The sequence below is a fragment of the Xyrauchen texanus genome, chromosome 36 (genome assembly GCF_025860055.1).
Source record: "Xyrauchen texanus isolate HMW12.3.18 chromosome 36, RBS_HiC_50CHRs, whole genome shotgun sequence".
NCBI lineage: Eukaryota > Metazoa > Chordata > Actinopteri > Cypriniformes > Catostomidae > Xyrauchen > Xyrauchen texanus.
In genome coordinates, this window is record NC_068311.1 from 27,536,310 (window position 1) to 27,641,045 (window position 104,736).

The 104,736-nt window shown below is 39.0% G+C and overlaps 4 protein-coding genes across 5 annotated transcripts in view; 1 reads left to right on the forward strand and 3 right to left on the reverse strand.

Moving 5' to 3' along the window:
• Nucleotides 1–62, reverse strand: part of LOC127629939 (calmodulin-1) — a 37,769-nt gene extending 37,707 nt beyond the window's left edge. The window contains exon 1 of the mRNA XM_052107257.1: nucleotides 1–62. The gene's annotated coding sequence lies outside the window, so the exon portion shown is untranslated.
• Nucleotides 63–12,212: 12,150 nt separating this feature from the next.
• Nucleotides 12,213–19,554, forward strand: LOC127629932 (glucose-6-phosphate exchanger SLC37A4-like). 2 transcript variants are annotated; one of them, XM_052107249.1, is made up of 9 exons: nucleotides 12,213–12,393; nucleotides 13,029–13,295; nucleotides 16,085–16,317; nucleotides 16,398–16,641; nucleotides 18,087–18,245; nucleotides 18,409–18,494; nucleotides 18,679–18,792; nucleotides 18,911–19,049; nucleotides 19,380–19,554. In XM_052107249.1, the coding sequence occupies exons 2-9, from the start codon at nucleotides 13,148–13,150 to the stop codon at nucleotides 19,544–19,546; spliced, it is 1,290 nt and encodes a 429-aa protein (XP_051963209.1). In that variant the 5' UTR covers nucleotides 12,213–12,393; nucleotides 13,029–13,147; the 3' UTR covers nucleotides 19,547–19,554. The 2 variants fall into 2 exon arrangements, with proteins under 2 accessions (XP_051963209.1, XP_051963210.1); XM_052107250.1 differs by lacking the exon at nucleotides 12,213–12,393 and having other exon boundaries at nucleotides 12,978–13,295.
• A 1,836-nt stretch (nucleotides 19,555–21,390) lies between these two features.
• LOC127629937 (trafficking protein particle complex subunit 4-like) lies at nucleotides 21,391–29,021 on the reverse strand. Its single transcript, XM_052107255.1, has 5 exons — nucleotides 28,823–29,021; nucleotides 28,547–28,721; nucleotides 24,495–24,598; nucleotides 24,275–24,401; nucleotides 21,391–21,539 (listed from the first exon to the last, which is right to left on the reverse strand). Exons 1-5 carry the CDS (start codon nucleotides 28,995–28,997, stop codon nucleotides 21,461–21,463), a joined length of 660 nt encoding a protein of 219 aa, XP_051963215.1. The 5' UTR covers nucleotides 28,998–29,021; the 3' UTR covers nucleotides 21,391–21,460.
• Nucleotides 29,022–49,385: 20,364 nt separating this feature from the next.
• On the reverse strand, nucleotides 49,386–99,902 carry sacs (sacsin molecular chaperone). Its single transcript, XM_052107240.1, is given in 9 exon segments — nucleotides 49,386–62,951; nucleotides 65,153–65,244; nucleotides 65,953–66,473; nucleotides 66,476–67,437; nucleotides 79,286–79,432; nucleotides 79,545–79,656; nucleotides 83,212–83,297; nucleotides 83,446–83,536; nucleotides 99,804–99,902. Coding segments are annotated over 8 exon segments (13,506 nt in total). The 5' UTR covers nucleotides 83,480–83,536; nucleotides 99,804–99,902; the 3' UTR covers nucleotides 49,386–51,399.
• Nucleotides 99,903–104,736: the final 4,834 nt, after the last annotated feature.

Here is a 104,736-nt window from a genome sequence, read left to right on the forward strand (position 1 = left end):
CAGCGAGCTGTGTGTGTTTTAAACGTTGATATTCAAACGCAGGGTCTGTGTGAGTGAGTGAGTGAGTGAGTGAGTGTGTGTAAGAGAGAGTGCCCCACTATGGAGGACCGAATATGACTATATTAAAAATAGATAAATAAATAAATAGATTTGCAAAAAAATATAAAATGTTTAAATTGTACATAAATGAGTATTTATACATTTATTTCCTTATTTATGCATTATTGTATTGATTTATTTCCCAAAAATTACATTTCCTCACTTATTTATAAATGTATTTATTTCCACACTTATTTATGTTTTTATTTCTACATTTCTTTGTCCACATGGTAATGAGGGGGCGTGTTTTCTACTTCTGGCATAGCAATCAAGCTCAGAGTGCTCCAGAGTGAAGCTTGGAGGCCACAGGGACATCTTGTGGTTGAGTCAAATAGGGAATTAATGACCTCTATTGAATGAATGATGTAGAGCAGGGCAACTCAACTTTGGAAAGCTCAGAGGTCGCTATGCTGGATCTGTGTAGCTTTGAGGGCCGAATTATAGTAATGCTTTGTATATATAAATTTACATAGTTTTAGTGTGTCAATACAAAATAATTTTGCAAATAGAAAAGATTACAATAGAAGAACAGGGAGCCCTGCAACAAATGTCATGGCCCCACACACACACACTGATCATTGTGTCAGTCTGGGATTACAAGAAGAGAGAGAAGCAATTGAGACAGCCGAAATGGATAGAAGAACTGTGACAAATTCTCCAAGAAGCTTGGAAAATCCTAGTTGTTGAGGTTTACCTAGGAGAATTTGTGATGTTATAAAGGCAAAGGTGGTCACACTGAATATTGATTTAGCTTTTTTATGTTTAGTGGACTTTGTATGACATAAAGTGATGAATGACAAATATTTATGTCATTATTTTTGAAGACATCCTCACAATGCAACATTTTTCACAAGTGCCTAAAACGTTTGCATAGTACTAATATATATATATATATATATATATATATATATATATATGATATATATATATATATATATATACACAGGTGCTGGTCATATTAGAATATCATCAAAAAGTTGATTTATTTCAGTAATTCCATTCAAAAAGTGAAACTTTTATATTATATTCATTCATTCCACACAGACTGATATATTTCAAATGTTTATTTCATTTAATTGTGATGATTAAAACTGACAACTAATGAAAATCCCAAATTCAGTATCTCCGAAAATTAGAATATTACTTAAGACCAATACAAAAAAAGGATTTTTAGAAATGTTGGCCAACTGAGAAGAATGAACATGAAAAGTATGAGCATGTACAGCACTCAATACTTAGTTGGGGCGCCTTTTGCCTGAATTACTGCAGCAATGCGGCGTGGCATGGAGTCGATCAGTCTGTGGCACTGCTCGGGTGTTATGAGAGCCCAGGTTGCTCTGATAGTGGCCTTCAGCTCTTCTGCATTGTTGGGTCTGGCGTATCGCATCTTCCTCTTCACAATACCCCATAGATTTTCTATAGGGTTAAGGTCAGGCGAGTTTGCTGGCCAAATAAGAACAGGGATACCATGGTCCTTAAACCAGGTACTGGTAGCTTTGGCACTGTGTGCAGGTGCCAAGTCCTGTTGGAAAATGAAATCTGCTTCTCCATAAAGTTGGTCAGCAGCAGGAAGCATGAAGTGCACTAAAACTTCCTGTTAGACGGCTGCGTTGACCTTGGACCTCAGAAAACATAGTGGACCAACACCAGCAGATGACATGGCAACCCAAACCATCGCTGACTGTGGAAACTTTACACTGGACTTCAAGCAACGTGGATTCTGTGCCTTTCCTCTCTTCCTCCAGACTGTGGGACCTTGATTTCCAAAGGAAATGCAAAATTTACTTTCATCAGAGAACATAACTTTGGACCACTCAGCAGCAGTCCAGTCCTTTTTGTCTTTAGCCCAGGCGAGACGCTTCTGACGCTGTGTCTTGTTCAAGAGTGGCTTGACACAAGGAATGCGACAGCTGAAACCAATGTCTTGCATACGTCTGTGCGTGGTGGTTCTTGAAGAAATTTTCTGAGATACTGATTTTGTGGTTTTTCATTAGTTGTCAGTTATAATCATCAAAATTAAAGGAATGAACACTTGAAATATATCAGTCTGTGTGGAATGAATGTATACATTATCCAAGTTTAACTTTTTGAATGGAATTACTGAAATAAATCAACTTTTTGATGATATTCTAATTATATGACCAGCACCTGTGTGTGTGTATATATATATATATATATATATATATATATATATATATATATATATATATATATATATATACATATATACATGTATACATATACACTGTATATATATATATATATCTTTGTATATATCCCGTTAGAGGTCGCCACAGTGGACCACCCGTAATGCCCCTCATGATGCAACCCCCAGTGGCTGGGGGACTTTCACTCATTCCTATGAGGCAATTTAGAGTATCCGATTCACTTAACACAATTCACTTATATGTACACAGTATATAATCATTAATTCCCTATTTCACCTATTTGACTCAACCACAAGATGTCAATGTGGCCTCCAAGCTTCACTCTGGAGCACTCTGAGCTTGATTGCTATGCCTGAAGTAGAAAACAGGCCCCCCTCATTACCATGTGGACAAATAAATGTAGAAATGCATAAATGTGGAAATAAATACATGTAGAAATACATTTACATTACATTCATTTTATCCCTCTTGTATCCTTTGTTTGTTTTTATTCACCATTCGCTTGCCTCATGCTGGCTTCCTGGTTGAGATCGCAGGCTCATTTTGCTGATTACTCTCACCTGTTCCTCATTTCCCCTTTGTAACCTCTCCCTATTTAAACCCCTCTTGTCTGCTGTCTTGTGCCAGATTGTGTTTTATTTTTGCTACAAGCAGTCATGCCCCACTGAACACGATCAGCTCTGTTAGTCATATCGTTTTGTTTTCTCAACCTGTCTGTTTCCCTGTCGGTGGTCTTGCCAGACTTACCTCCTCGTTTTCAGTGAGACTTCAAGACTACCATCCTTGCCGTTCTCTCTCCAACTCCACTGGTTTTCTCCCTCTGTCTTCAGCCTCCAAGGATTCCTGTGTGCCTCCAGCATCTAGCCGCTCTTGCCGGTATTCCCTCAACACTCCACACCGGCACACATCCCTCAGCTCCGCCCCGTTGGTGGCATCTCCGGGTCGCTCTCTCCTGCACCCTGTTGGGTTCCGCTAATCAGTCCCGGACTGGTTAACTGTTTTTTGTTGCTTGCCATACCTTTTCATGTGTTTATTCATCAATAAAGACTTTTGTTAATTATCACCTACATGTTTAGTTCCACTTTCCACCAAGCCTGACATTACAATCTGGCCAGGCTGCTATGACGAACAACTGACTGCCACCTTCAGCGTTTTGGAGACCATGACTGCCCGCCTTGCTGACTTATCAGCCCAGTTACAACAACTTTGGAGCACATCTGACCCCGGCCCCACTGCTGCACCTCTTCAACCTCCTGTCAACCCCTAACCTGCAGGTGGCCTCGCCTCAACCGTCCAGCACACTATGATGGTGAGCCATTGTTCTGTAGATCTTTCCTGTCACAATGCTCCCTTGTGTTTTCCTTCCTTCCCTCCTCGTTCCCCACTGAAAAATCCAAAGTGGCTTTTGTCCTCCCACTCCTCACTGGACGGACCCACGAGTGGGGAACTTTGGTGTGGGACTCACAGGCCACATTCTGTTCCAATTACAGCAATTTCTCAAGGGAGATGAAGAACGTCTTTTGTCAGGCCCTCCAGGGCAGGGAGGCTTCGCAGCAGCTCTGTGACATCAGGCAAGGGGAGTGCTCTGTGGTGGATTATGCTACTGACTTCTGCACTCTTGTAGCTGCTGGAGACTGCAATAGGACATGTTCCTGCATGTGCTTTGGGAACACGTCCTTGTTGAGATCTCTGCCTTGGAACTGCCTCCCCGTCTCGATGATCTCATCAGTCTGGCTATCTGTGTTGATAATTGGCTGACTGGCACCGACAACGGAGCCGCCTTTCACCTCGGCGTTTAGACGTTAGAGGATGGTCCTCGAGCTCAAGCACCACCACCTCTCCTGAGGTTTACCATGACGCGGAGCCAATGCAGGTGGGCCGGAGCCAATGCAGGTGGGCCAGATCCGACTGCCCCTGTAAGAGAGGCAGCGATTCTTGACTAAGGGACTCTATTGCGGCATGCCAGTCCACTTCTGCTCGTACCCAGTAAAAGCTGCTGCTCATCTGTAGGGAGGGGCATACTGGTGAACGTGACAAACCTGAAAATTGGCCCCTGCTCATTGCACTCTCATTCTCTGTACCACGGTGGGAAAAGGCTCGACATCAGTGTTGAGTCTTCATTAACTCTGGCCAAGGACAACTTCATTGAGCATTACTCAAGTTACTGTCCCAGTTAGTCTCCTGGTTTCTGGTAACCATGAGGAGATTAAGCTTTAAATAATCAATTCTCCCTTTGTGCCTGTTGTTTTGGGACACCACTAGTTAGTAAAGCACAATCCTCATATTTGTTGGGCAGAGGGCTCCATCTCTTCATGGAGCTCCTACTGCCTTGAGCATTGTCTGGGTTCGGTACCTTCCACTGTATTCTTCTCCTGTTTTTCAGGTCAGGCTGGCAGACCTGTCTGGGGTTCCGGACGTTTAACGTGATCTGGCAGGAGTGTTCAATAGATCCCAAGCTGTGTCTCTCCTTCCTCACCGTCCTTACAACTGGCCTATCGAACTGCTGCCAAGAACTTTTCTGATTCGAGGTCGACTTTATTCCCTGTCGGCTCCGGAGCGGGAGGCCATGGACAAATACATCAAGGAGTCTCTGGAAGTGGGGCTCATCTGTTCATCCTACTCGCCAGCTGGTGCAGGATTCTTCATGGAGAAGAAGGAAGATTCGCTTCACCCCTGCATCATTGGGGGCTGAAAAATATTACCATCAAGAACAGGTACCCTTTACCTCTAATGTCTTCAGTCTTCGAGTTGTTGCAGGGGGCGACCGTCTTTACGAAGTTGGACCTGCACAATGCCTACCATTATGTGTACATTTGAGAGGGGGATGAGTGGAAGAGTGGTGCTCGTGAACGACATGCTGCGGGACATGGTAAACTGATTTTTCTTGGTGTACCTGGATGATATTCTGATCTTCTCTCAGTCTCTCCAGGAGCAAACCCAGCACATCCGCCAGGTCCTCCAGAGGATTCTAAAGATCCAGCTCTTCATTCAGGCAGAGAAGTGTCAGTTCCACACCTGGTCGGTTCCATTCATGGGGTATGTAATCTCCGCTGAGGGGATTTGCGTGGATCCTGGCAAAATGAGGGCTGTCTCCAGTTGGCCAACCCCTGACTCCTGCAAGGCCCTGCAGAGGTTCCTGGGGTTCGCCAACTTTTACAGATGCTTTATTAAAAATTTCAGCCAAGTTGCTGCACCTCTGACAGATATCACCTCCACCAAAAGTCAATTTCTCTGATCGCCGCTGGCTCAGATTGCTTTTGATAAACTCAAAACACCATTTACGTCAGTGCCCATTTTAGATTTCCCTGACCCAGCTCTGCGGTTTGTGGAAATGGATGCATCAGAGGTGGGAGTCTGAGCAGTCCTGTCCCAGCAATCCCCTTGTGATGGATTGATTCGCACCTGTGTCTTTTTGTCTCTTCGTCTATCTCAGGCGGAGCGGAATTATGACATCGGCAACAGGGAGCTGTTGGCTGTCAAGCTGGCCTTGGAGGAGTTGATTATTTCTGGTCATCAAACACCTCAATTCCCAGCAGGCACTCTTCTTTGGGCAGTTCAACTTCTACATCTCTTACCACCCTGGCTCTAAAAATGTTAAACCTGATGCTCTCTCCCGATTTTTTTCATGGGCCCGAGCAGTCGCCCTTTCCTGATAGTATTTGTTCCTGAGCCTGTCCGGGCTCCTGTCCTCCAGTGCAGCCATGCCTCTAACATCGCTGCCACCCAGGAGTTAGACGCACACTGTCGCTGGTGCATCAGAGATTCTGGACCGTTTTTCCAAGTCTGTCCACTTTATTCCCCCAACCAAACTCCCCTCTGCCCGAGACACTCATCTCTCCCGAGAGCCATCACTGTCGTGAATCACGTCTTCTGCATCTATGGCCTCCTGGTCAACGTGGTCTCTGACAGAGGTCCTTAATTTGTCTCTCACTTTTGGAAGGAGTTCTTTCGGCAGTTAGTCAGTGAGGACAGTTAGTCTGTCATTAGGGTGTCATCCTCAGACTAATGGCCAGACCGAGTGGGCCAACCAGGACCATGAATGGTCTCACCTCCCAGAATCCTGCCTCTTGGTACTAGCACCTCTCCTGCATAGAGTATGCTCACAACTTCTTGCTGGTATCGTCTACAGGGCTTTCGCCCTTCCAGTCATGTCTTGGCTACCAACACCCTTTTTTCATTCCTAGGAGCTGGATGCTGTTGTTCTCTCCGCTCTGGCATTCATCAGGCACTGTCGTTGGACGTGGACTCTTCTTCAATCAAGGGACTGCACCAAGGTCAGAGTTGACCTGTGGCATTCACTGTTTCCAGGCAGAAGGTTTGGTTGTCAACTAGGGACTCAAACTCTCCTCCTGATTTATTGGGCCCTTCACTATTACAAAAGTTTTGAGACCTGTTGTGGTGCAGTTCAACATTTCACCCTTCCTGGGTCGAGTCTACCCTGTCTTCCACGTTTCCTTTGTTAAACCCTTTGTCTGTGCCCACAGTACAGACAAAGTTGTGTTTTCTCTACCTATCTTTTTCACTTTTGGTGCTCTTCCCAGACATACCTTCTCATTTCCAGCAAAATTCCCGGACCAACCATCCTGTCTCCAACTCCGCTGGTTTTCTCCCTCTGTTTTCAGCCTCTGAGGATTCCCGTGTGCCTCCAGTGGCTAGCCGCTCTCAGCGGTATTCTCTCAACACTCCATGTCTTCACCGTATCCCTCAGCTCCGCCCCCTCTGTGGCATCTCCAGGTCACTCTCTCCTGCCCCCTGCTGGTTGGCTGATGTTCCTGCCCCGTTGGGTTCCCCTAATGAGTCCCAACTGTAATTTTTTTTGCATTCCCTTTTCCTGTGTTTATTCTTCAATAAAGACTTTTGTTTGGGCCCACTTCCCACCCAACCTGACATTCGCAGGCAAACACAGTGCTGATAGATAGACAATACAGCACGACTGCGAGTGTGATGTTGCTTTTAAACAGTTCAATGTACAATTAAATAATATAAGGAAAAACAAATGACCGTCCTAAACTGTGGAACTACTTAATTATGCAACAAATCTGCTTTTGCTAGTTCAAAAGATGTGCCAAAGCCTCTGTTACTAATTCATAAACCACACTTGCTTGGCATTACACAAGTTATAGAATTATCAAGGATGTGTGTGAATGAGAGAGAGAGAGAGAGAGAGAGAGAGAGAGAGAGAGTGAGTGAGCATGTGTGATTACCTGCAAGCAGTATGAACCGTAAGGGTGGAAACATACTCTATGCATGTACATGAACCAGGCACATCTTGCAACGTAAGCTTGATCTCACTCATCGTTGCATTCTCAATTCATAACCCAAAGCAAGAACGCGTTGCAATCTCATTGTTGTCGCAAGGGGCGCTATAGCGAGATTAGTGAGAACTGTCCACTTATATGGTGAGTTTTCTCTTTCAAATCAACTACTGTCATGGTGGAGCAACAGTTTGCGGAGAATATTACGTAGCAAGTAAGTGTACGTCAATATATTTATAGCAACTTAACTGAATAATGACAAAACCAGTTTAATGGCACAGACATTTGAAGGATGACCCCTTGAGCACTTAGGTTTCCTGCCACGGTAACACAAGAACTCACGTTAAGCATGTTCAACTGGACCGTATGTTGCCAAAACGGTGGCCAAGCAATCTCATCTGCATTCATGTACTTGCATAGAGTATGTTTCAGCCTTAATGCTAAAGCTATAGTGTGGTAGTAAACCTCTCCGATCGTGGAGTGATGCTGCTCAGATCAGATATGCAATCGGAAATATACTACCAGTATTTCACGCACATTCAAGTGTTTTGTTGTCAGAGAGTAAACATGGAGGACAGCATTTTCAATCTTGTATATTTCTTATATATACATCCTGGACAAAAATATACGTGGGTTGTGGTCAGTGTACACAATTACAGGAGTGCTGCTACCACCAACGTAAACCACAAAGTGTTGTAGTGCTAGCATTAAAGCAAAAGTCTCCTTTTCAATGGTACTGTAGTGAAGCTTACACTTTGAAAATGTCCTTTAGTAGTAGGATACAGGATGTTCCACACCTTCAGCATCCTATTTCACCTGCACAGCTCCTGCCCCCTTAGCACTTGCAACTACCTGTAACTTAAAAGTCAAGTTGCTGTGGCAACTTGACGGAGCAGGGTGTGGAGCATGGGATCAAGGCGGAGTTGGATCAAGAGGCTCAGGGGCGGAGCCGATGGGCCTGAGAACCAAGATGGAGTTGCAGGGATGGAGGTCCCCTGTGGAGCAGAGGCGGGCCTGGACCGTGGAGCGGAGGCGGGCCTGGACCATGGAGCAGAGGCGGGCCTGGACTGTGGAGCTGAGGCGGGCCTGGACCGTGGAGCAGAGGCTTGCTTATGACATGGCATGGAGCAGTCTGGGGCTTGGCTGTGACATGACATGGAGCAGACTGAGGTTCGGCTGTGACATGGCATGGAGAAGTCTGGGGCTTGACTGTGACATGGCACGGAGCAGTCTGAGGTTCGTCTGTGACATGGCATGGAGCAGTCTGAGGTTCGGCTGTGACATGGCATGGAGAAGTCTGGGGCTTGGCTGTGACATGGCATGGGGCAGACTGAGGTTCGATTGTGACATTGCATGGAGCAGGCTGAGGCGTGGCTTTGACATTGTATAGAGCAGGCTGAGGCGTGGCTGTGACACGGCATGGAGCATTCTGAGGTGTGACATGGCATGGAACAGACCGAGGCATTGCTGTGACATGGCACGGAGCATGTCTTAATAAAATGCTCAGTGAGTGTATATTGACTTTAATTTTCTTGCTCAGCAGTATTGTCTTGAAACTGTTGCTCTGCCACAACAGTAGTTAACTCAAAAGAGAAAACTCACAACAGAAATATGTATCTGCCTTATAGGTATCCGCAGTATCATTCATGTTCATAGCACAAACGGTGCAAGATGGGTGACACTCCTAGGGTCAAAATCCCATAGATTTACATTGAATGAGGGATTAAAGCCATACATATGGATCAGAATATTATGAAGACTTGGAGGTGAGCTTTTTTTTTTTACAGCGTAACATTATGGTGGCAAGTTTTCATTGGGCAAGCATCAGTGATTGTCTAAGTCAAAAATATTGTAGTGGCTGAAGCACTGTAATTTAAAGAAAGTGACAATTTATTCTAGTACAGTTATAATGGAACAAAACATATTCTTCAATATCTTTTTATGGCCTTGAGGTAATTGTTTAGGTAATACTTTGTTGTCTCACAACACAATAGCAAATCAGAAAATACAACAGCAATTCAGAAAGCACAACGACAAGACAGAAAACACAACAGCAATTCAGTCGAAACGGAAAGGGTAGGTACAATAGCTTCTCACCTGATTGGCTATGTGAATGCCCTTGTCCTTTCTTCAGGACTGATTCACTGATTATATTGAAATCCATTCCAAAAGGTCACTGATTGGACAACTACATGATCTGGAGAGGAAACAGTGAGCGGAAAAGGTTAGTTTTAAGTACAATGTTCATCTTTGGTCTTATGGTTCATTTAGTGTGTATGAAACCGTCTTAAAGTCCACAAACTGTGCTAAAATGTTGTTGCATGTTCAAACTTAAAAAAAACATAAAATAAATATACAATTATAAAGCTTCCAGTTGCTGCCACTGGATAGATTTTCCAAGTATACCTAATTATGTGGATAAGTATTAAATTATTTTAGAAAAAACACCACTCAAGACCTACATTCATCAAGATGTAATTTTTACATTACAGAAGTTATAGCAGAATGCCAGTGAAGTGAATGACTAACTTATATTGTTGTTGTTGTTTTTTTATATATATAATTGAAAACTGTATATGTATAAATCCACATCCTGGGAAAATCTCACCTAGAGTAATCAGCATATCTAATAGCAGCCTTCTACAACCTTTACAATATGTAAATAATATCTTGGTAAAATTTCAGCCATTTAAAAATAATAAAACAATTATTGAACACTGTACTCATTATTGGACAAATGTAGAAAGTTTAGCAATTTTTCAGACCCCTTTAGTGACACCTAGCGGGTCCTGGATAGCTCAGCAAGTACAGATGCTGACTACAACCCCTGGAGTCGCGAGTTTGAATCCAGGGTGTGCTAAGTGAATCCAGCCAGGTCTTCTAAGCAACCAAATTGGCCTGGTTGCTAGGGAGGGTAGAGTCACTTGGGGTAACCTCCTCATGGTCACTATAATGTGGTTCTTGCTCTCAGTGGGGCACATTTTGAGTTGTGCATGAATTCTGCAGAGAATAGCGTGAAGCCTCCACACGTGCTATGTTGTAATGCGGTCAACAAGCCACGTGATAAATTACATGGATTGACGGTCTCAGACGTTGAGGCAACTGAGATTCGTCCTCCGCCACACGGATTGAGGAGAGTCACTACGCCACCACGAGGACTTGAACCGTATTGGCAAAAGTCACTCGGAAGTGGTCGGTTCCGCCACAGTACAAGCAACAAATAAGAAATAAAAACCAGCAGGTCTTGCGTGGTACTGCCTGCAGAAAAACACTTCCAAACTAAAAATGTATTGCTTTAGCACTTGTTTTAGAATCATAAGATTTAGTGGATCATCCTTAAAAACTATCCATTCATCCAAAAATTGTTTAGAAGCATTAGTAAAGGCCATTTCTAAATGCTTACTGCAGGCTGTTGACAGTAAAACAACATGATGATCAAAGGTAGAAATGCTCATCCCTCTCCACAACTTGTGTACACTTCAGATAAATTACTATGTGTTTATTCATGACATATATAGTTGCTAGGCGTAACGTAGCCTTGTGTAGCCTGAATCAGAGCTGGTAACAGATACGTGAACCATCACCCTTGAGAAAGACACTTAAAGGGATAGTTCAACCAAAAATGAAAATTCTCTCATCATTTCCTCACCCTCATGTCATCCCGGATGTGTATGACTTTCTTTCTTCTGCTGAACACAAACAAAGATTTTTAGAAAAATATTTCAGCTCTGTATGTCCATGCGATGCAAGTGAATGGTGACTAAAAATGTGTAGCACCAAAAAGCACATAAAGGTAACATAAAAATAATCCATAAGACTCCAGTGGTGTGATCCAAGTCTTCTGAAATTATCCAATTGGTTTGTGGTGAGAACAGACCAAAATGTAACTAAATGTTTCCCCTACTGTTCATCTTGCCATTCGAGTCTCTAGGTACAATCATGATTTCAAGCTTGATTACATTTCCTAGTGTTTAAAGCATGTGCGGAGATCTAGATGGCGCTATTTTAATTGAGCTTGATACCATGATTGCCAAGAATGTCGAGGTTAATTGTGAAAAACAATTTAGGATATTTCGGTCTGTTCTAACCCAAAACCAATTGGACTGGATCACTTCAGACGTCATGGATTACACCACTGGAGACTTTTGGTTTACTTTTACGCTACGTTTTTGGTGTTTAAAAGTTTTGGTCACCATTAATTTGCATTATATGTAACTACAGAGTTGAGATATCATAGTCATACACATCTGGGATGACTTGATGGTAAATTAGAGAATTTACATTTTTAGGTGAACATTTGCTTTAACCTCAGGTTCCTTCATGGGGAATTGTGAAATTTAAATGACAAATGAATAAATTAGGAAGTAAAGTTCATCATAGCAAACAAAGAAAGTTGTCTTGATAAAGTGAAAACTGGAAGAGCAGCTTAAAGAGCTTGATAGGCCTATGTTTTTACACACCTTTTCAGCTGACACAAAGAAGTGTCTCGTACATATTTTAAAGTAGTTGCTTTTAACATTGAAATTTGTACATGGAACGGACAAAAAGCACATACAATTTTCATTCGTTGGTGTTTACGTTATCCAACCGCTTTTGGTTGTTTTACTGCAACTCGTCCAATAGGTGGCAGAAATGGACTGAATAATTGTAAAGCAGTTTGACATGGACAGTAATTATGGATTTTACATCAACAGTATAAAAACGAGATCCACCACTTTAGTACTCGTTACATTAGACCGAAATAGAATTACTTTGTTTAGGAGAAGCATAAATATTGACGAAATATCGTGTCAGATTGACATGGTTTGGTCGTGGATGAAGTGTTTGCTTGCTGGATTTCACATCCGTGAAGAAAATTCTTGCACACTGAAGTAAGACATGTTTTTATTGCACGTGCTTTTTTTGCACTCTTGCGAATTCTGCTGTTTTGTTTGTTTTAAAATGTCTCTTGGCACGATCTCAAAACCATAAAGCAAGGCAAGAATCTGGACTTTTTGAGTTATGAATATTTCGTGTGCCACGTTTGCCACACTGTGGTTTAGTACGCTGTAAACGCGACAGAATTTCTCAAACATTTCTTTACTATTGCTAGAAGGCTGAATACTGTCGTAAAAGTTGCTTGTGACATTCTCTGAACACAAACAAGTCGAGGAAATCATATAATGCAGTGATTCTTATGTATCTGACTGAACTCACGCCCCCAACGTTCAAACCTATGAACTGCAACATAGAGACCCCCGTGTCAATCATTAAACCACACAGATTAGGGGATCTTCAAAAACAACCTTCTCACAACAAGTTTAAAAAAAATCTAGAAAACATTCTATCATTGACCACAATATATCTACTGACAATGAATCATCTTTGGCATGTTGTGCTCCCTGTTTTAGGTGAATAGAGTAGATTACAGTCTTCCCACTCCAAAGATCTCAGCTAGGTTGACCATTAACCCTGACACTGATTACAGCACTTTCCCCCTGACCTCACCAGCTCTGTATGTTCACAGATCCAGACTCTTGAGTTCATAGCCCTCAGATGCATCTGGTAACTCTTGTGCTCGACTGAAGACACCTCCTGCATCGTGGCTTTATATATATTCATCATCGGTTTTAAATTGTGCCAAACATGGCGAAGTCTGGATATGGCTACTACCGAGCCACTATATTCCTTGCCATGTTTGTGGGCTACACTTTGTATTACTTCAACAGGAAGACGTTTTCTTTCGTAATGCCCTCTATAATGCAGGAGATCACGCTGGATAAGGATGATCTGGGTGAGCATGTGCAACTTTCATGACCTGTACTTTGTCATGTGCTCTCACAATTGTTTTATAAACTTTCACACATACTTTGTCTTAATTTGAAGGGTCATTCTTTGAAACAAATGCCTTTACCATTTTAGAAAGGAAAATAGTTTTTTAAAGTAAACTATTTAAAACATTCTATTTGACAAAATGTCTTTAAGTTTTAATAAATTACATTGTGCAAATTGTATTTAATTTATTTTTACAAATATCAAGTTTTCTTAATACATTTTTTACTACACAAACAGTACAAAATATGTGTTATGCAATATAAGTGATACAAATTTGACATTTACTTGTCCTTGGCTAAAAATTAAACTTCGGTTCAACTTAATTCAATTGTGGACATTGGTTCCACACTGGGGCACCTGTAGGATTTTATCTGAGGGTACGCACTGAATTGGCGTTCATTCGCAAATTGGGCATTGTTAGTTCTTTTAAAAAGCCAATAGAAATACGGGGCACATTTCATGATTGATAAAATATTCTGAGATGAAATATTTCTCAGGTCAGTGGATAATCTCCAGTGGAGATGCAGTGCTCATGGTATGCACAGTGCGCACGGCCATACAGCTGGTTCCACACAATGAAAATGAGTTTCTTTGATGGGAAATTAAAATGTTGGCTCTACTAAAATACTTTGTGTAGCGAAAACCTAAATTAATTTGATCCGTTCAAATAACTCTATTTAACCTTGCAGCTTGTTGGCAGGGCCGTAGCTAGTGGGGTGAAAGGTGGTAACAATTCTAGGGGCCTACAAGTCCAGGGGGGGTCCCACAACAAATTCTAAACTGTATTTTTTAATAGGAAAGGGGCCCTGAGCAATACACAGTCAGGTGGCCCAAAATACTTTGCTATGGCCCTGCTTCTTGGTATATCTAGCAGCAAACACATTAGCATAATATTAATATTTTCTTTGGTAATAAATATATATCTTTGCAAATACGGTGCTGTTGAAAATTTACAGATCCCCAATCAGTGGTATTACTGATGGTCCCTCAGAATTTCTTTCATGGGAAAAAAATACTCACTGATCTTTTAGTAGTACTGTGCCCAACCTCGACCTAACCATTAGCTCCACTCTTCTCAATGATAATCTCCAAAAAAAAAAAACTCAACATGACAGAAACTCTAAATCCCAACATAACGGAACGTTAAACACTAACAATTCTCCTTAATTAACATAAAAATAACACTTAATTTGAAAATGGACTCTCCTAATCAAGTCCCATGCAAAGCATGCTGGGAGTTGAAAATTCCCTGCCCGGTTTCAGAAATATGTTGATTCAACAAATATTATTCATATAGTCTCAATGAACATAGATATATTGTATAGATTAAAATTAAGATGAGAACAAATGCTAAAGAATTGTGTTGCATTAGCTCATTTTAAATAAGTTTATTTAGAATGAACAACATCTGTCAGGAGAATATATTATGAATATTTCATAGCAATGTGATCATATCACATTTTAATGACTGTGCTGAATATCACTTGGACTTTTGGTAATATAATTATGTTCTCATCTCAAACATAAATGTATTAAGTTGATTTCTAGTGTACTAGTTTATTAATTCAATAGAGCTGATTTCCCCTTTTTTCTGTATATACTTGTTGAAAGTGTGATGATGTTATTACGACTTGATTTTAAAGTGTTTAATTTATAGATTTTTGGATTCTTATTTTAATAAAGTATTCTTATGATGTTTAATAGTACATTATCAACAATATATATATATATATATATATATATATATATATATATATATATATATATATATATATATATATATATATATATACTGATCAGCCACAACATTAAAACCACCTGCCTAATATTGTGTAGGTCCCCCTCGTGCTGCCAAAACAGCGCCCAACCTATTTTTCTCACCACAATTGTACAGAGCCATTATCTGAGTTACCATATACTTTGACAGTTTGAACAAGTCTGGCCATTCTCAGGGTTGGTGGTTTGATTCCCTGCCCACATGACTCCACATGCCGAAGTGTCCTTGGGCAAGACACTGAACCCCAAGTTGCTCCCAATGGCAGGCTAGTGCCTTGCATGGAAGCTCTGCCATCATTGTGTGTGTGAATGGGTGAACGAGATGCAGTGTAAAGCGCTTTGATTAATGCTAAGGTTAAAAAGGTGCTATAAGTGCAGACCATTTGTGGTAACTCAGATAACGGTTCTGTACAATTGTGGTGAGAAGAATAGCATCCCAGAATGCTGTTCCCAGATGCAGTTTGCCCTTGTTTTGGTGGCACGAGAGGGACCTACACAATATTAGGAAGTTTGTATTAATGTTAGTGTCTGATTAATGTATATGGATGTGTTTAGAGAAATGCATACAATAACACATTAAAAGTTATTTATTGTTCAAGTTATCATTTACACACATTAATGAGGTACTCAAAAGGCACCTGATTTGTAGAATGACTCTGAATTAAATGTAAATGATGCTATGGGCTGAGAGTATTGAGGCTGTTGTTAATAATAATAATTTATATTTGGTGCATTTAATTTCCTACCACCATATTACCATGATATCTTCGTTGGTTTGTTGCCCTGGATCATTTGAATGTATCTTATCACTGAAGTTTTTAAAGTACTTAAGCCAATATGAAATGGAAGCCACTAAAGAACTGTTTTTATACCGTCAGTCATTGTCAAACAAATTATTTTGCGTTAATTTTGAATAGGAGCCACTCACTGCTGAAGTCTAATCAACTTTTATTTAACCTTTGTTTACTGCAGGTCTTATCACTAGTAGTCAGTCGCTGGCTTATGCCATCAGTAAGTTCATAAGTGGTGTGCTGTCCGATCAGATCAGTGCACGATGGCTTTTCTCTATTGGGCTGTTTACGGTGGGTGGCATCAACATGATTTTCTCCCTGTCCTCCTCGGTTGCGGTGTTCGCAGGCCTGTGGTTTCTGAATGGACTGGGTCAGGGTTTGGGTTGGCCACCATGTGCAAAAGTACTGCGAAAGGTATGGTATGTCTTTTTATGATAATATTGTGGTATGCCTTAGTGGGTAGACTTACTGATGTCCATATTCTTTTTGATTAGTGGTTTGAGCCATCTCAGTTTGGGACGTGGTGGGCAGTGCTGTCCTGCAGTATGAATTTGGCTGGGGGTCTAGGGCCCATCATTGCCACACTGATGGCTCAGAGCTACAGCTGGAGGTCCACGCTGTCCATCTCGGGCCTGACCTGTGTGGTCATGTCCATCTTCTGCCTGCTTGTTATCCGAAATGAGCCCAGTGAGGTTGGCCTGCCCAATATTGAAGCTGGTGCAAAGAAAGGAAAAGGAGGTATGGTGCCTTCAAAATTCACACAATTGCACATACATTTTGCATTTAAGAGGTATGGCAAAATTAAAATTGACCCTGTTTACTTTCTTAATTCAAGTTTCTGGTCATACTGTGCACGAATCTTCACCTAACCCATTTTAGGGCTAAGGTGGGACAAAAATACATGTATTAAAAGCCCAGATGTCCAATAAGTAACCACATGCAGATCAAAAGGAAATAACACTCACAAAGCTCCTGTAGACTCCCAGAAAAGCACAGCACATGCTCTCTGTGCCCCAAAATAATTTAGAGCCTCTCGTCCAATTGGTCTTTTCCAGAAGTATTTTTTAACATAAAAATTTTGCATATCCTTTTCCAAAAATCCTCCATAAAAGAGCTGTAAGCCATGGACCTTAACAACCAGCTCCTAAGTGAATCACAACATTACAAACTTTCTTTTGAGGCTAAAAAATTAGACAAAAAGACAATTTCTGTGTATTTACCGTCTTTAATGAGGGCACGGACTACAATTCCAATTCCTCGTTTCACGAGCTTTGTTGGCCCCGGTTCTCTGATTGGTGGATCTTTCTCTGCTGAACCACGGGTAGTTTAGTTGTTTACCAAAAATTTCGCAAACATGATTTTTAAACAATAAAGGGGAAATAACTCAGACTTATGGCTTAAATGGAACCATATACTGTACCACCGATGAAGTAACTCAGAGCTTATAATAGGATTTGTCTTATCATGTTTTTAAGTAATCATTGAAAGTCAATTCGACTGAATGGTGACAAAAACATCCAGTGAGCGGCAGTTCTGCAGATGGAATCTTCTTTTTGATGAGAGGGGTCAATGGAGAATTTCAAGACTGGTTCAGCTGACAGAAAGGCTACGGTAACTCAGATAACCTCTCTGTACAATTGTAGTGAGCAGAATAGCCTCTCAGAATGCACAATCCGCCTCAAGGTTACAAAAGCAGGAGAGCACATCGGGCACTTTATCAGGACCATAGTGTTCCTTATAAAGTGCTTTGTGAGTGAAGCCATTCTGGTATGGAATACCCACCTTTCATGATCCACCCTCCATTTTCACTTAGAAATACATCACATTACAAAAGTAAAATGGGTTGTGAAGGATGGTTTTTAGAATTTGTCATACTAGGCACATTGTGCCAGTTTACTAGGGTAAGCTTTATTAAAGTTGGTCATTTCCATCATTTATGAGCTTGCGAATGTGTGCATTAGATCAATTATTTATTTAGCACTTTGAAGAATGAACTATTGGACCAAAACAGAGTGCGGAGGGGTGTGTTTTACTGTGTGTTAGTACATGTTTTTTCTGGTCACTCTGGCTGAACTAATGGACTCTGAATCAATTTGTCCATGTGCACAAACCAAAGTATACTGTTTGCACACCAAATACAGTTGTTCATTTTGATTTATTATCTGCCTGTATCTGAATTTCAGGCTCCAGCAAAGATGATAGCACATTCAAAGAATTCATTCTCTCCCCATATCTGTGGGTGTTATCATCGGGCTACTTGGTGGTGTTTGGGGTCAAGACAGCTTATACTGACTGGGGACAACTTTTCCTTATCCAGGACAAGGGCCAGTCAACACTAATGGGTATTTAAAGTCCATGTTTACTACATGCTTTGCTGATACATTTCATAATTCATGTGTAAAAACAGTAAAGCCCTTTGGGGTTCAATGTTGTAATCTTTAAATATATTCTGTTTTAGACTCTCGGTTCTTGGCCTAAAATTTGCATCTATGTTCATTTTCACAGGCAGTTCTTTTATGAGTGCTCTAGAAATGGGAGGACTGATGGGTAGTTTAGCAGCAGGATACCTGTCAGACAGGGCCGTGGCAAAGGTACGTTTGCAATGTTACAATTGCTCATACTTAGGCCACCTTATGAGGGATCTCGTTCCCAAAATATTAAGGAAGCTGTATCTCTTACCCTAAGTTTTAAACAGAATTATACCTTAATGACACCTCGAGTTTTTAAGGAGGGTACATTATTTCAGATTGTTTCTCAATTCTGTTTTATTGGCAGCAAGGACTGCGCAGGTATGGCAACCCTCGCCATGGTCTCTTGCTCTCTATGATGGCTGGGATGTGTGTCTCAATGTACCTCTTCCGTACCACTGTCACAGCACACAGCTCAAATGTAAGCTTACGATCACTTCAGCCCTTATATTGTATGTTATTAATGAACATTTAACATTAGTGTTTGTGCCATGTCTTACAGTGTTATTTAATGTACTTTTATTTTAATTCACACCCAGGTCTGGATACTTCTGTTGGGTGCAGCTTTTGGCTTCTCCTCATATGGACCGATTGCATTATTTGGAGTTCTTGCGAATGAGAGTGCTCCATCAAACTACTGCGGAACCTCTCATGCCATTGTTGCCTTGATGGCAAATGGTAATCTTCTGAATTTACAACCAGTTGTATCTCTACTACAAAAGCATTATTTTATATGAAGATACTTATGTGACCTGCTCCATTATTTTGAGTTGTATGCACTAAAGTGAGAAGGAAAGTCTGCCTACATTTAAATTAATACATTAATATCTGAATGGTTTGGAGTTGAGCAAATACAGACATTGTGACTCAATATTATGGAACGAATCACATTTTGATGCAAAATTCAACCTAAATTATACAAATTTCAGAAACTTATTTCAAATAAATATATACATATATTTAGTCCCAGAGGATATCAATTTATTTGTATGGTTGTTTTGTTGGCAGTTGGTGGTTTTCTCTCAGGGTTGCCTTTTGGGACCATTGCCAAACACTATGGATGGAACTCAGCTTTCTGGGTAGCAGAAGTAAGCTGTACTGTCACCACGGTTGGATACTTCCTGCTTCGAAACATCCGCACCAAGATGGGAAATGTACCCAAGAAAACTGACTGAACATTAGAGTATTATTTAAGTGTCTTTATACTACTTTTTAAGATACCAATGGCACAACCCATAAAGTCTGTAAAATATGAATGGATTCACAATAGAAGTAGAAAAGGACTTTCATTGTTTGAAGGCTTTTGTAATACTATCATTGACAACTGCAAGTTACATCAGCACCTTTCCCAGGACTTTCCTTTGCATATCGTCACCTTCCTTAAATAATGTCCCAAGTAATTTTTTGACAATTTTTTTTTTTTGCCTAAATCATCTCCTCATGATGCTGGCCACCTCTGGTAAAATCACCTACATCCTCAGTTGATACAGATCATGCAATTCTACCCCTGTATTATAACGGCCTATGTCAAGAGTGTGACTTAGGCTGTTTTATTTTGCCTAACTCAAAAGACAATGTGACTTGTGGCAATTTTACAAGCTTTTCAAGATGGCCGCTGCTTCAAGAAGAACGAAAATCTACAGCTCTACAACTGAAATTATTTCCATAATTCAGGGCTCGTACCCTATTGGTAAGTGATGAGGTTTACTTTATGACACCTCATCTTTATGCTTTATTGTTGACAAAGTTGAAGGTTTAAAATTTCTTAAGTCACAAAGGCATGTTCAAAAATTCATTCATCTTATGTTACATAATTGACACACATTGTTATTAGTATGTCAATAGTCATCTATTGTCATAACCTTTTTGAGTGAAATTATTAATAAATATCATATATTTAATATTTGGTTGACACTTGGGACATAATTTCAGGAAGGTGACGAAATTAAATATGTGCAATACCAGTTTCACTTGATATCTTTTTATAGATATCTGAAAATCCACTTTTAAGACTTTCCATTTTATATTTACCAATGTGCAAAATAGGATACCATGTTGTGGACATTGCTTTCATAAGCAAATTTTGTTATTTATTCTGTATTCATCTTTCAAATGGATGGCAGTTTTTATAACTGTTCTGATCTCTATAGACTTACATTGCAAAATGGTACAATTTACTGTTTATTAATGTATGGGAACCCCATTTCCTCAAACTTATTAACAAACTGCCCAACTGATCACTTTCAGATCTTTAACAAGTCCTACCTCTGTATCTGTGTGGCATTACAAATTCATAAAAGTCTATGATGCAATACGTAACATTGTGTTATATCACATGACTGTTTAATAGTACATTTAAATGAGTTTATATACATTTTATTTTATTTTGTAAGACTCACATTATGCTGAACTTCTTTGCATGTGCATTATATGATTGCACTGTTTGAGCTTTATTTGAATTTTTAGCTACTTTTACATTTGACATGGTGCCAATATGCGATTTTTGGGGCGCCATTTTGAACTTAAGGGTGGGCAAGGGGTTGTCTTTTCATGGACTGGGAAGAGGATGTCAGAAAAATCTAAATTTTAGACTTGGCCATGTGGTACAGTATACTTCAAAACTCCATACCACATCATCATATTCCACTTAACGAAAACAAATTCCATATTTATAACATTTGGATAGATGCCAGGAAACATTAAATTTTTATGAACAATACATTATGTAGCCAAACTCAAGAGTTGATCATTTAGACATTCTGCATAAGAGCTCATTTACAGTTTTCATTATAAACAACTTAAACTGTGTCCATATACATTATTTACAACAGGTTCATCAAATCTTTTTTCTCACTGCAAATTTGGGATTTATCATACTTGAAAAGAAAGTGAATTAATGTAAAAGTCATTGTGGATTTAAACTCTATTCACTTCTTTGACCTTAATGAAAAGTGTTGTTTCTCTTTCTTTAAATCTTAACAGTAAGCATTATGCTAATGCCAGCAATTCAACCATTTTTTTCAGGACAAGGTTGATAACAGAAATTCTAGAAATCCCATCAGATAGATGAAAAAACATATATGTTCAGTTCAGGAGCCTGGTCCAAATGCACCAGCTTTCTCTGCTATTTCCAGGGCACTCTTCAGATTTTGGTCAAAAAGCTCACATCTGAAAGAAATCCAGTACAATTTTTGTTATACAAAACACCTCGCTGATGGGTGGCATCACAAATCTACCCCACCCCCCCCCAATAAATCCCTTGCAAGACACAAGAAAGACTTTTAGTTCAACATTGTGTCCTACGATCACAAGAAGGTGCAACAAATCAATATAAACCAAACAGCATCGTGTTGTAGCAATTGTTAATTGCAAAGAACATATCTGGCTGTTAACAAATGTGCATAAAATGACAGTCAAAAGATTTACCCAGTTCATATTCTCAAATAAAAGTCAAACAAGTCAAGAAATGCTTCAATAGACAGTTTTATGTTAACTTAGTATTTAGCATGTTTAATACAATTGCTTATGTATTACTTGCTTATGTTAACTTAATATATATTAGCCTATATCAGTGCCATAGTACAAGGACTCAAGCATAATACCAGCGGAAACATTTTCAGCTGTATACGTACCTCATGCTTTTACAGTGAGATACTGATAATAGAATAAAGCACTGTCAAGATATAACCGCCAAAGACCTCCACTTCTGGGGGCCATTCACTCCGAATGCTTTTGTCTTTTTTATGTTAGAATGATCTAGACGGACATCTTTGAACATTGTGTAGTTTCTTGCGGTTTCTCAGGCAGTAACGACGCATTTTTTTAATGCTCTGTCAATTTAAAGGCGAAGTACAGTACGCACATTTTTTATGTCAAAATACGTTTTACTATCCCAGTTTGACAATTATAAGCAAGCCATTTGTGGGTTTACTCCCCCAAAAGTAAGCATCGGGTCTCCCAGGCATTAGGGCTGCCACTAACGATTACTTTGATAATCGCTTAATCTAACGATTATTGTAACAATTAATCATTAGCTATTAACCTAATATTCTGCTTGTGTCCCGATGTAAAAGGTTGTATTAAACATGCTAACTAACAATAGAGGACAAAATCATCTTTTAAAAATACCTCTAAATGACATTAAAGGGAAAAAATAATTTTTATTAAGTTTAATTCAGTAAAGAAATTCACTACAAACAATCTTACTGTTATAAAGTGTTTTTGTCTTGTTTTCTATTTTAATATGATATTTAGACTTGCTTTAAGAGAATGTCTCTTAAATATACAGTAAGTATATTTTGTATAGAAGTGTATATTTTTCACTTGGTTATATTTCTGCGAGTGCAGTAAAGACTAAATATACTTATATGCAAGATCTATTCTCTAAATATCTTATATGCAGCTTCTCAGGTGAATGCATCTTTTTTAAAAGGATTTGTAGATATTTATAAATATTTGTATTTTTAATATTATATTCAACATTCTCCGATACCAATTTTTTCTTCTGCAGTATAGCTGCTAAAATTTTTTACATTGTTATAAAGGAGTTTTAGATATTTATATTGGAAAACAAGCCAAAATAAAAACAACTCAAAAACATATTTTGTTGCAGTGTATAATGGGGCGAAGACTACCCTCTCCCACCTTTTATCTTCCATCCGTCTTTAACTCACTAAATAACAAATTCTCTCTTATTAATAAAGCTGCGTATTACCAATTTTCTTCACGATAAGAAAACAACAGTGACATATATTATGATTCAATAAGTCACGAGCCATCACGTTATAATCCAGCTGCATTAAGTGTGCGCACTCGAGGGACGAGCGTCCCGCAACAGAGCGTGCATCAGCCGCATGCCGTTTCAGTCTCTCCCCTTAGATCGGGACATCCACGCATCTTAGAGGCGGCGCTGACCACACAGAAAAATGCCAGTTTTGGAGTTTGTAGTTTTTTTTACATGACCTGCTTCCATATTATTTGAACTTTAATAAAGCTCCAACGCATTAAATATAACTGCATTTAAGATATAATGTTGGGGTGTTTCCTTTAAAGACACTCGACATGCAAGTTTTGCTTCAGCGGAGGGGCAGCTCCAGCTCCACTTATCCCACAACAAGAGTGCTTCTGTATTTACTTACATATTTTTGCATTATAATTCCCTACATCACCTGAAGCTGTTTGGAAAGTTTGGAGTGAATCTTTACTGTGAGCTGTGGTGCCGCTCTCATCATTAAAAGTTTAAAGTGATCTCATGTTACATTAAATTAGATCAAATTATTATTTGACAACAAAAATTTTTGTTGACAATTTTTTATTATTGACTTTGTCGATAATGTCGAATAATCATTTCAGCCCTACCAGACATAAATTAACATTGATGTTTATATTTTGAGCGGCCTGCTCACTCCATCATTCCCTTTCTAGCTCAACCTATAGCATGAGTTTGGGGTGTGGTTACTTGAACTAGCTGTTCAGCCAGGGGGAATATGAACAACCATGGTAGACGTGTACACTGGAAAATAAATTTAGCCATGTCTACAGATGCTAACGCAAAAATTTTAAGATTGCTAAAATACACAGAGACAAACCAGAGTAAAACCAGTAAACGGGAGCGCCAATAAAGAGATTGTCGTAAAAGTCGCTAATACACCGCCACCACCCAATCTCGTCTTTGGTGACAAAATGGTCAGAAACGACACTGGGCAGACATCCAAAATTCAAATGCTCATTTTAGCAATCGAATGTGCATTTTTATCTTAAATTCACAGAATGTTCGAATTTCTAAATTTAAAATTGACAGCCTTAAAAAACTGAAAAACCAGCTAAGGCTGGATTAAGCTGTTTTCTTTAGCAGGGCACATGTGAAGCTCATGAAAACTGAACAACAGTAAAACATTACACACCTGATAGGCATCTCTAAAGAGTAGAAAGGATTCTTCAGTGCAAAGTCTGAGTAGATTTCATAAATCTTTCTTAAGAGAGCATCAATACCGGACTGCCGAGGGTCTGCCAATACAATGAACTTTATACCTGCAAAAAAAAAAAATAAATACACTATTCACTTAGATTATGTTCAGCCACCATATTAAAGTGCCATTTTTTCCTTTTGAAAAAAAGACCTACCTGTGAGTGTCTGAAAGCAGTGCAGTTTAAACACATCTGTCTCCAGCATTTCAATACCAGAGCTGCCAACCTCAGGTGATAACTGTGATCCAATGGCAAACAGTCTTGGGAAAAGTAGGGGGAGGGTGAGGGGAAATCACATTTTATGAAAAGTTTTTTATATACATATTTTTCACGATTAAGGGTCTGGGGGGGACACATAGTCCCACATTATAATGATTGCTATGCTTCTGACAATGACCATATATTTGTATATTATATCATGTTACATTATATTATATTTAGAGCCGTTGCAATCGATTCATTAAAAAAGTTTACCACATACATTTTTATTAATCACAATTAACACATTTACCATGAATACAGCATTAAAACTTGTTGGGAGGGCGCAACCTTTGTAATCTGTCCATAAGGAGAAAATTACACTGACGCAGACTACAAACAATAGCACTTCCCTGTGAGTGATGATGGAGAAAGGACCTCTTTGATGTACAAAACAAGCCCAGATGGGATTTATGATAGTAATCAAGTATTTTCAGCCTATGTAAGGCACATTTTAATTACCACAGAAGCATGTCAAGTCTTAACTATCACCAAAATGTAGAATGAGATTTTTTTTTGTCTGCAAACGTCATGTGGAGTTCAAAGTGGCGCTTCACTCTGGCGCTGAAACCCTGATGCGAATCGTGAATGCAGCTTCACAATTGCTGTAGGAAAGTGGATAGCCACAGTCTACCGGCAGATAAATATTGTGGAGGATTTCAGTTTAAGAGATTTAATGCCCATTCCAATGAAAAAGTGATGTCCAGTTTGTGAACAAATCGTTCTTTTGAACCAGTTCTTTTCAGTGAACGAGTTGAAACAGTTCACCAAATTGGACTGAAACGCTTGAAACAGTTTGCGTCTCAAAACACTGATACACAAGTTACTCTATCTTAACCTGTCTCTCAGACATGACTGACACAGAGTCAAAATGAGCCAATAACTGGAAGTAGTCAGCTTTTCCAAACTCTTCATTGTAATCAACCACTCCAACTAGTTCACAAATCGGACTAAACGCTCCGGTTGCGACCATTCTCAAGTCAACAGATTGAGTCGCTGAGAGCACAGCAATTTTCAAGTCACCAGAACACTGAACTAAGAATCGCCTCTTTCGAACATACTGAGAACTGATGAGTGAGCTGCTGATGAGCATGCGTGAACCAAGGACTTGAATGAGGGGGTCCAAATGTTTCAGTCGAGAGATGTAAATGGATTTTACAATTGAGTATTGTGCATGTGGATTATATTTAAAGTTGTTATGAGCTGGGTCATGGTTTCTGTAAAAAGGATGAGTTGCTTAAGACTAGTTTATTCACTTGATATGCTTTAGACGCATAGAACAAACACGTTTGTACATCTGTATATGTATTGGGTGCTTTAGGTGCAAAACTTTAATGTAGGAAACTTATCCAAGATGTAATCACTGAATGAAACAATGATGACAATAAACACCCTTATATTATAACTTAATGGCATCATTACGCGAAGACGTAAAAGAACTGGTGAAATGGTTCATTGAAACAAACTGTCCGAAAGAACCGGTACGCTGAAAAGAAATCAGATCCCTACAATGAAAATGCAACTGTGGTACTGGGGGCGTGGTCGAGCACTGGCTTGTGATTGGAGAACGAGATAGGTACATGAGAACGGAAAGGATCATCACCGGTCAATGATTGCCTCTAACAGCCGTTTATCATTGCAGTGAGAGTGGAGATGGAGTTAAAAGCGAACCAGATGCCAGTAGAGGGGGAGAGACACCCGCGCACACACCTGCTGAGCCTGTGTGGTATGAGAGTTTTGCGAGAGTTCTGATTAGTAAATAAACATATCATTTGAGTTGAAGTTCACCGTTCCTGATTCCTCCATTCTCACCCAAAACACCCGATTATTTTACAGCAACCAATGGGTAAACTAGTTCTTTCAATAGTAAACCTCCCTCTTAGACTTTGGGAAACTTTTAATGCTACTTCAATTGGTGCTATTTTAGTGCATTTCTATCTTTATACTGTGAAAGGCTTTGTTTGGAAAATGTTATTAAAGCATTATGTTGTTACATATTGGTTTTTCTTCTTTCCTAAGATGGAAATAAATGAATTTTGGCAGGAAAAGAAGTATTATGTGATTAAAAAAATGTAATTGACTGACAGCACTATTTGAATTATATTACATGTAAGGCACGATGTACAGTCAGCCTGTCGTTTTCGCACAATAAACCCTGAGAGGTCAAGCGTGGACTTATATGCACTTAAAAGCCTTTAGGGTGATACAACACGGCTACCAACCAAATAAATAAATGGACATGAAATACTGATTTTGTTAATCTAACATAAATTATGTTAATAAGCGAGAATTAGGAGACAGCGGAACATCCAGAAACACTGAACTCAATCTCAAGTTGGCATCGGAGTTCTGATGAACCTGTAGGTGTTCATTTTGCGAAAATTACCATCTGACTGCTCGTTATCCCACAACTACTTGACAAATAAATAAATGTGCATTAAATATATCCATCCATCCATCCATCCATCCATCCATCGTCAACCGCTTATCCTGTGTACAGGGTCGCGGGGGGCTGGAGCCTATCCCAGCTAACATTGGGCGAAAGGCGGGGGACACCCTGGACAGGTCGCCAGTCCATCGCAGGGCCACACATAGACAGACATACACTCACACTCACCTCCACATCCACATCCACACCTAGGGCAATTTTTGGAGACACCAATTAACCTAGCCTGCATGTCTTTTGGATGGTGGGAGGAAGCCGGAGTACCCGGAGAGAACCCACGCAGACACGGGGAGAACATGCAAACTCCACACAGAAAGGCCGGGGCAACCAGGGTTTGAACCCACGACCTTCTTGCTGTGAGGCGACAGTGCTAACCGCTGCACCTACAATTATTTTATTAGCTTACTTTAATTTATTATTCTATTAAGAAAGATGATATCACTTTATCTCTGGATATGCAGTCATTATTCAGAAATCCGCCCACTGGATGGTGTAATTTACTAATTCAGATTCAAGTATTTCAGAGAGCTGTGTAATTGTATATGATATAATATTATAATCTGCACTATACGCAATAGATTACTCTCTTTTGAGTCTTAAAAGGATAGTTCACCCAAAAAATAAAATTCTCTCATCATTTACTCACCCTTCATGCCATCCAAGATGTGACTTTCCTTCTTCTGCTGAACACAAAGACTTTTAGAAGAATATCTCAGCTCTGTTGGTCCATACAATGCAAGTGAATGGTGACCAGAACTTTGAAGGTCCAAAGAGCACATAAAGGCATCATAAAAGCAATCCATACAATGTCATGTTTTAATCCATATATTCAGAAGCAATATGATAAGTGTGGGTGAGAAACAGATTCATATTTTATTCCTTTTTTCCTTCCATCTCCACTTTCACTTCTTTTGTTTTTGGCAATTCACATTCTTCAAGCATATCGCCACCTACTGGGCAGGGAGGAGAATTTATGGTAAAAAAAAGGAGTTAAATATTGATCTGTTTCTCACCCACACTTATATGACCTCAAATGATATGGATTTAACCACTGGAGTCATATTAATTACTTTTATGCTGCCGTTATGTTTTTTTTAGCATCAAAGTTCTGGCCACCATTCACTTGCATTGTATGGACCTACAGACCAGAGATATTCTTCTAAACATCCTTGTTTGTGTTCAGCAAATCAAATAAAGTCACACACATTTGGAATGGCATGAGGGTGAGTAAATGATGAGAGAATTTTCATTTTAGGGTGAACTATCCCTATGCTTTCTAGATTCATCTCTTTTGAGTCTTAAAACTTGAACTTTTAAGAAGAGAAAGCACTAACAAAAAGTGCTATGCTTTATGGACATTCACCATGGTTGTATATGAAGTACTGTGCAAATAACATGTTATGTGAATATGGCACCATTACCATGGTAGCATGGTATTATCATCCGAAATATCTGTACATTTTGTAAGGGGTTTTTGGCTCAACTCTGAAGGAAATGTACTCACGAGTGAAACATTGACGCCAGCATGAGTTTCTCATTGGAAGAGAGTCGAGGTCTGCCGAATCTGATGGACACCGGATAGTTTGCGGGATCTTTCAGATACTCTTGTATGTCCTTGCCTTCCGCAGTGCATTTACCATTTACATCCACCCCGTTAATTGACAGAACCGCATGACCCACTGCATACAAGAAAAGCACATCACATAACTAACAAAAACAAATTCTATAAATGTATTTTGACACCATTAGATGATTTGACAGACGGCACACATATCCGCACCCCTAATGCCATCCCGCTGACCGAATGAAACAACGACTTTCTCATCGTGTATCTTTAATACTAAATCAAGAGGAAAGCTGAAGGTTTTCTCCACTTCAGCCCGAGGCACATAATTATCATACTGGTAAATGAGTCCGCCAGCCTTATTGACTAGATACACACTGAAGATCGCCATCTTTTCTTCTTCTTCTTCTTCTTCTTCTTCTTCTTCTTCTTCTTCTTCTTCTTCTGTTCTTGATTTTATTGGCGGTTGCAAACTAGCTCATAGTGCATTACCGCTGCCACGTGGACAGGAGTGTATAGCGCCGACAGGAAGGGGGAAAAATAAATAAAAATAATAATAATACTTTGATATAAATGTTGATTACTTATTCTTGTAAATGTTGATTACTTATACATTCTTGTAAAATTTTGGCAATATCTCCTCTCAGTCTGTAGCTGTCCATTCTGTGGGTGGGCTGAAAACAAATCTAGTATTTGAACACCCCCTTTGTAAATGAGACAAAAATAAAGTGGATCAGACCGATCCACACAACACTACTCCAGCCATTCAGCAACAGGGGGTAGTTCTTGCGCGTGCACAAGATGGGGGCTGGGGCAGATCAAGAGGGAAATTCATAAGTGTAACGGCAAATCTGGCTGATGCAAACTTTCTAATCTCCAAGGAGGACAAATGGATAAGAAACAGACCAAGAGAAAAAGGTCAGACGAATATAACCCAAAAAATAAGGATTATGGTAAATTGAGGGCTAGGAGCCGCGTCAACATCGGCGAGGGTTTTCAGTAGTGGAAAGACCTCCAAGTGGTAAATGTCTCGAAGACGGATGCAGAAGTTGCTCTTTTTCTTCTCGATAGGTGGGTAACATAAATGTAGCTGTTTCACAGAACCAATCTGTTGTTGCAGGGTTGGAGAAGCCTTTAGTAGTTAAGCTACAGTCAAGCTACTTTTTTGAAAAAGTAGTTAGCTACACTACAAGTTACTATCAAAAAGTAGCTAGCTACATTAAAGCTACTTAATATTTTTAATGTTACTATCAAACCAATAATATTAAAAACAACTACACTATTGTAGTGTATTATTTACACTAATGAAATGTATTACTTAATGTATTTATAAATACATTACATGTATTTCATTAAATATATTACATTTATTTAATAAATTTTATGAATAGTAACAATAATACAGTTAATAATGGCCATAAATTAAAATACAACAGTATAAAATAAAAACAAAAAAGATCAGACGCCATTAAAATATATATTTTTTTACAATACTTCACACTTTTCAGTCCTGCTGTGGCCAGGTGTAGCCTACTTCCCTAAAGATCCAATTTTTATGACAAACTCTCCTTGGGCTGGCATTTTTTGTTCTTGTCACATAATATTTAGTGTGGTTAATATGTGAATAAGTCTCAGGGCTTGTTTCTCCCCTCACCTGGGTTCATGCTTATTGTATTTTCTGGACTTTTTTGCCATTGACATGCAAGTGCCGCTTTACAGGTCACATACAGGTGCTCTACAAATATTTGTTGGATTTGTTCAGGTCCAAAAAAGTGGACGGATGGTCATCGTAGATCAGGGGTCGGGATCAAGTTGGTCACCTGGTGTCTCACCATTCACCAACACATGATCGTTTAAAACTTTCTAGAGATAATTTTCCATTAGAAAGTGTGGGTGCGATTGCAAAGCGTGAAGTCAATGACACTGTTTTGATTTCCTTTCTCCCAAATTTGTCGTATAGCCTGCTCCTGGTGAACAAGGTTTGAAATGAACACCCTCCAAATGTGGATTTTTCATGCAGAGTACTTTGCTGATGTAACAGCCACTGTGGAAGGCGACCAGTAAGACTTCTCGGAGTGATATATTACAAGAAATTCTACACTTAGCCTATGTTTAGACTGCAGGCAGATCGGATTTGTTCTCAAATCAGATCTTTTCAGGCAGACTGTCTGCACCATTATTTGCAATTGATCAAATCAGATTTGCGTGTTCAGACATACCTGCACGGGTTGCTTTGGTAATGACGTAGGCGTACACACGTGACGATGCTTTCAAAACAGATGCGGGAAAAATGGAGGTGCATCATCTCGCTCTCCAAATAAGCGCCTGTTCAGTCGCTGTGCATAACTCCTCCATTGCACAAGAAAAACTCAGCGACAGAGGAGACTGGTAAATTTGTGATATGCTGTGCTGCTGTCACCGATTTTTTTACATTGGCTATGTCTGTTTGGAAGGCTGCGTCCTCCGGAGGTCATATTTGAGAAGGCTCGAGGCTGTCTCATTTCAGAAAAGGGAGAAAGACACTTCGAATGTGACCTTCTTTCATGGGAATTCGAGGATGCATGAGGTGTATCCTTCGTGGGCACTCTTTACCTCATTTACCTCATACATTCCATACCAGAGGGTCTTTGTTCCCTTCTCATTCATAATGCTCATTCTTGTCAAAGAGTGGCGTGCTGACATAGCAACCATGTTACATTCCATTTCCGTTTGTCCTACGAAGGTCATCTCGTTTAAACAAGATTTGTTTAAACAAGGACGCTCGGTATTCTGCAGCCTTCAAAAGACGCGTCCTACCTAGCATGCAGCCTTCCAAACGAGACACAGCCGTCATCGTTGTGTGTCACGTTAAGAGTGATGCTAAAGACCATTTGAAATCCGATTTGAGCAGCCAGAACATCCGGACTGATAAAATCCGTTTTTAATCGCATTTGAAACCACCTCCCGATTTGGTTTGAATCAGATTCAGAAAAATCTGATTTCATGTGGTATTTTGCTGTCCAGACTATCAAAAACTCATCTGGATACAATCTGGATATGCAAAAAATGTTTTTGTGGCAGTCTGAAAAAGGCCAACGACGTGCATTTGATGAAACATGATTATATTTTGAAGAACAGATGAAAGAAAAGCCGCCAATGCATGTCTGCTTTGATATTGTGTGCAGTGTGCTCTGCTGTTGCAAGAAAGTCTTATTTCATTGCAAGAGTGCAATGAAAGCGCTTCTCCTAGACACACACATTCATTGAGTTCTGGGCCTCGTTTCCCAATTACTATTGATCTTAACTGTTAAGAGCATTTTCTACGAGCAATTTTACGAATGTTCGTTATTTTTATGTGCACCCAGGGTGTGATATAGCACCCGCCACCCGCAAAATGCAACCAGGCTAAATCCAGTTCACAAGCTCCTCGTCTGAATGCAGGTAGGCCTATTTCATGCACGAGTCATTTTGCTCATCTACCCGCAACAGGCGGGTGACCTGTAAGACGTCTCGAGTGACACATGACATGAAATGCTGTTAGTCAAAAAGACGCGCTTGAAGAAACACATTTTAGCATATTATATTTTTAGGAAAAGACAAAGGGGACCCAGTCTCGTGGAGCAAGCACATTTAAAGAGTTATCACTCCTTTTATTCTGTTTCATTCAACTGAACACTGTTTGCAAGAATAATGTCATCTATGACAATGCTGTACATGATCTCCGATCATCTCGTGAGTTTCGCTTTATTTCCACAGAGCAGTTCACTCTTACGCATTGTGAACCCAACTCAGCAGGTCCAATATTATATACAGGTATCTTTGTATTAAAGAAACCAAGACAAAAATTATAAAATCATAAAGTAATACAAGACATGTTTACCTTGAACCTAAAATTTTGTTATATTTTATTTTCTTTAGGCAGCATTAACTGTATTAACAAACGCAATACAAACACATTTGATAAGAACACACATTTGACAGCATCTTTTGGGAACACAAGGGAATTTATTAGGCTTATTTATTATGCTGATTATTATAATTATCTTTACAGTTATAATTGTCTTTATTTCTTAATTTGCACCTGTTGGGTGAGGTTGTTGGAGACAGTAAATGTCTTGATTTGAGGTGGCTATATTGAAGATTTTTTTAATCACTTCATTATTTTAATTGCTTTTTTCATTTAGTTTAAATTGCAGTTTGAATTTAGAAAGGTCTTTTGTTTAAGTTTTTTGTGTTTCAATAAATTAATTACATTTTTAAAGCAAAATCAATGAAGCAAATATTTTGATATTTATTTTAAATGCGATTATTATTAAAATATTTTATACATATCGCCCAGCCCAAAAGGGAAGTAACATGTTTCATGAACAATTGTAAAATTAATTTTATGGAGACCCGCACAAACGTGTGTACTCAATTCCATATTGCAAAATACCTATTCATTTTTGCATATTTGTTTGTTTTTGAGTAGTCTATGGGCAATATAAAATGGTGTTCTTTTGTCATTTTCAGATTTACCTGCCACTGTACATCTTGTAAAGGTAAACAAACTGTGATTGCTCGCTTACCATAAATGTGAGACAATCTCTTCTTATCAAAGTGAGCTATAATAAGCTCTCAGTAGATGATAGTAATACACTATTTTTGTTTGCGATCTGCCATTACAAAAGAAGAAGACGACGCTGCCTGATTCTGATATGACGTTTTGTCAGTAAAAGTTTGGCTTCTACACAATAAGGAAGTTATAATCTGACCAACATGATGTAGCGTTTGTTCACGCTACATCGCTACTTGCTGGAAAATGTTGTTCACTACTGGAAAAGCTACTCTGTTTTAAAAGCAGCTGAGCTACTGTCAAGCTACTGAAAAATGTAGTTAAGTTAGTAGTGTCGCTACATGTAGTTAGCTACTCCCCAACACTGGACATAATATCTGTTATACCAGAAAAGATGAATTTTTTACAACAATATCTCATTATTACAAGACGAGATGTTGTGCCCTATTGATTCAGTTCACTCGACATTGCCTTAAGCACTATGAGGAAGTCCTTCTAGACGACCTCGTTGAAACCTTTATACAATCTGGTGATTGTGAAAATGGTGTCTGAGCCCCGCCCTTTCAGGCACGCAGTTGGCCTATATAAGTGGGCACTCAGTCATCATTTCTTCAGAATTTTGTTCCTTCAAGACTGCGAACTTCGTCTTCAAACCCTTTCTGATTCGCCTTCGATATACACTTACACGTCCCTCTGTTGGAGTGCACGGCCTAATTACATTTGGCGGCTCTGACGATGGGAATGATGCTGTGTCACTCGCAGCTTTGGACGAGTGGTTCACGGAGAATGTTGCCGCCTCTTCCCCCAGCAAGGGTGAAGCACATGCACACACTAAATATGGGCCTGAATGTCAACTGGTCGAAAAGCATACTTTTCCCCAGCCAGCAAATCTCATTTAAGGAGTCTGTCTCACCTCACGAACGAGCGTGTATAGACCATGACATCTGGACAGGTGCAAAATGGGTGTGGCACATCAACCTCCTGGAGCTTCTTGCTGTTTTTCTAGCTTTCCATTCCGACTTTGTGAATCACCACATTCTGATTTGTTTCATGCTACACGACAGTAGTAGCAAACATAAATCGCCAGGGCAGACTCCGATCGCCAAAATGAATGAGCATGACACAATGCCTCCTCCATTGCAGCGGGTGTCATCTCCTCTCGTTGCGTGCGACACATGTCCTGGGCCGTCTGAATTTCAGAGCGGATCTGTTGTCAAGCTAGGGAGCATTACCAGGGGAATGGAGACTTCATCCTCAGACAGTGATGAGGATTTGGGAAATATTCAGCAACGCTTAAGTCGACCTATTCACCTCCGCAGAGAACGCCCACTGTCCCCTTTGGTACTCTATGTTCCAAGCCTGATGGCCCACAAATGGCCGGCAAAATGCAAGTATGCATTTCCCCCGGTGTGTCTCATTCATTCTGTTATTAGCAAAGTCAGAATGGACATGGAAACAGTTCTGTTAATTGCACCGAAATGGCCCAATCAGCCCTGGTTTCTGGAGATGATAGAAATACTGGACGGCCCTCCATGGGAAATACCGCTGAGGAGAAACCTTCTCTCTCAAGCACAAGGCACGATTTGGCATCCCCAGCCAGAGCTGTGGTGTTTTCACGTGTAGCCTCTGAACGGAGCACAGCGGATGAGCCAGAATTGGCTCAGTTGGTGATGAACACCATTTTACAGGTTAGAGCACCTTCCACGAGACGCCTCTATGGCGCATGTTTGCAAATTGGTGCTCTTCATGTGGTAAAGACCTGGTGAATTGCCCCATAGCTGAGATTTTGACAGTCCTTCAAGAGCGGCTGGACTCTGGTCTTACCCCGTCAATGCTCAAGGTTTATATTGTGACTATCTCAGCATACCAAGCCCTGGAGGCTGGCTTGTCGACAGGCAAACATAATCTAGTCATAAAGTTACTTAGGAGAGCGAGGCATTTGACCCCCCCCCCACAAACTCCCCGTTCAAACCAGCGATCAACCTCGCTTATGAATCACAGGGCGCAAATTGTCCTATTGGTGTCAAACTGCATTCAACCAGAGGCATGGCTCTTCATGGGCATGGACAAACGGTATGTCCATATATGACATATGATTGGCAGCAGGATGGTCCTCACAAAACACATTTGTGAGATTTTATAACCTGGACGTAACGTACATCTCCTCACATGTCCTCTATGTATAGAGTGCTTCTTACATTCAAGCGGGTGAGCCCAATCCTTTATTACGGGTAGGCTACCGACTATAATCAATACAGCCTCCTAATTATATTCTGTTGATCTGCCCCTTTAAAAGTCTTAATTAATCCCATAAGAAATAAAACCATCTTTTCAAACCATTTTGTGAGAGGGTTATTAAACCATAAAGTGTATGGTTCATATAGATTACATTAATTTCCATCTGGCATCTGCCATGTGGTGGGATTATTCACATACACTTTAATATGACTTAGAAGTCATTGTCCTGTGGCCTGTGACTCATTATGAATATCTTTGTGAGTGTAATGTCACGTAGTGCGGAGGGATGGGATACCATTCCCCATAGTGCTTACGGCAATGTCATAATACGTCAATGACATAATATCTCCTTATTACGAGAAAAGTGTTGTTTTTCTGACATAACTGAGTGAAAAAAATGTATGTGGCAGCATTGAGCCACCATACAAAATCACTCAATTTTATGTATTGTCTTTGACTGTTTTAGTTGATGTGTTGTCATTCATATCACCAGAATGTCTTTCAGGTCAGGGAGGTTGAATAATTTTGATTGCAACTGTATGTAAACTAAGGGTCCTCGTGCGTCCCCACCTTACTATTCTAAGGGGCAGATAACTTATCATCCAGCCTAGAGTACTACACCGGATCTATGAACTAATCTAATCCAAAAGTAAGCGCCAAAACTTCGGCTTTATATATTCAGGAGACGTCTACGTCAAATACGTCAGTCTAATGCAAATTCGAACTGTGACACAATAATATGGTAAAAAGCAAGTGCATGGATCAGAAAGCAGGACAAAAATAGCGTAAATCCTTTAAGGGCAGCAACGAGGCACAACAGTTCCGATCTACTCTTTTAAATAAATGAATCCGAATCCTAACACAATAAGATACCTTGAAATATAAAAACTCTTGATTTGCAATTTTGTAATTGAACCTGTAGATTTATTGGGGCCAGGCATGAACCCATTTAACACACAAACCAACTAAAACAAAATAAGCCTCATGCCCGATGCCCTATTAGGAGTTCATAAAAAGACGCAAGAAGGTTAAAGGGTGAAAATATTATTTTATTATTCTAGTTATTAAGCGGCTAAATAACCAAATTATCATATCTGCAAAGATTTGCTTGTTAAATGGTATGTGTATATAATTCAAAATGTAGTATATAGTTACTTTTTATATATTTTTAGGTGTTGTGTTTGTAATTATATTATATTATATTAGGCTACATTATGTAGGCTTTTGCTGGTTTTCACTGTTGTTTTAACTTCTATTCCCTTTTGCACATAGCTCTGTCCTATTTTATGTTTAATTTGATTTATTTTGTTGCACTATATAAACATTTACACATTATGATTGTAGTTATATGGGTAGTTTTTAAGCAGCAGATTCAAATACAGAATGACTTGCTGTACTTCCTTTAAAACTATTTTAGTTTCAATATGTTTGTTATAATTGTTATTCTTGCAGATTCCATTACCTAATTAACACGAACACTGTTTTTATTATTATTAATATTTAAATTTGAATAATTTACTTGTCATGTCTCAAGACTATTTAGGTAAACTGGGTTTATTTTGCAATAATTATTGGCTCACTGCATATTATTATTTACAATATTATTTGCTACGGACTTCTTTGAATGGTGAATACATGAAAGAGTAAACCTGTCATAGTCTTTGCTGGCAGGGGGAAGAGTCAGGGGTCAGATATTGATGGATGTGGTCAGCTGTAACACTTATCATTGCACACCACTAGACTGAATGGCGAAAAAAAAAACACAGGATGTGCACTATCCAACTGTAAATGCTCTCAACTGTTTCTCATGTTACACAAACCCACCTTTATAGGAAAGGGATAAATTAGTGAAAATCCATTGTAAAGTCAAATAGATTAAAATCCTTCAAAAGTTGCTACCACAATGCTAAAGTGTTGTGGGTTGGTTTCTATGTTGTTGTTATGCAATTGCTAGGGTGTTGTGAGTGGTTGCTTGGTCATTGTGCTTTCTGGAGTGCTCTGGGTGGCTGCTTTGTGGCCCAAGTCAATAATGCCAACCCCCAAGTCTTTATTATATTCTGGTCCCTAGATACATTATGGCTCGGGTCCCTCATTATAAATCAATGGGATTTTGTTTGTTTGTTTTTTGCTGATTTTATTATCTGGCAGGCCAAAAAGTCTGAATCGCTTAGAAAACTGATAGCACACCTCTCTTCAATAAATCAAAGATTTGAGGTGTCAATGTCATACTCATATGTCATCTCAGTAGCACATGCGGTGCGGGACAATATACGGACCAAAGTTTAATTATTAGTGGTTAGGGGTTTGTTCAAATAATTCTAAATATTAGCAATAGTAATAGTGATGCTTACCATAGCAAGCACCACTAATTACATTAATACATTGTAAAAATCAATGGCAGTAAAAATCAGAACTATCTAGAATTTTTGGAATTGCATGAGAGTTTTATAACCATATGTGACAGATCTATAGTTCTCTCTGAAGGAGGAAGCGGGAGCCAGATAAACAATCCTTTATTTTTACACTTTTCAGCATCACCCAACAATTAGCTTTTCAGCGCAACATAAATGAATGAACACACAGAACACTATGCTGCATGTCTCTCTCTCTCTCTCTCTCTCTCTCTCTCTCTCTCTCTCTCTCTCTCTCTCTCTCTCTCTCCTCCAACAGCATGGATTGACCCTTTTATCCCTCTCCAGCCCTCCCTGCAACACAAAACAGTAGTTAGAGATAATTTTCCACAGGTGTCAATCCTTACTGTTCTTCCTCTCCTGGCCTCACTCTCTAGAGACGTCGCTCAGCCATGCCCCCATCTCCAAACCATACTTATGAGGAAAGATTCTGACTCAGGAGTAATCTATGTACGTTAAAACACCATCCTGTTGACTGGTCTTTATAGAGCAGGGTTGGCTATTAAACAGAAAAGAAGATAGTCAGTGTGAGAAGCCGCTGTGTAGCTTTAAGGGCTCCGCTAAAATAAATGCTTACAAAGGGATTCACATGGATAAAAGTCAAACAAGTGCAGCAAATTCTTTGTAATTCTCTCACAGACTTTGTCATATTTTCCTTCTCCCCCACCCCTTCCCTTTTCCACTGAGGGAAACAAAACATCCAGCTACTGCTGTTTATGTATCTTGCTTATGAATCCACTCTGAAGTGAGCATTAAAGTATTTGATTTGCTTAATGCAAAGAGAGTGTGTAGAAACCAGTGAAGGGGATGTGAGATCCAGGAGGAAGTATGGGGGTGTCCATGTGATGATTAGTTGAGACTGATCTAGAATCAGATTTATGGAAGGCAGCTTTTGAGGGTTTGACAGACAGGCTGGTCAGAAGACTCCAGCTGCTGTGGAACAGAAGCGGATTTGAGCCACTGCTGCCTGTGGAGGAGCGTAGAGGAGTGCGTCCGATAACACTTAAACAGAAAGGGTAAGTCTCTTTGAATTTCTCTCCTATTGTTGTACTATGAACTTTATAGGGCTGTCAAGCTGGTTAGTTTGACTCTTTTTGATTGTTAAAATATTAATTTGTCTCTCACTACTACTATTTGTATGATCAGAAAATGTGGTATTTATTTGAAATATAAGAGAATGAAAGGCAACCCTACAAAAAAAAAAAAAAAAAGGTGGTCTTAGCTGGTTAATGCTAGTCTCCTAGCATGGCCAAGTTGGTGCTAATCTGGTTTAGCAGGAAGTCTGGGTGGTCTCTCAGCCTTACCATCTGAAAAATGCCCCAAACCCTTCCAAACAGGCATAACCTGGTTGGGAGACCAGCTAAGACCAGCTTTTTTGTTTTCAACAGGGAATGAAATGTGCTGACCTCTTGTATGCTGAAAAATACCCAAGACTCTTCTTAAGCCAGCCTGAATAGGCCGAGAGACCAGCTAAAATCAGCCAACCATCTCTATTGGTTTATCTTTTTTGTCAGCAGGGAAATAAAAGGCATTGACCTCTTAAAGGCTGAAAAATGCTTAAAAAGACATTTAAAACCATCCTGACTAGGCTGAGAGACCAGCCAACCATCTTAGATTAGTTTAAGCTTTTTTCAACAGGGAAATTATTGACTTTTCACAGGGTGGAATATCCAGTTTTATGTTGTCAAATAATAATATCAGCAGAAACCTTGTGTCATACATTCACCAAAACACTAATTATTATTCTATCAGCACTTTTAATTTTTTCAAACACTTTTGCTGTGTTTCCCCTTTAAATTACGGCTTAACAGGCTTTTGTGGAGTCAAGATGTTTGACTTTCATTATAGAACTTTAATGATCCTCTTTAGTCATTGATATGATATAATTGTTGCGATACTAGCTGGTAATTATGCTTGTAAAAGAGATGAAAAAGGAATTGGAATTGGGTCCTAAAGTCCAAACCCAAGAAATGTTTGTATGACACTTGCAGGCTGTATTTCAGTTTTTCTTTCAACTAACAATGATCTGTCCACATAGTATTTTAGTCAAAATCAATAGTTAAAAAAACCCCACAAGATTATCTAACAATTTACTATATTTTTATATTTAATGAAAAAAATGCAAGAATGCCATCACAATGCTAGGATGTTGTCAGTTGTAGCTGGTTTGTTGGCAAGCGGTTACTAAGATGTTTTGAGTGATTTATAGAACATAGATATGTGGTTGCTAGGGTGCTCTGAGTGGTTGCTAGGTCTGTTGCTTTCTGGCCCATAGATATGACTTGGGTCACTTAATGTAAGTAATATCTCATCCTGAGGTATGCTGAACACATGAGATAAAATTGTGTTTAGGGGTTTATTAATCAAAAAAATCAACTGCCGGTGTTCTAAAAAAGAAATATCGATTCACTGTTACAAAGTTGCTGATTAAGATTCCAAATATGGAAATGGATTTGTGTAATCATTTCCCCAAAATATCTAGTCTTTTGCAAACAAGCCAACACAAATCTCTGTGTGTGTATATACAAAAGAATTGCTGCAAAATTCCCTTACATTGCAGTTTTGCACTTCCATTAAGGACAACAAAGTCAAAGTATTGGCATGGCCATCCCAAAGCCCTGACCTCAATCCGATAGAAAATGTGTGGGCAAAACTGAAAAAGCTTGTGCGAGTTAGGAGGCCTGCAAACCTGACACAGTTACACCAGTTCTGTCCAGAGGAATGGGCCAAAATTCCAGCAACTTATTGTGAGAAGCTTGTAGAGCTACCCAAAACATTTGACTCATGTTAAACAATTTAAAAGCAATGATACCAAATACTAACAAAGTTTATGTAAACTTCTTACCCACTGGGTATGTATGTGTGTGTGTATAATATTTATATATATATATATAACTTACCTTATTTTGAAGCCAAGATTTTCAGTGTAGTCTCTGACTTTTAGACCCCACTACATTTGATTAATTTTAAAAGAAATATCCATATTTAAATGCTGGTCTAGGATTTTTTTTGGGGGGCTCTGCATGCTGAGGAAGCTCTATGTGCTATTGGTTGTTGCAGGATGACATGGGATACCTGCAGATCAATGCAGATGGTCTGAGACTGGAGGGAGACTTCCTCGTCCCTCTTTATGCCCAGGAAATTGACTCCAGAAAGGTAGGGGTAAATACAAACTAATTCACAAAACTGTCAGATGTCTGTGAGATTCATGTCATGTCAGATACATTTTCAATTGTATCAGTATGTGATGAATAGTACTTTTAGTACATAAGATGAAGTCTCCAGTCGTGTCAGAAATATCAGTATGATAGCAAAGACTACTGGATGTGAAGGATCCTGATCCTAATGTTGCTGTAAACTGTGGTCTTTGTAGTGCTGGAGATGGAAAACCTCCTGATCTCTCCACTCTTAACCTTTTTGTTACTCCTCTCCAACCTGGCTGGATGGATGGATAGATAGTCAATCCCCACTGTACACAGAAACGTAAAGGATTTTGACACTTTACACCTCACATGAGGGCAGTAGAAAGATATGGTACAGTTTGTGACTGCTAACCCACTTGAAATAAGAGGTCTCCGAATGGATGACCTTTGATAAAAACACATTTAGCAATGTGCTGTCAGTTCATTACGTTTGCCCTCTTACTGTTGTGGAAAAAAGCTTATTCTCTCCATTTCTTCACACTTAATTTAACGGAGGAGTTAAATTAGTGACTTTCCTCTTTATGTTCACAAACAATTGCCTGACTTTAAATGATGATTTGTTTACATTTCCTTCTTTTTTGCAATGCTTTATGTCACATTCATTTTATGTGTACCATACTACATACATCACTGTTAATGTCATTTGTATAAAATGTGACTCGGTGCTCTCTTTATAACAGGATTCAGCTCTTCTAGTGCACTCCTCTGAAAATGTCACTCTCAATGCTCACAATACCAATGGTGATGCCACAGGGAGTGTCTCTGTAGGTATGAGACATACAACACATTTATTGGCTGATTTCTGGACTTTATAACTCTCTTCACTATTGTCCATTAGCCCGTGTGGCCTAGATGACATCATTGAAAAAGAAAAGTTATTTCAGAGGCGGAGCAACAAGCAAGTTTAACAAAATTATGGGGACACATTCTTTTCTTTGGAATAATGTGCACTGGTTAATTGTGCACATTGAGACCAGGAACATGCATTTAGAAAGTAAACAAGGTCAATCCTTAAGCATAGAACTAAGTGTCTGAATCAAGAGCTATGAAAGTGTGTCACAAGACAATGCATCCAATAATACATGCATCCCATCAGCCAGATTGCGTTTGCAGAATTGCTTACATCTTAATACTAACATTCTGTAAATAATGTTTAGTTTTAAAATTACAATTCATATTCAGTCATATTCAGTTTTGATTTATGTATGTTTAAATTACTTGTATTCTCAGATCCAGGCCAGGAGTTCAAACCATGATGAATATATTTTATGTAAATGGAAATGGAGCTGTTGTGGGAAAAGGAAAGCTCTGTGTAACAGGTGAGCCTGAAATGGAAGAAACAGATGATTTTGTATAATGTGTACAAAAAAAAAGATTTGTATTGGCAATATTAACAGTTTTATTTTATTGATCGGAAATACATTTAAGATAACTTTGTAGTGTCACTGAAAACCTATAAAGAGATCTAAGATGTATGTATGAAGTGTCCATTCAGTATGTTTATATACTTAAGTTATTGTGGGCTATCCTGTAAAGGGTAAACTGGGAAAGTTAAACTAAACACACATTATATCCATATGTATACTCATTACTAAACTAATCTTTGGGAAGTAAACAGTGAACCTTTTGGGTTACTCAGTTGATGATGCTACATTGTAAGATGCTTTAGAGCTCATTTAATGACCACCTGTGAGCAATTATATGGAAAATGACAGAAATCTTAGGTAAATCTTAAGGTTATAACAAATTAAATGCTGACAATGTTTATAAATGTTACATATATTATATATACACTCACCTAAAGGATTATTAGGAACACCTGTTCAATTTCTCATTAATGCAATTATCTAATCAACCAATCACATGGCAGATGCTTCAATGCATTTAGGGGTGTGGTCCTGGTCAAGACAATCTCCTGAACTCCAAACTGAATGTCAGAATGGGAAAGAAAGGTGATTTAAGCCATTTTGAGCATGGCATGGTTGTTGGTGCAGACGGGCCGGTCTGAGTATTTCACAATCTGCTCAGTTACTGGGATTTTCACGCACAACCATTTCTAGGGTTTACAAAGAATGGTGTGAAAAGGGAAAAACATCCAGTATGCGGCAGTCCTGTGGGCTGAAAATGCCTTGTTGATGCTAGAGGTCAGAGGAGAATGGGCCGACTGATTCAAGCTGATAGAAGAGCAACTTTGCCTGAAATAACCACTCGTTACAACCGAGGTATGCAGCAAAGCATTTGTGAAGCCACAACACGCACAACCTTGAGGCGGATGGGCTACAACAGCAGAAGACCCCACCGGGTACCACTCATCTCCACTACAAATAGGAAAAAGAGGCTACAATTTGCGAGAGCTCACCAAAATTGGACAGTTGAAGACTGGAAAAATGTTGCCTGGTCTGATGAGTCCACGATTTCTGTTGAGACATTCAGATGGTAGAGTCAGAATTTGGCGTAAACAGAATGAGAACATGGATCCATCATGCCTTGTTACCACTGTGCAGGCTGGTGGTGGTGGTGTAATGGTGTGGGGGATGTTTTCTTGGCACACTTTAGGCCCCTTAGTGCCAATTGGGCATTGTTTAAATGCCACGGCCTACCTGAGCATTGTTTCTGACCATGTCCATCCCTTTATGGCCACCATGTACCCATCCTCTGATGGCTACTTCCAGCAGGATAATGCACCATGTCACAAAGCTCGAATCATTTCAAATTGGTTTCTTGAACATGACAATGAGTTCACTGTACTAAAATGGCCCCCACAGTCACCAGATCTCAACCCAATAGAGCATCTTTGGGATGTGGTGGAACGGGAGCTTCATGCCCTGGATGTGCATCCCACAAATCTCCATCAACTGCAAGATGCTATCCTATCAATATGGGCCAACATTTCTAAAGAATGCTTTCAGCACCTTGTTGAATCAATGCCACGTAGAATTAAGGCAGTTCTGAAGGCGAAAGGGGGTCAAACACAGTATTAGTATGATGTTCCTAATAATCCTTTAGGTGAGTGTATTACTATATTAGGAACACCTGTACATCTACTTATTCATGTGATTATCTAAACAGCCAATCATGTGGCAGCAGTGCAATGCATAAAATCATGCAGATATGGGTCAGGAGCTTTAGTTAATGTTCCCATCAACCATCAGAATGTGGAAAAAAATTAGATTTCGACCGTGGCATGATTGTTGGTGCCAGATGGGCTGGTTTGAGTAATACTGTAACTGCTAATCACTTGTAACTGCTCTCTGGGGTTTCTAAATCTTCAAGCTTATACACTGTTGCGAACAAAATTATAATATATTCAAATAGTGAACTCTGTTTATCTTTTCGGAAAGAAAGTTTACCTGTGTTTACAAAATGTTTTCCAATATAATTTATATATATTTATAAAATACATTACAAATGTTTAAACAATGGTTATTTGAAAGAATATGAACTACTTGAATTTGCTCATTTAAGTTGATTTAACAAGAGGATATTTTAAGCTTTATGTAAGACTATGTTGTAAACAAAATAAATACGTAAATTAAACTATATTCAAGAACAGGGACCTGTTTAGATTGTATAAGAGGTGTCCCAATTTGACAATAAATGTGTCCTACTTAACCAGTGCTATCTGAAATAATGTTTTGACTTTCTATAAAGGTACAATGTCAGGTTATTTGGATTTAGATCATAATTTAAAGTGCCAGGAAAAGTAAAATTTCCATAAGTGTCACATTTTCCCATACTCTCCCTACTGGTTTTAATAAATAATTTTAATGTTTACGGATTGGCTGTAAGTGCCTCACTAGAACCCAGATTTTTTATTTTATTTTATTTATTTTTTTTAAAGAAAAGGCCGGACGAGTCAAAATAAATTTTTGTTGTAATCAATATTATGCCACAAATGCTGTTGATTGAGCTTAACTTGTTTTGAACCCAGAATATTCCTTTAAAGCCAATCAACAGCATTTGTGGAATAATGATGGTTACTACAAAAATTAACATTGACTTGTCCATCATTATAAAAATCTGTGTTACAGTGAGGCTCTTACAATGGAAGTGAATGGGGCAATCCATAAATGTTAAAATACTAAAAAATATAGCCACAAGACATAAACAACATGCATGATAACATGATTTTAGTATGATAAAATCAGTTACTAACATTTTCTGTGTAAAGTTATGTCCAATTTTACAACTTCGTCACCATGACGACGTAACACTATAAACCCTAAAACAATCATAAAAACAACAATTTATACAAATTTATAGCTCCAATAAACTGCCTGGCCAAAAGAAAAAAAGTTGCATACTCTTACATTTCGTTGGACCACCTTTAGCTTTGATTACGGTGTGCATTTGTCATGGAATTGTTTTTCGACAAACATATGCAATATCACACCATTTATTTCCGTCCAGAGTTGCATACATTTTTGGCCGAGATCTTGTATTGATGACTGGAGAGTCGAATCACTCTGTAAAGTCTTCTCCAGCACATCCCAAAGACTTTCATGGGGGTTAAGGTCAGGACTCTGCGGTGACCGTCTCATGTGTGAAAATGATTCCTCATGCTCCCTGAACCACTCTTTCACAATTTGAGCCTAATGAATCTGGGTATATTTGTCCTGGAATATACCCATGCTGCCAGGGAAGAAAAAATCCATTGATGGTAACCTGGTTACCTTTTGGCCAGGCAGTGTAATACACAACTTATAAAGGAAAAGTTCACCCAAAAATTACAATTCTGTCATGATTGGCTCACCTTTAAGCCATCCCAGATGTGTATGTCTTTCCTTCTTCAGCAGAACTGAAATGAAAATTCTTATAAGCACATTTCAGCTCTGTATGTCATTACAATGCAAGTAAATGGGTGCCATCAGGCTGCTTGCTGTTTGATGGTCCAAAAGGCACATTTAGGCAGCATAAAATGAATCCACAAGTCTCCAGTCGATCAATGAATGTCTTTTAATCACAGAGCTGTCGCTTGACGTAAGCATGATAGTACGTTCAAGTGAGAAGTCGGAAGCGCGCGCTTTGTTTACAACAATGTAAATGTACAGTGTACAGGAATGAACGTCACGCGAGAGTTAGGTCATTTCAAACAGCATCACAGTGCTGGTCGAAAGTAATGATATAAAGTTAAAAACTTTCATTATCGATTTGTTTCTTACTAGGGCTGTCGATTTAATGCGTTAATTCAGTGCGATTAATTTTACCAAAAATAAGGCGTTAAAAAAATTAACGCAATTAATCGCATGCCCCCGGACCATAATAAGGAAAATTCCTGAGAAATGCAAGCTTGTAGTACCACCTGTTTACTCCAGAGGGCAGTAAGTGAAATTTCAGTTTATTCAGTGAAGAAAACACTACAATAGACAAAACAACACAAACATACGTTACGTTCTTGCGTTCAAAACACTCGAAAGAGCTCAAATCCGAACTAAAGGATCTCAAGATGTGTTTAAAGATTGAGTATTAAACTATATTTAAGTTGACACAGAGACCTAAACATTTATGTTTATGATGCAACGCACCCGAGACGCTACACAAGCATGTCTGATGCAGGTGTACATTGACGGGTTCTTAAACAAGCCCTCATAATAAATCTCCAACTGATTGATAAATTCACTTGTTTAATGGATTGCTGTGAACTGTATGCCAATGATTGACTTATGATCAATAATATGGTAGTAAACAATACATTGTATTCTAAAGCCACTTTTTGTATTGTCTTATCAATGATTAACTCTTCTGCCACAAGGAATGTAATGCATTTTAATTATCTGAATATTTTTTATTTTAGATATTTTATATATATATATAATTTTTTAATATTTAAAGATAACGAAGTAGAATTATATATTGATATAAATGTGTATAATCATTACATATATTGAATTATTGTTATAAGATGGGCTTTCTCGTATTTGTATATGAGATTAATCACGATTAATTAATCGGGACACCATGTAATTAATTTGATTAAAATTTTTAAACAGCCGTAATAATATTACAATCTTAACACCTCCCTTTTTACAGTTTTAGCAATTGAACTAATTCACATTTCTAGTTTTGTCATGTTACTCAACTTGCGGCCAAAAATTATAATTATTATTATTTTCATTTTTTTTGTCTCTGCTTGCAGTTGTGTGTTTGGGGTTTCAATCTCTAAAACACTCTATAAAGTAATTTTTATTAAGTTGATTTTAGCCTTCCCAGCTCATTAAAAGTAATAGATGTACTGAGTATATTCCCTAAAACAACTTTTATAGGATTTTTCCACAGACCATTAGCCCGCTGTGGGAATGGTCTGTGATGACTGAGGCCTGAGTGACCTAAGCATCTGGTCACCAATAAAAGCTAATTAAGTTATTTAAAAAAAAAAAAATTACTTTCTTCAAGAAATGTCATGCCCACTATAACCTTCCAATATCAATGTACAGTATAACTCAAACAGCATATTGTCGACAGTTGAGTTTCAAATTATTTAGTTTTTCATTGCCATCTTGTGTCCAGGATATGTATTAAAAGGTAAAAAAAGTGCCATCTGCTGTCATCTTGTGCCCTAAAAATGTATTGCAATATACAGTAACTGCATTACAATCATTTTAAGACTGGATTCTCTAACATGCTCTCTCTGCATGGATGCCTTAAAAGGTGTTCATGCCAAAGCCTTGGCTGGGAATGTTGATGTAACAGGAAAAATTGATATTCTGCTACTTTCAACCACAGGACTTGTAAGCAAAAAGTCGATCTTTAAATAGTTTGGCTGTAAAAGGCTCTTTGAAATAGTTGCTTAATTAAATGTCTGAACCAATGTGGACACCCAAACACAAGAACCATACAAGTATAGGAATGGGCATTTATAAACTATCCAATGAAAGTAGAGAATCTCAATGTAATCAGTGGGCGTTTCCAAACCAGGATGGACACTTCTAAACTATCCAATGAAACGATCTCAATGGTTGGAAAATGCCCAATTACTTAAAGACAATTTTTGTTCTGCAGAAACATACATACTGTAAGTCTCCAGCAATATGGTGCAGTGGTCCAGGGTTGCACAACACAGCCAAATTAGCAAAGCAAACAATATAAAGTATATAATCATGTAAAATGTTACCAATTCTTTCATTAAAATGTACTTCATTCTTGTTGGGTCTGTGGTATATTTCAGTTATTTCTAGATGCTGAATCTGTCCATCTGCCCATGTTACCGGTGGGTAAAGCCAGAACTTCAAGTGACTCTCAGGGAATGTATATGTTTGAGGTATGTGTTTGCCCCAGCGGTAAGCTCTTCCTCTCCAGGGCTGGTGTCTCCTCTACATGTAATGAGCAACAAGACTGCTGAATATGTTTCTCTACATAACACCTACATTATACGTGAACCAAATCTGCCATAGCAACAAGGGCTTCTGTCCGATATCTCTTTTGATACAGGATATCTAGGTAAGGTAAAAAAAAACACACCAAAGTAACTCAATAACAGATTACTTGTTAAAATGACTGAGTTTTTTTTTTTTTTGGAAGTAAATAATTTTCAAAATGAGGCTGGGCAATAAAGGGGCTGGTAAACAGCTTACATCCTATGCAATATAATTTTGAGGTGCAATAACCAAATTTTGTGTATTGAATATGGGCTAGTTTTTGAAACACAGAGCATTACATCTACAGTATTTATTTTTTTTAAATGTCAAATCAAACAGCATTTGCAAGAACTGCTAGTGTATTGTGACGTATTTCTGTTCTGTATGTAAAAGTCAGAATACTCAATGTTGCTTGGCTAAATAAACATATGTAATTACATTAATATTATTCTGTTTTGAGCTTTTTGAAGACATGAAAAGTTCTCTTGAATTTGTAATGGTTTGGGTTTAATATCACATCTGCTCCTGCATCTTTCCAATGATCAAAAATGATAAGCAATTTCTATGGCAGCTTCAAACAGGGTTTTGAGTTCCTTTGTTTAGAGTGATTGTTTGTTTATACATTGGGTTGGGTCGTTCATTTTATACATATGTTGTATCTTATATTTTAATTGATTTATATTTTGTTTCAACAGGAGAATTGTGTCATATTTAGGTTCACATATTAGCAGTAAATGGAAATAATATTTGCCATACTGACATTTGAATGATAGTTTAACTATCAAACATGCATGGGCAAGTACAAGTTTTCGGTTTCCGACATCCCAACCCTGATGAGCAATTTTTTCTGATGTTTTGTTTTGTGTGTTCAATAAATGTATGTTATTATAGTTATTTCTTTTAATAATTTCCATTTACCTTTTACTATGATTTAGGTAAACATTAGATACAATGTTAGATTAAATGAATGCATGACCACAGAAAATAAATACAATTTCACCCAAAATATGAAAAATTCTGTCATTTACATCACCCTCATGTATTTTCAGTAAAAATTCAGTTTATATTCACTCACACCTGTAGTAAATTTATCATTGCACAAAAAATAAAAATAATAAAAATGTTTAAGTTACCAATGTCATTGTAAAAATGTGCTCTTCACAGTCAACCATGAATAGTTTATTCCACGATTGAAAGCGTTCAATTACAAGGGATGATTGAGATAAAGCTGGTCACATGATCTCAAAATGGTGGCGCTCATTAATGTGTGAACAGCATTCTATGAAAAATAAAACAGCTTTTTCTCTAAGATTTATAAGATTAGAGTAATCTCATGTGAGTGTACATAATTTTAAAAATATTTACACATCGCAATTAACAATCAATAAATAAATAAACCTGTGTACCTTTAAATGAAAATCTTTCTAACAGGCCCAAAACAATGATCCTACTGGTTGAGTTTGGAGAGCAGTAATATGACATGAAATGTATGAGATTAAGACAAAAGACAAAATTAGTTTGTCAAAACATTACAGTAGCCAGGGTTTAATTTCAGTCTCTCACAGTTAAAGACAATAGATGAAAAACATTATTGACATTGAGCACCATATGATTATCTATGTTCGTCTTACACAAATTTTAGAGAACTTCATGCAAAACATTCTTAGCATGAGAAGAAAATTGGGTTCCGTTGTAAATAATAGAAAATACATATTTGATCAATGTTTCTAAGAAACTAAGCATGATGTGCATGATGCAGAGCCATAGCAGTTAAATGACAGTTCAAGTAAAAAAAAAAAAAAACTAATTCAGAGTGAAATCTAATATACTCTTTAAATGGTATGTTTTTATTGTTTATTTAGCAATAGCTGATATAAAAAAAAAATCCTGTGGTGCTCAGTTGTACTTCTAGACAACAACCAGTAATGCAATGTTCAGTTGAGACAAAAGTTATTCAGAAATGATGGGATTATTTCCATTTTGGTAAACACAAACTCACTGTAACATTAAATTTTAGGATGTAATTCATAGTCTTTAGGACATTTGAAATATATAATTTTTCATTGTTTAATGTCTAGATTACGTGCAGATATGGGCAATGTCCCAAAATAAATGAGAGGATCATTGGATTTAGCTGGGTTTACCAGCTAAAAACATGTTTTGAATGCATAAACAGTGTTTTTATTTTTTTTTTACTTTTGGGCGGCATGACCGATTTGCGTAGATCCCATAGAGGAATTATGGGATGATTAATCTGTGACTGTTGAATTGCACATTATAACTTTACGGCTTTCATTCATTCAGTTTTCTGCAATCACTCAAGTGCTATTTACACAAAAGTGCAGTGCAAACTCATGCTAATAAAACACAATACACTGAACTTATTGACTATGGCAGGAAAAATACTTTTCTAGAAAAGATAAAAAAGCAGCATTTGGTATTCTTTATGTACAAAGGAACAACAATAATTAATAAACGTACTTAAAACAATAAAGATATTGCTATGCTTTTGCACATTATGCACAATACTCTGTTGTATGTTAGTGATAAGTAGTGTACAATTTTTAGGCTCAGGTATTATTTCAGAGAAATGCCGCAAATATGTACATAATAAGCATGGGTCACAGCATCAGAGGTGGCACTGTCCAAATAAAATGCCAGCTAGATACATCATTTTACCTAAGAAAAGTCTATTATAATAGTTAGCTATATTGTACAACCACCACCATTGATTTGTCCATTTTTGTGTTTAGCATGATCTAATGATGACAGTTAAAGGAATAGTTAACCCAAAACAGAAAATTCAGTTATTATTTACTCCCCTTTATTTTGTTCCAAACCCATATGGCTTTTGTCCTTCCATGGAAAACAAAAGGAGATTTAAGTAAGAATGTTAGGGACCTCAGTTACCATTCACATTCATTGTATGGTAAAGATCAGCATCAACGTTTCTAAAAAGAAAGTAAAGTCATACGGGTTTGGAACAACATGTGAAAACATGATGACAGAAACTTCATTTTTTAACTAACTATCCTTTTAAGAGGGTTAACATTCAGATTTTGTGCTGAACAAATGTCTCAAGTTTGATGATTATCCGAGCAGTACACTCCATTACTCTCATTGCTACTTCAGAAGTGTACCTGTCATTGGGAATCTGAGGGAAGGGCAAAAGGTCAGGGTAGCGAGTTCTCAGGCTGTCCACACCATAACCGTCCAGAATGTGTACATCCTTGGCCAGCCCTGTTAGCTGGGTACTGTACTCCTCTACCTTTTGTGCAAGTGCTGTGGGCTTCACATCTTTGTCTGACTTCCCCCTGACTGCATAATCTGCAGCAATTAATGCAAGCTTTGTTGCCAGGTAACATTTAAAACATACCCATTCATTGGCGTTTTTGTGAAGGTCATTTCTTGCAGCAGAAAAGTTGGCTCTTGCTTGTCTTAGCCACCGACGAGCCTCCACGGGGTTCCCAACAGACCTGAAAGATGGTGGAACGAAAAAACGATTTGAGTGAGACGTGCCTGCATAGCAAGTAAACTGCTCTCGGAATTGCTGCTTTTCGGATTTATGGCTTGTTGCTTCTTGGTTCCATGATGTGTAGAATCGCTGAAATGAGAATTTCTCTGACTGGAATCGAGTGGAAGATGCAGAGAAAGGTCTCCTTGTTCCTCTATCATTGGTCTGCTCTGCCTGGGTTTGCTTCTCAATCCTGCTGATCTCCTTTTGCAAGTGTTTGAAGACTTCTGTGGCAATATCAAGATTCTCAGCATTTTTATCAGGATGCCACTTCAAGTACAACCGCCGGATAATCTTCTTGCGTTCAGTTTCGGGAAGTTTCCAGGCTTGTTCTATAACTGAGGTCACTTCTTTTAGAATTTCGGGTAATGCATTGAGTTTTATCTTTTTGGGGGATGACTCAGTTGGAGGAGTTATTTGATTTTCCTTTCCAGGAAATATGGGAGGTACCATTCTGGCACGAGGGGACTGACCCTCTGAAGGGCTTGTTGGAGTTGGTGTGCCATTTCGAATATGGGTGCTATCATCCTGTCTTGAAAACTTGTACAAATCAAGAGAGCTTACAATTTTGTACTCGCTATAACCAATGTCAATCTGAAAGCATTTGCCAAGGACACTTGGACTGTCCTCATCCTCTCGTTCTACTTCTTGAACGATGATAGCGTATGTATAGGTTGGTTGATAAGTGCCTAAAATATCACCTCCTTCTGAATCTACCAGGTAACCCACATACTCGCCAGGGTAAAACACATTCATGGGATCCATGAGCAGTAAATGATGTATCTCTGCAGGTATAGGAGTACCAGGAAGTGGAAGCTCCAGTTTTGATGGCTCCATAGTGTCATACTTGACACCAAGATTGTCAAGTTTCTCTGTTATTCTGTAGATGTCATTACAACCCAACATAGCAATCAGATAGGAGGTGTCAGAAATCAGGTTATCTGTAGCTGACTTGAGGGTCATTGCCAAAGCAAGAAGGAAATTGATATCTTTACTGTCAGAATGCTGAATGTAGAGGTGAATAACTGCTGTTCCATACCTTTTAAGAAAGGCAAGGGTCTCACTACGGCTGTAGGGAATTGGGGTGCAGCCTTTTACTCGCAATGTTGTTTGTAGTTTCTCAAAGCAAGACACCTTTAAGCCCTCACACAGAGCTTTGCATAACCGTATTGCTTTTTCCTCATTCACCATGTATGCATTCTCGTTCTCATGTTTCATGATCCGAATTAATCCAGTGATAAACTGCTCTGAAGACAGAAGCAGTTGGAGTCGTCCCTGAAGTGAGCAGTGTGCACCGAATTGACACATTTTTGGAGACTCTTCATCTAGTTGTTCCTCCAAGATACTACTTAGAAGCCTGGGCCTCAGTTTCTGTGGGAGCAACATGATCAGCTTTGTGTGGAAGGCGTGGTCTTTGCCTAGGTAACACTGGCTCATGTCGACAAGCATCTGAACACCAACATTACCCTGAATTCGGCTCTTGTAGTGTGGTGCATCATCGAAGACTAAAGAGTTTGATTTGGCCAATCGTCCATCATGACTCGGAAGGTAAAATGTCAAATCTCTGATGTTCTCAAGGTCTTTACGGATCTGTACTGGATCATTCTGGAGACTTTTGAATAGCCCAGAGACAGTTCTTTTCACTGTTCTCATTTCATTAGGGTCAAGCTGCTTGCCTTCTGAATTTCTGTATATTCGACACAAAACTTCAACATACTGTTTAGTTGAGACAACATCTTCAGTTCCCAACAGTTTGAACAGTTGGTGAAATGTACCAAGCTCAAGGGGAAGTTTGTACAAGTAGGGTTTTAAGTCAGACTCATTGTCCAAATTAATGACAACTTCCTCTGGTTTAAGGAGTTTCCAACCCTCCTCAACCATAACAAATGCCACTCCTCGTAACTGAAAGCGAAATTCATGATAATCCGCATTAAGGAATTCATAAATGCTCCTTAAAACCTTGTTTCGTGTTTTTACTGTGTCGTCATCCAAGTTAGTGATGCTGCATATGTTTTTGCAATTGCTGATTACCTTTTCCAATGGTGGGTCCACAGTGACATTTAACATGCTCAAAATGAGATCAAGCTGCTCTTGGCTGGTAAGCGTATTTCCTTCTTGGTCCTTTATGCTTGCTGGAGTGGCCCTCTCTGGTAGAATAGGACAAGATGTCCACAACAACTGCATGATATCAGTCTGTTTGAATTTTGGATTTACTTGAGACCCACTGAAGCGAATTAGAGGGAGAGTGCCATTCATTTCTTGGTACTGAGCATGGAGGCGAACAAGTTCTGCTGGTGCATGCTCAGGACACAGGAATGGGATCATAGAGAGTTCTTTGAGGAAAGCTCCATCAAACAGATCTGTTCTTTCACTGAAAATGTGATTTAGGAGAACATCAACAATGGTCTGAACTTTTTCCTTGGACCAGTTCTCTGTATGAGCTTTGATGCTGATCTCTTTTGCAAACTGTAAAACTTGCTGTTGAGACACAACATATTTCAGACCAATGTTGCGTAGGAATGTTATCCATGAGGTTAAATAGGATGTCCCAGTTTTTGGCTTCGATACCTGCTCAATTTTTCGGAAGAAATCATTAGGTATGAAGGCCTTTTGTGGAAGCATTACCTCAAACACTTTCACTGTTTGATCAAAGAAGGCTTTTGCAGGTTTAAGCCTATTGGTGGAGTCATAAATGAAGGACAGACCTTCCAGTTTCTCATAGAGCTGATCCTTGATACTGCTTGGCTCCTCCATTGCCAGTAATCGCTCCTTCAGATAGATAACATGTTGGGTTTTGGCATCATGTGATATAATGTCACATTTTGGAAAGATATGATTCAGGTACACCTCAAGATCATCAATTGGGGTGCACCCAAGAAAGCTGTAGAGCTCTTTAAGCTGTGGATTGTCAGCAAGAAAGGCCGAGGATTGTGTATTATGTGCCCACTTTTCAATGTCGGTAGAGGGAATACTTTTTGTTAGAACATAGCATGCACCAGAGTTTGCAATGGAGATGTATCGGCCACTGACTGCTTTGTAACATGGCAACAGCTTCAGACATTGCACATCATGCTGGGTCAGGTTTGTCAAGTTGCAGTTAAAATACAGCAATAGTGCTTCAAAGTCTTTGTCTGTCAAGCTTCCTGTTTTGAAAGCTGAAATCTGGATCATGTACTCAAGTGCTCTTAGTATGCTTGAGGGATTGTCAATATTTGCTGTGTGCTGAGCCAATAGAGACAAGAAAGGACTCTCTTTGACACATATTTTGTTTACAGCCAATTGAAAGCATCCTCCCTTAATCAGAGTATGAAATACTTTGTCATTTTGTCCATTCGGGAAGATGGCTGCATAGATTAGGCTTAGGGGTAACAATACATCATGCTCTGGCACAACTATTTTGTTTCCTGACACCATGAATTTGATACCTGGAAGTAGTGCCCAATCTTTCAAGATGTCCAGAACTGTCTCGAATTTTGGCCTGATCTCTGCTTGGTCATCTTTGGTTGCAAGTTGCTCAATAATGAAGTGCCATGCACTCTTAAGCCAAGATTCAGTAGGAAAGTTCTCCTTCCATTTCACTGAGGTCCTTGTTCTGCACTCTCTGGGAAGTACAGATCCCAGCAAACCTCCAAAACTGCTTATGTCAAAGATTTTAGCCACATTTGCTTTTAGAAGGATGCTGCTGTACCTTATGTATAGTGTGTGCATGAAAAGCTCTTTTCTTGATGAGATAAGCTCATGATGATTGGTCAGAAACTTTGGATATCTGGAGTCAAAAACTTGCAGAATGTTGTCCATGGTCATCAGCAATGGCAATCCCTCTATGTTTATGTCATTTTCCTCCACATCTTTAAAGCAGTAGTCTACAAGCAGTTTCAGACAATGGAAGAGCTTGAAATTGGACTGCTGCAGCCGACATGGTAGTTTTCCAACTTGGCAAGATGTGTCTGGGGATGAGAATGTCAGAAGGAAACCACGAACATCGTCGGGTGTCACATAGTTGACTGGAATCCCAGCATCTTCCAGGCAGAAGTACAGACTGGCTGTCTCATCACAGCTGTAGATTAAGTTGAAGCCAACATCCAGGAGCATAGCCTTCATCCTGAAGACATTTTCTGCCACCGATTTCCGTGTGGTTATGTTGTACTCTGTGTTTTTAAGATGCTGCAGCTCATCCTGCAATAAGTTGTCAAAGAATGCCCTACCTTTGGTTGAGGTGGATGTGTTCACCCAGGAGATGTATATTGCAGCGTGCATATCCGTGTTATCAATGTGGGGTGCTCGAAGAACAGGGAGTAGTCTTTTCAGGTCCATATTAATGCAATGGTAGATTGCCTTTACCAAACAATACCAGTCTGGTTGAATGTCAACTCTATTAACAGGAAAGAAAGACAAGAATTTTCTCAAAATATCCCTGACAACATGGATAGGAGTTCCTTGAAATATCGTCATGGTGGGGTCAGGGCCTGGGAATAGTTGACGTTTCAGTTGAATTAGCAGTTCTACACATGCAGGAGCAATTAGTGCTTTCATTAGGTTATTGTTCCAGTCACTCCTCACACCAACTCCATTGTCGTCCCTCCACAGATTTCTTCTGGCAGAGTCTAAAGCAAAATGGCCATTCACATGGAAACACAGGCCAGTCTCCAGAGATAGAGGAAGAAAACAGAAGGCCCTGTGAGGTTTTTTGTAGTTGTGGCTGGTACATGCTGCAACACCACCACGTGGAAAGAGAGTAATGTCCTCATTTTTGTGAGCTGAAATGACACTCTTAGATACTTTCTCCATGTCAGAGAATCCAGATCTGTTGCAAATCATCCAGGTTGTAGAATTACCATCTGTGTCCTCTATGGCCATTGTATATGTAATCTGCTGGACAGGAATTTGGGGCAGCTGTTTTTTCTTGTAAACACTGTCCAGAACTGTGGCATGAAATTGCTTGCGTTTTAGGCGATCCCCATCTGTTATATTTGCTGTAACAGAGTAAAGAGTTTTTAAATCCCCAGTTCCATTCTCGATTTCACATATTGAAATTTTCTCCATGTGATTCAAAAACATGAGAAGTTCTGCACCATCTGTTCGTATTTTATCAAGGAAGTTTTGAACCATTCTGTCTGATGCAGGTGCTGAGTTGATCTCTGAGATTTTTGCCATTTCCATAGTTCTTATGGGAAACCTGAACATTGTGCTGCGTTCCAGCTTGAAGTGATTCCCTAGGTATAAGTTTAGTACATCAGAAAATTGGGATCTGAAGTCCGAATCCAAATCTCTGAACATTCTTCCTGGACTGACAGATGTTGCTCCAGGTGCATAACGGGCATGTGGATCAAAGATGCAGAGAATGTCATTATTAGAGATAAAAGACGGACAGTCAGTTATGTGATACACCGAGTTAAATCCAATGCCATATTGCCCAGTTTTTCCAGGGTTTGCCTCCTTGGTGCCCCTTCCGAGATTCTGGATGCCTCTAATATCATCCTCTGTAAATGGTTGATTGTTGTATACACAGAGTGATGGGCCTTGCATGGGCACCCATTTGTCATCAAATATTCTGTCAGTTTGATGGTACCTGGGATCAAACACAAAATATATTTCTGTGGCTTTTGCATCATCTGCATTCTGCAGGAGCTCTTTCAGCATCTCCTTTTCTGATGGATAAGCATTGAGGATACTTTTGATTCTGCTGGTGAGCTTCTCCTTCTGCCCAAACTCACTTCCCAGGGTAGTGAAGCAAATGTTGGATGCGTATCTTTCCAAGGCTTTGTGTCGTTTTGGAACTGTCCCTAATTTTACTGCCACCTCTCTTGGAATATCACTATGGCAATATTTAACGGTTGTGTCTCTGACTTTAATCCAAGGACAGTCATTATAGCATAGTGATTTTGATGGTTGTAGTGTGAAACTGCTGTCAGGAAGAAGTATCTCATCATAATTGCTTTGGCAGAATTCCTGATTTTTGTCTCGGATCAAGCTCCATATTCCCTCACTAATTATTCTACGAGACAGTTGAAAGTTCTCCTCAGTAAGAGGCTTTCTCCCACATTCATTCTTTATCAGCTGTAAAACTGCTGAGAATGTTTCAACAGTGAAGCTAGGCTGAACTCCCACATTTTCAAAGAGTTCCCGACAACTATTTCTGTATTTATTGGGAAGTTGGTAGAGATATGGAGCAGCATCAAAGTTTAAATGAAATGCCACTTTTGATGGTTCAACATATGTGTTCTCTACTAGAATTGAGCAAAATGTTTTTAGCTCCTCCATAATTTCCTCTTTCACAGAATTGGACTGCAGCAACTCTTCATGGAGATATTTGTAGCAAGCATTGGTTATGTTCTCCTGATACAGTGTAATGCCATCAAAGGATTTTGAGAGCTCCTTCAGCTGACTAATGACCAGTGCAACAGATGGCTTTTTAATCAATCCAAGAAAGTCTTTCACAGCCAGTGAAATAGGACCACATCCTTTAAAGGAGGGGGAGTTCTCATTCAGGATGGGCTTCATTAAACATACAGTGTCCTGATGGTCTGTTGTAAAAAGCTCTTTTGCAGTGAACATGGCATTTTGGGGGAAGTTGTTTCCGTGCCATGGAAGTGAAAATCCAGCAGGCTTGGTCAAAAATGGAAGAAACTTGATATCTTCTAATTTGGCAATATATTGATTTGCTGCTGGATCTCTAATTTTGAGCTTTTCATCAATGAGACTGAGGATTATACTACTCCTGTGGCATGCAACTGTGTGATCGTTTTCATTTAGAGCCAATACAGACTCAGCACGTTCAAGCAAGTCTTCCCAAGATACATCATCCTTTACCATACCCAGTTGCACTAACTTCACCAAGCATACTGGATTTGCATAGTCTCTCAAACTTCCTTCAGGGAATCGTCCATCTTCACTGTTGTACAGTTTAGCAACTCTGCCCTCTGGATGTATAAGTCGAGATGGTAAAACAAGCTTCTCTAATGGTCCTGAACATGGAATGCATGGAGTTTCCCTCAGTATGCATGCAAAATCCTCTAGTTTTTCATTGAGGACATAATACATTAGAGGGTCACGAAGTTCCTTATCAATGTCTTGGATATGGGGGAAAAACACATCTGAGAAAAACTGTGTCTCAGTAAGTGTATTCTCGATCAATTTCCCTTTACAGCCAGCATCATCAAAGCCTTCCTTGACCCAGTCTGGCAGCTCAACAGCACAGAGATCCTGGGAACCACACTTTTTGAGGTATTTCAAGAATATCTGGAAGGCAGCAGATCCAATGTCTGGTCTGCAAAGCAAAGCGTCATCCAAAAACCGAACATCATTGATTGAAACCCAGGTTTTCCCATCGGAAAACACTTTTGCAATATCATCATCACCTTTGGCTATTTCTTGATAAACTCCTTGGCAAATCAAATTGAAATCATCGTGGACAACTCCAGGGTCCGGCCAAGATGCATAATAGCTGTAGTCTAATAATTCGCCACTTTCTGCCATAAATCTCAGCATGTTAAGTGCAGCCAAGTATGCTTGCACAATCACATGTCTCATAAAAATGGAGTTCCATTGACCTTTTGTGTCTGTCTTCCAGATCTCTTTGCGATTTGAAGTGACTGCAAAGCAGCCATTTATGTGCACAGGCAAACCAGTTTTGATCCTAAGAGGTAAGTAGCAGAACACTTCTCCAACTGGTGTTGCATTTGTTTTTACAGTCCATTTTCTATTTTCTTCTTCAGAGAGCAGCACAGCTACGCCTCCACATGGTACCAGACCAAGACGTTTCCCACTATCACTCAAAGAGAACTTCAGAGCTTCTGTCACATCCATGCATGAGCAGATAAGCCAGTTTGTATTTTCCACTCCCTTTTGTGGCATCTCGTCAGTGAGTCTCTTAGTTTGTGTGCCTTTAGCTGCCATCTCAAAGTATGAGGATGGGTCCTCCTCAGAACCTCTGAACAGTGGGGACTGAAGATCAACAATGCGCCTGAAGACATTGTGGAACTCCTCCACAACAATTCTGATGATGCAGCCTGACTTTGGAAACTCGGCTGGCACTCTGTTGGTGGCTGCAACTTTTTTCATGACTTTGGCAGCAGATTTCAGAATACTTAGGGGTCCATACGCTGCTTTGGAAGACCACACACTCTTGTTTATTGTGACCACATCCTGTGCAGCAGCAGGATTTGGCTCCTCACATTTCAAATACTTCAAGACCATTGTTCCAACATGCTGTGTGAACAAAATGAGCCGATGGCCACAGATGCTGAATTCATCTACAAGAGAGTAGATGTCAGTGGTATTGTAGTAAATACTGCTGATTTCACTCACAGATGCTTCCTGCTCAGTTCTGAAAGGAAGTCTGAAGAGGGTCCCATCATACTTGTAAGGGGACTCTAGTGACAGAGGAAGCTGACAGTTAAACACATTGATGAAAGGTCTGAACTGATTAGGAAACTTCCTTAGACGCTTCTGCTGTTTGCTCCAGTTGATTTTGATGCCTGGATTTGACTTGTCTCTGATGTGTTTGCCGATGTGATTGATGTTGGGATCAAACATGATCATGAACTCTCTACTCATGATAATAGGTATATCAGTCACATGATAAACAGAGTTGAAGCCCAGCCCAAATTTGCCCACTTTGTCAGCTTCGCACCTTTTCATAGACCCACCTAGCCTGGTTATATTGAGGAAGTCTGTATCAGAGAAAACAGAATTGTTGAAGGACCACAAAGCAGGGCCATGGCAAACAATCATGCCAGGGTCAAGCAGATTCTCTCGAATTTCAAGATTCTTCCGCATATCAATCAGGAAACTACATTCAGTGGCATTTGCATCATCAGAATTTTGCAAAAGCTCTTTGAAGATATCCGCAACTGATGGATACTCCTCTAGAATGTTTTTTATTCTTACAGTTAGAGGTTCTCTTTGGCCTGACTGCTCAAACCCGAGGTTCTCTGGGTTTATCAATCTCGTGCTCAAACATGGGACTCTCAACCATTCAGCAGTCTTCATTGGAATATCATCATGTACAAGGATGATGGGCTCTGAGACATCATCTAGTAAGTCATTCAAATCCTCTACTTTGATATCACAGTAGGTACATTCATGAATTGGCTTCATGACCAGTTTGCTTGGATCTTTATGGCAAAGAATGGGTACATGCATATCAGCATCTACTGATATTTGACTGCAGTATAGCCACCGTAAAATGTTTATCAAAAGTAGGACATTGTGTTTGCTCTCTTCTTTTGTCATCTCCTTCTCACACCTTTGCCTGATCGTTTTGATGACTTCAAACACATGGCTGGGAACAACTTCTTCAATAGAGCCACAGAACTTAAAAAGCTTGTGGAATTTTGCGATGGTCTTTGGTAACGAGTACAAGTAAGGCTGAAGATCCAAGTCTGGTATGGGCTTCAAAACTGTGCGCCCAGGGAAAGCAAATGTTTTCCCCGTCCAAACCCACTCGAAGGGCAGAGACTTCATTGCCTCTCTTGCATCCTCCAAATGAGCTTGCATGAATTCATAAATCTCGAACAAGATCTGCTGAAACTGATACCAGTCCTCGGTGGTAAATGCTTGGGATCTATGCCAGTCATTTACTGCTTTCAAATGCTGGAGCACTTGATCAACCTGAGGCTCTAAGGATAACTTCAAGGCTTTTTTCATGCCAGCAGATGTACGCTCCACCAAGGCAACAGAAGAACCAACAAGAACAGCATGAGATATATCACACATTTCAGAAAGAGAAGAAATATTGCAGGAATCACCTCTCCAAACAAGAGATTTGGGGTAATTCAGAGGTCTATCTTTGCAAACAGGTACCCATTTAAAGTTTAGCAGGGTTGCTTGAACCTCTGAGGACTTCACCAACTTTGTCTGTTTGTTCAATATAGTTAGGAGTGTTTTCGCCTTCATTACAATGGAATCCCATTCTGGATTGCTACTCCCTTGCAACTCCTCAATTTTTCTGGCAACCTGCTGTACATCCTTTTCACTGAGCTGCACTTCATTTTTCAGCCCCAGTTGTCTCAGAGAATGAAGGACATCCGAAGATGAAGTATAGTCATTTGGGGGAAACCTTGTCTTCTCTTCCATAAAGAAGAGGTTCTGCAAAATCTCCAACTCAGGATCAAAAAATTCTGTTGGTGAATGGAGTTGTTCTGAAGATGTATGAATAAACTTCAAAGGAGAAAGCCAACTAATTACTGCCTTGTTTTCGTTCTTTAGAAAAGACAAATGGTTAAGGGCCCAGAACATGATTTTTTTGACTTCCTCTTTGTTGTAGAATCCTCTCTCAATGTCTTGAATGATCACCTTTAGACATTCAGTGCTTTTCACCTGCTCAATGTTCATCAGCTTTATAATACGGATAGTTGCCTCATCACTGTTTTCAATTACATTTATGGACAATTTCACATCTAGTGGATGCTTGGCAGTATGATGTAATACTCTGGCTCCTTTCAAAGTGGTAAATGGAGAAGGGTCCATCTTTGATTTTTCCCCAGCTTTGTCAAAGATGGGAAGCTCCTGGATGATGCGTTTCTCCTTTTCTGTGACATCATTAAGACTAGCTAAAAAGCCTCTGAGGGCAATCTTCTGTTTGATAGAGAGAGATGAAACCTGGTTTGCTAATCTCTGAGATGAACACCTGTCCATAATTTGCAGTAGGTTGCTTGGGGATGATTGATGAATATAATTTTTCAGGAGGGGATGTTGCAAACACGGATCAAGTTGCTTTAAGATAACACAACCAAGCTTCTTCACAACTTCAAGTAGTTCTTCAGAGGGAGGGCCCTCTTCCTCGTTCACAAGAATGATGGGAGAAGGAGTTTTGAGATGTAGCAATTCTAGAGAATCCAAGGTGTCAGTCAATGGCACATTTGGAATCAAAGGCATATCTTCAAATACACTAAGGTCATCTGCAAAGTTTATGTAGAGATGCTTCCAAACCAATCTAAGCCAAGATACTGAGGGGTGTTTCTTCTCTTGATCACCAGGATTCCACTGTACAGCAAAGTCTCTAGTGGGCCAGGCGGTAGTAAGGACTTCTTTAATTAGACGTGCTGATCTCTCTGGGGTTAGCACTTGAACCTGAGTGCAAGGCCTCCCTGAAAGCACAAACACACAAATGCAAAACATGATACAATTACTTGTTTATTTATTTATTTTTTTAAATAAGAGAATGTACAATACAGTGGGTTTCAGTCTAAGATCACTAGTGAAAATGCTTCCAAAATGCATTCTAATTTAACACAAGTTACAAATTATATTATCAGCATAACTATTTGAATGAAAAGAAAAATTGAAAAATTTATATGAATTTCATAATTGATATATCCCTTTTGCTTTAAAGACAGCATGCACTCAAGCTGGGATGGACTCAAGTGTGTGCATAACAATGTTATCCCAGTGTGATTTAAGAAAGTTGAAAAGAGCATCTTTAATTAATTTAAATCCAACCTTTGCATAAAGTTGTTGTTTACAATTTATTAGTGACCTAAAAATGGTGCATAATCTAAAATTAGTTTTCTTCATTTTACTTCATAATGTTGTAATATTTAATTGACCAAGAAACAATCTGGATTATTAATGTGGTCTCAGACTTTGGAGACTTTGTAAAAAAAAATCATTTCAAACTACACTGCAAATTCTAAAACACAAATCGCAGGTGACGATCACAGATAAGGTACAAATATTGTTGATATTCAAAGCATTTACATCCATGCACAAAAACAGAGTTGATAAGGTTCACATGCAACAAATATTTCAAATAATACTATTCTATTTAGAAAATACAATTCTTCCACTATCCATTCTCATGGTGCATATACAATATGGTGTGTGTGTGTGGGGGGGTACGTCTTCTGATTGAATGCAAGTAGGTAGTTGATGCATAATTTTTTAATAAACATTACGATTTCTAATTTATATGAATAAGGTGAAGTATGTATTAGTTCCTGTAAATGGTGGCTTAATTTTTTCAACATTTGTACTAAAATATTTGCATTCCTTAGTTCAGTTTAAATGGTCCTGCTCTGTGACAAATTAATTAACAAATATTGCATGTAGTTTTTCAATTAATATGCAGTCATAAAAGCTGCGTGCTTACTAATTATAACAGAATTAGCTTAATATTATTAAAATAGTTTTAGATGGAGTATAGTTTGTCACATGTCTATGGCAGTTAATTTTCAGGAAGAAACTTTTTTTTATTTTTTTTTATTACCATTTGGAATGAATTGGCTGCTCACTTATCATGAAATGATGCAGTGAATATTAAGGTTATATTCTTTACGCATATCTAAAATGGAAGCGTTCCAACTTACCAAAGTTTGATGTTAGTGGAGTCTCTCAAACATTAAAGTGCTTATTATTCAAGCATTTCAGACTATTTAAATAATTAATATTTATTCTTTATATTGGGTTATTGGGTCATTCACATAAATACAGGTTAGTGATTAAACAGTGTAATCCAGGAAAGCTATGGCAACTCCATGGTGTACTTACCTGAACAACCCCAAAGATATTGTTGAACTGGAAATAAAATTCAAAAACCAGGATAAAGGTGAAAAACAGAGTTAAAATAAATAAACAGAAAATGATAAAGCAAATAATGACATATTCCATTGAGGTATATAATCAGTATAGCATATTTTGGCAATACTGCAAGATGATCGTAACTATAATTTTAGTTTTCTTTTTTATTGTGTATTTGTTATGTATATGACTTCAATGAGGCAGGTACTTATTTTATGACACACTTGTAAATGTAGTACTACATTAAAGTTTATCTCATATAAATAAACCTAATATGTAATTCTGAATCAAACAGAGAGTAACACCTTTAATTTTACAGTATGTAATATGCTATATTTTACACAGAAACCATAATGTTGATATAATAATTATTATTTTAAACAACTGCAACAATAATTGCTGGACTGGCCAACTAATATATGGCACAGGTAGTACAAAAAGCTATGACAAAGATTGTAATCCCACCTTTAAAAATAATAAATAGATCCCAATAGTGACCCCAATAAATGACTTCGTCTGCTCTCAATAAGACTACGATTATGTCTCATAGATGAAATTTTAAATCCTACTTTTGTCACTGAGAGGGCTCCATCCTATTTGCAATACACTGAGTTAAGCATGGAAAGAGCAACTCAGGAATCTGACTGCAGTAATGGCAAACATGAAGCTTTAAAGTTTTATTCCTGCAGCAAAATAAGCAAGTGCTACCACCGAAAAAGGGCATTGAAAGCAGGTGCTCTTTATGACCTTAAAGATTGCTGCAGGTATTTACCTCTGCTTCTGGCTGCTTCTTTCAAACTCGTCATGACATGTGGGGCGATGCTTTCCAGGACAAATCTTCCCTCCAGTCCTGGATAAAGGGACCTAGAAAAATCATAACCTATGCTTAGCACATACTGTACTTTTTTGCCATACAAATAGGGTGGTTGAACTTTGGTACATTAAAAGTTATAAGAACAATAACAATACACATTTTGATCATTTCAGTGATATAATACTATGAATAAACTAGGGATGTCAAAAATACCAGAACTTTGGGACAAAGTCCATACTAAAATAAAACATACTAAAGTATTTCTACAGTAGTTCTGAGAACAAACTCTATTTGGTTTCGGAGTGCTGTCACCGTGGTCAGGCCAGCTGTAACAAACGATAATGATGGTGATCTTACATTTTTTTTTCCTTTTTGTAATATAATATAGTAATTTAAGTACTTTGTTCCTAACCTTTCTTTAATTTACACAGATTTCTTTTATTTTTTATTGTTTCTGAATGCGGAACAAAATAATTGATACCGTTGTTAGATGAAAAACTTAAAGCACTTTATCACTTATATCTTAGTCCTGTTTTTATTATTTATTCTATTGATTGTCGATATTTATCTTTGTTACATAAAAATTGTAATTGTAAATAACTGAATACTTTAATAACACATTATTCTTTTCTGTGATTAACAAATTGGTATCAGGAATCATGAAATTGCTACTGAATTTCTTTTTTATTGTGAAAATCCTAAAATGACCCATACCAATCTCAATATAAGTGTTAAAAAACATATGTTGAACACCACACCTTGGATACTCCTGCGAGGCGATGTAAACAGCATCTTTGTCATTCACAGAAGAGGAGAACACAGCGAATGTATCATCCTGCAAAGGAAGAAGCTCCAGTCCGATGAGATCATTGTAGCAGGCATCGCTAAGGATAAATTCCAGCAGGAGTAGCTTTTCATTGGATGCCCCTTTATGGCGACATTTCCTCAGAATCTGCCGCACAAAAGCAGGGGTCACTTTTCTCAGGCTTCCTGGCTTGGTGAAAAACATTGTCAGTACTGCATCGATATAGGCTGGCACCTGTGCCAGCATCATCTCTGAGCTCTGGAGGTATTTGATGACTGTCTCTGTAGTGTCCACTCTAGAGTCCAACTCTGAGAACACTGACTCCTCCACTTGGACCCAGCTGCCACTGAGTGAGTAGATGACCGACTGTTGAAGCAAGTCATTGAAGAGAGGTTCTAAAATAGGTTTCCACCGTGGTCGAATTCTGTTTGGATCAGGCCAGGCTCCGTAGATACCTCTGGGTGAAAGGGGAAATCTTCTTGGTCCTTCTTGGTTTGGATTCGCTTGATGGTCTCCATGATGAGGGTGAAGTAAGCCCTTGGGATAACCGTGACTATAAGAAGCTCATTCCAAAGAGCTGCTGGGTCCCTCCACTGGTCCACCTCCCTCCATTTGATGCTCCTACGGTTGTCCGTCAGGCCAAAGAAGCCACTGACGTGGACCGGTAACCCAGTCAAGCTCTCTTCACCAAGGGGCAGAGGGAGGAAACAGAAAGCACGTCCTGAGAAGCTGGAGGTGGCCCCCTTGTCCTCATCAATAAGAGTGAGGGGCAAAGCAATACCAATGGTTGGAATGAACTTCAGATCATCAGCAAGAGAATCGAGCTCACCACACATGCCCCGCCCTCCCACACCATTACACACCAACCAGGTGGTCTTCTGGGTCTCTTTAGCAGTTTCGTCCTGCACTTCAATGGAAAGTTGGTAAGTGGCACAGGTGACTGAACTGCTTAGTACGCGATTACTGTAGCTATCTATAGCCTGCCCTAGGGTCTTTAGAGAATTGTGCCACTCCATCTTATCCTCTTGACTATTGCTTGCTGTGACCTCAAAAAACATTCGCTCTGTGCCATCTGACTCACGTACATGCAGAGAGACCTTCTGGACGCTCCTCAGGAACAGCAACACGGTCTCTGCATCCACTTTGAAGGATTCAAAAAGCTCCAGAACCTTCTCTTTATTGAAAATGTTGTTGCTTAATTGGGAGGGTTTCATGCGGAGTGGAAAACGAAAGAGCGTTCCTGGAAAGTTGCCATCTTGAATGGTTTTATTTGAGCTACCAAACAGGCCAAAATAAGGGGCAAACTGATCATTAAGCTCAGTTATCTCCTTTATATCAGACTTCAAATTCCAGCACTGTCCAGACTCATGGACTCCAAACAACATTTGATGAGGGTCCAGCATCGCAATTTGATCCCCACTGAAAATACTAGGAACATCTATAAAAAGATGGAAATGTTTTTAATAGTTTAACACATTAACCTGTACTATATATTTTTTTCAAAGTTAATTTTTTTTGGATAATTATGAATTATATATTAACATATAGGGAGAGATTTACACAATACTGTATGTTTGATACAAATGTATGATGACCTCAGAAAGTATTTGGACACATTTATATGTAAGATTTTTTTTATTTTTTAAAGCCACAATTAAAATGGATTTCATTGCAAATACCACTTGCTTTTGCTTCATATTTTGTTATCTAATGCAAACAAATTATGCTAGACCTTTTCTCAAAACTAACTTTTTAAATTTTTTATTAGACATCATCTGCCAAGTAAAATGAGTGGCTAAACTGGCTATACTATTTATGTGGCTAAACAATTGAAGTCAGACGTTTACATACACTTAGTTTGAAGTCATTAAAACAATTTATTTTTTTACCACTCCACAGATTTCATATTAGCATTCTACAGTTTTGGCTAGTCATTTAGGACATCTATTTCGTGCATGACACAATTCATTTTTCAAACAATTGTTTACAGTCAGATTGTTTCACTTTTAATTGACTATACTGGTGGCCAAATGTTTGGAATAATATACAGATTTTGCTATTTTGGAAGGAAATTGTTACTTTAATTCAATAAAGTGGCATTTAACTGATCACAAATTATAGTCAGGACATTACTGATGTAAAACTTCATCACCACTATTTCAAAAAAGTCATTTTTGATCAACTCTAGACAGGCCCCATTTCCAGCAGCCATCTCTCCAACACTTTATCCTTGAGTAATCATGCTAAATTCCTAATTTGGTACAAGAAAATAACTTGTCATTATATCAAACACAGCTGAAAGCTATTTGGTTTGTTAAATGAAGCTTAACATTGTCTTGGTGTTTGATTTTCAGTTGCCACAGTATGCAATACACTGGCATGTCTTAAGTTCAATATTAGGTAAAACATGGCAAAAAAAGAAACTGCTTTCTCTAGAAACTCGTCGGACAATCATTGTTGTGAGAAATGAAGGCTATACAATGCTTAAAATTTTCAAAAAAACTGAAGATTTCATACAAAGGTGTACACTACAGTCTTCAAAGACAAAGGACAACTTGCTTCAACAAGGACAGAAAGAGATGTGTAAGTCCAGATGTAAAACTAAACAAGATGATAAGTACATAAGAGTCTCTAGTTTGAGAAATGGACGCCTCACAAGTCCTCCGCTGACAGCTTCATTGAATTCTACCTGCTCAACCCCAGTTTCATGTACAACAGTAAAGAGAAGACTCAGGGGTGCAGGCCTTATGGGAAGAATTGCAAAGAAAAAGCCACTTTTGAAATAGAAAATCAAAAAGAAAAGGTTAGACTGGGCAAAGAAACACAGACATTGGACAACAGATAATTGGAAAAGAGTGTTATGGATCTTAACCCCATTGAGCTTTTGTGGGATCAGCTAGACGGTAAGGTGTGTGAGAAGTGCCCAACAAGACAACCACATCTATGGCAAGTGCTACAGGAAGTGTGGGGTGAAATGTCACCTGAGTATCTGGACAAAATGACAGCTAGAATGCCAAGGATCTGCAAAGCTTTCATTGCTAAACGTGGAGGTTTATTTGATGAGAACACTTTGAAGTAGTTTAAGAAGTTACTTCAAAGTTGTTTTCAAATAGTAATTTTTCACGTTATTAATGTTCTGACTATTGTGATCAGTTGAATGCCACTTTGGCAAATAAAAGGGCCAATTTCTTTTCAAAAGAGCAAAATCTTTACATTATTCCAAACTTTTAGCTGCCAGTGTATCTCACAATTCCAGTGGGTCAGAAGTTAACTGTGCCTTTAAGCAGCTTGAAAAATTCCAGAAAATTATGTCAAAACTTGGGCAATTGGCCAGTTGCTTTTGATAGGCTAATTGGCATCAATTGTAGGTGTATCTGTGGATGTATTTTAAGGCCTACCTTCAAACTCAGTGTCTCTTTGCTTGACATCATGGGAAAATCAAAAGAAATCAGCCAAAAAATTGTGGACCTCCACCACTGATCTATATATATAACTGGATAGCTCATGACGTCACAACAGTGAAGCTACTGCGCCGCCATCTTGGTATTCCCTAATGTTCTGTATTCCTATGGGTCTCAGTGGGAAATCGTCTGTTTTGGTGAGTAATTTTTACCTATCCAATCACATAAAAATTTTTTTTTGATGTCTGCATACACTGCATCACAATGCAATCTTCCTAAATATGTAATTCATTATTTATTTTGACTTTCATTTTTTCCCCCTGCTTATTCTAAATGTGAGCGTGTTATGTTACTCTTTATTGCAGCAGCATTACGTTCAGCGGCGCACGTGTTACCTCAATAGAAACAAGTTTAAGAAACTGAGGTAAGATATCAGTAGACATTTTCAAACATATTTTTTGCAGGCTTGAAAATTTTTATTCTGAATACATAATTATGTTTTGTAGCTTTTGTTTACGTTGAACGTGCATTGTGGTTATTTTCTTAGGATAAACGAATATTAGCTATGCAGCTAACGTTAACTTAGGAAAATAACCACAATGAATAACATTATAACTCACCAAGTTGGCTTTTTTGGTCAAGTTGAATATCTAATTGCGGATCAACACCGGTTACATATGATAAATATAATGTGGGCTTTCATTAATTCTCTGTGTGTGATTTGTACTTTTTGCAGCGCAGGCCTGAATACGGTCCAGCTCACGGGCATCATTTATGAAGTGATCAATTGGAATAGACGAGGAGCAGGGCTGGACTGGTAATCTGGCCTACCGGACATTTTTCCGGTGAACCGAGCGGGCCGCAGTGTCGGCCGCGATAAGCTAAAACGAGCCGCCGCGTTAGCGAACACTCTCCCCCCAACAAGTTTTGGGCCAGTTATGTCAAATCCCGTTCCGATTTCTCTTCCCAGTCCAGCCCTGACAAGGAGCACATGGATAATGTTGAAGTTAAACAAGGTAAGTTTGCCGTTTGGATTTCAATAAACATCGCACTGAATGTTAGATAAAGCTGGAATTGGTTTGCAGCAGGAGGAAAAGCTGTATGAGGAGTCAGCCTGGCTTCACTGAAGAGCTGTTTTAACAGAGTAAAATATATTATACTATCTGATTTTATTTGCAATGAAGATACTTTTGCAACATGCAGTATAAGTCTCGTAAAATTACTGTGTTTCAGATAGTATAACATATATAACATTTAATATGAATAGAAAAGTTGACCCAAATATGTAAATTCTGTCATCATATACTCAACCTCATGTCCTTCCAAATCCATGTGACTTTCTTTTGCAGAACCCCCAAAAATGTATTTTGTATTCCATATAAGGAAAGTAAAAGTGAGCAAAATAGCTTGTTTTGGTCACCAATGGCATTCATTATATGGACAAAAACATTTTTTTAAAATGTCATCTTTTGTTTCACAGAAAAAGTCATACAGGTTTGGAAGGACATGAGGTTGAGTAAATAGCTGTGCGTAAGGTCTTAAGTTGGGGTATAAAGTTCAAGGCTTCGTAACTACTAGTTAGTTTGCAACTAAGTCGGTGCTTAATTTGGTTGCTCCACCTGTTCTTAAAGTCTTAACTAGTAAGTCGTAAACTCTCCGTAAACTCTCGCATACTATGACGTTTACCTGCATTGATCTATTAAGCAGCGTTCATATTTATACACAGAAGTATTAAAAATCCATGAACTTCAATTTGATTTTGTTACGGTTGATGTACAAACCTTGTTTGCTCACGTAACCGTCACTGCGGACGTCACAAGAGCAGCTCTCTTGAGAAACATATTTTGATAATTAAGATATTATTTTAATTATTTAACATTTTATACTTTTATATTTGACTGTCATTCATATGATTTTGAAGCCTGAAAAGGAAATCATACCCTTATTTTATTATATGACTCAAGCTTGTAAAATGTTTTATAAATGAATTAGTTAGTTTGTATGGTAATTATTCATCATATTTAGGAAACACCTAAAACAGGCAATTAATTGTCATAATCACAATTATTTGATTGATGCCAAACATGCAAAACATGAGCTTATTGATGTCATAAAATATCAGTCTGCTTTTTTATTCCATCAGTTACACCTGCTCTGAGTCTTCTGTAAATATTTAGTTTATACTTAGGGTTACGTCGTACTGAAGTTTAATGGTGCAATGCTCAAATATTTAGTAGTGCGTAAATTGTGACTTCGTGCTCATTTACGCCACAACTAGGCTAAGTTTAACTTTTGTATAGCTGGTGCAACCGGCTCCTGATCTTTATCAAACTTTTCTTTTTTGTTCTATTTTGCAGTACAAGCTTGCCCAGAGTTTTCTTAAGCCGTTTGGAGTGTGATGCAGCACATGTTTCCTTGGCAATGAAGTGGAGGCTGATGTTTGTGCAGCTTTCTGCAATGCACTGAGTATGAAGATGTGATTGTTGTATGGTTCTAGGTTGAACATGTTTGCCTCAAGTTCCTTGAATGCAGAACCACCATGGAGATCCAGAACATTTGTGGGGACAGAGATGGGCCTTGTGAGTGTGTGCTGTTGAAGAAATCTCTCAGCTGTCTTGCAGACTTTCAGGACGCTGTCTGACGGTCTTATAAATCCACCTCAGGACTTCATGTCAATCAGTGTGTTCATCTTGGGAAGAGCTCTCGACACTGAGTGCTGATAAACAGGTAGTGCACAGAATCATCTTCATAGTTGTTTTAACTGCAAAGCCTGCTGTACCCCACCACAGCCTCTTTGAACATGGACAAGCTGGGAAGACATACAGTGATGTTTTTCTCTGTGTCTTCTGTTTCAGGCTGAACATCACTGCCAGTGGTAGAATTCTATGAGCAATCCAGTTATATATGTAGATCAGTGACCTCCACAAGTCTGGTTCATCCTTGGGAGCAATTTCCAAACACCTTAAGGTACCACGTTCATCTGTACAAACAATTCTACGCACATACAGTAATTATCTACACTTATATTTCCTAATTTTCATCATATTGTGTTTGTAGTTGCGTGTTGTCAAGCTTAATATGTCCACCCTGTCATTGTGAAATATTAATTAATATAAAAACTTTTCAGAAATTCAAAATATATATTTTAAACAGTGCACAGTCAGCTTCAGTCAGTGAATCACTTTGCTAACTGCTACACACCATGTGCTCATTAAATGCTAACTTTAGCCAAAAATGTCCACCCTGTCATTGTCCACCCTGTCACCAAGCCTTCCAATGACAGGGTGGACATGGTTCATGACAGGGAGGACATTTACAGTTTTTGCCACATTTAGATTTTTTTTTCACATATCAGAACAGTTATAACACAGTTATAACACATATTATAACAGTAGATTCTATACATGAGTGGACGTGAACCTTTTTGGCAATATCACTATCAGCAGGTGTTTTGATGATGATGATAATTTGATGATAATTTACAAGCCTTTTTTCCAATGTAATAAAAGATTGACATGAATTTCATTGACTGTTTGAAAAAATACAGCCCTAACAATGTAAATAAATAAGACTAGGCAAGCCTAGTTTAGCTGGACCAATTAAAGGGGAGTTTGTAAGAGAACGTTTTGAATTGTTTTGAAATATTATAATTTTTTCCAGGAATGAGTCTAAGTGGAGCTGAGATAGCAAGGAGATATAGGGAATGTCGTGATGCTGACCCAGAGAGAAGAAGAAAGTACCTTGAGAAAGAGAGGGGGAAATGGAAAAAAGACAGAGAGACTGGAAAGAAGAAGGGTATTAATGAGCTAATTGAGAGAGAGAAAAGGGCAAAAAGAAATAAATGGAAGGAGGCAAAAAGGCAAGCCAGGGCTAGAGCCAGAGCCAGTGCTTTGCTACAGTCAGAGACACCACCCAACTCTCCTAATATTCCTGTAGCTCCTGAAAATCAGCCTGAGCCAGGCCCCTCCAGGTTAGAACATGGACGTTTAGATACAGAAATCATTAGAAAGTTTAGATTTATTTGAAGGACAATTATCAACTGTTTATTTTCCCATTCATTTACATATTGAAAACGAACAAAAATCTTACTAAAAATCCTAACAAATATTTTGTGTCTCAGGCAACGGCGTCAAGGGGAACGTATTCGAAGAAATTTGAAGAGAAAAGTAAAAAAAAAGATTTAACAATTGGAGGTACAACTGGCAAAAGAGAAAACTAAAACTGAGAAATATAAAAAGCGTTTCCATAGGGCCAATAAAGAAAGTTCATCCATTTCGCCACGTGCAAAAGTCAATGCATTGTTGGATAACCAAAAAGTGAATTCTCCCATCAAAAGAGCTCTTCTTTTCCATACATCACTAATTGAGGATATCAGAAGAAAATACACAAATGCAAAAACAAACAAAGATAAAGCAGTTGATTGCGAAAGTGGTCACTGGAAATATAGTGAAGAAATACAAGCTGCAGAAGTATGCCCTGACATCTTTTGGCTACTCTAAGAAAAGAGCAAAGTACCCTGTGGATCTTACCTACTGTGGGAGGAAGTGTGTCAGTCGAACTGAAATTAAAAAGAAAGTTACATCCTTTTTTCTTAGAGATGATGTCAGTCGCATGACGACTGGCCGCAAACAAACAGTCACTCGGCTGAAGACAAAGATGCAGAAAAAGTTACTTACTGACACAATGAGGAACTTGCATAGGAAGTTTCTGTCTAACAACCTGGGCCAGATATCATACACCTCTTTCTGCCATCTCAAACCTTTTTGGGTGGTAACCCCCTCTTCCTCTGACCGTGACACATGTCTGTGCAAAAACCATGAGAACTTGCAATTTATGGCCAATGCCTTGCAGGACCATGGATTCCTGTCTTCAAGAAATATTGAAGAAATGTCTGAAGCAACCATGTGCAACCCCAAAGCCAAGGCATGTGCTTATGGTGAGTGCAAGAAGTGCCTCCACACTTGTCGCTCAATGCTGAAAACTCCAGGGCAAGAGAATATTTGTTTATCTCAGTGGATGACAGAAAAGATCATGAAGGATGAGAAAACGTCAACAATAACAGTAAAAAGAGAAATAACAACAACAGAGGAAGACCTAAACACCCAATTCCAAGAGAGGCTTTTCCATTTTAGACGCCATGTCTTCAACATCAAATGGCAGTTTGATGTCTACAGGGAGATCAGGAGGAACCTGAAGTACAATGAGTGCCTCATACATGTGGACTTTAGTGAAAATTACACATGCAAATACAATGCAGAAATCCAGTCTGTGCATTTTGGAGGCTCACACCAGCAGGCCAGTCTGCACACTGGAGTGCTCTACACAGCAGGTGAAGCGGCGCCGCACACCTTCTGCTCCATATCACCCTCCAGAAGACATGACCCTGTAGCCATCTGGGCCCACCTTCATCCAATTTTAAAGGTAGTGAGAGAAAGACACCCTCAAGTCAGCATAATTAATTTTTTTAGCGACGGGCCAGCAACACAATACAGACAAAAAGGAAATTTCTTCTTTCTCTCAACGGAACCCTACAAGTATGGCTTCAAGGGAATAACATGGAATTATTTTGAGGCTAGCCATGGGAAGGGTGCACCAGACGGTGTGGGTGGGGCCCTTAAGAGGTCAGCAGACCGGATTGTGGCCCAAGGAGGAGACATCCCTGATGCCCAGAGCTTATATGACAAATTGAGAAGCCTGAACACATCTGTTGAGCTGTTCTTTGTCCCAGAGATGGATATTGAATCAAAGCCTGAGGTAATAGTCAGTTAAAGTTCCAGTCCATAATCCAACGTACTCCATAAGGGGCTTTTGCACCGCATAGCTCTAGCAGGGTGGTAGGGGTAGGTTTAGGGTTAGGTTAGGGTTAGGGTTAGAACTCATTTCCCCCTGGACCATATTTCTGGTTGCATTTGCACTGGCAGTAGGAACTCTGAAGCGGCCTATTGTGCTGGCTTAGACCCTACTCTGAAACAGGAGCTAATTTAGTTCCCCCAAAAGGAGGTCCTAGAACTAAAATCGTTCCTAGTTCCTACAAGTGCCTGATCTGATGCTTTTTTCACATGTTGTGGTTAAAATACATTTTATTTATTTATTTATTTATTTATTTATCTCACTTTAGGTACCTACAATAGCTGCTGTAAAAGGAACCATGAGAATCCATCAAGCAATCAGTTTGACACCTGGACAGATGATGTACAGAGACATTTCATGCCTGTGTAAAAGGGAGGATGGTGTTTTGGACTGCACCTGCTTTAATCTTCAGGAGGTCACTCTCACTGATGTTCCACTTACATCTGAGAAGGCCAAAGCATGTGGAAAGTCAAAAGATATCCAAATGAGGCCAGAAATGATTGAGTCTAAGCACATCGGAGAGTGGTGCGTTGTCAATTATGACAATGAAGGCTACCCAGGTGTCATCATGGATGTGGAAGGGCACAGTGTGCAAATTAAGTGTATGCACCGTAATGGCACCAACAAGTTATTTTGGCCAAGTCCCAGGGAGGACATCAATTAGTACCATGATTAGCAGATACTTTGCCTAATGACAGAACCACAAGCTCTGAACAAGCGCTCTCTACATATTGATCCGTCTGTTTGGAAGTATGCGGAAGATCAATTAGAGTGATGCAGAAAATTAATTTCTGAAATACTTTTTTATATCGCTTAAGGGTTTCTTGTTCCTGTTGTTTCTTTAATGTTCCTGTTCTCTTCTAGTTCACCCATTAAAGCATTTGTCCACCCTGTCATCTTGTTGTCCACCTGTCATCTTGTTGTCCATCCTGTCATGTTCAACTTTTATTAAAATAAACAAATTATTTTAACAAGTTAACAAAACCTCGTGTGTGATTTCTTAATAAACAAATGAGGCCCAGTTAGTATTGTTTTAAAGTTTGACTAAATATCTTTGTTGTTAGATTTTATTTAGAAAAGAATGTGCAACTATCGCATATTTTATTGGGCAAAACATATTTAGGCAGTAACTTCATTATTATCAAAAGACTTTTACCATTAACTAAAATGTTTTGTTGGGAAAGGGACACATTATCTTTCTGCAGATCTACATTTTATAATCACTATGCAATGAAAATGTATTTATTCTACTTTGAATTTGTCCATGACAGGGTGGACATATTTTATGGTTTGCTTGTATATTGTCAGCTTGCAGTTAATTTATAAAAAGTGCTGGAGCTTGACCAATATGCATTTCTAACAGCCTAAGGTCTCCTTAATACAAAACATATAAAGTTAAATGGAAAATCTCAGATTTTTTTGTGGAAATTGTGAAGTCTCAAAGGCACTTTATGGTGATTTTCACCCAAGTATAATATCATGGGACCATGCAGCCATCATACCACTCAGGAAGGAGATGCATTCTGTCTCCTAGAGATTAATGTAGTTTGGGGTGAAAAGTGCAAATCAACCCCAGAACGACAGTAAAGGACATTGTGAAGATGCTGGAGGACACAGGTAGAAAAGTATCTATATCCACAGTAAAATGAGCCCTATATCGGCCTAACCTGAAAGGCTGCTCAGTAAGAAAGAAGCCACTGCTCCAAAACTGCCATAAAAAAGCCAGACTACAGTTCGCAAGTGCACATGGGGACAAAGATCATACTTTTTGGAGACATTTCATCTGGTCTGATGAAACAAAATGAATTTTTTGGCCATAATGACCATTGTTATGTTTGGAGGAAAAAGAATGTGGCTTGCAAGCCGAAAAACATCATCCCAATCATGAAGCATGGGGGTGGCAGCATCAGGTTGTGGGGGTGCTTTGCTGCAGGAGGGACTGTTGCACTTCACAAAATAGATGGCATCACGAGGATGGAAAATTATGTGGATATATTGAAGCAACTTATCAAGACATCAGCCAGGAAGTTAAAGCTTGGTCGCAAATGGGTCTTCCAAATGGATAATGACCCCAAGCATACCTCCAAAGTTGTGGCAAAAAGGCTTAAGGACAACAAAGTCATGGTATTAGAGTGGCTATCACAAAGCCCTGACCTCAATCCAAAAATAAATTTCTGGGTAGAACTGAAAAAGTATGTGCGACTACCCAGAAATTTATTTACCCAGAAATTGCGAGTAAGGAGGCCTATAAACCTGACTCGGTTACACCAGTTCTGTCTGGAGATATGCAGCAACTCATGGCGAGAAGCATCTGGAAGGCTACCAAAAAATACCCCAAATACTAACAAAGTGTATGTAAACTTCTTACATACCTCCCAGAAACATGACGAAAGACATAAATGCTGAAAAAAATTATTCTCTCTACTATTATCCTGGCATTTATCCTATCTACTATTAACCTATCATTCTTAAAATAAAGTAGTGATCCTAACTGACCTAAGACAGATGATGTTTTCTATGATTAAATGTCAGGACTTGTGAAAAACTGATTTTAAATGTATTTGGCTTAGATCTATGTAAATTTCGGACTTCAACTGTATACACTGTTCAATCACAACATTAAAACCACCTGCCTAATATTGTGTAGGTCCCCCTTGTGCTGCTAAAACAGCACCAATCCGCATCTCAGAATAGCATTCTGAGATGCTATTCTTCTCACCACAATTGTACAGAGCTACAGTTATTCCAAATCTAAATCAGCTATGAAGATAAAAATACAATCATATATACTTGAGAATTCTTATTATTTTACTCACTTGCACTGAACAGGACTATTTTGTAATATACACTGAAAGTCAAAAGTTTTTTTCATGATTAATGAAAAAGCGTGCTTATGCAAACTGATATCCATAAGTGAATTGCATTCAAATATTTATTAAAAATGGAAATAATGTATCTTGTATATTGTGACATATGTTTTGATTTTCAAGTATTTACAGAAACTGATGCTGTAATGTAAAAAAAAAAAATATATATATATATAATATTTTTGTTGTGATGTAAAACACATTCAATTATGAATAAAACCCAAGTTTCTGTTCAGGATTTCCATTTTATTTAATAATTAAATAATTGAATCATATTATATAGGCACACATTATACTGCACATGCACAATTGAACACAAAGGAGTCACCAGCCTTTTGCATAGAGTGACAAATCGTACCAGCGTACTTTGATGTCAAAATGCTTACTTGCTACGCAAAATACAAACAGGTTGGCAGGTCTGTAGTTGGTGCCAGACAGGCTGGTTTGAGTATTTTTTTAACTGCCGATCTCCTGGGATTTTCACACACAACAGTATTTAGAATTGACTCAGAATGGTGCCAAAAACCAAAGAAATTCAGTGAGCGGCAGTTCTGCGGATGGAAACACCTTGTTGATGAGAGAGGTCAACAGAGAATGGCCAGACTGGTTAGAACTGACAAAGTCTACAGTAACTCAGATAACCGCTCTGTACAATTGTGATGAGAAGAATATAATCTCAGAATGCTATTCTGAGATGCAGGTTGGCGCTGTTTTGGCGCCCCGAGGGGGACCAACACAATATCAGGCAGGTGATTTTGATTTTGTGGTGTACTGTACATCACAATATCTTTTGATATGCTCCAGATTGACATTAAGAATCTATCTACAATTTTTTGTCTTCATTTTGAACAGTATATAGCCTATGCTGTTTAATCAGTTAAAACCTCAAAAAAAATTCTGGGTTAAATATTATGCCTTAAAAGTCTGCTTTTGCAAACTTTTTTTTTTAATAAATGACACTTAATTTGCCATTTTGTTTTCTAATGATATTCATATTCATCAAGTGTGGTTTAAGTGTCCAAATACAAAATCATGGACACACTACATAAAAGGGAGGTCCTATTTTTACATTGGGTCCTTTGGTTTGTCTACTCAATGAATGAGAAAGAAGAAATTATATATATATTATATATATAGTTGTATACTCTTAATACATTCAAAATCTCACCTGTTATGTGGTAGACAGAGTTAAATCCAATACCAAATCTTCCCACTTTCAAAGGGTCTTCTCTTTTTCTACTACGTGCAATCTCCTGAATACCATTCCAGTCCTCTGTGGTGAAAACTGCATCATTATAGACATACAACGCCGTTCCTGTGAAAGACAATAATAAAACCTGTTTAACTACTTACTTACATATTGTCCATGCATTATGTTGAACAATGAATTAACATAGATTAGCAATAGATCAGCATCTTTGTATTACCCTGATATTGAGCCATATCATGTGACCACAATGATTCCACTCCATACTCTGTCTCGTCATACAGGAACTTGACCTCTGTGGCTCCAGCATCTTCTGCATTCTGAATCAGCTCCTGTATGACACACACATCAAACAGTTGTTCACATATAAGAGGATCACAATGCTAGACTGTATTTAGACACTGCTAATTCAAAGGATGGGGAACAGCAGATTAAAACCAAAACAAATGTAATGTAGGGTACCCACATTTTTGAACAATCAATTTCTATTACATTTCCATGACCTTTCCAGACATTTGAGATTAGTGGATACAGATTTTTTTAAATAATTTTGATTCAGACCATTTCCCTAATGAATCATTCAGTACGACTTTGAACTGGTTTAACCAGTTAATTGAAAAGACCTCAGGGCTCAGTGCATGGACCACTTCTCTTCTCTATTTTCACAACATCACTGGGACCCATCATTCAGGCACCCATCATTCTAGCCCAATAACACCACAGTGACTGCTCGAATCTCTGCCAGTTCGGTAGACATCTCAGCCTGGATGAAGGAACACCACCTACAGCTTAACCCAGACAAGACTGAACTCCTTGTCTTTCCAGCCAACTGCACAATCATGTAGATTTACACTACAATATCAGGAAGATAAGACCCTTCCTCTCTGAACATCCAACACAACTTCTTGTTCAGTCACTTGTCATAACTAGACTGGACTACTGTAACGCTCTCATTGCAGGCCTCCCTGCATGCACAATTAGACCCCTACAAATGATCCAGAATGCAGCAGCACGTCTGGTCTGCAATGAACCAAAGAGAGCACATGTTACACCTTACATGCCTCTAGAAGTCGCATCTCAACCTTATAATGTTAAAATGCAGCTTATGAGTTCATATCTCTCTTCACTGGCTGCCGGTTGATGCACATATCAAATTCAAGGCTCTGATGCTGGCATACAGAACAGTCATTGGGTCTGCTCCACCATACCTACAAACATTTCTGCAGAGCTATGTTCCCACCAGAAGCCACCGGCTAAGGAACGGTGCCTTGTTGTACCAACACAAAGAGGCACCAAAGCACTTTCCCGGACTTTCGGTTTCATCGTATCATGTTGGTGGAATGAAATTCCCAAATCCATCTGTGAAGCTGGCTCACTTTCGGTCTTCAAAAAATGGCTAAAAACACATCTTTTCCATGAGCAGTTTACCAGTTACTAAATAAAAAATTAAATAAAAAAATAGTTGCACTTTAATCTGTCTTGAATACTACTATTCTGATGCTATTGAAACTTTGTAATACAGCACTTTTCGTACCACTGTCTCCTTAAGATGATTCACTTACAATGTATTTCTCTTTTGTTAGTCGCTTTGGATAAAAGCATCTGTCAAATGAATAAATGTAAATGTATAACTTTATATATATATACATATATATACACATACATACATACATACACATACATATGTATGTATGTGTATATATGTATGTATGTGTATGTATGTATGTGTGTATATATATATATATATATATATATATATATATATATATATATATATATATATATATATACATACACACACATATACACACACACACAGGTGAAACTCGAAAAAATAGAATATCGTGCAAAAGTTCATTAATTTCAGTAATTCAACTTAAAAGGTGAAACTAATATATTATATAGACTCATTACAAGCAAAGTAAGATATTTCAAGGCTTTATTTGATATAATTTTGATGATTATGGCTTACAGCTTATGAAAACCCCAAATTCAGAATCTCAGAAAATTAGAATATTGTGAAAAGGTTCAGTATCGTAGGCTCAAAGTGTCACACTCTAATCAGCTAAACACCTGCAAAGGGTTCCTGAGCCTTTAAATGGTCTCTCAGCCTGGTTCAGTTGAATTCACAATCATGGGGAAGACTGCTGACCTGACAGTTGTGCAGAAAACCATCATTGACACCCTCCACAAGGAGGGAAAGCCTCAAAAGGTAATTGCAAAAGAAGTTGGATGTTCTCAAAGTGCTGTATCAAAGCACATTAATAGAAAGTTAAGTGGAAGGGAAAAGTGTGGAAGAAAAAGGTGCACAAGCAGCAGGGATGACCGTAGCCTGGAGAGGATTGTCAGGAAAAGGCCATTCAAATGTGTGGGGAGCTTCACAAGGAGTGGACTGAGGCTGGAGTTACTGCATCAAGAGCCACCACACACAGGCGGGTCCTGGACATGGGCTTCAAATGTCAAACGTCTTACCTGGGCTAAAGAAAAAAAGAACTGGTCTGTTGCTCAGTGGTCCAAAGTCCTCTTTTCTGATGAGAGCAAATTTTGCATCTCATTTGGAAACCAAGGTCCCAGAGTCTGGAGGAAGAATGGAGAGGCACACAATCCAAAATGCTTGAAGTCCAGTGTGAAGTTTCCACAGTCTGTGTTGGTTTGGGGGGCCATGTCATCTGGTGTTGGTCCACTGTGCTTTATTAAGTCCAGAGTCAACGCAGCCGTCTACCGGGACATTTTAGAACACTTCATGCTTCCTTCAGCAGACAAGCTTTATGGAGATGCTGACTTCATTTTCCAGCAGGACTTGGCACCTGCCCACACTGCCAAAAGTACAAAAACCTGGTTCAATGACCATGGTATTACTGTGCTTGATTGGCCAGCAAACTTGCCTGACCTGAACCCCATAGAGAATCTATGGGGCATTGCCAAGAGAAAGATGAGAGACATGAGACCAAACAATGCAGAAGAGCTGAAGGCCGCTGTTGAAGCATCTTGGTCTTCCATAACACCTCAGCAGTGCCACAGGCTGATAGCATCCATGCCACGCCGCATTGAGGCAGTAATTAATGCAAAGGGGCCCAAACCAAGTACTGAGTACATATGCATGATTGTACTTTTCAGAGGGCCGACATTTCTGTATTTAAAATCCTTTTTTTTATTGATTTCATGTAATATTCTAATTTTCTGAGATTCTGAATTTGGGGTTTTCATAAGCTGTAAGCCATAATCATCAAAATTATATCAAATAAAGGCTTGAAATATCTCACTTTGCTTGTAATGAGTCTATATAATATATTAGTTTCACCTTTTAAGTTGAATTACTGAAATTAATGAACTTTTGCACAATATTCTAATTTTTCGAGTTTCACCTGTATATACATACATACATACATACATACATACACACACAAGAATTTTAAGATTTTATTATTTACTTGACTTTTCCAGGACTGGAGAACACAATTTTGAAATGCCCTGATATTTTCAACCCTGGAATTAATTCAAATAAAACTGAAAATTTCCTAAATGTATTCACTACTTATTCTTGTTCTACAAGACGTTTATTTACTACAAGAAAATGCCTCTAGATGTTGCATCTCAACCTTATAATGTTAAAATGCAGCTTATGAGTTAATATCATAAACAAGGGAAACAAGGATGCCAGAGATATTTTAATATCAATACATGAAGTTAGGGTACAGTGGGAGGATATTTTGTGACCTGATAATTCCAAGCATTAGCCCAAAAAGACAGCATCTCTATTTTAACAAATAATTGCATTCTTACTTTTGCCAAAAGCAGCTCAATATTACGGTGAAACTTGTCATAAATTAATAATTTAAGTAACCCTATACAGACATTTTCAGATATTAAAGCATATCATGGCTTACTTTTAGAATTTGTCCACCTTCTGGATATCTTCTCAAAATATCTTTCAAAAAATCCACCAAAGGTGGCGTAGTCTGACCAAACCTCCCTGCAAGAGAGAAAAAACTGAGCAAAGAAGCATGGGTAATTGACATATACATTACAATTAGACTGAAAGCTACTTTAAATGTAGCAAAGCAATTAAACCCAGACATGCTTGATAAATAATGTATCCCTGAATGTGAACTGTGTCTCACCTCCTCCTCTCGGGCCTTGTCCGTGCAGTGTCATGATTATTTCGTGGCTTCCGTGTGGCACCAAGGTTCCAATCTCAACCCCATCATGAACCTATGCAAGGAGAAAAAATTATTCTTTAGTTCAAGGTAAACATTGTCATATCAATGTCTTCAATGCCTATGACATACGAGAGGAAGAACTACTTAAAAGTTTGCAAAACAACCATGGAACAGTATTAGAGTCTCTAGCAAAAGAAGATGGATTTCTCTTCAAGCAGCAGCAATGATGAGTTTATTGTTATTTTGTGTAAAGAGGAAAGGAGAAGGAAAATATGTCAATACTAGGTTCACCCCATTCTTGAGAGAAGAGACTGATACACCCTGCTAAAAAGAGCAACATTGCTTTCCACCAGCTTATATTTTGTTTTGGGTGCTGGTTCCCAAGCATGTAATGCTGGTGTGCTGGTGTTTTAAACAAGGTTAACCGGTTTCATCATAAAGACCATGCTGGTCAACAGAAAAGTTTAGCTGGTGAAAAGCATGGTTATGCTGGTCCACCAGCTAGGCCAGCACCAAACCAGCACTAACCAGCATAACCAGCCTAAACCAGCATGGCAATTGCATGCCGGTTAAGCTAGTCTTTTCATCAGGGAGGAGTTGAAGTTGTATCGTGATCGTTTTCATCAATACTTCAGAATGTCTATTGATGAATTTGAAACTTTGCTTCAACTTGTGGCACCCCTGTTCATCTGTTTTCAAAAGAACTACTACAAATCCATCAACCTTAAACAGTGTTTGGTTGTGTGTTTATGGTGGGTTTATTTACATCTTTTATAAGCTTGAATGTGGGTCATAGCTACAATTCAGTGACATTTAAGTCCTCAGTGCAAGTTGTGGTATTTCTGTTTATATTTTGTGTGTCCCTTGATTTATTGTCTACCATGTATGTCATGATACTGTGACATTTAAAGATATACACTTTCTAAGAACTTTATTAGGAACAATTGTACACCTACTTATTCATGCGATTTTCCAAATCAACAAATTGTGTGGCAGCAGTGCAATGCATTATGTCATGCAGATACAGGTCAAGAGCTTCAGTTAATGTTCACATCAACCATCAGAATGGGAAAAAATTGTATCTCAGTAACACATCTTTTCCAAAAGCACTTAACTGGTCACTAAAAAAAAAAAAAAAAAATATAGATATATTTACATTTCTTGTTGCACTTAAATCTGTTTTGTATACTATTCTGATGATAGTGAAACTTTGTAATATGGCACTTTTTGTACCACTGTCTCCCTAAGATGATTCGCTGATGTTTTTTCCTCTTTTGTAAGTTGCTTTGGATAAAAGCGTCTGCCAAATGAATAAATGTAAATGTAAATGTAAATGTAATTTCGACCATGGCATTACGTTGGTACCAGACGGGCTGGTTTACATATTTCTGTAACTGCTGTTCTCCTGTGATTTTCACGCACTACAGTCTCTGTAAGGTGCCAAAAACAAAAAACATCCAGTGAGTGGCAGTTCTATTGAGGGAAATGTTGATTAGGGAGGTCAACGGAGAATGGCCAGACTGGTTCAAGCTGACAGAAAGGCTACGGTGACTCAGATGTTTTATTTTTTTTACATCATGATGGCCGCCTCGGTGTTGAGCGCTCCTATTCTTTTGTTGTTTTTGTTCGTTTGTTCTGTGTTTAGTATTCTCTTTCCAGTCAGATTTACAAGGGACGAACTGCTGAACAGCATGACAGCAAAAACCAGACCATCTTTTCCCAGTTTTTGAATATTCAGACACTTTGCTGTACATTTTAGTAGGAGGCGCAGCTTTGCTGTTCAAGAGAAACGGCTTTCGAACAGAGCTGATGAGCATTCATCTAGCGAATCTCTGCTCTCTTCCTAACAAAACGGACAAACTACATCTCCTCACCCATACAAACAAAGACTTTTCAACCTCTTCTGCCTTGTGCTTGACAGAAACCTGGCTGATTGAAGTCATTCCAGACAGCGCGTTACATCTGCTGGGCATTCAGCTGTTCAGAGCATATTGCATTGTGGATTTAACAGGGAAAACCAGAGGCTGTGGAACATGCTTTTACATCATTGAAAGTTGGTGTATAGATGTAACAACGTTAAAGAAGATGTGCTGTCCTAATTTTGAAGCACTCTTTATTAACTGTAAGCCTTTCTACGTGCCGCGGGAGTTTTCTTAATTTATTCTGGTGAGTGTTTATATCGTGCCAAACGTGTGCGTGAATGCAGTGCTGCAACAGCTGGCTGATCAGATCACAGACATGGAACAACAATACCCGGACTCAGTTATTATTATTCTTAGGGATTTTAACAAAGCAAACCTCACACATGAACTGCCAAATACAAACAGCACATTACATGCCCCATCAGAGTCAGAAATATATTGGATCACTGCAACACAACAATAAAGGATGCATATCACTCCATCCCTAGAGCAGCTTTGAGACTATCTGATCACTGTCTGGTTCATCTTCTTCCAACCTACAGACAGAAACTAAAATCAGCTAAGCTTGTAGTAAAGACTGTAAATAGTAGGACCAATGAAGCAGAGCTGGAACTACAAGCCTGCTTTGACTGCACTGATTGGAGTGTTTTTGAAGTTGCAGCCACCAAACTGGACGAGCTCACAGATACTGTGACATCATATATCAGTTTCTGTGAAGATATATACATTCCTACTAGGACTTATTTAACATTCAACAATGACAAACCATGGTTTACAGCAGAACTCAGGCAGCTTCATGAGGCCAAAGAGGATGATTTCAGGGGTTGGGATAAAGTCTTTTCCAATCAGGCCAGGATCACACTGAATAAGGATTTCAGATTGGCTAAAAGAAGATACTCTGAGAAGCTGCATCAGTGTGGAGTGGCACGAAACAACTTAAGAATTACAGGACTCCTGCCCCCAACCCTGTGGTGGACCAACAACTGGCTGATGACCTGAATGTGTTCTACTGTAGATTTGAAAGGCCCAATCTTACACCCGCTCTGACCTTCACTTCACACAAACACCAACACCTCCTGTAACCCCCCTCCACCCCCTTCTGCTACTCAACCTGCACTTACGATCTGTGAAGAGGAGCTGTGCCATGGATTCCGAAAACAAAAGACAAGGAAAGCACAGGGCCCAGATGACATTGCACCCACGTGTCTTAGATCCTGTGCTAACCAGCTGGCCCCCATCTTCACACTGATTTTCAATAGATCACTGGAGCAGTGTGAAGTCCCATGTTGCTTCAAACATTCAATCAAAATTCCTGTCCCAAAGAAACCAAAAATAACAAAACTTAAATGACTACAGACCTGTCACCCTGAAGTCTGTCGTCATAAAATCATTTGAGAGACTGGTGTTGACCCCCCTGAAGGACATCACTGGACCCTTTCTAGATCTCTTTCAATTTGAGCAAACAGGTCTCTGAAAGATGCAGTCAATATGGGATTGCATCATATCCTGCAACATCTGGACAGACCAGAGACATATGCAAGGTCTTTTTTGTGGACTTCAGTTTGGCTTTCAACACCATCATCCCATCTATACTCCATACTAAAATACACCAGCTCTCTGGTACCACGTCGATGTGTCAGTGGATTACCAGCTTTCTTACTGACAGGCAGCAGGTTGTGAGACAGGGTAAATTAACTTCCAGCATCTGTACAATCAGTACTGGTGCCCCCCAGGGATGTGTGCTCTCCCCACTACTCTTCTCCCTCTACACCAATGACTGCACCGCCAAGGACCCCTCTGTCAAGCTCCTGAAGTTTGAAGACAACACCACTGTCATTGGCCTCATCCGAGATGACGATGAGTCTGCATGCAGAAAGAAGGTTGAACAGAGATGATTGAGGAATTTAGGAGGAACACCCCAACGCTGACCCCCCTCACCATTCTGAACAGCACTGCTGCTGCAGTGTAGACATTCAGGTTCCTGGGCACTACCATCTCACAGGACCTTAAGTGGGAGACCCATATTGACTCCACTGTGAAAAAGGCCAAGCAGAGGTTGTACTTCCTTTGCCAGTTGAAGAAGTTCAACCACCACAAGTGCTGCTGATACAGTTCTACTCAGCAGTCATTGAGGCTATCCTCTGCACTTCAATACCTGTCTGGTTTGGTTCATCTACAAAATCAGATATCAGAAAATTACAAAAGGATAGTTCAGACTGCTGAGAGGATTATTGGTTACCTCCTGCCCTCCATTCAAGAACTATACACTTCAAGAATGAGGAAAAAGTCTGGAAAAATCACTCTGGGCCCCACTCACCCTGCCAACTGTCTTTTGAACTGTTGCCTTCTGGCCGACGCTTCAGAGCTCGGAGAACCAGAACCATCAGGCACAGGAACAGTTTTTCCCGCAGGCTATCCATCCCATGAACAGATAAAACTGCCCCATTGAGCAATAATTATGTGCAATTCACTGTCTAGTCTTTTTATATTTATCCAACACATCTGGCCTCTTTTGCCATTACACTCCCTTGTACTGTATATAACAGATTTGTATTTAGTTTTGCACTACGTTTGTGTATGTGTGTATATATGTCTGTGTGTGTATATGTACAGCCATGGCCAGAAGTATTGGCAGTGACATACATTTTGTGTTTTGCAAAGTCTGCTGCTTCAGTATTTGTAGATAATTTTTTCACATGATTCTATGGTATACTTGAAAACAATGATACGCGTTTCATACGTTTTAAAGGCTTTTATTGGGAAAAATACTTAATATATGCAAAGAGTCACTATTTACAGTGTTAGCCCTTGTTTTTCATAACCTCATTCACTCTGGCATGCTGGATATCAGCTTCTGTGCCAAATCCTGACTGATGGTGATCTATTCTTGCCTATATGTGCTCGGAATTTATCAAAATTTGTGGGCTTCTGCTTGTGCACTCGCCTTCTGAGGTCCCACAGGTTCTCTATGGGATTAAGATCCGGGGATTTGCCTGGCCACGGATCCTAAATTTCAATGTAATGATCTCCGAGCCACTTCATTATTACTCTTGCCTTGTGACATAGTGCTCCATCATGCTGGAAAATTGGGAGAAGTTGCTCTAGCAGAAAGTTTTGATACAATTCTTTATTCATGGCAGTGTTTTTGGGCAACATTTTGAGAGAAACCTTGGATGAAAAGCAACCCTACACATGGATGGTCTCAGGATGCTTCACTGTTAGAATAACATAGAACTCATGGTAGCGTTCACCAGTGCAAGCTCTACACTGGTGGTGACACTATTCCATAGCGGACTCATCAGGAGGTCCTATCACCTGCTGGACACTCTGCGACGTCCTGAATCCGTATTTACGGCATTTGAATGTCTCTCCTTGAATTTCTTGATGATCCAGTAAATGGTTCTTTCAGGTGCAATATTTGCAGCAATTTCCTTGCATGTAAGGCCATTTTGATGCAAAGTGATTTCTTTATAGGTACCTATTCCTAACAAAAACACAATGATTGGAAGCACTTCTTCCCTCCTTTTATAGCAATCAGTCTGCTCTTATAATCCAATCAGAATGATACTGATACTTGTTCACACTTTCCCAGGTGCTGCTGATATGATTAGTGAAATTATTTTAGCTGGTCATTTTGTGCCAGGGCCAAAATTTGGGTTCCCCGTCTGTCGCTCTCTCGACATTGTGTTGGAGAAGCGACACTAGGGGTCTCTCTTGAGCACCGAATATGCCTCTGATCTATGAAAAAAGGCCAATGAGAAGTTGGCAGCTAGTATTTGCATACCCCGCCCCCGGACATATGGGTATAAAGGCGAGGAAATACTATACGAGTTCATTCAGAAATTTTCTTCGGAGCCAATGGTTGTGCATGCTGTTTGCTACAAGTCACACCCATTCTCATATTCCTCTGACACTCTGCATGCTGTTGGATTGACGGCGCATTATAGCGGCTATTTCTCCTTCTTTGCACGGCAGTGTAATTTGCCCCTGGGCGCTTCGGCACCGCAGAAACAAACTCTAACAGTTATTTAAAAGAGTGATTCCTCTAAAAGAGTATATTTTCACTAAAAGAGCAATACACAGCGTCGTTGAACGTCCTTTTCAAGACGCGCCTTTTTGAAGATGCCTTTCCGCCCCTGTGTAGTTCCGCAATGCGGTAGAGTACTCTCCACTTCAGACAGCCACAGGCATTGTCTCGTGTGTCTGGGCAGCAATCACACCGAGGCTGCATTTGTGGATGGTTCATGCTCTCACTGTGAGGGCATCACCATGGCAACGTTGCGGTCGCGGCTTGCTTTTAATAGAAAGCAAGCCACTCCAGCCGCCCCCCGCATTGCTCCTTCTTCCCACGGATTGAGGACGGTGCGGGTGGCGCTGGAAGCGATCTGGGGATGGCAGCGGGTGCAGCTCCGTCGGGTACCCCCCCCTCGGACCACCCGTCCCACGGCACGCTTGTTGACTACCGTCCGTGATCGAGGCAACAGCGGCTCGCCTCACAGCCAGCCTGCCTATCCTCTAGAGCTTGAGGTGGATGAGCTCGCCGCTGCATCGGAGAGCACGGTATCTGACGCGGATGACTCCCCCGGGCTGCCACCTTTGGGCCAGCACGCCCAGGCTGAGGCTGACGCTCAGATGACAGATATGCTTTCCCGGGCCGCCGCCAGCATGGGCTTGGACTGGAAACCTCCATCCTCCCCACAGCCATTGCGGTTGGATGACTGGTTCCTGGGGTCTGGGCGCCGCTCAAGGCCACGCCCCCCCCCGGTCCCGTTTTTCCCGGAGGTGCATGATGAGCTAACATCATTGTGGAGAGCACCCTTCTCCACCAGTCACAAAGCCACTCGCTCATCAGCTCTCGCTACCCCCGACGGCGGAGCGGCCCACGGGTAGACGGCGATTCCCCCGGTGGCTGTTGCGCTCCACCTGTGTCCCGGAAACCCTACCACCTGGCGGGGTCGCCCTGTGCTCCCTTCCAAGGCCTGTAGGACAAGATCCTCGCTACAGTGCCACCGGACATGCCGCTTCCGCCCTGCACGCCATGGCCCTCCTGCAAGTCCATCAGGCCAAGGCGCTCAAAGAGCCACGAAGGTAACAGCGCAGTCACTCAGGCCGGCGATGGCCATGCTCGTGGTCCAGGAACGTCATCTGTGGCATGAGACAGACAAGATTCGCTTTCTCGACGCCCCAGTCTCCCAGTTCATCCTCTTCGGCGACACCATCGAGGACTTCACCCAGCAATTCTCCGCGGTGAAGAAACCGATGGAGGCCATCTCTCATATCCTGCCCAGCCACAAGTCTGCCGCCATGGGCTATGCCCCGTCTGCTCGCCGAGGGCGTCCCCCTGCGAAGAGACACCAGGCTGCTCCGCCTCAACCTGGGCCCAGTTCTCAGCCCACGCGACAAGCGCCCCGCAGGAAGCAGACACCCCCCATCTCACGGACCACATCGAGGACACGGAAGGCTCCCAGGTGCTCCTGAGAAGTTCGACCCAGAGCCCGAGATGTTAGCTCCAGAGCAAGGTAAGTGCTTTGAGTCTTTTCTCAGCACTAGAGCCTCAGGACGCACCCTTGCCTCCCGACAACTTACTACCTGCTCCGCCCCGCTGCGAAGCTCGGGCATCCGCAGCCAGACCTTTGGAACCTCCATGTCTGGACCCTGGACGGGACGCGGAAGATCTAGCCGTCTACCACCTACCGTCGTAGACACAATCAACCAAGCCAGAGCCCCTTTTACCAGGCATCTCTACGCCCTGAAGTGGCGCTTGTTCGTAAATTGGTGTTCTTCCCGAGCCGAAGACCCACAGAGGTTCGCAGTTAGGTCAGTGTTCTTATTCCTGTAAGAGAGGCTGGAGGGGAGGCTGTCCCCTTCCACCCTAAAGATGTATGTTGCTGCTATCGTGGCCCACCACGACGCAGTAGATGGCAAGTCCTTGGGTAAGCACGACTTAATCATCCGGCCAAGCCTGTTACCCTCCTGGGACCTCTCGGTAGTCCTCGCGGGCCTACAGAGACCTCCCTTCGAGCCACTAGAATCAGTTGGACTCAGGGCCCTCTCTCTTAAGACTGCCCTGCTGATCGCGCTCGCCTCCATCAAGAGGGTCGGGAACCTGCAAGCGTTCTCTGCCAGCGACACTTGCCTGGAGTTCGGTCCGGCAGACACGTACGTGATCCTAAGACCGCGACCGGGCTACGTGCCCAAGGTTCCTACCACGCCCTTTAGAGACCAGGTAGTGAACCTGCAAGTGCTGCCCCGCTTCAAGGTTACAGATGTAACCTCCATTCCCTGATGGAGGGAACGAGACGCTGTGTCCTCCCGGCCACGTCGCTGAGCCGAGCCACTGTAGTGGCTGGACCATTTCTGGCTCCTCACAAAAATCCTAAATTAACTCATAGTATTTCCTCGCCTTTATACCCATATGTCCAGGGGTGGGGTATGCAAATACTAGCTGCCAACTTCTCATTGGCCTTTTTTCATAGATCAGAGGCATATTCGGCGCTCAAGAGAGACCCCCTAGTGTCGCTTCTCCGGCACAACGTCTCGTTCCCTCCATCAGGGAACGGAGGTTACATCCGTAACCTAGACGTTTTTGTGATAAAGATATTTTTTTGAGCCAATGAAGCTTTTTGCAATTATTTAAAATGCATCTGATCACTCTGCACAAGAATCTAGAAACAATGTGAATCAACACCACAACAACTGAAGCAGAAAACTTAGCGAAACACAAAATTTATGTCACTACCAATACTTTTGGCCATGGCTGTATGTGTGTATGCATATGTATGAATGTATGCTTGTATGTATGTACGTATATATGTGTGTATATATATATATATATATATATATATATATATATATATATATATATATATATATATATATTTGTCTTATTGTGTATTCTATATATACTTTATTTTCTATTCAATTTGTATTTATTTATTTTATGAAATCTTTTTTTTTTTTTTTATTATCTATGTCTTGTTGCTATTTTGTATTGTTGTGCACTGGAAGCTCCTGTCACCAAGACAAATTCCTTGTATGTGTAAGCATACTTGGCAATAAATAAAGCTAATTCTGATATGATAAACCCTCTGTACAATAATAGTGAGAAGAATAGCATCTCAGAATGCACAACATATTGAACCTTGAGGCGGATGGGCTACAACAGCAGAAGACCACCTCGGGCACTTTATTAGGACCATGGTGTTCTTAATAAAGTGCTAAGTGAGTGCATGTTATGAAAATACATCCCACACAAAGGAGGTGACATTAGCCATTCTGAAAAATTATTTGAAGTACGTAATTCCTTTTTGTTGTTGTTATTCTTCTGCTTTAATGTTGGTTGTCAAAACAGCTTTCTGTGCTTTATCGCCACCAAATATGCTAGTTTTGGTAACTGCAGCAGCTCCTGACACGTAATCTACAATTCCAGTTTTATTAGTCTGGGCCTTTCATTGCCGGGTGCAGAAAAAATTCTACACACACATTCCTTCGCATGGTAAAATTCTGTGGGCAAAATACAGTCATCACAATGGTAATCCGTGCAATCGTGAATTTTGTGCTATGGACTTCAGGTGATGAAGAATTTTAAGAGTTCAATTTGATGAATTTTGACAGGCAAATCCCATTCATTGACCAATAGGGAGCTGCTTAGTTTGGCGGTGACCTCTGTGTGGGCGATTATTCGTACAAAGCTACACTGAATATTCACAATACAGTTACATTTATGCATTTGGCAGACGCTTTTATCCAAAGCGACTTACAGAGCCCTTATTACAGGGACAATCCCCCCGGAGCAACCAGACAATAGACAAAAGTTTCTTTTTAACTTCACTTTCCCAGAGTATAAAGTGCAGTATTAAAACGAGGCTGCTTAGCAGTACATTTTTTGCTAGTTTCACACACGCTCAACATCCGCACAAGCCTTCTTCGCCTGCAGAAATGTAAATGTGACCACGCCTTCACTGCGTGAATGTTCGCCCCAGGTGTGAATGGGTTATTAGGAATCCATTATTTGTATTCAAAAGGTTAATCACGGCGAGAAATCCCAAAGAAGTTTCACGTATGTTGTGAAGAGGCCTTGAGGGAGAAAAAGAGATTGTTCTACAGCAGTTTCTCAACCACTGTGCCAAGGCACATTAGTGTTTGAAAGATTGTCATTTTTTGTTCCGTATGAGAAATATGAAACGGCAAATGTTCCAAACGTGAAAGGAAACAGCTTTACTCGGATCAGTCAGTGCTGCTCAATGGACAGATCAGAGCAGATATACACATTTACACGTGGACCGATCTAGAGCACTCAGCCGTGCAGAGCATCATAAACAGAGCTGCGAGAAACACGGGCTGGGTCACGAATTCAGAATTGATTATTTGTTTAAGACCTCTATGACAGCCCATAATGTGTCGATGTTTAAACCAGTTTAAAATTTTATTAAATGGCCCCAAAATTCTAAACAGCATTGAAAAGGAATAAAGGAGAAATCTGCACAATGAACAGACAGAAATTGTTTAAATCCACACATCACAGATATTTAAAACAATATTTACCATTAACGTATATCAATATAGAAGTGAGAGAATACAATTTAATTTCTGGATGTGTTTTTCTTACGAAAAATGCCATACTTTGTTTTATGATTAATCATGCTTTAATCTGCCAATCATGGTTTTACTTTTATGTTTTGTTCCTATGATCTTATTGCAAATGCCACAGTTAAAACTATGGATACAATGGAAATTTCCTTCCATGTAAAATCTTTTCTAATGCCCTCAGATTGTAGAAAAAGGCTTTGTTTATCTTGACTGTATTTTTATCATCAAGATTCTGATAAAAAGAAAGAAACCCTGAAAGAAAACAAATTTTCTTTCAGTTGGACCGGTGCAACCAACACAAGTGCTGGTGCGACCATTTGTAGAATTTAACACCGGTGCTGCCACTATTAAATGTTAGTCTGGAGCCACGTCAATAAATAGATAAACAAAAAAATATGTGCTGTGGCATTGCAAGAATTAATTAGCAAGAACAAATCTAAAAATAAGAAAAGATGCAAATTTGTTGTTTTATTCATTACCCAATTAGCACTCTTGCCACCTGTGATCTCATTATACACCGTACCTACGTGACTTGCGTTTTTTGCATAGCCGAATTTCAAATATTACGAGCAAACGTGCAACTAAAATGGACAGAAAACATGGAAGTTCTTGAAAAGGAAAACTAGCAACGATGGTTATGTGGGACAGTGGGATAGAGGTGTGCCATGGGATTTGTGTAATTTTTAAAAGTGTGCCGTGGCAGAAAAAAGGTTGGGAAACACTGTTCTAGAGATTACTGCTCTCTCAAGCTTTCCAACATCCACCCATTAAAGGGGTCATGAAGGGCTATTTTTTAACAATTTTAATATCTTTCCTGAGGTCCACTGATAATGTTATGAAAGTTTTTTGGCACCAAAACAGTCACAGGCCCTCTGTATGTAATGCTCGGTTTTGACCTAAGCGCCTCCTTAAAACTTCAACGTAAACGCCCACTGTTATGATTGCCAAACATCATGCAGCCCCTCAGATTCAGCAAACTCAATCGGAAGAACATTATAAAACAAAACTGCAGGGTTTATACATAACGCACATCCAACACATTGCATCTGAATATATTAAACTGTTCATCTCAAGCACAACTGCTAAATCTCAGCACTATAAACTATCAAACAGTCATGACATTTGTAATATTCATAAATTAAACTGTTTACTTAAGTTTTTGAAGTGTTTTTAACTGCCCCCTCCTTCAATAACAGTTCCTTTGCAAAGCTTGAATCAAATTTTGTGTTCACAAGCAATCCATGCACATACACAGTCCAAAAAATATGAAATTACGTGCACACATATTGAAGGCACACTGAGGTGCATATCCCTGGAAACACACCGAAACGGTTGAAGACGTCCATCTTCAAAGATGTATACATGCACCAACAATTAAACTACTTCTCCCTTTCAGAGTTGTAACTTGACATCACGTCTTTTAAAGGTGTCACGAGATTTGTATCAAGCATCAAAGATGTCTGTCTAGTGCGTGAATATATTACCCTTACATGTTATGTTAGGAATAGTTAGTCATGGAAGGCCGCTCTCTTGACTTGAATTGCACGCCAGTGTGAGGGGACAAGGGTTCGATGACGTATGTTGTGGGATGTGTAAATACAAATGAGCAATATGTCATTACGTTATGAACTTACAGATGTTTTGAGTTCTGAAATTTACAGTATGTTTTTATAGAACAGTTACCTCTTGTATGTCTAAATATCAAGGGAAATTTAACTCTCCATTTCATGACCCCTTTAACCTTATAGCCTGCAATGCACCCTTGTAAACTGCACTGAGGTGTCAAGACGGCTCACATGCTATAATTCACTGAGATACAGTATATCACTGTTTTTGCTTTATTAAGAGATCGATTATTCAAGGCTGAGAGAGTGCCATCTCAGACAGTCTGCTGCCTTCAGCTATTCCTGGTGGAATCAGCTTCTGCTAACACACACTGATCAGCACTTTCAAAGCACATGCAGAGAGCCAACGATAGCACTACACAGCAAATCAAAGCTCTGTTTCATTAGACCATACATCTCAAACACTGTAATTTAAATCTAAATTTGTGACTCATTTGAAATCATACTGTATACACATACATTTTTGTGAATGGAATGCTGGAAAGAATCAATACATTAAAAGCCAAAAGATTCAGAGTTCTAACATAACTACACTGCAATTTGTTTTATTTTTTAGAAATGTTAGAAGGTTTAAAGGTTAGAAAACAAGAAATAATAGTAAGGTTTATGTTTAAAACAAGTGTAAAAATCTGCCAATTGAACAAAACATATATTCAAGACACATTCACTGAAAACAAGTCTTAAAGGACTGTTATGGGTTCAAGGTTTGAAAGTATAGCCTCAAGCCTCATGTGTTAACATGAGACTCGTGTGATTAAATTGCTTATGTAGTAATAAGTTAAATGTAATAAATGTTCATGATGTAATATTTATCTCAAAACATAAAAATTATTACGTTATTTAAAAGTGCATAATGTAATAAATGTAAAATATAATAGGTTGTTACAATATAAGACATTTATTACATTATGATCAGAAAAAGATCATGAAAGGAATTCCTTTTCATTGCATTTGGAAGAAATCAACTCGCTACAGCACATCCAGAGAAAACCACCAAAAGCAAAAAATTCCCAAACTTATTAGAGACGCTGGACTGATGCCAAGATTAGATTAGTGAACATAGTTTATGATCATACAAAGATAGGCCATATGTGCAAATAAATCTTAAAGGAATAGTTGACTTTTTATTCTTTGGGGCCATTTTCCAAGATGGAAAGCTCTAGTCCCTTTTCATTGTAAAATTTGCTTGGAAAAGAGTGACCAGTGCATTCTGGAATCATACGGTTTTGGAATGACATGAGTATGAGATTTTTGGGTACAATATGCCTGTGACTGGAACATAGTGTATTTGGGCTAGACTGTAACAGTTCAGTCGTTTGGGGTTGTATGGATGTTAGGGTGAGATATGAGAGCTGGTTTTCTCAAGGCTATTTTCTGAGTCTGACATACTTATGCTAGAGGAGTGGTATTCCACCTGCTCCCTTCATTCAAGGACTCGTCACAGCTTCAAGCAAAAAGAAAAAAGGAGTCTGACCTGGTCATGGAAAATGTAATGAACTCATTAGAGTCAGTTCCTTTTGATCCGAAGCTTATTTGGCTTGCACATAAAGTTTCTGTTTACTAGAGAAAAAATAAAATATATATATATATATATATATATATTCCAATATGGAATCAAAGTGTTGAAAAGCCACCTGTGATTGTTCTGTGACATAAATTCCTTTTATATCATCTATATTCATACAATACATATAAAAAATTGGAATTAAGTTGCAATTAAAAAGCTGCCATAGAAAACAGTAAGTGGGCTTTATGGTGAAAACAGAGAAGTGTGAAAGGAAAGCCTTTTGCGCTTCAGATCAGAGAGGAGTGCATGGTCTTTACAATGGACAGATAGTTGACTGGATGCTAACAGCAGAACAACTGAACAATCTTTCCCCAAAGTAACAAAAAACAACACCGAATCAATGAAGGTAGTGCGGATGAGGTAATATGTGCTTGACAAAAAGGATGCACTTTTTGAGTACAATAAATGGGCTTTTCTAATGTTAGAGTGAATCTCACAAAGAAAATCCAGGTCATATTTCATTATAATGACTATCCAGGTTATCTTCAAGGACAAAAATAAGAAATTACATTGTTCACAGAAAATTAAGCCTAACTTAGGGTTACCAAGGCTTTCTTCAAGACTCATTACTGTAATGCGAAGAACGTCTGTAATCCAGTAAAACAATATTACTGTAATACAGGAACAATGTTTTGTGAAATCTGATTATAAAGTAATTCATTACTGTAATCTAATAACTTTTAGTTAAAAAAAAAGAATTGCAACCTTTTTAATTGGAAATTCTTGTAATCAGATTACAGTTTCTGACTTTCAATTGAAAAGTTAACTACTTTTAAGTATATTGTTGGGTTACAATTGATGTAATTTATGTAGAATACATGACGAAAAACTTCAGTGAAATATATTTTACAAAGTAACTTAAAAGTAATTAGTAATGTGATACATTTTTGATGAAGTAATCACTAAATTAATCAGAATACTTTTTTAGAGAAGTAATAAGTCATTTGTAGTAGATTACTTTTTTGACTAACTAACCCAACACTGTACAATAATTAAAATCATCCTATCAGAACAGAATTATTTTTCCAAAAGCATGAATTAAATTCAGTACAACAAATAGTCTACTACCGTGACGCATACACAGAATTAGAGGTTGACCGATAGTGGATTTTTTTATACTAATATCTAAGGTGGTGGAAACGGCCAATAACCAATTATTGGGCTGATAGTTTTTTTTTTATTCGATTAATAAAATGTTACAAAATGTCTTAGTCTTTCCTAACACAAACACAGAGGCTGAAAGTCTCTCTGAAATTCACTCTGAAAGAGTCCAAAATGAATCAAATCCCAAATGTAGTTTATTGAGTAACCAAAATTATAATAACGAGCAGAACAAAAATGAAGATTTGGTGCATAACGTAGAAATGAAATGCTCTGTTACAATGCTCTATATGTAAGTATTTGCCAAATTAAGCTTTATTCATAGTCTATACATTCACCAGATTAAGGGTTTTGTGTATACATATATAAAGTATATACATGTATAAACTAGCTGAGGTTTAATGAGCATTTGTCTTTGCATGCCCATTGCTTCAATTAAGAACACTTGATTAACTAATAAAAAAAAAACAAAATATGCATTAAAGGATAAAAATATGGATGAATATTGTCGATAAAAGATTTACATACAGCAAGTCCCCACAGGGGGTCAGGGATTTTTTCACCTCTAAAGGCCACTGTTATACTGTAGAACTAAGCTTTTCTATGTTCTAAGCCGCATATAGAGGAATAAAATAAATAAATAAATAAATAAATAAATAACGGAAACTATGCACAGATTTTTGCCGATAACCGATATGCTTATATTGGCACCGTTTAATTGGCAAAACCGATATATCTGTCTACCTCTACTAAGAATTGTACATTACGAACACTTTTCTATTAAAATATTATCTAATATCGTTTTTTGAATTACATTGAATTCTTTTTAGAATGAGACTTTTTAATCTGCAGTAGGATATTGAGTCTTTAAAATAAGATTAAGTTTCTTTAGGCAAAATATAGCCTCTTGATTCTTTTGATTTCAGAGTGAATATATATATCAATAGAGCTTTGTGATATACATTTTAAACTGCTTTGTTCAAGTTTAATCACAACTGCACTGCCCAAAACAAAACAGAATACAACTACTTTCCCTGTGGAAGCAAATTAGATCGAAGAAAACATCAAATAAAGACAATGTAATATATTTTATTGTGATGTGTGATGTTTTTCTATTAATCTGTTGGGTGAGAAGACCACAGTTTTAGCTGTGAATACACTACAAAATACTAGAAACTATCATGAGCTCTCACCCTGGACTGTGCTCTGATTACTACACAATGGAGCACATTTAAACCGGCCGGCCACTGCCCAGTTTCTAAATCAGTTTCTTTGGGTGGATTATAAACCAGTGTTTTAGGGGGTGATTATAATCACATGATGAAGGTAATGTGAGGTGATGTTCTTCATTTGGTTAGAATCTCCCTAATAGGCCATTATTTCCCATGAAATTCCTGATTTGTAGAGAAACAAAAATGTGCCATGGCACTGAATAAAAGCTGACAAAGATGCCACATAAAACATTTCATCCAGTCGATGGAACTGCAATACGAATTTAACAGTTTTCCAACTCACCAGTTTACCATTGTGAAACAGCTGCTGCTGAGTCACAGGGTAGTCTGTTTCTTGGTAGATGAGGGTCTTGATGAACCTGATTACTGTGGATGGCGGGACCTGGAAGACCCTCTTGCCTAGATAATCATGACAGACTATCACCCATGGAAACCTAAAATAAAGAGGAAAGTCAGTTGGTGGCCCTAACTACACACAAATAGGGCATCTAAAAAATAATACTAAATAATACTAAAGGAAAAAATATGCTATCATCTGTTGATCGCACCAGTGTCACTGTCACTAATGGGTGAATCTCACAAAACCTGTGAAGAAAATTTAGGGATAAGCCTATGCATGTATTTCACCCCAAAATGAAGCCTGTTGTTAGGACCATTTAAGTTGCATTCAGTAACTTTTGTATTTGTGTCACCTTGGACTAACACTGACACCTAGCGCCTTGGATGCAGCTTTATATAAAATCAATAGTTTTCAGTTTCAGATGTCATTGTAGAAATGTTGTATTCACAGTCAGCCATGACTACTTTAATCAATGAGTGAAAGTGTCACATAACAGGACGGTTACTGAGATTGAGGAAGTAGTATTCGGCTGGAAATGTGATTCTAACATGGCAGCCTCCATGTGTGGACCCTCTCAATGTAGTATAAAACAGACCCTAGACCCCACCCCCTTCCTGAATATTCCTCTTAGGCCGCTGGACTCCACCCACTTCCTGGACCCTCTTCTCAGGCTGCCTGACACTACCCCCAACCTGGACCCTCCTCCCAGGCCACCGGACCCAGCCCCCTTCTTCAAGCTTCCTCCCTGGCCGCCAGATCCTGCCCCCAACCTGGACCCTTCTCCTGGCTGCTGGACCCCGCCCCCTACCTGAAGGCCCTTCCCTCCCCCAATGGTCTGTTCCGCCGGCTCCACCATGGTCTGTTCCGTCGGCGCCACCCTGGACTTTTCCGCCGCCCCCTTCTTGGAAACTCTTCTCAGGACGCCTGACTCTGGCCCTACCTTGAGCTGCCTCCCAAGCCGCTGGACACCACCCCCTAACTGAGGCCTCCTCCCCATAGTCTGTTCTGTCGGCACCACCCTGGACTTTTTTGTTTGCCCCCCTGCTTATCATGTTTTTTGTGTTCCATTTTTGTTTTCTGTCTAGTTTGTGGTGACGTCTACTATCTGTCCCCTTGAGAGGGGTTACTGTCAGGGTTCTGCCCTTAGTTTTGGTTTTTTTCCCCTTTGTGAGTCCAGGCACTTGTATTTTGTCTTGTGTTATGTGAATGCACTTGGTTTTGTATTTTCTCATTTCCTTGTGCATTCGTGTCTGTCTTGTCTTCAGTGATAACCCCGCCCTCTCGTTTGCCTCATTACCTGTTTGATTACTAACTTATTTGTTTCACCTGCCTTCCTCGTTTCCCTCCTGATTTGTTCATGTTCCTGTCCAGTCAGTTGGTTCCCCAATCCAGCCCGTCACTGTATTTGTTTATCACCTTCGGGGGTAGTTTGTTATATTTTTGTTAAATAAAAACCCTAATCGCAACTCTGTATTTGAGTCCTGCCATTTCCTCAACCTAACCTAACAATGTATTAATTTGTTACATTTGATTCCAAGTTGAAATAAGACCTGTGTTTTTATGAGATCAGATGAACAACAAACAACTTTTTATTGAGTAATTAAGAGACTAAAAGCTTTGTCATGATGCTTTTTTTAGTCTTGACCTACAGTACATCTTTCATGCAGAGGCAAATCCCTAATTTGACTTCTAAAAGGCGGGGCTTTCAATCACTGGTGTGTTTGGCACAGCTGACAATTTAATATTTTACTTTAGTATAAGAACACCGGTGACACAGATCTGTAGTTTTAGATCTTGCGTTGTCAGGAAACCAATAAAACTCCCAATGGGACACCGACTGTATCATCCTCTTTATTAGGGTGGGGCATAATATACACAACAGCCATGCACAACTCAATGCCACATATTTCTTACATAGAGACTACGAACAGTTACATTTCTTACCGAAATTATTATTTATAACAAGCTATTTGAGAGAAATTGTCATAGTAAATATCAGGACTGAATAATAATATCTCATTCAAGTTATACAAAAATTTCGAGCCGATCACTAACTTAAAATAATTCATATGTAACTTACCATGGGACGTGACAGGTTGCCATTGCTTAACAGCCAAATAGCGGTTAATCGCGTGCGTAGACATTCACTCGCTCTCTCTCGTGTATGAAGGATAATGCGTCGCATTCCGCGTGCCGTTATCTTCTGGAGAAAAGCGTCCGCATTGGACATTCGTTTGTTTACCTCCAGCCTTTTGACCACAGTCTCAAAGAATTATCCCATCCTGTGAGCTATAAGCTTTATGTGGCCGTGTTTTGCTCATGGACCCGCCTACTCCTCCTCCTGTGAGGTATCGATGCAGTTTAATAAACGGTTCACTGTGCAAACCAACTGTTTCTCCCTGAGATGTTAGTCGCAGTGTTTTAATAGAAAGCATGAATCCTACAAGAAAGACAGCAAGGTAATGCTGTTAATGCCACTTCCCCCATTATAATACTAGCTTAAAAGCAGAGTTTCTAATAGCAGTAGACTGCATGTGATTCCGTAGCTGCGGATTTTTTACTTTGATGGGAGTTGTAGTTCTTCAATGTTAAAAACTACAACTACAGTCCTAACTATTAAAAGAAACAGTAGAATGATCCACTGTTAAAGTATGCAAACCAAATTCATACCATTAAGTAAATACATTTACAGTGTATTAGATTACTCAAATCGTTAGAAATGCATTATTATATTTATAAATAATTAGTTTATTTTATAGAGAATTTTCTTTGATAAATGCGATTATTTGAGATTAACTGTATTAATTAATCAATCAATCAGCACCTCATGTAATTAATTTGATTACATTTTGTATCAATCGACAGCCCTAGAATAAAGTCGTCATAGTGACTGCATGAAGATAAATAATTATTATAATTATGCATCAAAAATAAAAATATGACATGGATAATAGATAATAGTATGCAATAAAAATATAAAATATAAAAATATATAAATATAAATAAAAAAGGTGCTTTCACATGTAGGCTATATTGTTAAATGTTTAATGCAAAACAAAAACGTATATAATACACCTAAAATGTGAATAAAAAATATTATAATATAGGCTACATATACATTGCGTTTAGGCTAGTTATTTTATGGCGCAGTGAAATGGATATGCTCCATGACATCATACAAGCTCATTGCACCAATACACTGACGTTGAACTATCATGCCCTTATGTGTAAATGAATGAAATCATGCAAATAAATGTATACTGTAGTAATGACAATGAACAGATCCAAAAGAGCTGGTCTCACCATGTCTTCTTCTGTAAATCCACTGGTACTGCCGCAGTAGACGTGATTCCCCTTAGGTCTGCAGAATATCGCGTCCTCTCATGTCCTTCTGACGCATCCCTTCAGCACGCTGCGTAGTCTGGATCTGTATGGATTTTATGACACATGCGTGATCATTTAATTGGTTGATTGCCCAATATTCACTCTGTATATAACTATGACATGCTTTTATTTACGAGTCACCGTCCCATTACATCACTGCATCACCTGTTTCAGCAAACCAGTGCTCTTAAAGCAACAGTAATGCGACAGTGAGAATCTGAATGTGTCATAAGGGTTTTTATCGCTTGTAACTCTGCGGTTCAAATGTAAACAGAGCCATGTAATCACTGCTAGAGAAAACAAGCACTTTCGCAATTGAACATTTGACTCAACACCTTACAGTTAAAGTCCTTGTGACAACTTCCCCATTTGACATCCAGCCCTATGTTGTAAAAGTGCCTAGCTAAAGATTGTAGGGTGTGAAACATGCGCTATACATATAGACTATTACATCATGTACATTTGTAGGCTACATAGTTGATGTCGAATTCGTATTTGAAGCCATTTGCTGTCTTGGTAGACTGAGCGCTAAAAGCCTACAAAAGTCATACAATTCTTGCCTGTAGTTGTATCAAATGTCCAGCAGATGGCAGTAATAGGCCTACATTGAACATTAAAACGGCATTTCGTTGATCAGATCCTACGAACAGGCACTTGCGTGTTGAGATTTATTTATTTATTTATTTATTTATTTATTATTTTAATTTGTTTTAGTGATTATTTAAAAACTGTTACATTTCAACCTTATGATTTTTTTATTGACTTAAATCTTCACAAATATTTTAAGATGTATGTCAATCTCATAACAAAATTCCATCAAACTGAATCGAATAAATGTAGTAAACTTTAATAAAATAACTAAACATTTTTAGTTTTATTAATTTAACGTGGTTAAGCATTACACAATTCAAATTGGTGGAATTTTAGGAAATTCTTAAAAAATCTTAAAAATATTGTGACCATGCGTAGTAGCCACATACACATTCGTTAATTATATTGCATTAGATAACAACATTTCAAGCCAAGTGGCATCTGCAAACAAATTAATCTAGACCCTTTCTCAAAGCTAACATCGATTTTCTTGGCCTTTTTTGCAATTACTTGTAATTATGGACATTGCACAGGCTGATGCCAGATTGCCACTTAATCACCTTATTTTGTCATCAGATCACTTATTTGCTTAGAAATTATGATTTTACAAAGAGATACAAAGCTATTTTATTGCTCTAACAATACGTCATTTTCTGTTGAACATGGATTGGATCTGTTAAACGAGTGCCAGGCCAAAATACTGTGTAAAATAATAATAATAATAATAACAATAATAATAATAATAATATGATAATGATGATTAATGTGGGAAAGTTTGTATTTCACACTTCTAAAACATTTGCACTTCTGTTTTTCCAGTTTTAAACAATAGACATAACATATTATGATAGAACATACAAATGATGCATATTCAAGGCATGCTTTACCTTTACAGATTTCA

Coding starts and splice junctions, on each gene's coding strand:
- LOC127629932 (XM_052107249.1), top strand. CDS start 13,148: ATGGCGAAGTCTGGATATGGCTACTACCGAGCCACTATATTCCTTGCC. Junction 18,495..18,678: donor CAGACAGGGCCGTGGCAAAG/GTACGTTTGCAA, acceptor TTTTATTGGCAG/CAAGGACTGCGCAGGTATGG. Junction 19,050..19,379: donor TGTTGCCTTGATGGCAAATG/GTAATCTTCTGA, acceptor TTTTGTTGGCAG/TTGGTGGTTTTCTCTCAGGG.
- LOC127629937 (XM_052107255.1), bottom strand. CDS start 28,997: ATGGCGATCTTCAGTGTGTATCTAGTCAATAAGGCTGGCGGACTCATT. Junction 28,722..28,822: donor TCAGCGGGATGGCATTAGGG/GTGCGGATATGT, acceptor TCTTGTATGCAG/TGGGTCATGCGGTTCTGTCA. Junction 24,402..24,494: donor CTGCTTTCAGACACTCACAG/GTAGGTCTTTTT, acceptor TTTTTTTTGCAG/GTATAAAGTTCATTGTATTG.